This window comes from Botryllus schlosseri, chromosome 2, assembly GCF_051294905.1.
Source record: "Botryllus schlosseri isolate E-star chromosome 2, Bs_hap1, whole genome shotgun sequence".
NCBI classification, from domain to species: domain Eukaryota; kingdom Metazoa; phylum Chordata; class Ascidiacea; order Stolidobranchia; family Styelidae; genus Botryllus; species Botryllus schlosseri.
This window is the reverse complement of record NC_137237.1, coordinates 28,280,291-28,403,281: the sequence shown is the minus strand read 5'-3', so window position 1 is coordinate 28,403,281 and position 122,991 is coordinate 28,280,291. Positions and strand designations below refer to the sequence as shown.

The 122,991-nt window shown below is 39.9% G+C and overlaps 6 protein-coding genes and 1 long non-coding RNA gene across 9 annotated transcripts; 4 read left to right on the top strand and 3 right to left on the bottom strand.

Moving 5' to 3' along the window:
- Positions 1-25,848: 25,848 nt before the first annotated feature.
- LOC145434367 (uncharacterized) lies at positions 25,849-46,663 on the top strand. The gene is made up of 18 exons (XM_080311733.1): positions 25,849-25,871; positions 26,735-26,870; positions 26,934-27,075; positions 27,600-27,724; positions 30,029-30,111; positions 31,844-31,989; positions 32,679-32,757; positions 34,068-34,195; positions 34,322-34,492; positions 35,153-35,276; positions 37,369-37,447; positions 38,969-39,065; positions 39,347-39,486; positions 39,753-39,872; positions 40,326-40,463; positions 42,072-42,197; positions 43,917-44,046; positions 46,406-46,663. The coding sequence occupies exons 2-18, from the start codon at positions 26,781-26,783 to the stop codon at positions 46,471-46,473; spliced, it is 1,986 nt and encodes a 661-aa protein (XP_080167859.1). The 5' UTR covers positions 25,849-25,871; positions 26,735-26,780; the 3' UTR covers positions 46,474-46,663.
- Positions 46,664-55,254: 8,591 nt separating this feature from the next.
- Positions 55,255-58,769, bottom strand: LOC145434366 (uncharacterized). The gene is made up of 3 exons (XR_013913356.1): positions 58,395-58,769; positions 57,792-57,952; positions 55,255-55,690 (listed from the first exon to the last, which is right to left on the bottom strand). It is a non-coding gene; the product is annotated as an uncharacterized LOC145434366 (long non-coding RNA).
- Positions 58,770-60,346: 1,577 nt separating this feature from the next.
- Positions 60,347-61,317, top strand: LOC145434365 (uncharacterized). Its single transcript, XM_080311732.1, has one exon. It carries the CDS (start codon positions 60,362-60,364, stop codon positions 61,247-61,249), a length of 888 nt encoding a protein of 295 aa, XP_080167858.1. The 5' UTR covers positions 60,347-60,361; the 3' UTR covers positions 61,250-61,317.
- Positions 61,318-68,146: 6,829 nt separating this feature from the next.
- Positions 68,147-78,512, bottom strand: LOC145434364 (dynein axonemal light chain 4-like). Of its 2 annotated transcripts, XM_080311730.1 has the most exons (4): positions 78,373-78,512; positions 78,000-78,086; positions 76,749-76,832; positions 68,147-68,373 (listed from the first exon to the last, which is right to left on the bottom strand). In XM_080311730.1, the coding sequence occupies exons 2-4, from the start codon at positions 78,072-78,074 to the stop codon at positions 68,209-68,211; spliced, it is 324 nt and encodes a 107-aa protein (XP_080167856.1). In that variant the 5' UTR covers positions 78,075-78,086; positions 78,373-78,512; the 3' UTR covers positions 68,147-68,208. The 2 variants fall into 2 exon arrangements, with proteins under 2 accessions (XP_080167856.1, XP_080167855.1); XM_080311729.1 differs by lacking the exon at positions 78,373-78,512 and having other exon boundaries at positions 78,000-78,160.
- A 466-nt stretch (positions 78,513-78,978) lies between these two features.
- Positions 78,979-104,601, top strand: LOC145434362 (telomere repeats-binding bouquet formation protein 1-like). The gene is made up of 19 exons (XM_080311727.1): positions 78,979-78,993; positions 88,194-88,360; positions 88,996-89,118; positions 90,867-90,998; positions 92,865-92,925; positions 92,983-93,095; positions 93,151-93,276; positions 94,083-94,223; positions 96,840-96,986; positions 97,045-97,179; positions 97,238-97,338; positions 98,796-98,912; positions 99,270-99,348; positions 99,917-100,064; positions 101,467-101,635; positions 103,581-103,737; positions 103,805-103,909; positions 103,968-104,056; positions 104,122-104,601. Exons 2-18 carry the CDS (start codon positions 88,222-88,224, stop codon positions 104,033-104,035), a joined length of 2,061 nt encoding a protein of 686 aa, XP_080167853.1. The 5' UTR covers positions 78,979-78,993; positions 88,194-88,221; the 3' UTR covers positions 104,036-104,056; positions 104,122-104,601.
- Positions 104,602-104,965: 364 nt separating this feature from the next.
- On the bottom strand, positions 104,966-107,770 carry LOC145434363 (F-box/LRR-repeat protein 8-like). Its single transcript, XM_080311728.1, has 2 exons — positions 107,750-107,770; positions 104,966-107,323 (listed from the first exon to the last, which is right to left on the bottom strand). The coding sequence occupies exon 2, from the start codon at positions 107,319-107,321 to the stop codon at positions 106,176-106,178; it is 1,146 nt and encodes a 381-aa protein (XP_080167854.1). The 5' UTR covers positions 107,322-107,323; positions 107,750-107,770; the 3' UTR covers positions 104,966-106,175.
- A 935-nt stretch (positions 107,771-108,705) lies between these two features.
- Positions 108,706-120,549, top strand: LOC145434361 (mediator of RNA polymerase II transcription subunit 14-like). 2 transcript variants are annotated; one of them, XM_080311726.1, is made up of 6 exons: positions 108,706-108,908; positions 109,671-110,348; positions 111,515-111,691; positions 112,439-112,590; positions 114,894-117,476; positions 119,988-120,549. In XM_080311726.1, exons 2-6 carry the CDS (start codon positions 109,719-109,721, stop codon positions 120,178-120,180), a joined length of 3,735 nt encoding a protein of 1,244 aa, XP_080167852.1. In that variant the 5' UTR covers positions 108,706-108,908; positions 109,671-109,718; the 3' UTR covers positions 120,181-120,549. The 2 variants fall into 2 exon arrangements, with proteins under 2 accessions (XP_080167852.1, XP_080167851.1); XM_080311725.1 differs by lacking the exon at positions 108,706-108,908 and having other exon boundaries at positions 108,958-110,348.
- Positions 120,550-122,991: the final 2,442 nt, after the last annotated feature.

Sequence of the window (122,991 nt, the reverse complement as noted above, 5' to 3'; positions counted from 1 at the left end):
ATTCAATTCAGTTACAAATGTCTGTTACACAACAATCGTAATATCGAGGAAGTACTTGCTACACTGTAATTCACTTAACGTGTTTTGTATTGTTGTTCATTTGTAGTATTGATTGTTTTTGAACCCCCAAATAATAATTCCCGACATGAAACCAAACCGCCGAAAGTCGTTACCAGCACAACGAAACAATTTGTACGATGTTTGCCAAATGTATCCTATAGTTAGGTGTACTAGAATTATTTGTCTAACACATACACCGACAATGCAACCGAAAATTTTTCCGTTATCATTCGCTAAAGTAAATGTCATCACAATACTCATCAAGCTGTCATCTGTAAATCAAGATTACATCCAACTTGTAACTGTATCGTTTAACTACTGGGTTGCATCAGTTTGCTATTTTTGTCATTTAGTGACTGCTGAACATACCAAGCGATACACATTCACTTACGAAATACTGTGTTGATCGTAATTTCCATCATCGTGATAATCAAAGTACATTTGTTTCGAATTCATAACAACCGACTACTTTTCTATGACATGATAAATTTTTGACAAGTTATGCTTAGAATATTGGTACATACCGCGAAAAATAATATACCGCTAATATTGATAGTGTTACCCCATTCATCGGTATTTTTTCCGTTGTCGATTTTCAAACGAGTAAAATTTATTACTTGAGTTGTTCTGCTTACTATATTTAAATGTAAACTCGCCCGTCTTTCAACAACAAACAATGATAAAAAAGTATGCAATCAAACACAACAAGTTTTACTGTAGGACACTAATTATTATCCCAAATAACTCATTTCTTACCGAAGACATATGAAAGATATTCATGGTACACGAAAATATTCGATATTCCATGCTACGAACATACGCAATGATTGGTGACGCTTTCACACTATTTCGATTTAGTGTATCAAAAACAACAACAACAATTTCCACTCTCTTGACTTATGAAAACAACAGACGAACCTTCATTCAATATTTTGTTTGTGTCAATTAGGTACTTTGTATGTTACCCCACAACTCTTACAAAAGTACGAAGTATATTAACATCGCACTAAGTAATTAACTTTACTCGATATTCTCGCATTACGAAACTAAAGAATGGTTGGTTAGACTCTACAAACTGTTTCGATATCACAAGACCTTTATTGTCTGAATGGGTGTTCATGTATCTTAATAATCAAATAATTCAACACAGAACTAGAACTAGTACTAACAGAAACATCACAGAGTTGTTTACACAAAAGTTTGTATGTGTACAGTATGCGAATCCCATGTGTAAGTCCAGCGCAATTGTGGTATCCATCCGAGTTTAGTTAACACAAATTTATTACAACGGAGCCACGTAAACTTTCGTGAAGAAAAGCATACTCACTTCCAGAGGGTTATGTCAATACCATAGCAGTAAATCAGCTACTCCAACAAGAAAGTACATATGTTTCTAGCCACGGTCCTTACATCTTTCACATAGATCAATCTACTTTGCTAACGAAAAGTGCTGAGTCATCACATGATCGCCCTCACAACAAAACAGCTAGTAGATATTATCATTCAAAATATTCCTAACCCTTTACACACCAGTGACAAATCATACAACGAATATGTTTTGTGGGTCGAATTGTTGTTCAGTGTCAAGTCTACCTGTTGAAACGTACATTAAAACAACACAGTCACAATTCAATTAAAACCACGAATCTATTTTCATTTCGTCACATACAGAAAAATAAATTTTATTCCGCCAAAACATACTTGTAACCAATCGCTTTCATTAAACACACAACACCATAAAAGTATTTACTTTCTACAACATAGACATTCCGATGTAGTCAAGAAATATTTTTATTAATCAAAATCATCGACTTCTGTTTACGGCGTTAGTGTGTGCATGTCATACATGTGGGATCCGTATTAAAATGGACACGACACGACTGAATGTAAGGAGATAGAAGTCTATCGCATAGATTTACATGTGCTCTTCGCTACGGTTTCAAAAAACTCATCATCTCTTTTGCATTGATCGAGACCGAGCAAGTTAGTTAATGGTCATGATTGTGTTTGTCATATGCGAATGATAGGGTTACTGTCAAATCTACATACAACAACCTTCTGGCACTCATAATAGCAATTTCATTCTCTCCCTTCGTAATTGTAGACTCACGACAAGCATATTGTACAGCTCGACAGCTACTTTTAACAACACCAACGACACTAAACATACGATACCTACCCAAGTAAAATTACCATTTTCACCTGGAGGTCAGTCGTTACCTGAGTAAAAATACCATTATTCTTTGGAGATTTATCGTTTAATCAGAGTAACAAAACATTTTCACTTGGGGGTCTATCGTTTCCAAGAGTAACAAACCCCCTTTCCTTTGGAAATCTATTTTTCCCCGGGTAACAAACCTTTTTCACTTGCAAATATATTTTTCCCCCCGGGTAACAAACCTTTTTTCGCTAGGAAATATATTTTTTCCTTGAGCAACAGATCATTTTCACTTGGAAATATATTTTTTCCTTGAGCAACAGACCATTTTTACTTGGAAATATATTTTTTCCCTGAGCAACAAACCTTTTTCACTTGGAAATATATTTTTTCTCTTGGTAACAAACCTTTTTCACTTGGAAATATATTTTTTCTCTTGGTAACAAACCTTTTTCACTTGGAAATATATTTTTTCTCTTGGTACCAAACCTTTTTCACTTGGAAATATATTTTTTCTCTGGGTAACAAACCTTTTTCACTTGGAAATATATTTTTTCTCTGGGTAACAAACCTTTTTCACTTGGAAATATATTTTTTCCCTGAGCAACAAACCATTTTCACTTGGTGGGTCGTCGTTTACCTTAGTAAAAATATCATTTTCCTTTGGAGATCCGGCGTTTACCTAGTGTAACAATAAATTTTCTCTTGGTCATCTAGCTTTTCCTAGAGTAACAAAACCATTTTCATTTTGAAATCTGACAAACGCACCTGACAATTTGGTATTTGTTGTATTGACGATAGTTTGAAATAGATTACAACGAACAGTGACGGAAACATACACGGACTACCGGTTACAGAGTATACCTCCATCAGGCGTATCACATCAATATCATCGGTTAACCACATACAATATACTCTTGTACACAGAAATGTATGTTTCGGAAAATTGGACAATAGGCTTCGATAGTTCTGTGATGTCCGGGTTCGTGCTTTGGATTTTCCAGAGTCAAAATGTCTGAATAAAACACCTCCTCGACGATGGTTGGTATGTGGATAACGGTGTTCGGAAAACGGTTGGATTTATGTCACCAATCGCGATGACAATTCCAGGTCGAGTTTTCCCCCGCATGTTTACTATATTGTGTCTTTATTGGTCAATGTATGTCTCGACATTCAGTTTGAAATCGGAAACCCTGATAAAGTATGTAACCGGATCCGGATATCAACTCTGAATCGCTGAACCAATGAACAATATTCAAAGTAAACATGTTACACCCTGTGTTTCCACGAAAATATACCATCCAGACATACGTCGCGCTTGTTTACCCACAACAGTATACGCGTAAATGGAGGTGTGTGACATTGCATGCAATGTGTTGGTATACAAACATCGGGGAGTAAGCCTTCGATCCACAGACATTATCATAGCCGGTAGTTTTAATGTAGATCGAATGTCATCACACCTGATAACAATGTCATACCAATAAGCCACATTGCAATGACTCTGAGTCAATCTGAAGCAGGACATACAGACACACAAACATGGAACCGTAACATGGGTTATTCGCACGACAGTGAAAGTGAACTGTACAGCACATACCAATATTGTGATCACAGTCAAATATGCGAACCGTGCACAATCATATACCCAGGTTTTTGTTGAATATGTACGAAACCGATAAATCGATACATTTCTTTTCCTTGGACATCAATAATACAATCACCATTCAAATGCATCGCTCGAATGTGAGGTTCGTCTGGTGTAAAATCCATATCAAATAACACCAAAGTGTGCCTTCCGTGTTTTATCATTTCCACCGACGCTTCTTGTCTGTGTCGTAACAGTATGGTGCGGGGAGTTGAAAAACGGTAAATTGTAAAACGGATTGACATGACCAACCGAAACGACGTCAATAGCCTTGTGGTGATGACAGTGTCAAAATGCTACCGATACGACGAGACCAACCCGATCTCTTGTGGCGATGACCGTTTCGAAATGTTGCCGGACGAACTGGACCCTTACGATGATGTGTTTTATGATTGTGTGTGAAATCGCGAGGTAGTGTTCTATTGTGGTGTACGATTGCAGTCTTCATTCCACAGAAACATACCTTATTGGATCACAGTATCAGTCCGAGATTTTCAGAATCACTGTTCACGATATTTATCTGGAGTCGTTATGTGGGAGTAGCGACATCCTCGCATCGTGTCTGAAAGACTGATCACAATCATTTCGAGCACCGTACTTCGATAGTTCACATTGGTGAAACGCTGCAGTCTCAGCAGAAAACTTCGGTCTCGACAACACGATGGATATTGACCCATGTATCCAATTGATCTGGGACGTCTGTCCGGAGATAGGGTCATGACTATCTTGTAATGTTACAACGCGATAAAACAATCGAGTAAATCAGTGAACGGTGTCTGTATGTCCTGCTTCAGATTGACTCAGAGTCATTGCAATGTGGCTTATTGGTATGACATTGTTATCAGGTGTGATGACATTCGATCTACATTAAAACTACCGGCTATGATAATGTCTGTGGATCGAAGGCTTACTCCCCGATGTTTGTATACCAACACATTGCATGCAATGTCACACACCTCCATTTACGCGTATACTGTTGTGGGTAAACAAGCGCGACGTATGTCTGGATGGTATATTTTCGTGGAAACACAGGGTGTAACATGTTTACTTTGAATATTGTTCATTGGTTCAGCGATTCAGAGTTGATATCCGGATCCGGTTACATACTTTATCAGGGTTTCCGATTTCAAACTGAATGTCGAGACATACATTGACCAATAAAGACACAATATAGTAAACATGCGGGGGAAAACTCGACCTGGAATTGTCATCGCGATTGGTGACATAAATCCAACCGTTTTCCGAACACCGTTATCCACATACCAACCATCGTCGAGGAGGTGTTTTATTCAGACATTTTGACTCTGGAAAATCCAAAGCACGAACCCGGACATCACAGAACTATCGAAGCCTATTGTCCAATTTTCCGAAACATACATTTCTGTGTACAAGAGTATATTGTATGTGGTTAACCGATGATATTGATGTGATACGCCTGATGGAGGTATACTCTGTAACCGGTAGTCCGTGTATGTTTCCGTCACTGTTCGTTGTAATCTATTTCAAACTATCGTCAATACAACAAATACCAAATTGTCAGGTGCGTTTGTCAGATTTCAAAATGAAAATGGTTTTGTTACTCTAGGAAAAGCTAGATGACCAAGAGAAAATTTATTGTTACACTAGGTAAACGCCGGATCTCCAAAGGAAAATGATATTTTTACTAAGGTAAACGACGACCCACCAAGTGAAAATGGTTTGTTGCTCAGGGAAAAAATATATTTCCAAGTGAAAAAGGTTTGTTACCCAGAGAAAAAATATATTTCCAAGTGAAAAAGGTTTGTTACCCAGAGAAAAAATATATTTCCAAGTGAAAAAGGTTTGGTACCAAGAGAAAAAATATATTTCCAAGTGAAAAAGGTTTGTTACCAAGAGAAAAAATATATTTCCAAGTGAAAAAGGTTTGTTACCAAGAGAAAAAATATATTTCCAAGTGAAAAAGGTTTGTTGCTCAGGGAAAAAATATATTTCCAAGTAAAAATGGTCTGTTGCTCAAGGAAAAAATATATTTCCAAGTGAAAATGATCTGTTGCTCAAGGAAAAAATATATTTCCTAGCGAAAAAAGGTTTGTTACCCGGGGGGAAAAATATATTTGCAAGTGAAAAAGGTTTGTTACCCGGGGAAAAATAGATTTCCAAAGGAAAGGGGGTTTGTTACTCTTGGAAACGATAGACCCCCAAGTGAAAATGTTTTGTTACTCTGATTAAACGATAAATCTCCAAAGAATAATGGTATTTTTACTCAGGTAACGACTGACCTCCAGGTGAAAATGGTAATTTTACTTGGGTAGGTATCGTATGTTTAGTGTCGTTGGTGTTGTTAAAAGTAGCTGTCGAGCTGTACAATATGCTTGTCGTGAGTCTACAATTACGAAGGGAGAGAATGAAATTGCTATTATGAGTGCCAGAAGGTTGTTGTATGTAGATTTGACAGTAACCCTATCATTCGCATATGACAAACACAATCATGACCATTAACTAACTTGCTCGGTCTCGATCAATGCAAAAGAGATGATGAGTTTTTTGAAACCGTAGCGAAGAGCACATGTAAATCTATGCGATAGACTTCTATCTCCTTACATTCAGTCGTGTCGTGTCCATTTTAATACGGATCCCACATGTATGACATGCACACACTAACGCCGTAAACAGAAGTCGATGATTTTGATTAATAAAAATATTTCTTGACTACATCGGAATGTCTATGTTGTAGAAAGTAAATACTTTTATGGTGTTGTGTGTTTAATGAAAGCGATTGGTTACAAGTATGTTTTGGCGGAATAAAATTTATTTTTCTGTATGTGACGAAATGAAAATAGATTCGTGGTTTTAATTGAATTGTGACTGTGTTGTTTTAATGTACGTTTCAACAGGTAGACTTGACACTGAACAACAATTCGACCCACAAAACATATTCGTTGTATGATTTGTCACTGGTGTGTAAAGGGTTAGGAATATTTTGAATGATAATATCTACTAGCTGTTTTGTTGTGAGGGCGATCATGTGATGACTCAGCACTTTTCGTTAGCAAAGTAGATTGATCTATGTGAAAGATGTAAGGACCGTGGCTAGAAACATATGTACTTTCTTGTTGGAGTAGCTGATTTACTGCTATGGTATTGACATAACCCTCTGGAAGTGAGTATGCTTTTCTTCACGAAAGTTTACGTGGCTCCGTTGTAATAAATTTGTGTTAACTAAACTCGGATGGATACCACAATTGCGCTGGACTTACACATGGTATTCGCATACTGTACACATACAAACTTTTGTGTAAACAACTCTGTGATGTTTCTGTTAGTACTAGTTCTAGTTCTGTGTTGAATTATTTGATTATTAAGATACATGAACACCCATTCAGACAATAAAGGTCTTGTGATATCGAAACAGTTTGTAGAGTCTAACCAACCATTCTTTAGTTTCGTAATGCGAGAATATCGAGTAAAGTTAATTACTTAGTGCGATGTTAATATACTTCGTACTTTTGTAAGAGTTGTGGGGTAACATACAAAGTACCTAATTGACACAAACAAAATATTGAATGAAGGTTCGTCTGTTGTTTTCATAAGTCAAGAGAGTGGAAATTGTTGTTGTTGTTTTTGATACACTAAATCGAAATAGTGTGAAAGCGTCACCAATCATTGCGTATGTTCGTAGCATGGAATATCGAATATTTTCGTGTACCATGAATATCTTTCATATGTCTTCGGTAAGAAATGAGTTATTTGGGATAATAATTAGTGTCCTACAGTAAAACTTGTTGTGTTTGATTGCATACTTTTTTATCATTGTTTGTTGTTGAAAGACGGGCGAGTTTACATTTAAATATAGTAAGCAGAACAACTCAAGTAATAAATTTTACTCGTTTGAAAATCGACAACGGAAAAAATACCGATGAATGGGGTAACACTATCAATATTAGCGGTATATTATTTTTCGCGGTATGTACCAATATTCTAAGCATAACTTGTCAAAAATTTATCATGTCATAGAAAAGTAGTCGGTTGTTATGAATTCGAAACAAATGTACTTTGATTATCACGATGATGGAAATTACGATCAACACAGTATTTCGTAAGTGAATGTGTATCGCTTGGTATGTTCAGCAGTCACTAAATGACAAAAATAGCAAACTGATGCAACCCAGTAGTTAAACGATACAGTTACAAGTTGGATGTAATCTTGATTTACAGATGACAGCTTGATGAGTATTGTGATGACATTTACTTTAGCGAATGATAACGGAAAAATTTTCGGTTGCATTGTCGGTGTATGTGTTAGACAAATAATTCTAGTACACCTAACTATAGGATACATTTGGCAAACATCGTACAAATTGTTTCGTTGTGCTGGTAACGACTTTCGGCGGTTTGGTTTCATGTCGGGAATTATTATTTGGGGGTTCAAAAACAATCAATACTACAAATGAACAACAATACAAAACACGTTAAGTGAATTACAGTGTAGCAAGTACTTCCTCGATATTACGATTGTTGTGTAACAGACATTTGTAACTGAATTGAATGCATCTAGCAAACATATTCCAATTTACTTTTGTAATGATCAAAGTATGTGAAATGGTGCGAATGGATTAGGTATTAATCAAGCGGCGGTATGTCAATTCACCTAGTGTGATATCTTGACGCCGGATAATGTGCGAAAGTGTTTCAATTCTCACTGCTGATTACGATGATAAAGTATTGTACCGGTTATTGTTTAACAAAGGAAATTGTTGTTTCATCTTTAGTCTTGGTTAGTGGAGCCAATTACATTTGTAAAATATTTTCTGATATCCGCGATACGCAGGGTGATATGTACCAAGGTGGAATAATTTTCCATTCAAGAACATTTCAGACACGCATAGTTTTACAACTCAATATGTTAATAACAACGGTACTGAAAAGTTTGTTGCTGTCCTAATAACCTTTACCACAACGCCGGGTCTAATTAACCCGAATAATTTAATAATCAAGTCATGATAGACCATTACAAAATCTCATATGTTAAATCGATGTGACAATCCTTATGTTTACATCACGATAATTTTCGATATAACACCTGCGTTCGATTGTAAGAAACTACGTTGATCAGACTTTCAAATGTCGTATACTCAAATATATTATGTTAATCTCAAGTCACCTGCACCGAGTAGAAATTACTTTTGTCTTACAAAATATATCGAGTAGTAATTACTTTGTCTTGCAAAATAGTAACGACTTTTACAGTTGAACAAAAAAGACGAGTTGGTGGTATATGCCTAAAACCGAACTTGATATGTTTGTGGGTTGTAGTGATTACTTGCGTAGTCTTGTCTACTTTTCGTATGGACACTTTTTGCTTTGGTTCGGTGAGTTACAAACGGATTGACTTGACAAGGTTTGTGTATTTTACTCTTTTGTTGATGGTAAGATGGTGAGATGTCGAGACGTAATACTATTTCCGTACACTCAATTACAACAAAACATAACCCGCATTCAAATAAGCCGTAAGCTACAAGCGGATTTAAAACTTGATGCTGTTTTGTGGTTGACTCAAGTCAGTAGTCATGTTTGTGTTGATTTCGGGAATGATCATGACGAGTTGGTCGGGTAAATTAGGTAATGTGGTAGTAACTATGACCTTACCGAGTTGCTGACATTCAAATATCTTTTACGACTTTAATTGTGATAAATTATTTCTCAGTTATTGTTCAGACATTCAAATGTCGTATACTCAAAATATAATATGTTCAAGTCGAATCGTGTATGCACCGATATAGTAAATACTTTGTCTTCAGAATAGTAACGACCTTTACAATCGAATAAAAAAAAGACCGATCATACGAATACAACCAGGATGAATTAATTCAAATTTATGAGTTGTAGTGATATAATCAAGTAAGTGAAAACTAGATTTTTAACAATTGTTAATGTTGTGAATAATTCTTTTGAGTATGGTAAGATGTTAAAATATCTCTTTGACAAACGGAAAGCGGGACGTGAATAGAGATGCAATGTTACATTACTTGTTTCAAATCAATGTGTGTATAATATCGAAACGGGACTGCGGGAAAGTTGGTAGTCATGTTTGTCAATCCTATTTCAATTCACACTACGCCAAAGTCAAAATATTCGGTTTCGGATTATCTCGATTTACCTCTAGAACATCTCACGAATGGATTCCGACACCGTACTATAACTAGATCGCTATGTCTGATGCATTATCGTGTCAGTGACGTAGGATTTTTACAATTATTTCACACCTTTTTGAATAAGCGTCAACTTCACAGAGGATTAGGGTTGGATCAGAAATAAGTGAGAATTTGTCGGTATTCGAATCACCGTCTACACCGGCTCTGGTGTAAACTAATTACCAAAATATTACCTTGCGAGTGATTCCTAAATTTAGCAAACTAGTTCACACCCTTTTTGTTGAAAGTACGACATGTCGCTCGCAGCCTATACCCGGAAGTACGAATCACCGCCGCGCCCATAAGAATAACGATATATCATTGTTGCACTCACCGTGCCATTATCTTGTCAGCGATTGTGGGGTTTTGCAAACTATTTCACACATTTTTGAAGTGTTAGTTTGTGAACGCGGTTATTGTTGGTATTCGAATCGCCGTCTACGCCGGCTCTGTGGTAAACTAATTACCGAAATATTACCTTGTGAGTGATCGGTATGTCTTTAACACCAAGTCACTAAAAATGGTTATGTCCGAGACATTATCTTGTTAGCGATCGCGGGATTTGCAATCTATTTTACACTTTTTGAAGTGTTAATTTACGAGCGCGGTTATTTGTTGCTGAAGGTGTTAATAATCCGAAAGTATTATTCAGGTAGCAATCAATAGTGAGGAAAGAGAACACGATCGGTCATTTGACACGACTAAACTACGACATCATATATCATAATTTATGATCAAACTATTTCGCACTGAATGGAATAGTGTAATAATCGATAGTAGCGGCTGGACGAGAAATAATTCAGCGCGCAGGTCATTCGAAATATAGGTCGCACTGCTTAATCCTCACAACAAGCCACGTTTCCGTCCGCGCGGTTATTGTTGGTGACTCGTACATATTCAACACCACGCGAGAGATGTCTGAAAGTGCGAATCACGACCGCATCCATAAGAACACATGGCACCTCACCAGAGATCTCATAAGAACCAATGACACATCACCAGAGATCTCGTAAGAAACAATGGCACATCACGAGCGATAGGGGGTCTGAAAGGGTGCCATCACCAACACGAGTTTTCACGGCACATCACCGACGAAGCCTATACCCGAAAGGGTACCATCACCAGAGATCCCATAAGAACACATGGCACCTCACCAGCGGAAGGGGGGGTCAAAAGGGTGCCATCACCAATACGAGTTTCGCGGCACCTCACCAGCGGGCCCATAAGAACCCCAGGCAAATCACGAGCGATCTACATAACTACTTATGTCTCCATAATAATGGACAAGCGTCCAACATCTTGTCTTCAAAAAATTAAATATAAATTTTCATAAATTTGGCCGACCGGCAGAAAACTTGCCACGGACTGGCACCGACGGTTGAGAACCACTGAACTACTACTTTCCTATTCAATCCGAGCAACAAACTTTTCAGCCAGTGTTGGAAGTTTATCTAGGCTCCTCCTCGCCATCTCATCGCGTAAGCGGTTACTTCCAAAATTTTTAGAAATGAGCCGTGCTGCAAGTCGGTATAGTTACGAAATCAAAAATGTGGAATATCGACCTGGTGTAAATGACCATCGTAATCGACAAACACCATTGATAACGTAAACAACAAAACCACAACAGCTAGATATTCGGGAACACATTACCGAAATTTTGTACAACGACTCAAACGTATTTGTTGATTAAAGTTTACAACCTCACTCTTATATTGGGTTACATTCAAAACAAATGGTGTTTTAAAACTCTTTGAAAAATATTATTTTTAAATGTTGTATAATTTTGCCGTAATGGTGTAAATACTTTCGAAAAAACATAGTATGAGCCTACGTACGATTTGCACCCAATATAGTCGACGTATGCGATGTGGGGTGGCCGGAGCCCTCGAAATCGTCGTCGGCTCAACAGTTATAGTAGGTAGAGATATAAATCATTGGTTCGGAATGGGTGTTCTGATGACGATGACCGCCGACCGCAAAAATGCTGCATAACGATGTAGTCCCGATTAAAGATATTTTTGTCTGTTCATGACAGTGGTCGGGAGCCTTTTTAATTTTTAGAGCCACTGCTATAGCCAATAAGCAAGACACGCAGAAAATGTGGCATGATCATGAAAATGTGCCGACCTTAGTATTACATTAATTTGTTTAAATTCCTAATAAGATTTGTACGACTGATCTCCATGGAGAACATCATCGAATACCATTGGGATGCTTTTGTATAGTGGTGTGCAACGTGCAAATGCGGGCCTATGAGTCACATTCATTTCGAGGCCAATCCCTTCTGCGTTGGGACACGTGAACATGTAAAGTTTCGGAAAGATACCACTGAGAAAGTGCGATGCCAAAATGACCTTGGCCCTAAATGACCATCGAATTTGATATTGATATGCGTCAGGCACGTTTTGTAGATCTGTGCTGCGTACAATTGTTGTCTTCTCGTTCTCTATGTCTTACATGCCCGTAAAGTTGTAGCATAATATTATAATATCAAAATGTCATTCTCTTGGATGTGTGGGGCTTGGGTCGCGGGATGCCACTAAGAATCAAATTGTAGTCGCAATCTAGACAGTTTAAGAACCACTGCTTTAGAAATATTGAACTGCTATGGAATTTCAAGTTAGCTTGAGCTAAAGAACCGAACACACAGTATCGCGAATTTCTTTGCTCTTCTCATATACCCCCGAAACAAAAAATGATAAATTGAAAATGAAAGAACAGAAGTTGGAGCAGCGTATCACAAACTAACGAACTCTAATGTGACTACGTTCTTTGATAGTTTTGGAGCTTATTTTCCAAAGCGTCATGCATAAGCATTAAAAGAAACAAGTGGGTTTTGCACTCATTTGACGAAATGGAGCCTCCGAAACATTTGTGTCATACTCTTGGAAACGATTTCTCCAAGCAAGTATTTTCCAATCGCGGAAAATACGCTGTATTTTAGATAGGAGTGCTGGATGGTTCTTATAAAGACCTGACCATCCAAGCACTAGAAGTTCTTGTATACAAAATCTAGCACTTATTTGGCCGAAAAGGGTTTTAAATGCACTATAGTTGAAAACGGGGGAAAACAGTTGTCTTTTTCATGAGACACTTCATGGCATAAACCGGTAGCCTACTTGTTGCACATCCGAACTAAATCATGTTTGGTATCTTCATTTTCATTTTGTATAACAATTTTTACTTGGTTTGTGCGGATGAAAAAAGTTCGAAAAAAGTTCAAGTTGTGATCAAAATGGTTGAAAAGCACTGGTCCATACGAATCTATATACGATTCGTGAATAAGACATCTGCGATCCCGCATGCAGGCCTACAATACTGTACCACCTAATGGAAATCGTCCCATATGTTCGAAAAAAACTCTCGTGAATGCAAACGTCACAATTTCGTTTATCCTAATACATTATACACGATTCCTATCATATCCGTTACAGATTTAATTTATATACCACAGCATAACAAATCCAAACGGTATTTTGAATTGAAATCAATTTAACATGAATACACGGAGCGACATCGTAAAATTACAGACTGAAGAGTATAGATACTCGTAAGAGCATATCCTATGAGACAAAACACTGTCCTAAATGAAACGCCTCACGTCACAATGCCATACTCATGTTTCATAGAGGTATGCGATTACAGGATATTGAATGCATACATTGGAGAGTAAATACAGGTCGCACTGCATTCTCCAGGAAATGTACAATAGCGATTAATAAATCAGCTGGAAATCCGCCTGGATTTGAATGAACGCAGCGATAGAGATTTCTTAATTTACCGTGTGTTGCAGTCAGGGCTGTGGAGTCGGAGTCGGAGTCGGTGGAGTCGGAGTCGGAGTCTGGGTAATTTTCGCTTGATGGAGTCGGAGTCGGAGTCGGAGTCGTGAAAACTATAATAGCTGGAGTCGGAGTCGGAGTCGGAGTCGTGGGGAAAATACTGACTGGAGTCGGAGTCGGAGTTTGTAAGAACGACCCTGACTTCGACTCCGACTCCGACTCCAACTTCTCTATCATGAAAACATTTGCTTTCAAAGAATTTTCAATATAATTTTTATGTACCACCAATCACTGTTATTAATAACCATACAGATCAGGTGCGGCCAGCCCGTGGCACGCAGGCTAGATTTGGCACACGAGAAGGTTAGGTGTGGCCTGCGTGGTAATTCTCGAAATTATTAATGACATCACGTAAAATTGCAAGGCCAGCCAAAATTTGATTAGCATGACCGCGAAATTTGATGAGGACTAAAACAACAGTTCTGACGCATTGACGTATCCAGGGGCCAGCCACATATATCCCAGATCTTCGTATATGACCATAAAGGAGAATATTTCATAGCAAATTTATTTGACTTGAAATTTTTCTCGGTACTTCGCATGATTCATTGTCACTAGATTTCTTGCATTCAGTATTTGAGCCCCCTTCTGAAAATTATAAATGCATATTATTCACAGAATTGAGTCTAACTATATTCGCAATTAGGAGATAACTGGTCGTCCAACATGCGGCTTCGCTTGTGCACTCGCAGCGAGATCGTCGACAAAACATTTGCACAAAATGATAGAGGCATGTTCACTGATAACGTCGATTTTGCTGTCTAAACGTCGAATAATCCTGTCCTTGCCAAATGAGCCCAGTGGTATACATATGCGACCCCCAGTGTATGTTAGCAACATATTTATTGATATAATTCAGACATTAACTTGCAAAAAAATTTCGCGCTTCGCGCGACCAGGGCCTGGTTGCGTACTGCACAGCTGCATGACGTATTGTTATCAATTTTAGAGCGTATTAATATAAGTCTTGTTTACAATGTTACCTAATTCGGTTCGCTCCTATCGGAAGACTAAGAATGGCTGCCCGCGCAATGGTTCGTAAATCTCACGTGTCCCTTTGGCCCAAGAAGTTGCCCACCCCTGATATAGATAAAATTAGACATTTCTTGTAAATTACAACTCAGTTTCACGGGGGAAGAAAATCGCAATATGCGCTTTCGCGATGCAGTCAAAATTGATGCAATTTTAGGAATTATACCATGATACTGTGACAGAGCAAATGCATCGGTTGGTTTTGTAAAATTGTAAATTATGATGTAAATATGACCAACGATACTTCCCACTTGACAAAATTAAAAATATTTGTAGTGTAGCTTAGCTGTTTGGGTCGAACAAATAATTATAAAAAAGACTGCAAGTCCCAATCCTTGAATACTTGATTAAGTACATGTAGACTAGACATAGGCTATGGTCTTTGACTACTTAACTAAATTCCATTTATGACCAATGACTAGTAGTAGGGGAGATGTGGTACCGATGGATCACTGGGACCGAAAATACTTTGAAAATTCTCTATGATAATTCCATGATTACACTCTGTGAACTTGTTTACAATTGCATGCTGGAAAAATCTTTCCTCACATACAAAAAAATTCGACGTGCGCGAGTTATGGGGTCTCTCACAGATGTTTTTTGTTTTGGGGGGTGTAAACTAAATTTAGATCGACATATACATTTTTCTGTGTAACCTTAAACACAAACAAACCAGCAATCATTTTTATTGTGAAGTGTAGGGCTTGTATCAGGCTATATAATGGCATCTATTATTCTTTTCAGTACTTTCCTTGAGTGGAATTTTTTTCGATTCGTGTATAAAATTCGTAGGGTGGGGACCGGTGATACAATAGCCAAATCAAGCAAAATAATCAAGCATACTAATCATGAAACAAATGAAACATGCCTACGTACAGAAAATCTTTATGTAATAATTGCATATGATGTTTTATCGCTATAACGAGGTATTTGGAAGTCACACTGTCGATTTTCGGCCAGTATGTATGTACCCTCAAATTTATAAGTCCGAGCCTAAATCGAAACATGATTTTATGACAACATTTGAGTTAATATTTATTCTATTTTTTGACGGTTGCGATCAAACATTCTTCTTTGGCTTGATGTAGCTTAGATTATAATATTGAGCAAGAAAAGTTGTCACATCTGATGTTTTTAGGGTATATGTGTCATAGGTCCCCGGGTCGTGTGCCATTGGACCCACCGGGTGGGGACCGATGACACGTTCGAGCAACAAATTTTGAACGGCCATAAATATTTTTTGAAAAGACGGATATTCATGTATATGTGCGCGATAGGTAGAGCTTGTATCAAAGTGCTGAGCCAGCAAAAGATCTGCTGCTTTCGGCTGAACATTTTGGGGCCAGCGATCATTTTCCAATTTTTGATCCATCGGTACCACATCTCCCCTAGTAAGAGTGTGTGTGCTTGTATAATCAGTATAGTGTGCCATGACAAAATTGGTACGTTCAATCTCTTTATTAGTTGCTGACTCATACGCAAGAGCTACACTTGGATTTTTATCTACATTTTTAATGTACAGGATTGGATATCTGCCATATTTGAATGATTCTTACATTTCAGGATATTAAAGAGTCCATGTTATAAAAACTTGAAAAAAGAAGGATATTTAGCAAATCTTTCTTTCATGTTAATTGCATAGTGGATAATTCGAGCTGTGCCACAATGAAACAATTTAGCATGCCACCGTTAATCATATGTTTGCATATGTTTAATGGTTGTATGATAGTCATTCAACCTACAATGTGGCATATAATTTTCGAAGCAAATTGGTAATAATGCTGGAGTCGGAGTCGGGAGTCGGAGTCGGAGTCGGTACGTCCAAAGACCCAGGAGTCGGAGTCGGAGTCGGAGTCGGTACGTTTATAGATTCAGGAGTCGGAGTCGGAGTCGGAGTCGGAGTCGGTATATTGAAAATGTGTGGACTCGGAGTCGGAGCCGGAGTCGGTGGTAAAATTTACCGACTCCACAGCCCTGGTTGCAGTATTGACTTTAGTATAGTCAGTGAAGTTTTGTGGAAGTGACGTAACTTCTTCCCAAATTCTTATGATTGAATCGCCTAGCTTTACACAAATTGCTAGTAAAGATTCTGCTATGCTTACATTATACCCTCAACATGGATTGTTGCACCCAAACATTGGTGAAAATTCCGATGAGCCTAACATTCAATTTACGAACTCTATATTCGCACCTCCTGATAAATGGGAATTATTTTACATTTAGTAGCATATAGTGAGGGCGTAGATTAGGGGCCCACCGTAATGTTTGTCAAGTTTAATTAAATCAGTGGTTCCCAACGGGGGAATTTTGCTTTAGAATTGTAACCGATTAAAAAACAATTAATTGCTGAACTGTCAAGTATAGTCAACTAATTGTAATTCCAAACATAAACGTATGTTCATTTTGACTGTTTTTTTTTTTGCTGGAAGAATGTTCAAATGCTATAACTTTCAGCTGCGCTAAAAATGCAGTTTGCGATACGATTTTGTTGGGCCCGCGACGGCCTCTAAAACAAAGTTCACCCAAGCGGGCAAACGCCGTGCCGAATCTATTACAACGAGGCCTATAGTAAAAGTATTTATCTTATTTTCGAATTAAAATTTTTCAGATACTGACAAAACATTCCAACTTCATCGATTGAAGTCAAAGAGATCGCAAGTTAACTTGCTTTATTTGTAGCGTAACCCGAGCAAAAGAAGAAACATGCTAAACTTTGGGCAACGTTGCCAAAACGGAAAGTGACGAACTAATATTTCGCGCTAGGCTAGCCAGAGGGCAAAAGAGACTATGCCAACAATTCTTTTGTAATTTTTTTAAAGAGCAATAAATAGACTATTTTTAGGCAAATTCCTTTCACCTGAAATATTTCTTTGTCCGTTTCGCGCGCATTAGTGTCACTGGTAAGCTAGACATGAAAATATAACGCATTGCATACGCTTGATGTACAAATTGAGGCAAACTATATTCGCAATTATGAAAGGACAGTACTTTCTTAAGCTTGAAGCCGTAGATATGCATCAGTTTAGAGCAGTGGTTCCCAAAGTGGGCGCCAACGTCCCCCTGGGGCGTTCGCGAGCGTGAAGGCGGCGCTGGCCATGAAATGGGCGACTGGGGGGACGCTGGCTATGAAATTGGGCGATAGGGTGGCTCGGAGAGAAAATGGGGCGGTGTAGGTTGAGAAGGCAACTGCTACGTAGTGTTGAAACGATTGATGAATACAGCAGCTAAATGCGTAGTAAAAATGCAAATTCGATTCAGTCAGGGCAATTTAGGATCATCAGACTATTTATTCAGCTGGGCCGGAACAGTCCATTGTTACATGGCAATGTTGAACCTGCCCATCAATGGACTAATTTAGCAGTAGGCAGAATTCTTAATAGCGTGGTTCATTGTGTGCTGTGGGAACCACGAAGTATTTGAGCAGTTTTTGCCCACTGCAAGGTGTGATGGCTTTTTAAGAGAAACTGTCTTGCGTGATTTTAATCTCTGTTTCAAACGATTGTGGATTTCTCGGAGTGCTGCGACCGTGGTCTTCGGCACGGCGTTCTGGTTGCAAGAAACGATATAGCTTCTACTTGACGGGCATATTTTCCAAAGCTTATGAGTAGAATATATCCGTTCTTAGTAATGATGAAACCTGATTAAGGTGAATATGACACTGTCCGGATTCAGTGATAATCACGTGATATTTCAGCCAAATTTTGCGACACGTGAATTGTTCCAATTGTCGAACTTGCATGAGCTACTGTTTTATCTCGAATACCCGATTTTGATGGAGAAATATAAATCAATCATCTCAGAAAACTGCACGAGGATATGTTGATTTGATTCCTGGATATATTCCAATTAGAAATTCCTTACCGGATAATCAATCCATTCTGGAAAGTTTCCGAACATGAAATGATTGAAGAGCTGATTTTATGGTAGTGTAGAACATTTTTGAGTTCAACGCAAAGTTCAATATTTCAAATCAATCGTTCTGGATACACAATTTAATCAAATAGAAATACTCTCACTGGAATTGGGATAACTTTTTCCTCATTGCCCTTCCCCGCCCATATTTGATAGATCGTGTTTTCAGTGCTGTGACCAAGTTTCTGACCCACAGCAGACGCCGACTTGACAGTAGCCTACGGAACGTGAAGACTATAGATTTTAGAATGAGATTGTTCTGATCAAAACTCAAAACCAATGTGACGTGGATGGTGATAATAAAACACCAGCTTCATCCGTCTCATTATTAGCTGTAACAAATGTAGAACAACTCTCGTTTTATGATTTAGTCGGGGTGAGGGGGTCGGGAGGGGAGCGCTGGCACTTTATTCGTTGTTCAGGGGGCGGCAGCTCAAAAAACTTTGGGAAACACTGGTCCAGAGTTGCGCAGTAGACTAGTGTGGGACCATTAGACACACGCATAGGCTATCCGCCCTAGGACACATCACGACTTCGCGCAACCTGAGAGTCCCCGAAGTGTGCTCCCAGAAAGATCGGCACTGATAACACCTAAAATCTAAAATGACCGACACATGTTTACCGAACCTGGATATTGATATGACTACGTGGCTCCGAAATGACGGCAACGAATCAGTGTTGGGATGACTCGAGTCACCTTTTTCGTATGACTTGACTTGACTCGAGTCACTTTGCCAAAATGACTTGACTTGACTTGACTCGGCGTATCAAAAATGTGGATTGACTCGTGACTCGGAGCAAAATTCACGAGTCAATTTCAAGTCATCAAATAATCGGTGTCGATAAAAATCACTGTATCTTCCATGCTCGGATTGTTCACGAAACGCTGGTGTAACCCGTAAGATCGACCAATCATTCAATGATCGTGTGTTCTACTGAGCCTTCATTGTTCTCTCACAAATAAATTGACTGCAAACGAAGTTAACGAAGCTTACAGCTTGCGTTCTCGTAAACTAGTGTAGTAAAGTAATCCAGTAGCAAAATGTCTAATTCTGTCCTCTGTTCTTACCAGGGCTTTGGAACCGGAGCTGGAGCAAGGAGCGCCGGAGCCGTGCATTTTCACCGGAGCTGGAGCCGGAGCCGGAGCCGGAGCTCTACATAAAATTAAGCCAAAGCCGGAGCCGGAGCTGGAGCCCGTTATTTGAGGACTAGCTCCGGCTCCGACGCATTTCATGAGATGCTATTATTAGGGATGGTGTGAACCTCTGAAAGGTTCAGGTTCGTGTGAACGCAAACCTTTTTGAAAGGTTCTGTGTGAACGCGAACGTGAACCTCATGACGTCACGTGACGTCATTTTGCTAATTCCAACCCTATCTTTCAATGAAGTGGTAGCCTATATTAATGTACACGATACCTAGCGACGACTCGGGCCACATAATGCAACAATGCTGAAGTACATATTGGCGTTTTAAACGTCGCTAAATGTATCAACTGAGGCAATCAAACGGTAATACTCCCATAAAATCAATATCTTCCGTCGCTTTGCCAGCAATTTCGAAGGGGCTTACCAGGGAATATACGCTTACCCCTTAACGATCTAGACCAGACCGGGCAATGTATTCGGCGTCTGAGTATTGGTACATTGATATTGAGCAGAGTGTAAAATGGGTTTCTATACTTGCTACCGATATCACCCCATTAAGAAGTTATAAAGCAGTAGCAAACACCTCAATCGCACGGATTTGATTTTAATGATGCAGGAAAGATATGAAGTCAAGATTGACCCCGTACGCCTTCTCGAATTGTCACATCAGGAAACGATATCAATCTTGTTGATTGGTTGAATAAACATCATTCGCTGACTACGTATTTCGCTCGTGATGTTATGTGATTGCGGGTCAAGCTCACAGCAGAGAGTCACTAAATATTCACAAACGGAAAGCTGGATATTTCGAGCAAACTTTTGTAACGAAGCAAGTAAAACTTTTGAGATTGTCGAGGTGCATGCTCGTTTAGTGTTTATTTTTAATGCTGCCAGTGCCATGCATAGAGTGGACCACAGTTGAAATGCAATAAATTTGAACCAAGGATGTTATAATGAAGTGAAAATTGTGATACATGAAAAAAGGTTCACAGTGCAGAACCTACCAAGGTTCTGTTGTGAACGCGAACCTCTAAATTTCCAAGGTTCACACACAGAACGCGAACGTGAACCTCACGTTCACACCATCCCTAGCTATTATATCTGCAACAATCATATCTGCTCATTTCACATAATTTAGCAGCAGGCCTGAATTTTAATGCTGTAAACAGCAATGGCATGGAGTAGAGTGCGTTCTAGTGCAACTAAACTGTTATTGACAATTGACGACAAGTATTCATTATGACGTCACAAGCCGACACGGCGGCATATATGTCTTCGTTGCTGCATCCGATGTTACTGACGGCTGACAGACTCTAGATCAGTGCTCTTCAACCTTTTTCGTCATGGTACACCCTTTAAACATATTCTCAAAACTCGTACACCTATGACCATATAATACACCGATAACGCAGAAAGCCGCATTTCGATTACCAATACAATACGTCCGCGTTCCAGCGGGGAGTCGCCATGGCCCATGGACGACAAATACTCATATGAAATTTGCTACTGGGAACTTAGCACCGCGGAGAGGCCTTGCGGTGTTCTGTGCCTTCACTTATTTCTTGAGATATGCTTTGCGGGAATTTTCTCATTGTAGAAGCAAAACATCCCAGCAGGCTTACAATATATAATATATGTACCAAAATCGCGAGTATAAATGTGAAGAAAAGATACTAGCATTACGTGTGTAGTCGCGCGGAGCGCTAAAATTTTGCCTCTTGAATGGATTTCGTCTAAAATGTTGGTAGTTTCACATTTTACTGTCCAAAATTTATTCATTCACAGCTCACGTGACCAGATTAACCTGTAGAGCTGATGGAGAAGTGTCTTCGGAAATTTTTGGCTCAAAATTAATGATGATGCATCTTCCCGTTTTTATTGATTACTTTGTTGCATGTTGTTATTTCTTGGCCTCCCATCAGGATTGTTTGTATTGTTATCAATATTATTTTTATTACAGATCAATGACAGTGGTGCTAATCGCCTGTTTAGGATTCGTGCGCCACGACAGTGCATTTTTTAAAGTTCATTGTCTTTGCTTTGGGTAATGAGTAGGGATGGTGTGAACGCGGGGTTCACGTTCGCGTTCTGTGTGTGAACCTCGGAAATTTGGAGGTTCACGTTCACAAACGAACCCTGTTAGGTTCTGCACTGTGAACCTTTTTCATATATTACAATTTTGACTTCATTATAACATGGTTTAAATTTAGTGTATTTCAACTGCGCGCCACTCAATGCATCGCGCTGGCAGCATAAAAAATCAACACTGAACGAGCATGCACCTTGACAATCTCAAAAATTTTACTCGCTTTGTTACAAAAGTTTGCACGAAATATCCAGCTTTCCGTTTGTGAATATTTAGCGACTCTCTGCTATGAGCTTGACCCGCAATCACACAACATCAAGAGCGAAATAAACTACATGTAGGTAGTGAGCGGATGATGCTTATTCAACCAACGTACCAATGAAATTGATATCGTTGTCTGATGTACTGGGTCAATCTAAATTTTATATGTTTATTCTATCATAAAAACCAAGTCCGTGCGATGGGGATGTTGGCTACTGCTATATAACTTGTCATTGGGGTAATATCGGTAGCAAGTACAAAAACCCGTTTTACACTCTGCTCAATATCAACGTAGCAATACTCGGGCACCAAATAAATTGTCCGGTCTGGCCTAGACCGTTACGGCGTAAACTCATATTCCCTTCCAAGTCCTCGTCGCAATTGTTGGCAAATCGACGAAAGAAAATGATTTTATGGGATTACTATATCATTTAATTGTCCCAGGTAATACATTTGGCGATGTTTAAAATGTCAATATGTACTTCAGTATTGTGGCATTATGTGGTCCGAGTCGTCGTTAGGTATAGTGTACATAAATATAGGCTATCACTTCACTGAAACGTAGAGTTGGAATTACCAATATGACGTCACGTGACGTCATGAAGTTCACGTTCGCGTTCACACAGAATCTTTCAAAAAGGTTTGCGTTCACACGAACCTGAACCTTTCAGAGGTTCACACCATCCCTAGTAATGAGGACGACTTTCGCTTGCACGCGCACTCCCACTCTTCATTAACTCTCGCTTACGTGCGTCCACTTTCAGGACTCTGCTGTCGACTTTGGAGCTTGGCTCACTCTTCGTCTAGGCCAGTGGTTCCCAACCGGGGGGGAATTCCCCCCTGGGGGGAGTTTTGAGATTTTTAGGGGGGAATCTGGCTTCAGGGTAGTGACGCAAGATGCACTATGGGTTCGAACGATTTTTGGACTTTTATGACAGAAATGTAAAGTATGAAACTAGTTCTTTACGACTGTATGTTTCTTTTGGTAGATTCTTAGCTAGATATATGTCTAAATGCTTCTTGAAATATTTCCTTTCCGTAGATATTCCAGCCCCTGAAAACGCGAGGCTCGCGAGACGATTTCGTTTGGCCCGCGACAGCTTCTCAACCAAATTGCCACTAAGCAGGGAAAAGTCATGCCGAATGCAGCACAACAAGGACGCTTGCGAAAATGTTCATCTTTTTAAGCCAACATCTGAGCTAACGTGAAAAATATTTGAAGTCATCGAGCGTGAAGAAAAAAAACACTACTATTTTAGTTTATTGTGATGTACGACGATTTACTAAACATGTTACTGGACCCTGGATCTGGTGTAACCCGTGAGAGCGCGACCAATCATTCAATGATCGTGCGTTTTACTGAGCCTCTATTGTACTCTCACAAATAAATTGACCGCAAACGAAGTGATCGAAGCTTACAGCTTGCGATGTCATAAACTTGTATAGTGAAGTAATTTAATAGCAAAATGTCTATTTCTGTTCTATGTTCTTACCTTAACAAAACCTCTTGTTTTATTGAAATTGAAATCGAATATGGTTTACATAGTCCTCAACTATTAGCGCAGGCTCAAATTGTATCATATCTATTTGTAAATGGGTAATGCATTGCATCTTATCAATTCGTTTCTCTATTCTCTATTTTGACAGGTAACTATAAACTGAGGCAATGCAATTACTTACATAGTTTAGCAGTTCTATGTATGTATGTATATGTGAGCGATACAGCCCCTTTCTGAGTGTATATTTAACTCTGTATTCGTCCATCGGTTACGAATCAATGACCACTCAATCTGTATTTCAGACAGCTAGCAAAATGCAATGACATAATCATGCCTCTACTCCGAAAAGGCAACTTGACTCGAATTGCGACTTGACTCGTGACTTGACCTGACTTGACTCGACTTGACTCGAGTCACCTCTAAAATTCGAGTGACTTGAGTCACATTCGAAAATCGATTGACTTTACTTGACTTGAATCAAACTGTGCAATGACTCGATATGACTCGTGACTCGAAGGTATAATGACTTGATCCCAACACTGGGGTTTTGGCTCAACTTTCGGCCAAAGGGGTCCACGAGATGAAAAAATTTGGAAACCACTGGGCTAGGCGAAAGTCGGTGTCCTATTGAAAGACTGCTACAGGCCGTTTCGACTCCTTCCTATCTTTTGCATTGTATCGCAATCATCTTGTGCTGTTTTGAATCGATGCTAACAATATAATAACACTGTGCAACAATTTTGAACGAAAAATTTGTTGACTTTGATTTTGCAGTTGATTTAGGCTGATTTTGGTATGCTGATTCCAAAAATGCTGCTGGTTTTCTTCCATCACGTCAAGTTTTTGCTCTACGACATATGCCCAAAATATGCAAATTTTCACGAATTTAACCATATTACTTTTCGATATCATATATAAATCCACACTTTTATCACATAATAAGTTATAAAGCCAATAAGGGGTCAATTGAATTATTAAGATAAAAGGTATTCGCATCGATCTAGGCCGGTGCTTTCAATCATTCTTGACTAGAGGATGCAATCATCCGAGGAAAGTTTAGACACAGATTGGAGGCAAACTGCACGATATGACAAGAAAAATAAACATTACATTTACGATCAGCTATACGTCCAATGCTCCATCCAGCTTATCCAGTGTAACTCGAAACCCCTATAGGCTCCAACGCTCCATTATTTGGATCAAGATGCTGAAGATCTTAGGGATGACAAGCCTAATGATGAGGTTTTGAAATCGAAGATACGCGCGGATTCAGAACGTAGAGTAGTCCATCAACACAAGTTAAATGAACTGACATAGGATTAGAGACTTGGAAGAGTTAGGAACTTATAGTATCCTTGCGAATCGAGAAAAGGTTACTTAACAAGAGAGCGAAGATATCTCACTTTCGATCATGAGAAACGGCGTTTTCATCGTAGGGCCACTTTCGGTAGATTTGTGTATTGCCGTGATACTGGCATTGGTCTGATACTGTTACCATGGGTGGTTGGAGGAGATAGGAATCCCGATTTACAACTCGAGTGAATGGCAAATGTATATTGGTAGCTCAAAAAGGATCCTAAGAAGAATGCATATATGTAACCATGATACACATGTGCCACTGTCATATGTTTATGTCGGACAGCAGACATTCAAGAAAGCTAAAATATCGAAACAATTTTCCGGAAAACCTTGGCATAGTCAGCGATAGGCAAGGAGAAATATCTCCCAATATCTAAATATGATGAGGGTAAGATACCAAGGCAGATTGAAGCTTACATATGTTAGCCGACTATTGCTCGAGTATCAAACGAGACAACCCACAGAATTACGAGTTATTAGGGTGAATTTGGACCCTGAAACTCGCACTTTATTTGTCCTGCAGAAGCAGTATCAGTTCAAATCAACCAAATAAAGCGGTGTAGATGTTTATTTGGAGTCTATTAGTGTAATCAAAGAAATCAGCGACCCTCCCACTAGGGGCGTGAAAGCTGTGAGAATCGTTCATTGAGCCATATTTGTGCTACTTCGTTGTAGCAACTGAGCACTCATCCTTAACTGAAAGTAAGTAATAGTACTAATAGCTGAGCTTAAGAAAATTACATAGCCTATGCGCTACGCAGGCAACGACGGCTTCAGCATTTCAGCTGCTGTGTTAATGTACTACGCTGTGACGCGTAGTACCGCATTCCTTAATCATATGATAACCTCGCATTATATGGTAGTAGCTGTATTTAAGGACGCTGTATAGCATAATTCAGTATGAAATCGCTGTCCGGTGTATGTCGCTGTTAACTTTATGTGATCATGTGTTACAAAGTGTGAAGTTCCAACTCCTCGTCAAGGTCAAGCTTACTGAAAGAAAAGATGTCTACTGTACTAGATAGCCAGTCCCCGTGATCAGTCACTTATGCTTTGCCATACCTTATTGTATAGAGAATGAATGCCATAAATGACCAAGAAGATGGACTAACAGGTGATAGAGGTTTGCTTGGTAGTTGGTACCGTAGTGAAATTCTTCGCTCCATTTTAGAGGCCTAGCTATAAGTTACATTTAAAACGGTGGTCGGTAGTAACAGTAGATTGAGCTGGACTTGAAGGTTTCTTGTGGTGAATCATGATGCAAATAATGGGCGAAAAATGTGTGTGATGTAGCCACCAGTTCCACTCTTCTGCCCCCTTGAGTTTTCAACTTCCAAATTGTAACATTATCAGTGAACAAAGTCGCAATAAATCATGGATGTCACATTGTTAATAAAAAATTTTGTAGCCCTCAAACATTTTCCCAGCTATGTCCATGCCACCATTGTGAAACACCAATGTAGTTGTAATGAGTGGCATGGTCGACATATGCATGAATGTCATATGCAATTTAAATTTACCGACAAGTGTTTGGTCTGAAGACTGATTGTAACGAATTTTTTTAGACCAAAAGCTATTGTGATAAATTACGGTTGGTTGAGTCGGATCGCAATGTCAGTGAAGACATATGCCGTTATTCAGAGTGACTTGGATTTTATGAAAATTTCAAAAGGCAAATCAGTAACCGTATCAGGGGCACAGGTAATAATCGTTCAGGCAGTGTTAATTGCAAGGGAAGTTATTATTCTTACCTTTCATATTCAGGATGAAAAGACTTTTGGCTTTGACGGAGCCTTCCACAGTACTGAAATTGAAAACTTCGCCAAGTCAAACCTTGCTAGTGTGGTACAAGATGCGTTGTCAGGACATAATGTTAATATCACATGTTGTGGCATTACAAGCACAGGTATGTGGGTTAAATAATAGTTGTCTGCTGTAATGCTCGTGCTGAAAATTTACATATTTGCCTACCTGTAGCCTACGCCTATCTTGAAATGTCTGTAATGTTTGGGTCCTGTTCAAATAATAACGCGTAATATTTTATGCAGCTTCTTGCTGCGTTCTCTTCATGCATTTCTTGCGCAGCCACAAGCACATACCGTAATGGAAATCTTTGGGTACATACTGTGTATTTGGACTCTTCATCTTATCAGCTAAGCTTAATTTTAAATTTTTTTATCATTTTTCGCTGCATCAAATTGTTTATCTTTTGAATCTTCAACTGTTTATGTTTGTTATTGTGCTGGTAATTCTTTAAAAGATGTGATCCTAAGTAAAAAATTCAACATAGTATGTCACACTAGCAATGTAGCTGTTACTAATACGGTACAGATATACAAGTTGTTTGACAACAAACTGTATGATAAACCTCATAACAACATGATTCCAGTAATTTCAACTTGAATGGTGACATTAACTGAGGACTTTCAGGTAGCAGTCAAGCCTTACAAGGTGCTGGATTTGGTGCTCAGGACGGAATTGTCCCTACCGTTATAAAAGAAGTGTTTCAAAGAACTAGTAAGGATCGACACCTCGTCAGCGCTACCATGTTACAGGTAGGCCTAGAATTTGTTATAATCACATTTGTCAAGCATTTTCAATGCCTCTATGAGACAGAGGACTATCGGAATTTCGTTTGTATTGTGAACATGGGTGTTCTAAAATATTTTATGATTCTATGTCTTAGGGTGAGTGTGCCAAATTGCTATTACCACTGATATCTAGCTGTGTGTTCCTCAGAAATAGCCCACATACATGCATCTCAGGTTCTAAGAGGTAGCTTGTACCCATATAGAAGGGAATAAGAAGAGGTTATTGCTATGTAGTATTTGCAACTTCACACACATGTCATTGGGCTGAGATCCCAGTCCACAGGATTTAACTTCTCTAATACAAATTTTCTAGGTACCATACATAATTAGTACGATTGGACATTGCAAGGAATATGCCCGTCAAATGAGATATTTATAAGCTGAATTGTATCATTGAGAAGATATGTGAATTTATAAAAACGTAACAAAACATCTGAGGCTGGGATCAATATTGTCTTGGGAATGAATCACAAAATGTCCAGAACATGTAAAAACATGTTAATTCATATCGTGCATCAGCATAATTACAATTTATTTGCCGGTGCATATATTTTTACTGTGAAAGCACCCTCTAGCCCAGAGGTCTCAAACACGGGGCCGCATGCGGCCCACCAGAGCATTTTGTGCGGCTCGCGACAGCATTTTGGAATTTCAAATATTCAACAATATTTTCAAGTGCCATAGGCCTATATCTTATTTAGATATAAAACCTTAAAGTACACGCAAAAACTACTATAAAAATCAAAGAAATCCCAACAAACTTCACTATCACATCACTTTTAAAAGCTACCATGCGGAAGAAGAACAGGTATTACGTCACATTTCTAGTGAATGATGATAAAACATGACCCGTTGATGATTCGAGACTGAAAATTGTGATTTGGTTTGGTGCGACCTTCTCGTAAAATTACTCGATTTTGGATTGACTGAGTGATTAAATAAAAATGACGCCAGTCGAGTCGAGTCAAACGTTAATATCAGAGAAGGACTTGCGACTCGGAATGGTGACTTGGTAATCCTACGGATGCAACAATCTATTAAACTGTCATGGGGAAAAGTAATATATCAAAAGGTCGTAGTTTGCGTTGCGAGGGGTATATATCTAATCAGGTCAGTATGGCAACCATTGGTATTCCATGACCCCTGTGACGTATAGTTGGTTACATGCTGGGTGTTGGTTGCTCTTTTCATCCATGTTATTATCGGTGGCGAGTAAAGTAGTAGTAATACGCTCTACAGCTGTGACACCAATAAATTCTTCGCCGATTGGACATTTCTATTTCAGGGGTTCTCAAACAGGGTCCGTAGACCCTATCTCGGTACGAAGCACCACATCAGGGTGTACGAGATGCATTGTGGAATTAGGCCCATATGCTGTGGGATATTTTCTTGGCCAATTTATTCAACTGGAAAATAGTCTTCACGCTACGCGCGATTTTATGCGAGTGGGCTTTCTGATTTTAATATAGGTACCGTCAGAAATTGTTTTAAAAATCTACAGGGGCAACGAGAAATCTTATTAGAAGCACGAGGCGTACGATCGCTAAAAGGTTAAGAAGCAATGCTATCACTATGGCTCAATAATCATTATATTTAAGCTGTTATTGATATGTTCCAATAATAATCGAAGGCAAGATCCAACGCTGATTTAATGTGACTTTGGCAATGGCAGTAATAATAGCCGATACTTATCACGACTATATCAAAAGCAGGATTAGGCTGCACCACTCAAATGCTCTGATATCAGATCAATCTTCAGCAGATTTTAAAATATATTTATTCTACATAAATTTGTGGCACGTCAAAGGTCCACTAGCTGCAATATTATAACCCGACAGTTTTACGATGTCATGATGCTTCCTCTCACATGATGTCTATAACTCATTAATTAAAAGAATTATCCCCGGCCCGGAAAATGTGATTTTTTTTCGTGTCAGGCTTGAATAGTACAATAGTAAATTATATTTCCACGATGTTTGCGGAATGCCTGTCTGCAAGGTCGCGTCAAATAAAGCCTACTTGGAAATTATAGCCTACATTGAATTTCCATGTTATTGATGCTGTGGCCCGCGGCGTCATTGAAAACTAGGAAATTGGCCCCGCGAGCACATTTGAGTTTGAGACCTCTGCTCTAGCCTCACCTCAATGAGAATTATGATGAATGAGCACGCGCATAGGTACTACTTGTAGATCCTGATCAAAATGAGCATTTCAGCAGATAGCAGAAACGGGTAATTCTGATGAGACATATTGTAATTAACTGTTTAGATTGGGGGAAATGGTGAAGTGACGGACATTCTCAATCCTCATTCCAGAAAATTGCGTGTAAGAAAGAACGACAAACTTGGAATGTAAGTACAATTTTGACGGACGTATTTTTGATATCATGGTAATGGATAGTAATTACAATACTGTTATTACAAGGACGTCTTGCGAGAAAAACAGTGTATTCGCAGTCACACTGTTGTTTGTCATACCACCAGTGGGCCATGATTCGCAAAGAATGTCATGCTGGCGTATATACCTAACATTTCATCTTCTATGATTAAATAACCTTTATCATTGATCGGCCTGTTTGACACAGCGTTCAGAAATTGAATTGTCAAATCAGGGCTGCTTAAATGGATAATTCCATCCCAAGAAATTCAAATGTAAACTACTGAGAATTTCCTCGTATCAAAAATAGTATAGTATCCGTCAATCTGAGATATTGTGCAACTGAGCATGGAAAATGTTTCGAATAGGGTATGGAAGTATGTTGATTTTGAAAATTATATGTATGGCATGGGAAGAGTGTGGCAGGCATAGGCGCCGAACCTGGGTATGCAAGGTGTGCCATGCATACCTGGACATTTTCTTAGGTATGCGGCATACCTAGAATTCGGTTTGGCACGTATCGGCATAAACCCCCGATTGTGTTATTTAGATCAAATCGCAATGTATTTCAGTTTACGAGATTACCTGCTGCTGCTATGTGAGCGAGGTAACCCGTTGCGCGAGGCCAATTAGCGAAAAGCGTGTTGCCAATCAGCGAGATTCGTCTGTACACAATGTAACGCGACGCGATTTCCCGCTGAGATGATCGCGAAATTATGTCATTGATTGCCGTGCGCGCGGCAATCGTCGCATTAGACGCTTGCCTGATTTATCGCGTCTCCAACAAGCCTAGGTTCACTGGCTTGAACAATCACATCAGCAGTAGGCCCCGTGCGTACTATACCATAGCTAGCCTGCACTGTCGCATCTGCATTGGCGCGCTCGATATCATCGCTTGCCTACACAATCGCATCTGCAACAGGCCTGGTGCGAAAAATATCATCGCTGGCCAACTATCGCGTCTCGAGCCTAGCATACATTGGCTCCTATCTCTCGATGGCTTGGAGACAATGCCATTAGGTGTATGCTGATTAGCGATTAGCGCCAAACTGAATGACATCGAATGTCCGCTGACATGTGCGATTGTGCGTGGGCCGTGCATGCGTAATTGAATTCGGCTAATACTTAAACATAACCATCAGAAGATGTTTGTCAAGGCTTGATTTGTAAAAGACGAGAAAAGTTTGAACAACCTGAAATCGGTGCCATCATAGAACAGATTCCATAACAACTGGGACATTTTGCCTTGCGGAAATCGCCGCGGAGGTTACATAATACGCGTTGATAAGCGGCGTATTTAATTGTTCGCTAGCGATCACGCTAATTTACAGCGCTTCCGGACTCGCTGACAAGCTTATACGCACAAGTTTGTTAACACGAGGAGATTGTATAATCGGCATTTACGCATGCACTTAACCCTCATGAATCGATGCTGTATTAACCCTAATTATCAATTCCGTCACATTATGACGTCATTTCTTTGTGACGTCATCGATCCCGCATACCTAAGGAAAATAAGCGTTTGGCGCCTATGGTGGCAGGTATGGAATATGGGAATTTGCACACCATATCACACTAAACCCTGATTTCTAAATGCCCGGGTTAAACAGCGACTGCACTACATGCCAGGTGCTTTGGAGTCAATAATCAGTTGACGACCAATGCAATGAATTTATTGTCCTGTATAATTTTATCTTCAATCAACAGCATCATCGACAACCTTACTGCCTACGTTGTATCCAACCCGGAACAGGCTTGCAGGCTGTATTCCGAATGCTGTAAGACTGAAAATGGGCTGAAAAGTCACCGCCGAGACGTTGTATTCACGATTATTGTGTCACAGAAGCACCAAGGTTTGTAATCTACAACTACAATGTATCTCAAGTGAAGTAAAGCATAGCAGTGTGCGGCCCATATGCCTATTGTAGAAAAATGTTCATTTGGCTGGGGAGTTGCTTCACTTGCTTGATTTTAATAAGATCAGGGGTGGCCAATTTTCAAAATTATTTATATTCTTATAAGACGATTTGATGAACCCCTTGAAATGGGAAGGTTTTCATGACTTACCCAACAGGGTATTGGATATATTTCAGCTCTAGCTACCTTTACACTTTCAAAATGACTATATTTCTGTTGCTGATAAGGAATGTGACTGTGATGCTGTTAGGTTATATAGGATCATTGATGATTTCACAATTTTGTTACGCAACAGTTAACTGCTTTTAACTGTGCAATTCGCTTTGAAGTTTGTTCCGATTGCCTATTGTCGTGTTGTAAATTTCAATCAATAAAATAAGAATGAGCAAGGGATTCGATTCGAACTAAATTTTCATTGTCTGATTCGCATCAGCTGTGCCTCGATTTTCCCAGTCTCTAGTGTTCAGTAACAATCTGAATTCAGTGGTCCAATCTTAATAATTATTTTGCTTGAAAACCTCGAACTATATGGACATGTTTGTATTAATCCAAACCAAAAAGTTTGACATGACGCCATAATCTTCAGTGCACACTATAAATATCACTTAATAACGTTTTATTGCAGATCCATCGACGTCCGGAACCTTATCAAAAATCTCTTTTGTCGACTTGATCGGCCACGAGACAGAACCGGACAACACAGGGTGAGATATCTCGAGAGATAATTTACGGATTGACAGTAAATCCAAGATTATTGACGTGTTCCGTGTTATTGGTACACTTAGTCGGACTGAGACGTCATATAACCTCAAACAATGTCCTCGTGTATTTACACTTTACATATGGTTGTCAGCAACAAACTTCAAACAATCTTTTGTCGCCAAAGGGACTTAATCGTATTGTGATTACGTTTGTTTTACGCAATGAATTGGTTTCGGATAATAATCTTGGTACGAGTCCCTACTCATTGATTTCTGTGATCTTTCACAAGACGATGACCAATATTATATACGGTAACTGTCATTAACATTTGCACAAACAAGTCTACTACTTTTAGGCCACGGATTAGTGGAAGTGTATTCTTGAGGTCACTACTATTGTTTAGCGCCACCTCCCGTAAAACCTGTGGGTTTATGAGCACTGAGCACTCATAATACGGCACTAATCAACTCACTGCTTCAAACATTATTTATAAATCTACTTCCTTCAAGCAAAGAAAGCATTATTCATACAGTGGTAGCACAAAGGAGTAGTTTTCCTGTACAAATTGGGTAGATTGTAATAAAAATACTATTCTGTACTCAATGCCTTACATAAACATTAGTTTGGCGTTTTTCGTGATCGGTGCTACGTACTAGACACAGACCGGTCATGGACAACGAAGAACATGATAAAATTGATTTCTTAGTGAGAATTAATCTATTGAAAAGAATCAGACGGTAATAAGTAGGCATGTTTTCTAAACCGAAGTATAAAATATACTACCGTACTTCAATTTTATCGTAGTATCTTATTTTTGCTATGATCTCAACATTAGTGTGACTTCCATTCCAGTGTCTCTTAACAACCTTGATAATTTTGTGTCCTACTTTATGTAATGTGTTGCCACCTTTATTCCTCCAATTAATATGTAATGGGTAAATATATCTGAAAACAATGACAATCAACTATTACCCTACGAGAATCAACAAAAATCTCTAAGAATGTTACTTCATTAGATTACGATGAGGAGTAATAAGTCCCTTGATAACACCCTGATATAGCAATTATTCCATTGAATTCACCCTCAATTATCCTCAATCATGTGCATAGATCGTGTGTTGCACAAATGCACATTTAGCATCTTTTGCCGTGATTAATTAAAATTTTATCCAATTTCGATCATTACTAAATATCCAACATCATAACGGATAATTCTCAAAAATCATCCACCCTGTGACTCTTTGTATCTTTCAGTTGTGAATGCCAAGATATTTTGCTTCACATTATCAGTAACGTCACGTTATATTCGCAGCTTGAAGGCTTTGTTGAAGTCTATGGCCAAAGGAAAAGCACGAGACCAATCATCTATTTCAGACATGATCGTATCTGATGCAATCTCAGGCAGTAAAGCTTACATGATTGCTTGTTGCGCTGGGCAAGGTATGATTCGTTCAATCTAAAGGCAATTGAATTGTAATTCGATTTTCACTGCTGTTTGTGATCATTTGAAATGAATCAAGTCAACGCTGTATATATGCACTGAGAAATGACCTGTTTACTTTGTAGAAACCCAAGCAAGCGATGCTATAAAATTGTTCGAAATGGTGAAATTGAGTTCGGGGATGCGTACCAACCCGCAAAAACACAGCGGTGACCTGTCAAAGACTCTTGCCCAAGTTCGGAAAGACATTAAAAATGCGAGAGAGATCGTAATGCAGCAAACAGTGCCTGATAAGAGTAAGTTTCCACCTTCTCACCATACTATATCGATAAATTGACTTAACTTTATTTGTAATGTTCTTTCTAACGTTACAGTCAATATTATCTAGCTCACCAGATCACTATTAGCACAATTGTTGATATGCAATATTTTTTTTCAATTCTTTACTAATTGAAGTCGGATTTACACGCAATGACTAGCTGATGAATACTACCCTAGCCGAGATTATGATCACATTCACATCTACATCTTTCAACATCATGTGTCACCCTGTCACCCATGCAGTATTGCGTGAATGGGTAATATCAGGTCATTTGTGTATCGGTCATGTCAAAATAATGTTTCCCTGTACCTCCTTGACTGCTTTTATCAGTCATGATATATGATAAGTCTTTGCATGCTTTTAGACTTCATGGATATTTTCAAAGTTTATCCAGTTCCCAGGTAGGGCCACCATTTGAAAACACAGATGTTTGTCAATAGTAGCCTGGATATGAAATGATTTTGCGCTTGAGTAAGATCACGATCTCAGGATCAGATTAAATTTTAGTAAGCCGGTGACATTACAAGTCGGATTGATTTAATTTTGAAGTTTGGCATATGAAGCTGGACCTAAATCCAGTTCATCTTGTTCCGATCGTTCAATTCGTTCAATTTCGTTCAATTTCTGTTCGTAGAAAACGTCGAAAAGCTGGAGTCCTTGATTGGTGAATTGAACGATTTGAAAAATACGAGTTGGGATCGAAGAATCGCTGTTTCAAATCTCTGCACGGACGAAAGAAAGTCCAACCTATCAGATCGGTATGATGATCATCTTGATTTAACCATCCTCAAAGCTAACTGGCAAAATGGATGAAATACTAACTTCCTAATTTGGTAATTTAGGAAAAAGCAGTCAATATTTTCTATTCATGCCAAGTAAAATTACCCCACTTAGGACTAGTGCTGGGCAATTCATGTTGAAGTGGTTCAATTCTGAGTCGCGTATTTGAGTATCGTCTATTATGATGTCATAACTAGAACGATTTTTCTTATCTAAAAAGTGGAAGATTTTGACCTAAAAAGTGTAAATTTTGACTTTTTTTACCTTAAAAAACTTAATTTTGACAAAATTTTGCCATCATGTATGAAAATTAGGTGTTTTCCCACATAATGTTAGAATTGTATTACTTATCTTCATTTCTGGTTGGAACTGTCTGTCCTTACGAAGTAGTTGGGCCTGAAAAAACTTTTTGACTTGAAAACTGACAAATTATAAATGAAAAAAGTTCTAGTTTAACGAAATCTGGACCGATGATGAATTCCAGTAGTTACATCAAGCATTACGCTAGAAATAGTTGAAATTTGTTGTAGTACAACGCAAGATAGCCTACTTTCCTATATTCTCGGGTAGAACGTGTCTGTCCTCACTAAGTAGCTTGCCAAGAATGGAGAAAAACGCTCTACAGCAGCAGTTGTTTGCTGGCAACAATGAAAGTTGTGCCTACAGTGTACAAGTACACTGCCGGTGACACACTGTGTTGCTTCATTCTGACAATGGTGTCTACATCTCAATTTTTTATCATGCGCTTCTGGATATAAGAACTAATGCCCACACCGTCTTGCTTCGGGTGGGATATTGCAGTACGTTGAGCATAACACCATGTCAACCTATTTGTTTCATTTGACCGTTTATGATTCACAATGAGCAGACTATGGGACGTGAACAACGGTAGGCCTATAAAGTAGGGTACAAGCTGTGAAATGTTAAATGAAAAGTCGACCGATAGTGCAAACATCAAAGTTACAAACAAAATGCAGGTTGGAAAAAATTTTGGCTTTGCCAATTTTTCGACCTAATGCTACAATTTTAACAAAACTTTGACTTTTTTTGACATGCAAAATAAATCGCCCTGGTCACAACAACACTTGCATAGTTCAAATAATTTTGTACCAGTACTCACGTTCCAAGATCATTTCTTAGCACCTTTGGGCCCTTGTGATTGTAGATCATTGCTTGACGCTAATGACATATCCTAAATGGTTGTAGCTTTTCGCAGCATGTTTTAGGAATGCGATGCTTATTTTCGGCTAACTGCGGTTTCAAGGCTCCAATGATGTGATAAAATATTGATTCACATTTTTCCCTGATGGAATATTACTCTTTGTGTGAAGGCTTGAAAAAATGTGCCATTACTACTCGACTCATAGCAATTGATGCTCAACTCGGACTCGACAGCTCGAGCCATAAGGCACAGCCCTGCTGACTTACGACTAAAAACTTTTTTAGCCTCAAACCTCATCTTTTTTGTGCCATTCCTGGGCAAAGGTGCCTGATGTCGATGAAAAGGATATATCTAGGTATATATATCACAGTACTTCACAAATAGTCATTGATGGTGATAGAGCCCAATGCAGTGCTATCATTTCTACCGAATTACATACAAGTTACGGTAGTAGAATAAAATTAATTGGCAGTATCATGAAAAGGATTTGAAAGGAACTGGGGTATATGGCCTTATCACGTATCTAAGCTGAAGACAAATATTACAATTGGAGCAGAATTAAGACAAGCTCAAAATAGCTATTGACCTTCTGCACTCAGTCCAAGACAGAACCAGGTTATTTATTATGAAATAGGTACATTGCTTCATATTTTTCTTCAAACCTTTCCCTATGTTATGGAAAGCATCATTGCCATTGCAATTCTAGGTCTCCCTTGAAAGAAAGGAACCCCAATATATGAATTAGGATGTTGAAGCTGAGATTCTGTAGCCCCTTGAGTCGCAACTTAGAGTCAAATATGCTTTCACTGCTGATTACCGATCACTTTGATTCACTGCAATACTCCAGAAATATTCACAACTGTTGGAAATTTCAGCAGTGCTCTTAAGTACGATCATTTATTTTGTAGTGGCTTGTTGTGGGTGCTGGAGTCGACTAATGCATCGAATCAGAATGATATAAAGGCTTTACAGGAACGTATACTGGAGGTATGTGTTTCCATTACATTGCCACCACCAACATTTGAATTTATCTTGTCAGCCACACAATCTATGTATTGTTGCACTACATACCCATGCTCCATACAATAAGTCTGTGTGGGAGTAGCATTGGATGCAATAGAGCTTCTCCTTTTGGGGTGTTCCATTCATGATCTAGAATCGTACAATCAAAACCTATGTATGAGGTAAAGAATGATAATGAAACGGACGTTTCTTTGAAGTAGTGATCAAACTGTGGCATTGTCACAATGTGTTTTGTTGTAAATATGGTCCACAGTTGCAAAGTGATTTCTGATGAAGTGTTTTTTGATTTGTGGCTACGTAAAAAATACATAGAATTGAACTTCAGAATACTTAGTAATGTGTATGGCATCATAATTTGTGATACTCTATATCGCGACTTCAATCTTGATGTTCAACTCGGAATCAAATCAATCAGGGACTCGGTAATGCAATCTCAAATCTGAATCGTTAGAACAGGCGTGTCCCTGTTCAAACTACGACCCACAGGATAACTGCCCACAAATCGATTTTTCTGGGCCCACCACAAATTTCATGAAAATATTACTGAATACGGACCACGCCGGACTACTGCAAGCAGTGTGCTATAAATCTAGACATTGGCATCCCAGCATCCGAAATTCATATGAAATGGGATCGCGTCCCTTGAGCCAGCCTCCCAAGTAAATATAAGGCTTTTCTCCTGTTTTATGACGCAGCAGAAAGAATGCGTTATTGGATTTAGAGCAGTGGTTCTCAACCTGGGGGGCGTGAAAGCATTGAAGGGGGCCGCGAAGAAGCGGTTAACTGGAAAATTTTTTCGCGCTCTGCGCGATTTGTCTCCATTTCACGTGTGTTTCTCTATATATAGACCTAATTTCATATTTTTAATTCTCTCATCAACACTCATAACCTTCCATGCCATCAAACAATCTTTAGGGGTTGCTAGCATCCCAGTTGGATTTTGTGATATGACGATAAGGGGGGCGCGAAATTTTTCACTATCAAAAAGGGCGGCGTGACTATAAAAAGGTTGAGAACCACTGATTTAGAGGCTGCGATGCTATGGATTTTAGAGTATGGAGCTGTGATTCCACTTCTCACCTAAACAACAGAACTGAAAAAGAACACGTAATAGCGAGTATTAGTGAAGCGAGTTGGAATTACCAACAGTAACCGGAGAAAGGCAGTTTTGCATTAAGCGATTTTGACGTCATACGGGTTCATTACGTCACGCCCCTATAGACCTATGACGTCATGGAATAGTTGAATTTTTGTCTCACCCCACAATTTTCACTTTTTACGTATTTGGTTTCTACCAATCAAATAAGTTTCAACACCACTGCACGAGAACGAGTGCTAGTTATTTTTGGTACTTATGTGGAATCATTTCCTTATTGATCTAACCTAGAATTGCATCATGTCTGTTTGCTTCATTTTATTTCTCTGAATTATACTTCCCTTGTATCTGCCATTGGGGTCAGTTGACATACTGTTTCATTCGTGCAGATGTCAAACAAAGTAAAAGATCAAAAGCAATCGGCAGACAAATTGAAAGATGAATTGAATTCGGAACTCAACAAGTACACGGCATCCGTTTCGTCAGGTACTAGTACTTTATAGCTGACACTGTGATTGGCTGTGAAGCCCAGTATAAAGTTCTTGGCAACGTCGTTAGTTGGTCACAGCGACACATCTTGCATGTTGTAATGATGTTCTGTGCAATCTACTGATTACTGTCTGGGACATGCTCAACTACATTTTTGCTGTCTAAGGGCAGTAGTGCATTTTGATTCGGATCGTTTTCAGCGTTAGGAAAAATAGCAGCGATTTCCTCATATTTAAGATTGTTGTGTAACTGCTGTCATATATGTTTCTGGTTTTCAGGTCGGTCTGATGACCAAACCAAAGCTCGAATCGTGCAAATACAATCCCTGAAAGAAGCGTTCAAGCATGAAAGTGACGCGCTCGCCAAGTCTCGCGACAATCTCAAACAAGCCAAGGAACAGTTGAGGAAACTGAAAGAGGTGCTCTTGTTTTTGCATGCAACTGGTTTATGTCTGAGGTCCAAGTCGTAGGAGGCATTCTGTCCTTGGACCACTTCCTTTGAGGGACCAGTTCCAAGAGCCTTGACATATACTCGTGCAGTTTTAAAAGTCGAATTACTTTTGTAAACTTCTAATTGGTCGCTTGTTAAGCCAGCGTCAAGCACTATTACGGCCCCCTTCCATTGTGGGATGATTTCGGTAGCCCCGCCTCACAGAAGCCAGATTGAAAACCATCGTGCTTGCAGGCTGGCCTCGACACGGCCTCGTTCAACTTCGAAATGACGGCTCGAAAATTGGAGGAGGATCGAAACCGGATGAAGAAGGAAAACGAACAAATCGTCAACGACCAAGTGGAAAAGATGAAGGTCTGAGATTAAATTCTGATGTTATAGTAGACTTAAATCTATGCGAAATCGATATCCGATTGTCTCAATTGTAATTCAACTTCAAGTAATAGACTTTGAGTCTTGTATTCGAGTATGATTGATTATGCCATCATAAGACTTTGGTTGTGAAAACTATCTACCGCTTATGCCACCACAAGGATAGTAATGGCAGTTCTAGATCACATGAAGGTAATGCGGCATTCTTTCGAATATACCCAGTACATTGCACTTTGTGGAAGTGATGTAAGTTGAACATGACTTCACTGAAATGTCGTTTCTGCCGAAGTTCCTTTTACGTGAGTTCTTGCTCCTAGTAGAGTCGAACATATATTTAGCATTTCTCGCGAGGAAATTTGTTTCATTCAATTTTCATTAATCTATTTGGTAATTTTGAAATTTCTAGCTGTCCCTTTTTAATCTTTGACTTGACAGCTGGACGTGGCTCACGAGAAAGCCGTTCTCGAAATGACATCTTCATCGGGAGGCCTTGGATTGGACGAAGGAGCTCAATTGAAGCAAGCCGTCGAACTTTCGACCTTGAAAATCGAGAAATCTGCTATTACAGCTCAGGTAAAATGCTAGTGTTAGCCCAAATGGAGTGACTGAGTTATTGGATTCCAAATCGAGTGGGCTGTTAGGCTTCGATTCGAGTATCAATCGTAATCAATGTTCCCTCAAAGCTATGCGCGTGCGCGGCTGATCACTGCTGACAAAGTCGCCACGCCCAGAAAAATATGTGCCGCGCAGGAAAAAGCCGAAGTGTGATGAACTTTTTTTAGTTGTTACACACTGTTGTCCAAGGGACCGCACAGTGAGTTGGTCAGTGCGCGCAGCCGCGTGGAAAATTAGAGGGAACATTGCACGTAATAACTTCAAAACTGCATGGGGTGATATGAAAAGTTTGAATACATACCTTTTAGCTACCACAAAAAGTACTTAATTTATGCAAACAGGAGTTTATGTGTCTCAGGGGCCCGCGAGGTAATTCTCAAAATTTATCGTAACATCAAAAAAAATAATTATCTAGGTAAAATTACAAGGCCAACCAAAATTTGATTAGCCTCACCCGTGAAACTAGGGATGTTGATGACTATAACGCAATTAGTAGGGAACTTGTTGTCCAACATGCGTCTTCGCGTGTGTGCTCGCAGTAAGATCTTTGGCGATGACGCCTCTGCTCTAAATGATAGACGCATGTTCGCTGAAATGTTCAACATTGATATATCCAAACCCCGAATAATCCTGTCCTTACCAAATTAGCCCATCAATGGTATGCAGAGGCAACCCGCAATGCATGCAAGTAACAATATTAGTGATCGAATTCATTTGTTAACTTTGAAAAAATTTCGCGATTCTCGCAGCCAGCGCATGAAGACACTCAGAGTTTTCATGACATAATTGTTATCAATTCTAATGTGTAGTAATATAAGTTTTGTTTTCAATGTTACGCAATTCGGTTCGACTAAAAAAAGGCCATCAACATTCAAGTGGCTCGTGCTGTGGCTCGTAAATCTCATGTGGCCCTTTGGCCGAAGAGGTTGGCCACCACTGACTTAATGGTTCTCAAAGGGGTATTTTGAGATAAAAGAAGGGCTAAAATAGCAAATGGGTCGATTCTGTGTGGCAATTCTTTTTTTACAAAAGCGACTCAATGCTTGACTCACTCCAGCAAGGAACAGGTTATAATTAAGGTTGAGAGGGAACCACTGATTCAAACCCATTACATTGAGCTTAAGCTCTCGGCTCTCCTCAATTATTCAAAATTCCATGCACATGATGTCATGATTAGAGATAAGACTGATCATACACAAAGTTCTTATGAATTCTCTACCAGTTGCTGACGATTGCCCCTGACGTATGTCAGCCGAAAATATTCTGGTTTATCACAATATGAATATGTTACCGTATTCAATTGTATAACAAAACAGATAATCCCAATCATGCGCCTCAAGATAATTGCACTCTTTTCCCTTGATATGTGCCATGTTCCTACACTCCAATTATATGTGCACTGCAGGTTACCATTAAAGACATGGGTGTTTTGAAGAACTTCTTTCATTTTATATCCGTTATTAATGAATATTTTTGAAAATTCGATTCAGATAGCGACAAAAAATTGCAGTGTATCCATTGAGCTATGGAGCGGTACATGTTACTAATGGTTTTATATTTGGACAGCTGGACGTGTTACGTAAGGAAAAACGCTTGTTGGAAGATCATGTCAACATACTGGTGGAGAAACATTCAAAGCAAATGGAAATTCAGCAGCTTCAAAATCTGCAGACTTTCCGTGCTTACAGAGAGGTCGGTTTCGATCTATTGACATCGAAATACACCTATGCTCCAGTGATGCTGCTGGAACACCACAAAACTGCTGGTATCATGCTGGTTATCGGCGGTTACAATCCCTGGCTGATTGGTTCGGTCCAATTGTGCCATGACAAAAATGTCAGTTGTTAGTTCTACAGTGGCGCCATCATGACTTGATCATTACATAACGAACTCACATGCTGAGAAAGTGTCTGCATCCCTTCTGTATACCAGCCTTATTTTTTTGCAATCATTTCAAATAGGATTCCATTCAATGTGTGTTTTCTTGGAAGCGCAGTATTCGTTTATTAATAATTTCATCATTTCAAAATACCACAAGCTATAGGATGAACTCGCCTTAGCCTACAGATTATTTTGAAAAGACAACTACTGTAAGATATGAGGTACGCTCAGAGGATAACATAAAATGGACAAGCGATAAAAATGAAACGGCATGTGTCGGTAGGCAAAATCGATGTGTAAGATGATGGTCTGGTAATATCAAATGAAATCCAGTACTGGTTCAGTAGAATCTGCTTCTATTTTAGTTACAAGTCGATGCCGTTTTTTTTATCTACATACGTCATGCATCGAGCACTGATCTGGCAATAACTGGTAATTGAGTTCAATTAGAAACAGATAGATATTGGAATTTTGCAACAGATTTTTACTGATAAAGCAATATTTCATGGAAAAATGGGACATATTAAATCTAAAACTGGTAATTAGTGATTGTAATTTGTAATATACATCACCCCTTATCAACTTCATTTAATTACAGTAAAACAGCAGCAGGGTAAAAAATAATGTTTCCATCTCAAATGGCTTACATGGTGTTCTTTCCCCATTCTGTTAATAGTTGAAGAAATACAACTTTTCCCTAATAAGTGAACTCCTCTGGTCTTCATACATCAGTCCTACAGCACAGGGTTGTAACCAAGTCGCAAGGTTCCGAGTCACAAGTCAATCTCACTTTTCTAGTTTTGACTCGAGTCAAGTTGAGTCATTTTCAATTCACCACCGAGTCAAGTCCGAGTCCAAGTCAGCAGGTAGAGGTTTGAGTCTGAGTCATAGCGTTTTGACTTGAGTCCGAGTCCAAGTCATTATGGTCACTGTTCAGTTTTTAGTACAATCCGGTCACACCCACTTTTTGAACTCTGCTTGCATTCATAATACAGTGATTTTCCTCAGTCTTAACAGTTTCTGGGCCTATTTCCCAAGTGTCAGGCCTGATAGACGAATACCAATAATGTGGTAACTTTATTCTTCTTCGAAGTTGCAACGAAATGTCTGTCTTGAACGTCCTAGCTTCCAGTCATATGACTTGCGCAGTGACTCGAGTACAAGTTGAGTCAATACAAAAATCGACTCGAGTAGAGTCATCATACGCATTTGAAAATATCACTCGAGTCAAGTCGAGTCACCAAAAAATCGTGACTCGAGTCATTACAACCCTACTACAGCACGATGCAAAGTCTAATGCTTTGGCTTACCGGAAGTTTCCATTGGGAGTAGCTTCTAATCAGTCTCCTTAATTACTCATGCATGTACTGGTCTAACAGTGACGTCGTATGATGAATCCCTATTTTATAGCAGTAACAATTTACTTATGGCAAGGAATATATAACGACCATAGTAGATGAAGAGATGGCGTCATTGGACAGGCCGCCAAATATCGGACTACAATTTCGTGCTTATCTGTCCATTGTTTAGGTTTTTGAAGAGTTCAAAGTGGACCTTGACAACCGCTGGCGCGGATTGCTGGACGACGCGATACAAGACGCTGTTTTTCTGAACTCTAGGAATAACGAATTGACTCAGGAAAACGAGCGACTCAAGCTGGGTAAGGCAATGAACATAGGAGACAAATTTCCGATTATGTTACACAGAGCAGTGCATCGGGGTTGTAACCAAGTCACAAGTCAATCTCACTTTTATAGTTTTGACTCAAGTCGAGTCATTTTCAATTCACCACCGAGTCAGGTCCGAGTCCAAGTCATTGTGGTGACTGCTCAGTTTCCAGTTAAAGTCTTATTAAACCAACTTTTTATAACTCTGTTTGGTGATATCGAATCGTTTGCATTTATACCATACTAGTTATCCTCACTTTTAGCAGTTTCTATTTTCATCTTCAAGTGCCCATACCAATAGACGAAATCCCAATAGTGTGGCTTCTTTACTATTCTTTGAAATTACAATGAAATGACGGTCTTGGCTGTCTGAGTCTCGAGTCATATGACTTGGTTCAAGTCCTGTGCAATGACTGAGTCCAAGTTGAGTCATCAGGAAATCGTGACTCGAGTCATTACAACCCTGCTTTGCATTAGTGCAGCCTTTATCAGAAGCGGTCTTTAAGCAGCGGCCAACACAAAAGAGCAAGAAGCATCTGAGATACTTTTAAAGTGCATGTTTTTGATGGAGGAAATTAGGCTGGGATCTATTCAGTCGGAAGTCCAGAGCATAGCGACCACATTATTTGCATTATATAGTTGGAACACTGATACTGTATCTCGGACCTACCAAAAAGTCTCTCTACAGCTGGATTTCTTAAACTCTTTCTAACCAGACCCCTAACTTTTGTAGTGTTCTCACGCACCCCTGAGCAGGTATATTTGTTGATATTGATACGGTTGTTGTAACCATATAAAATATTATTCTGAACGTTCCGGAAAGGCACTGAAACTGTCAGAATCATGTCGACACTAACCGAAATGATCATCTTAAATCCAAGAATTCGGACTCTCGTTCATGATTCTACAATATGCTTATTACCATCGGAAATTCTACTTATTGCTGTGAGGATCATATAGCCTATGTTCCTAATCATTGGATTGATCAATTAACGAGTTTCCAGTAAATCCGCGATTTAATTAGTCCGACTTTTTTGCTAACTTCCTACGATTTTGATTGGCTTTTCACGGTTCTCAATTAGGAACTTCTGCTGTTCAGCTATATTGTATTCACCAGTTGTTTCCAATTCAGATATGTTTTCAGATCCGTCCGAGGTCCCAGTATCAGATGAAAAATCAAGCATCGGTGTATATGTGCATTAGGGGTGTTCAAAATAGTATTTGTTGTATTTACAGGTTGCCTAAAAAAACGATGCACACAACATTTTCCATTCCATTCAAACACGAAGCTATTACAATATTAAAATTTTGAATTTCTCATTAATATTTTTTTTATTTCAAAATTTACTGGCTACCCATGGCATTGTTAAGATGTCTAAAAAACGGTGCATAACAATTTTGGCTAAATCCCGACCCGTAGAAGTGGAGTTATTTGAGTTTTTAGTTAACATTTGTAATATAACCCAACGTCAATGCTATTTTTTTCAAATCCAATACTTTCAACTGCAATATATTCGCCTCTACCGGTTGGAATTTAGCCAAAATTGTTACGTTGTTTCGAGCAGCCGTAATGTCCATGGTACGGCGCTGATGATGCTGTTTAGAATCAAATTAAAATTAGGCTGATTGCCATTGTGGAACACTCTCAAGTTTCGGCACAAATCCGGCTAGTTTCCAGTTCAAGAATGCATCGCATTATTCTCAGGAGACATCGAGCCAGGGTTGTAACCAAGTCACAAGGCTCCGAGTCACAAGTCAATCTCACTTTTATATTTTTGACTCGAGTCAAGTCGAGTCATTTTCAATTCCCACCGAGTCAAGTCCGAGTCCAAGTCAGCGAACAGAGGATCGAGTCTGAGTCATTGTATTATGACTCGAGTCCGAGTCCAAGTCATTGTGTTGACTGCTCAGTTTCCAGTTAAAGTCTTCCTAAACCCACTTTTTTAACTCTGTTTGGTGATATTGAATGGTTCGCATTTATAATATATCAATTTTCCTCACTTTTAGCAGTTTCTGGTCGCATTTTCAAGCACCAGTACCAACAAACGAAATCCCAATAATGTGTTGGCTTCGAAATTATAACGAAATGTCGGTCTTGGCCGTCTGAATCTCGAGTCAATGACTTGCTTCGAGTCATGCGCAATGAGTCGAGTCTAAGTCGAGTCAATACACAGATTGACTCGAGTCGAGTCATTTCCGTATTTTGAGAAAATGACTCGAGTCGAGTCATCCGAAAATCGTGACTCGAGTCTGACTCGAGTCGAGTCATTACAACCCTGCATCGTGCCACCTTTCCGTTTACGAAAACACTCCCTAGGTAAAATACTGTAGACTAAAATATTTACATTTCAGAGGTGAAGCAGATGAAAGATGCGCTCAGCTTGACCGGCAATCCATACTTCGGCAAGATACCTTCTTGAAAATCGACATTGCAATAATGTGTTTTGCACTCTCAATTCATACCGCAGTATCCAATTTGCACTTACGCATGTCCTTTAAATAGCATGTTACGTACCACAGTAGCGTCCACTGTAGTGATCGGTGCTTTATAATTTTCACGGATTGTTTAGTTCATATTTTGTAGAGTTTGAAAATACACGTATCGGGATATTTGGTCAGTTTAGTCAGTCAGTCAGTGTACTATTATAGTGTCTGTCGTGCATTTTACTTTCTGCACAGTCGTGGTCATCATTTGAGAGGCAGATGGAAGATCTCTACGCAGAGTTGATGCGAAGATAATCGTCGCTGGTATATGTAGCTAATGTCATTCAATTATCACCAGCAAGATAATATCGAATTGTGACCTCAAATAACAGCTCAATTTCAGTTCAATGACAATTCGAAGCTTCTAATCCAAAAATTTTGTATATTAAAATCCCAATCCGATTCGAGCTTGGAATTCCACTTGAAAACTACAGGGGTCATCAACCTTTTTGCAACCAAGGGCTAATTTTTGGGTACTGATTGAAGCGGCGGGCTACCATTCACTCCTACCGTTCACCCGTACTAGACTGAATTTCCACTTTGATATTCATAGCACTGGGAATGGCAAGCATCACGTGGGAAAACTTCTAAGGCAGTCTTGTAAAATCAGAACATCGTATTTCAACGTGCTAGCCACAAACATTTTTAAGAAACCATGAATTACTTCGCACCATAATTGTATGAACTATGCAACAACAGTCAACTCAAATTTTTAAATAAATCATGCCACACTTTGGACTGGACATCATGTTATATGTTTCTATATCATTCCGTGGGAAGCCTGGCATTGCGTGATATCAACAATGCGCTCTACTCTGATATGTAACTTGACACTGCAGCTGTGAGTGATTCATTCTTCCAGATGCGCATTAGTAAGGCGTGTTCTGTGTTAGTTTCTGATGCAGTGCATATCAGAAAAGGCTGATTCACAACGATGTGTTGTACCATAGTGTCCTATATGGTGTCGACACAGGCAAATCTCACGCCTCAGTGAAGTTGTATCACGTCACAATTTCCATTTGGCTGCAGGCAATTTGACGGTCATTTTTGACCGGCTTGCCGAGCATTAAATTTAGTAAAACGGGTATCAATCGAAAGCTGAATCTGCACTGATTACGAAAATATAAATGTTATTCCGCTCGTGGTCCTGGAACTCCCACAATCAGCCTCGAATTTTTCATTGTTATGGAGATTGGCATTGGGACGCAACAATGCTGTCTGGCTCTTTTTCTCTTGAGCTACTCTCTCGTTTCGCCTAGATACAATTTCACTGAGGCGTGAGATTTGCCTGTGTCGACTGTCGACACCATATAGGACACTATGGTTGTACCAAACATGCTTGCTACCTTCATCTGCTGCGCATACACCACACTACTTTTCCGTGTCAACAAGGAACCAAAAGTTTGGTGCAGCCTGGTGGGCTATGAGGTGGGGGTCAATTTGCAGTGTTGCAATTTCAATCTCTAACTGTTCAGCATACAGGCTCAATAAATTTGGTTATACCGGACAGCAGCAACGATTACAGGAAGTTGGTACTAAGCTGCGTTGAGAGTAAGAGAATCATGCCGTGTCAAATGATACAATACGTAATGGGCATACAGCCATTGAAAATCCGCTAGTGCTTCACCTTCACGGCTATCAGCTACCGAAAAATAACGTTGTAAACTCCTTTGACATTGTCTTGGACGTCGAGCTATCATAACGGAACCCCGCCATTTCAATAAGACAGTGGATGGTAATCAGCAATGTCACCTGTTTAGGCAGCGTGCCGTATCCCCAGTCTTGTGATTCGATTACATGTTTGTATATTACCAGTTGTAATTGAGTATATTGTCGTTTGTAAGTCACATGTTAGGATGTTTAAACATAAATAGCTAAATCAATAAATAAATAAATAAAAACTGACTGGTAAGTGCTGCGATTCGATCTATTTTTGGAACAGACTCGCGGGCTACTCATCTGGTCCTCGCGGGCTACCTGGGGCCCGCGGGCACGGCGTTGGTGACCCTGTACTATAGCCTACATCTTTATGCCTATATAATTCTGTAAAAAGAAATGAAACACTGAATGAGTGCCAAAGTACCTGGGGTAATAACTTTGCAAACTATGGAAAATCGTGCTAGGACGAAAAACTTCGTCGCCATTTGCTACCGAACATCAATCTCCCCAAAAACTCGACGAATCCAATTCATTTTTTTTAAATCTCAAATCCGACAAAATTTCACAAATCCGGTTTTTCCAAATCCTAACGCTCTCTCATTCGAAATTGCATGCTGGTGACGTCATATTTTGTGATACGATTGTTGATATACAATGTTCTGTCCAATTCTCTACTAGTTGCTGACGATTACCCCTGACGAGTGTCAGCCGAAAATATTCGGGTTCATTTCAACATGAATATACTATTTAATTGCAAATCCTAACCCATGCTAATCTCTGCCTATATAGTCTGTCCGTTTTGATACAGAGATCGGTCGATGCGTGAAAATATATGAATTTGTATCCCCTTCAAAACGTGGTCAAGGATGATGAGCCATAAGCATCATAATATTCAGACCTCACATTCGAGACGAAATCCGAATTAATCGTAAACAAGTAGCTTACCTAATCCAGGGCTTTCCGATCTCTTTCGTCGTGGTACACCTTTTGTCGTTTACTCAAAACTCAAATAACTCCGCTTCTACTAGTTGGAATTGAGTCAAATTTGTTTTGCATAGTTTTTGAAGACAACTCAACAATTTCATGGAGTTGACAGAAAAATTTGAATTTTGTTCTTTAATTTTTCCCAATAAATTACAAATTTTAATTGGATCTGCGGCGGCTTTTGTCAGAATAGAGCCAAATTTGGCGTGCAGCGTTTTTTAGTATAACCTAACAATTTAATCAGTGAATGGCTGAAATCCAGAAGATCACAGGTAACGACTATCTACTCACTAGTAATAGTGCATACGGCTCTTCCATTTGCATCGTAAAGGCTAGCGTTAGGTCTACTGCAGATTTTGGCCAAGAAAATATAGTCGAGCGACAATCGCAAGAAAGGAAAGTATGAACAGGAAAATAGAACAGTAACTTGAAACGTCATAATGCAACCAAACACCAAAACTTTGCCACGAGTTACCCAACGAAGACAGATTTGCAGAGTAATAAGATTACAGAGCTGAAATCTTGGCCCTAAATGCTCATCGGCAGATGAAGAAACTGTCAATCAGTCTGGCTTCAAACACCTACCACCTGCAGCCCATTACATTACACAAAAATAAACTTCATTCGATAGCCTACATTTCATTGTGACGTCATAAATGCTTATTTTTGAATTTTTGTGTTGTGGCTCTAAAAAAGTTAAGATTCTTTATATGCGGCTCATGCGTGAAGCAGGTCTGCCCACCCCTGCTATATATGCCTCAAAATCGCGAGTATAAATGTTAGTATGAAACTAGTATGAAAGTTATTGGAATACGGTTTCCACTTTCCACATTTTTTCAGAATCTCGTATGAATATCGTCGATGATATTTGTCATTTCACATAATACGACCCAATATTTATCAATTCTCAGTCCACGTGAAGAAAAATTTGGCCACAAAATTGATGAATATGCATCTTCCGGTTTTTATTAATCAATTTGTTGCACGATGTTATTTCTTGACTTTCCTCAGGGTTGTCTGTATAGTCGACATATATTTGAATCGCCTCATTTTCCTCTGCCGTTCGCATTTGAACGATGGGGATCAGATTGCAAGCACTATTATATCAAAAACGAAATATATTCAAGTCACCCCGAATCGCGCTAAGCGTGAAGGAAATTTCTAGGCTGATTAAAATCTCTCAGGGATTTGGGAGCCAATTCGCAGATTCAAACACGCTAATTTAATTAAGTGTAGACGGTCGCATAATTATTGTTTCCCGGCAGCATGCCCTGGCTTTATCGCAATAAGGATGAGCAATATTGCATTGTATTGGACTTGCGAAATGCTAATTACTAGGGCAAGTTTTTGCAACTTTTGGAACTTTTTTTTACAGCTTCCGGCAGCTTCCTAAATGCTCGTCAGACATTTAGAATGCTGTTTCAAGCTGTTTGAAGGAATCTTATAGTGCAACTTTTTGCAACTTTTTCCATTTTTTTCCATGCAACTTTTTGCCACATTTTGCAACTTTTTCGATTTTTCATGAAAGTATTTTTGATTTTGGTGAAATATACGGCCAAATTCGACTGAAATTCTGTAAATCAGCACTGAAGTAACGCTCTTACGGGTATTTCGGGAGCTGAGCCGGAAAGCTGACATTTTTTTTTCTAGTCAATCAATATAGAATGCGGATGGAAAAGTGTATTTCGGGAGTGGAACTGGGAAGTTGATTTTATTTTTAGTCACACGAGAAAAATGTGGTCTTTTAGTGCAAATTTTGTGAAAATATAAATGCAACTTTTCACTGCAACTTTTGTCAAAAATAAATGCAACTTTCCACGGATTTAACTGCAACAAAAACTTGCCCTATTAATCACGAATCCGGGTATCGCGCCACCATCTAACACAGTGGTTCTCAAACTCGGCCCCCGAGACCCCGCTGGCCTCGCCACCGCTGCGTTATTTATATGCATCTCGCATGAAGTATCAATTCAACATGTCTGAGCTATACAGGCGGTGTTCTCGAGAACCAATTAAGACAGATATCGCAAGCTGAACACATGTTAACTTCCCCCTGTTCTACTCCCAAACCAAACAGTTAAATGACGAGGAGAAGCATTTGCTTATGACATCAGAAAAGGAATGTAATTTACAACCTGCGTACAGTTGATATGAACATCATATGCGATATTGCAAATTCGGTCAACCTGAAGCATAAACTTGCCTATTTATTGTGATAGCTAGTCAGCGGTCTCTTGTAATGTGGATATACACTCTTAGCGAAAATACTGTGTACTTCCAGTTTCCACCCGTGTACCACCGGTGATATAACGGTGTGAATATACACCCACGACACACGAACGAAACCAGAAGCTACCTCAGACTTATATCGCGGTATAAATCGAGTACAACATTTTAATCCAAATTATACATGCACGGAGGAATGTAGGAAAGTACGTAGGATTTATGACTGCGATATTCTGAGTTGGGTTCTGTTTTCGTGTAGCACCTTTTGTTAAGAGTGTGGTACACCCCAGAACATCCCATTCCAGTGATACACCCTAGTTCTAGAGTTACGATATACCCGGCTGATGAGCCCTGATCTAATCGACGTTTTTATAAAAGAACTATTGCGTTTTACTTATTGTATGTACAAGGATTATACCATAAACTGAATAGTCGTGAACGTCAGGTTATTGAGAGCAGAATCACTGGATCATCGAATTCCATTGCTCATCATTAAATCAAAAGTATTGGCTTTGCACGTCGTTATGTAATGAATTATATCCACACGTGTGGTGATCGCTATCGTCTCATTCCGGTTTTGTTATTATTGCTTAATTGGTTGATTATGTACTCTAGTCCTAGGTATAAAACCATTGCGTTTCTATTTATTGTTTGTCTTAGTTAATAAAAGCCTTGGATGTAAAGAGGTGTATTCGATTCACAACAATTTTATTAACTAAGACAAAGCAGCTTTAGTCATGTCGGTCGATGGAGGAGCAGAAAACCGCCGATGCCCTATTCTCATAAGGGTACCTACTCTTGAGGTGTTGCCGAATGCTCCGGCCGTTCAGAAGTCATTCTGTCATTGGGAACGACAACTGGAATCCTACATAGCTGCTGCATCCTTTGCCGATGCCACAGTAGATAAGCTTGCATTATTGTGTGGATTCATTTCGGCGGACGTCTACGCATTGATAGAAGAAAAGCAATCCTACGACGAAGCTCTGAAGTTATTACAGGATCTTTACAAACCTAAGAAAAATGTTATATTTTCAAGACATCTTCTCTCAAGTAGAGCGCAAGATACCAGCGAGACCGTTCAGGAATTTCATCAAAGCTTATCAGCGCTCGCAAAGGATTGTGATTTCAAGAGTGTCACCGCCGAGCAATATCGCCAAGAATCCATAAGAGATGCTTTCATCAGAGGTTTGAAATCTTCCCATATACGTACGAGACTGCTTGAATGCGAGGAACTGCCACTGCAAAAAGCGATTATCACTGCTATTTCACTGGAGAAAGCTCAAGAATTTTCCATTTCCTATAAAGTTAATGACATCGATGCACGTTTCGTTGCAAGCACCTCTAACGATCCCAGCCGGCCTGCGAGAGACGCACCGGATCCTCAGCTCAACACGGTTTCTGCAATTAGCAGAGTGTCCGAAGTCAAATCAATCGAAGAATGCACGTTCTGTGGAGGTACCCATGTCGCTAAGCGCGACCAATGCCCAGCATCGATGGTTGAATGTTATAAATGTGGCAGACTTGGACATTTCAGAAAGTTCTGTAAATCAAAAAGCAAATACCTGGCTGCTGCTCCGAAATGTTTGAAGGACTCGACCATACCCCTTACAACTGCACAGCAGATATTCGATGCTATGCTCGATTCGGGAGCTGCTGAATGTTTCATCAAACTGGATATTGCCATCAAACTAGGTTTGTTTCCACAGGGACCAACTTACAGTATCAAATTGGCTTCCAACAAATGCGCCACCGATGTGCTAGGACACGTTACCGTCGTATTCATAGTGGCGTCACGTGAGTACACTCATCAATTTGGCATAATCGATGATTTATGTGCAGACTTCGTCCTGGGACTAGATTTCATGAGATTGCACAAGAAGGTTATTTTCGAATTCAAAATGGCAAGAACGAGCCATTTACAGTAGGCGTAAACTCTCACTTGGCACTTGTTACTTCCATAGTCGATGAACCGCTTCGTATATTCCAATTCTTGACTCCAGATTGCAAACCTATTGCCGCTCCTTCTCGAAGGTATAGCAAAGAAGATAACGAATTTATTAAAGGAGAAGTACAGAAGCTCCTCAGTGACGGTATCATAGAACCGAGTCATTCACCTTGGCGTGCTCAGCCACTAGTAACCAGGGACGCGCGGCATAAACGAAGACTTGTCATTGACTATTCAGTATCTATCAACAGGTACACCAATTTGGATGCTTATCCACTGCCACGTATAGAAGATGTTATCAATGAAGTCTCTAAAGGCAAGTACTATTCAGCCGTTGATTTGAAATCGGCTTACCATCAAGTCCCGTTACACCCTGATGACAGACCTTTCACGGCGTTCGCCGCTTGCGGTTCACTTTACCAATTTTGCAGATTACCGTTCGGCGTCACGAATGGAGTAGCGGCTTATCAACGTTACATCGATTCGTTTATTTCAAAGCATCAATTACAGGGTGTAGTGGCGTATTTGGATGATATTACAATCTATGGCGCGACCAAGGAAGAGCATGATATCCGCTTGAAAGCATTTTTAGATTCCGCAACAGCTTGTCACCTAACCATCAATACAGAGAAATCAAGTTTTGGAATCGAAGAAATACAATTGCTTGGGAACAAAATATCTCACGGCAACATAAGTCCGGACCCTGACCACATGAAGCCGCTTCTGGAAATGGCCGCGCCAACGGACTCTGAAGGTTTGAAACGTATATGCGGTATGTTTTCATATTATTCCAAATGGATTCACAATTTCTCGGCTAAGATTAGGCCTCTTATTCGTTCATCCAATTTTCCTTTGGGACCTGATGCTATTGCTGCTTTTCATCAATTGAAGAAAGAGATAATGGACTCTTGTCTAGGATGCATTTACGAAGACCAACCATTTACAGTTGAGTGTGACGCGTCAAACTGCGCCATTGCAGCAGTTTTGAATCAGTGTGATCGGCCTGTAGCGTTCTTCTCTCGCACACTTACAAAGACAGAATCGAACTACCCCGCTATTGAGAAAGAAGCTCTCGCAATCATTGAATCGGTTCGGAAGTGGAACTACTTGCTTGCCTATCAGAAATTCCTTCTTGTTACAGATCAAAGAGCGTTATCTTACATATTTCAGAAGAAGCATCACAGCAAAATCAAGAATACAAAACTTGCGCTATGGCGTCTTGAACTCAGCTCTTTCAACTATGACATTTCACATCGCGCGGGAATCGAAAACGTCGCTGCAGACACCTTGTCTCGTATTTGCTCCGTAACCGGTTCAGGTCAAAATTTGAATGAAATCCATGCACAACTTGGCCATCCCGGAGTTAGCCGATTGGCCCACTTTGTTAAATCCAAGAATTTACCGTATTCCACGGAAGACGTGAAACGTATCTGTTCCAGCTGCCGTGTATGCGCAGAACTCAAACCTAGATTTTATAAAGGAGATTCTCACCAATTGATCAAAGCCATTTATCCCTGGCAAAGAATATCAATCGATTTCAAAGGTCCGGTCCCCGGTAAACGTAAATTCATTTTAATCACCCAGCAAACACCCGATGTCCAGTTGACTTCCTGCGGAAAAGACGCAGGACGCCCAGTGTTACTTCCCTGGAGTGGATTTGTCGACTACTAGAAGCGTCCTAAACACTTCCTCAGTTGGTCTACTATGGACGTGAAGCGACTCCATATGGACTCATTGGATCTGCTGTGAACGTGACTTGACTCCCTATGGATGCGTCAGACCTACTGTGGACGCGACGTGACTCCCTATGGATATGTCATTTACCACCTGTTCTATTCCTCAGGATTACTATATCAGGACTCCCCACCTAACCTGGTGCAATTACATGGAATTCAACATCATATAAACTATCGAACTGTTTATATTGGGTTACTGTAAAACGACAATTGCAAAATACAAGTACAACATTAACTAATGAACTATTACTGGTAAACAAAGTTCAGGCTTACGTGAAAAATCGATCAGGAAATCACTACGAATAAATGTGTCAGTGGGATTTTGTATATAACAGCAAGTTCTAAGTCAATTTTATATTACCATTACAAACATTTCAATTGAAGTGCATCATGAAATTAGAAATAAACGTGTCACATGACTTTGAAAAAGTACAACTGCTAATACAACTAAAACAGGGAAAAGCATGGAGCAATCATAAGTAAAATTTACATTGCATATTATAAAACGATGCATCATTTGCACCGCATCATGTTAAGAGCGCGAGTGCGTATTCGCAATAAACTTGGTTGCAACAACAGTTTTCTTCTTGGTCTTTGTTTTGCCTGAAACATATACAACAATGTCAGCAAATCATTTGTAGAGCCACTCTGCTGACATAGCACATGAAATTTGCGTCAGAGCTGCTTCAATTTCTATTCCCTCATGCATTAATTGTGATCCACTACTTCTACTTGTGCTGAGTGATAATTTATGACGATACTACAATGTCTACTCGAGTGCGGGAGCTTCTGACGTTGTGATACAGAGTATGAAACCCGTCAATCATTAAATTGTGGAAACACCTCAAGTACATACTTCAGTACTTTCCAGAACTTCTGCTTTACCTAAAATAGTTTTGAGAAGCCGTGTATATCGCTGCTTGAGTGCTTGAACCCGAGTAGAAATACATTGCGTTACTCTTACTTGTACTGGACTACTGACGCTACAAATATTTCTAATTGAGTGCTGAACATGATTGCTTTCCTTATCTCTGTTTAAAAGCATACAACTACGACATTCCTCAAGTCTCCATATTTTGACCATGTCGACACTTGGAAGTAGTTTGATGTCTTGTTAATCGCTATTTATACTATTTAGTACGGTACTAACGATGAATACTTTGACCACCTTTATTTGGAACTATCACCTACTACAACTAGGGCTTGCCACGAATCTGAATAGACTCAATAGAGTAACGATAAGTCGAAACAGATGATCTTTTAGGGTACATAAATTGTATTCAACAAGAATTCGAATTCCGATTCTATGTACCACTGCGAGGCCTAAAAACATAGATTCGTCATATCGCAGAACATGGCACATGTAAGACGTAGCTACGCACGATCGTGTGAATGACAAATGTATTGTCTCAAAGTACAATAAAATAGGAATTATCTTAAATCTAAAAAACATTCTTCGATATGATGTAGAGCCGGTATTCATTTTCTTCGAACTCGCATACGAGATAGATATTTCAACTTTTCCTTGTTCATAATGTTGTCACATCATATAGAGCAGAGGCTTCAACTTCAAATGTGGTCGCAGGTCAATTTCCGGATTTTTGACGACGCAGCAAGATAGGGATATTCAATGTATAATTTCCATGTAGGCCTTATTTGACGGGAGCTTGCAGACAGGCATTCCAAAAACATCTCGAGAATGTAATTTACTATTGTATTATTCACGTTTGACACGAAAAAAATCACAGTTTTGAATAGTTCAATAACATTATTTTTGTGCTGGGCATAATTTGTTAAAATAATGAGTTATAGAGATGATGCAATAGGATGCATCATGACATCATCAAACTCTGGGTTATACTATTTCAGTTGGTGGACCTTTGACGTGTCACAGTTGTATTTTAAAATCTACTGAAATTTGATCTGGTATCAGAGCATTTGAGCGGTGTAGCCTAATCCGGGTTTTGATATAGTCGCGATAAGTAGGCTGTTGCTACTGTCATTACTAAAGTCAAATTAATTCAGAATTAGATGTTGGCTTCGATTATTATTGGAACATATCAACAACTTTAGCCATAGTAAACAGCATTGTTTCTTAGCCTTAGCGATCGCACACTTCATGCTACTCACAAGATTTCTAGCAGCCCAAAATTTATTTTCAACACAATTTCTGATGGTACCTATATTAACATCAGATAGTCAATTCACATAAAATTGCGCATAGCACGAGAACCACAGCATATAGGTCTAATTCCACTATGCATATCGTACCACAAAAGGGTCTACGGGCCCTGTTCAAGAACCCCTGGGATAGAATAGAGCACAAAATCTTCTTTTAGAACTTTTTACTTCATTTTGAAGTGAATTTTACAAGCCTGGTAAATGGCTAATTGTACAGCAGTAGAAATTCAAGTCGTTGCAACTATTTAAACTCCGGTGCACACAATATGTACTTTGACCACCAACTATGATTAAACGCTAAGAATGCCTATGCAACACCTCAACCAAATCTACTTTTTCAAACTTATTATTTGTATACTTTCCAGAAGTGCATTATCTACTTCCATTTCGAGTAGATCTAACGCAACTTTAAAGTTGTTACCTCTAGGAGTGTATAAATCCATAACATTACATCTACTTCAGTTCAAAAGATGATTACTTTCACAGCCTCTGGTTTCCACGAAGTGTATTCAATGTTTTATACCTTTTGACTTTTTCCTGAGGATGACGCAGCACCGATTTTACAGCAACGCTTGTTTCATGTGGCAGTAGTTCTTCCGAACGTTTTTGGTTCCAGTCACCAAGACATACTTTGTACAGTGTTCTTGACGTTGTTGAACACTATCAATTGAAGACATTGCCGATCTAAATAATCAAAGATATTATAATGTTTGTAGTGAAGCCATTTGTCAAGAAGCCAAGCCAGGAATCTAGAATATCCTGTAAAAAAAAGACAATGAAGTTGAAGCTGGACCATTCGCACATTCTGCTCACTACAATGACTAATCAGTAGGGCTGAGCACATTGGTATGGTTACTCAAATCTCGAACGAGTATCAATTCTTATGATTCGAGCCAAGTATGTGACTATTTTCAAGACAGCCTACTGAAATTACACGCTCTGTGCCACTATAACAATGCAGTTTATAATAAAATTATAGTTCCAGCCAGCACGTTTTAGCAGCCCGATTGCGAACCACCGTCAATTGTATATTTCCGCATCATCGATGGCACTTTTTTCAGGGTAATAAATTGCTAATTAATGAAATATCATAAATCATCATATATAGTTCGTAACTTCAACTTACATAATTTAACATCTTGATCCATGAACAATGCACCACTGCGGCGCCTTCCTCTGAAGTTTAGAACTACATAACATTGCCTGTTCAATATCTAGTCTCCTGGTAGAAATGAAGTAACTTTGTATACACAAACACAGATATGTCCCATCCATATATAGTAAGAATCCATTGATAATAAGGTTGTGTTTTCTTATCGACGGCAAGATGACCATGAGCAATCAGCCTTCCTTAGGGCCCATCCATAGCCTACTTTTTTGATACTGCTGCAATGTAGGCAATGTTTCCGTGTATATATACTAATATCGAAAGTTATAATCAAGCAATAAAAGTATGCACGGAGGCCGTGCCAACATTGCGGTAACATTGCCAACAACCCGTCTGCACCTGGCCATGAACATGTTAAGTTTATAGAGTTTATAATTGGTTTAATGTTTGAGTATCCTTTGATTAGAGCGAAGTTAAAGATGGGCTAACAAACTATTATAATGTTGTTCCTAAAATACCCTAAATATAAACCAATATTGCCAAAAATTCTTACATGTTCACTGAAAGCCTCAATTATTTTATTAACGCTATTATAGATGGTTATGGTTATATACTGTTGTGGACACAAAAATACGAAAATGGATGTTAATGTGATGCTACAATCTTCATGCATCCACAAATTCAGCAATCTCACATTCCATAAAGGAACATTCCACATTTCTATTAGCCTACATAACATTTCAAAATTCAGTATATACCGATATGTTATAAAATACCGGTACATTACTTTATGCGGCATCTGGTTTGCCGATTGGGTCCTGCAGTCCTAGGAAATCCTTGTAAAACTTTTCACAGGATGCACATGAATGGCAAGTTATTGCTTGTGAGACATTATGGAACAGAGCACAATAAATCAGACTTCTATGATCAATACATTATCATATAGTATCAAATGTAGCCTACTACAAGAATTATCGGCTTGCATGAGTTACTGATTAGCAGCGGGTCGATCAATTCCGTCTGTAGGTGATATTACAGCCGTGTCACTATAATCATATAATCGAATTCATTATATCGCATCAGCAGTTCATGATGATCGAGACTATTGCTGTTTATTAAATATAGCACTCAAATACCAAGCTCCCTGCCCTTCCGGTACTCATGATAGAGACATCTCACAGTCCACGCTGTTAACGTTTCCAATTATGAACTAAACCCTTACTGTTATAATTCGTACCTCCGCCATTGCTACATACGGTGATCAAATTGAATTACACGCGCGGCGCATGCGCGATGCTCGCCAAATAGAAGAAGGCAGGCTTCTGGTTTTATGGTTGGATGAATCTGAAGCAACAGGCGTGTTCGACTCCATTATCGAAATAGCCGAGAGGATTGCTTACTGCGTTGTTCCGTGATTGGAATAGTCATCACAATCCCATCATGACGATTATCAAGTTCTGATGTCGGAATATTTCACATGCATTACGAGTATTTGCCCCTGATGTGGGCATTTTCGACCCAGTAATGTCACAATAAAATAAGCTACTGTGTCTCTGTATCGCACATTATATCGAGCCTCTTTAGCACTGTGCGACCTCAATGATCGACAGCCGGGCTTGTGAAGTTCCACGCGATGAGAAAGTCACACCATATCAACATTCACGGCTTCACTCCACCAGATTTCACTTGTATCATGACTGTATTCAACACAACTTATTCAGCATTGACTGCAGAATAATGCACATTTGAGTTCATAGAAACGATTTCCCAGTAAGGACATCCAAATCAACTCCTGTGTTGGTGGCATCCAGGCATCACACTATTATGACATCCACTGGAATGGTCATTGGTGACTGGCATAGGAGTACTCTTAAAGTTACTTCCTCTGGGGGTCTCTTGGAGTTACATAATTGGACGTCAATTTGTGACTTACTGAGCAAGTCCTCAGTCACAAAAAGTGGGACGTGGGACGACTGGGCACAATTATGGACGTACCCGTAAGTCCGTGGGAGATCGGGTGTTTGCTGGGCATTGTCGACGAATATTCACGATTCCCTTTTGCATTTCCATGCTACAATATGACGTCGGAAACCGTAATCGAATGTCTAATGACGTTGTTCACTCTCGTTGGATTGCCTGAATATGTACATAGCGATAGATCGATGTCATTTATGTCGAAAAGAATGAACGATTTCCTAACGAAGAAAGGTGTTGCAACAAGTCAATCAACCCCTTATCACCCCACTGGCAACTCCCAATGTGAGAGAACCAACCAAACTGTTTGGAGAACAGTTAAACTACTGCTTGCCCAATACCAAATGCCACTGTCCTCATGGGAGGAGGTACTCTCAGACGCATTACATTGTATCAGGTCGCTTCTGTGCACGGCTACAAATTGTACACCTCACGATCGATTTTTCTCTTTTCAAAGACGATCAATGAATGGCTCTTCATTACCCGATTGGCTTTTCAAGTCGGGCACTGTTCTACTGCGTAAGTTCGTCCGCGATAAGAGTGACCCTTTATGCGATAAAGTGTATTTGCTCGATGCTAATCCAAAATACGCTTTGATTCGCTATCCAGATGGCAGAGAGTCGACCGTCTCCACTACAGACCTTGCTCCTTATCCGCGTATGACCAATGTCACCGAATCCTTGCCACAAGAAAAGAAATCTCTTCCTTCTCGATCGGACTTGGATATGCCCTCCAGCGAAATCGAAGAAGAAAAGGTTACTCAGGCCGACGAATTCTGTAGTGAGGACGCTACCATCCCTGCGGAAACCGCTGACAATGCTCAAAGCAGTTCGACTCCGAGACGCTCTTCACGGACAAGAAGAGCTCCTGATAGATATGGGGATTTCGTGTCCCATTAGATAAATTTTGTTTGAAATGGTTATTTTCAGCGCTAATGTCTGTTTTATTGGTCGGGGAGATTGTGGTGATCGCTATCGTCTCATTCCGGTTTTGTTATTATTGCTTAATTGGTTGATTATGTACTCTAGTCCTAGGTATAAAACCATTGCGTTTCTATTTATTGTTTGTCTTAGTTAATAAAAGCCTTGGATGTAAAGAGGTGTATTCGATTCACAACAACACGTAGTAAACAACATAACGAAGTCCACATCGTAACATTAAGAGTCAACGGACGCTTATGTAAATTATAACCGAGCTGTTCCACGCCGTAAAGATAGCTCACAATATCTGTATTAAATGGATGGTAGGCAATAGGCATAGGTGTGTGCAGGCAGGGCCATAACAGCACTTCGTCAGTCCGCCACCTCGTAGGGTGATCAACCAAACTTCTTGGGAGCGTCGCCAACCAGACCCACACCCTTTACCCCACTACTCGAAAGCGCGGGTTCATTCTTTAGAGGTGTCAGTGTGTGTGTGTGTGTGTGTGTGTGTGTATGTGTGTGTGTGTGTGTGTGTGTGTGTGTGTGTGTGCATTGTATAGTTGTGCCAAGCGGGATGCAAATTTCAAATGCAGTACTGAATTTTGTCAATGAAAATTTAGGGCGCGTAATTATTGTATAGGTTCGGCCTACTTCGGCTATAATTAATCATATATATTCGGGTGGGCTCGCTATTAATTTGGCCTACTTTGTGGCACATTGTTATTTCGTGACTGCCAGGCTGCTATACAGTCAAATGAAGAGATTGGAATCACTCAAACGTACAAGACTATATTAAGAGAGAAACCTCTTTCGTCAGAAACACACATTTCCAAATTGGCATTTATTCTTCATGTGGGGCATCATTTTTCTCACCAGCACTAGCCTCATAGGCGCCTACCGCCTACATCAGTGAATGTTCAACTAAAAAAAGCATCATTTGTCATGGCAGAATTATATGTTCACTTTATATCTTATTATCTTATTACTTGATACGGGCACTAACTGCTGTTATTTCGCAATTCTTCAAAAACGCAACGCAAAATCTTAACATTTCAACTTGCCTCCATAGGCATCCGCTTATACACCATGTTAGCGGGGGCTGTAGCTAGAACGAAAATAGTTGAGTGAAAATCGTCAGCTATAAAATTAGGCAATGAATATATTGTGACGCAATAACTAAATTACGTCAATCTTCAAATGAAAATTGTTCTCTCATGGGGCCTTATCATTTCAATCGTTATATTGTTTTCCAATATGTGTTAAAGACTCAAGTTTTAAGAAGTAAAATAAATGCAAATGTTATTACTTTTTCATGCAATCCTAATCACAATGGACTTGGATTTTGCCGTGATCAAGAAGTAATCGTAGTACATTGATGAAGTGATCACCCCGTGTCTGGTGCAGATACAGTCTGCAATGTTCGTCTCACCAACACTCGGTCATATCAATGCAATCTCACACAGGAATGCTAAAGTATTGTTGCAATTATTCTCATTGAGCCGATGCTGGTCCCACCCAATATGAACGCAATCTTCAATTCCACCACTATTGTCCGGTTGGTGTGATTTCCAGTAAGAAACAGGCTCGGTAGATCCGTCTTCCCATAGCCACACGCCTTCATCTGCTAAGTCGGTCAAACCGATCCACACAAATTAATCAGCTTGTATTCCAGTCAGGAGTATGACTTCACTATAATGTATGAAGAAATGATGTAGAAGGTTGTTTCGTAACAAATGTTCGTGGTTTCGTGACACTTAATTGGGTAAATGAAGCTACCGAACTGTTTATGAGGTAGCTACTGAGTACACACACGGAGCATATTTCTGTTAAGCGAATTTTAATATTGGAACGCCGCGAACCAGTGTTGGGATGACTCGAGTCACTTTTTCGTATGACTCGATTTGACTCGAGTCACTTTGCTGAAATGACTTGACTTGACTTGACTCGGCGTATCAGAAATGTGGATTGACTCGTGACTCGGAGCAAAATTCACGAGTCAATTTCAAGTCATCAAGTAATCGGTGTCGATAAAAATCACTGTTTCTTGCATATGTTCGGATTGTTCGCGCAACGCCGATGTAACCCGTGAGAGCGCCCAATCTGTCAATGATCGTGCGTTTTACTGAGCCTCCATATTCTCTCACAAATATATTGATCGCAAACGAAGTGATCGAAGCTATAACTACCTACGTTGTCGTAAACTTTAGTATAGTCAAGTAATTTAATAGCAGAATGCAGGGTTGTAATGACTCGAGTCATGACTCGACTCGAGTCATGACTCGACTCGAGTCCGACTCGAGTCACGATTTTTTGATGACTCGACTTGACTCGAGTCATTTTTTCAAAATACGGAAATGACTCGACTCGACTTGAGTCAATCTGTGTATTGACTCGACTTGGACTCTCGAGTCATTGCGCATGACTCGATCCAAGTCATTGACTCGAGACTCAGACGGCCAAGACCGACATTTCATTGTAATTCCGAAGCCAACACACTATTAGGATTTCGTCTGTTGGTACTGGAACTTAAATATGCGACCAGAAACGGCTAAAAGTTAGGAAATTGATATATTATAAATGCGAAACATCCGATATCACCAAACAAAGTTATAAAAAGTGAGTTTGCCAAGACTTTAACTGGAAACTGAGCAGTCTATACAATGACTTGGACTCGGACTCGAGTCATAATTCCATGACTCGGACTCGACCCCCTGCTCGCTGACTTGGACTCGGACTTGACTCGGTGGTGAATTGAAATGACTCGAGTTGACTCGAGTCAAAACTATAAAAGTGAGATTGACTTGTGACTCGGAGCCTTGTGACTTGGTTCCAACCCTGGCAGAATGTCTATTTCTGTTCTGTGTTCTTAACTTAACAAAACCTCTTGCTTTATTGATATTGAATTCGAAAATAGTTTATATAGTCCTCAACCATTGGCGCAGGCTCGAATTGTATCATATCAATTTGCAAAAGGGTAATATATTGCATCTAATCAGTTCGTTTCTTTATTTTGGCTGGTAACTATAAACTTAGGCTGTGCAATTACTTACGTAGTTTATTAGTTCTACTTATATGTGAGCGATATAGCTCCTTACTTGCGTGTATATTTAATTCTATATTCGTTCATCGGTTCTAAATCAATGACCACTCAATCTGTATTTCAGACAGCTAGCAAAATACAATGACGAAATCACGCCTCATAGCCTACCTCGAAAAGGCATTTGACTTGAATTGTGACTTGACTCGTGACTTGACTTGACTTGACTCGACTTGACTCGAGTCACCTCCGAAAATCGACTGACTTGACTTGACTCGAGTCACCTTCGAAAATCGATTGACTTGACTTGACTCGAGTCAAAATGTGCAATGACTCGAAATGACTCGTGACTCGAAAGTAGTGACTTGATCCCAACACTGCCGCGAACCCATAAAAGCTTCGATATCATGTCAACGTAGCGTACGATATAGGCCTAGCAAGTTCGTACTAATTCAAAATAAAGGCGTATATATAGTATAGGCTACTATAGTTAGATGCAGCAACGGTAGCATAGCAACTCAGTGACGACTGCTCAGCGACTGTTCAAGTTTATTCAAGATCCTGCAGGTTTATGCGCTTTCACACCAACACATGTTGAGACCAAAGACATAATACATAATATGAAAAGCAGGGGTGTCAAACATACGTCCCGCGAGACCATTCTGAGTAAATTGGAAAAGTATCGCATTATCCAGCACATTTATAACATCAGTTGAAATTTTCAGTAATAAATATTTTGACGTAATTAATTATAATCCCTCAAGACAGTAAATGTCGAACATGTTTATAGGCCACAGCCATCTGTCGGCAGTGATGATTTCTCACTCACGATAACCATCAGTAACAAGTTTGTGACATTGACACTACATTCGGAGAAGGCAAAATTGCACACTCAGTTCGGAACTTTTTGGAAAAATGTATCGAATAATACTCATCCACGGAGACGGAAACGACATCCGAAATCGCAGTATGTAAAATGCACCGAGCATATAATATAGCTACACGAAGAATATTATTCAAATATATTTGGTAGCACTGCTGTTTACCTTATTCTGACCCAAAAAGCTCCAGCCCCAGTTTCCATAGAAGCGTGAATAGTAATCGACTAATAACGATTGAAACAACGAGGAGCATAAATATATCCCAACTTGTATCGTCGTCGGAGCCACTGCTTTAGTGGTTTATGACTGTCGTAAATCAGCCAATCATCGTATTTGTGCCAATTCCATGGTTTGCGGATAACGGTGTTGCTCGAACGGAGCCCATATTTTCCGTGATATATCAGGGTTGTAACCAAGTCACAAAGCTCCGAGTCACAAGTCAATCTATCTTTTATGGTTTTGACTCGACTCAAGTCGAGTCATTTTCTATTCACCACCGAGTCAAATCCGAGTCCAAGTAATCGAACAAAGGTTCGAGTCCGAGTCATTGTATTATGACTCGAGTCCGAGTCCAAGTCATTGTGTTGACTGCTCAGTTTCCAGTTAAAGTCCTGTTAAACCCACTTATTTAACTCTGTTTGGTGATATCGAATGGTTCGCATTTATAATATATCAATTTTCCTCACTTTTAACAGTTTTGGTCGTATTTTCAAGTACAAGTACCAATATACGAAATCCCAATAGGCAGGTTACTTTACTGTTCTTCGAAATGACAATGAAATGTCGGTATAGGCCGTCTGAGTCTCGAGTCATATGACTTGGTTCGAGTCATGCGCAATGACTCGAGTCCAAGTCGAGTCAATACACACATTCACTCGAGTCGAGTCGAGTCGAGTCATTTCCGTATTTTAAGAAAATGACTCGAGTCAAGTCGAGTCATCAGAAAATCGTTACTCGAGTCTGACTCGAGTCATTACACCCCTGGATATAATGTAGGGGAGATGTGGTACCGATGGATCAAAAATTGCAAAATTATATCTGGCCCTCAAATCTTAAACCGAGAATAGCAGATCTTTTGCTGTCTAACACTTCGATACAAGCTCTACCTATCGTGGACATTTCATGAATATCCGTCTTTTCAAAAAATATTTATAAACGTCAGACTCGAGACAACTTTTTCGTATGACTTGACTTGACTCGAGTCACTTTGCAAAAATGACTTGAGTTGACTTGACTCGACGCTTCGAAAATGCAGATTGACTCGTGACTCGAAGCAAAATTTACGAGTCAATTTCAAGTCATCAAGTAGCTTAATCGATGTTGACTAAATCGCCGTATCTTGTATAAGTTCGGATTATTAACCAGTCACTCAATGATTGTGCGTTTTACCGAGCCTCCATTGTTACACCACTAATGAATTGATTGTTAACGCAGCGACCGGAGCTTATAGCTTACGTTGTCGTAAACTTGCTCACCTCAACCTAACCCTCTTGCGTGCTTTAAATCGAACGAATATCGTCCATACGTTTATAATTGCATATCATGGATATATATGCGGGTAGGGTATTGCTCCATATCATTTTATTGATATTCCTGATGCTTCATAAGTTCATATTCTATCTTATATTTTGGCTGATAATTATAGATCAGGGGTTTTCAGAGCTGCTTCACGCGCAAGCCGCATATCAAAAATCGTTGCCGTAAAAGAGTCACAACACAAAAATTTATATATACTGATTTATTCCGTCACAAGGAAATGTAGGGTATCGAATGAAGTCTATTATTGTGTGGTATCAGACGATGTGTCTCCACCTAGGCTGAAAGGTGTTTGAAATCGGACTTATATGACGTCAAACAGTTCGGAGCTCGGTAATCATAATACTTCGTAAATATGTCTTTTTTGTGTAACTCTTGGCAATTAAGGTTTTGGTGTTTGGTTTCGTAATGACGATTCAATTCTAGCTTTGGGATTATTGGGTGAATCTTGACGGAAAAGGCACAGTGGCTTACGCTCATTATCACCGATTGCACATTGCACACTCATTGAAGAGCCGCAATCAAATACTCAAAGAGCAGCATGCGGCTCACGAGTCGCAGTTTTCCCAGCCCTGTTATAGACTGAGGGTATACCGCTATACTTGCGTAGTTCGAGAGTTCTACGTATCCATGAGCGATAGAGCGCCTTCTTGCGTGTATAATCAACTCTTTTTACGTTCCTCGATTCAGAATAAATGGGGACTCCATCTGTATTTAAAACAGTTAGCAAAATGCAATGACCTTGAATCATTTATCGTACTTTGAAAATTCAACTTGACTTGACTCGAGTCACCTCCAAAAATCGGGTGACTTGACTTGACTCGAGTCACATTTGAAAATCGAGTGACTTGACTTGACTCGAGTCAAAATCTGCAATGACTCGAGATGACTCGTGACTCGAAGGTAGTGACTTGATCCCAACACTGATAGTAACATAAAGGATCTTCATTTACTCTTGTGGGATGCAACATCGAGTTCTCCAGCACCTAGTCGCGTCTCCGTGTGCACTGTCCAATGTCCAGTAAGACGCGTAGCCTACGTGGATCCTCAAATCACACAGCGATCCTACACCTCTGTAAGGCACGCGGTTCGCCGACTAAACCAACACAAATTTAATTGTCCTGGAAGATTTTACTCCTTAAATGGCGTGATGAAACTCACTTTCACCCGCAAGGTGGGAAAATCGTATTAAACCCTTGATCGTAATCGTCGTCATCTTATACGTTTTACTGGTTCTCCACTTCACCATACCGCGTAGTAGTAATCCCCTTCCATCTGTAAGGTGGAAAAGTGGTTCCCCATACCTAATCTTCTTTTAATTCTTATAAGCTTTCTTCAGTGACATGCGGTCGTTGCTTCCCGCCCTGATCCAACTATTTTCGCCCTATTAGTCCCATACGGAAGATGCACGCTTCAAATCTATCAAGTTACGGAGTAGAAAATATACATTTTTTTACAAATAAAAGCAACAGGTATCTCGCGAATCAGGAACACTTCCAAATCGTGATTGCGGTGGCGCCTCCAAAAAACATATACAATATATTCTTCATTTCGTGAGTGATCTCGAAGCCATAGCCTTCGCCGACGATGGCGTGCCACGACGAGCCAAACTTCTTATCCATGTTCTCTTTGATCATCTTTGCAGCGTTCTGAACAGAGATCAGCATGCGTTTTGGATTTGGATCGGAAAATCAGGGTTACGTAAGCTTGGCCAGATATTGGAATTTCGAGAAGCCGGTCTTGGATTTGGTCATGGAATGTGACTTCTAGATAATTCCGTGTCCTTATTAGTGGATTAGGGCATGACAAGAGATGAATTCTGGAATCGACTTTGAATGTTAAACTCAAATAAGCAATAGGATTATATTTTATAAGAAATTGAGGATGGATTTGTACTCAGAGGTGGTCAGTAACGCAGTACTTCTACTTTTTCAGGGTGCTCAAGTAGCTTTGTATACCTGCATTACTTACCCAAGTGGGTACGTAATTAAACCATTTCCACTTCCACCTACACAGTTGCTTAGGCAAAACTACTTTCGTTTCATACATTTGACTTTGAAATAAGTAATTTTTGGATACGTTTGGATCACTTTTTGAGTTAAAGAACCGCGTGAAACAGCCCTCCTATCACCGTAACTGAACATATTTTCGAATATTGTTCGTATTCGTAGCGTCAATAGTCATTTTACATAAGTCGCTTTAAATATATCTTTCAACATTGAAAGTAGACACCGCCGATTAACTACTAAAACTACGCGACCAAACTCTAGCAGTCACGCTCAATGGAGTATACGCTGATTTAAACTTCATTTGAGCAAAATTTTGATATTATTTGAAGATTTAGAGCAATTCCCACGTGTAAGTCATTCATTAATTCATATAGCTTTGGCAGTAGCCTAAAGCTCGGTGTGCTGGGTAGCTGTTGTTAATAGCTGGCAAACTGCCCTGCCTAAGACAGACTTGGATGCAATATAGGTTGCCCGGTTTCGCCCTCAATTACGCTACCCTAAATCAACATAATTTAATTCAACTCGAAAACTGATCACATTTAGCATGGCAGTGCAGAACGACGCCGTGCTTTCTGTAGTCACTACCAGCATTGGGATTAGTCTCATCGCAACCTACCTTGAAATAAATTGATGTCCTGTTCAATGTTTTTTTGCTATTTTCAAACAAGTTTGGGGAAATTTGTCGGAAATGTTAAAGACTCAACGATTGGAATGCGGATTTAAACTTGGTGTAAGACATACCATATATATGTATACTATTAGTTCAAGTATGGGCGACCTGTGGCAACCTGTAGACGGGACTTTGTGCGGCCGCCAACACCCAATTCAATTAGTATGTGCTGGCGGCCGTCGACTTGCAAATTGAAATTACAAATTCACTCCCAAATTTTTGAGAGATTTTAATTAATCTTGAAATTTTCTTCGCGCTCCGCGCAATTCAACATAACTTCATTTTTCGATTTTAATATAGTAGCACCCTATTCAATCTGAGCCGGAATCGTGTGCTCCTCACGAAAGAAATTTGTTTGTGGTACTTTTGGGCGATTTCATTATATTTCCACTATTTCCACTGCCGATACAATCGACAATCCTGATGATGGGGGGGGGGGGGGCGGGTCAAGAAATAACAGCATGCAACAAAGTGACTAATAACAATTGGCCCATATTTACGAGGTGGCGGCCACCTCGTACAAAACGCTCAAACGCCCAAGTGATTTGTGGCCAGTAATTAGTAATCAGGCGAATCGATGCGACCTCGTTAGAGACGTCCTCGATTTCGATACGCGCGTGTGCCAGGCGCGTAGCCACGGGGGTTTCGGGGTTCGAACTTCTCTATTCGAAACGCGAAACCCCGTCATTTTGAAATGATCATTCTAACTCTAATATTCGGTTGCAATTCAATAATTGTGTAATCAGTGTTCCGCGCGGCGGGTTTGCGAGAAACGTGTCGTCAATTAGCGAGAAGAATCTGTGATTATCTGCCGCTGAGATGGTCGCGGAATTAGGCCATTCATTCCCGTGCGTGTGGCAATCGTCGCTAGCCTGATTTATCGCGTCTCGATCAAGCCTGGTTCCGCAGGCTTCAACAATCGCATCTGCAATAGGCCCAGTCCACACTATATCATCGCTTAACTGCGCAATCGCATCTGCATTGGCGACTTCGGCCTGGTGTGCACGATATCATCGCTGGCTCACACAATAGCATCTGCAATAGGCCTGGAGTGAAAGAGATCATTGCTGGCCTATGGCCTGACCATCGCGTCTCGGGCCTAGCATGCCTTGGCTCCTATCTTTCGCTGGTTTGGCGACGATGCGGTCGAGTTTACGCTAATTACGGTAGTGATTGTTCTATGTCATATTGATTAATAAACGACATCACGAAACTGAATAGGCTAACATCGAATCGCTGCAAACAGACTTTAACGTACGAAATTGATTCCCGCTAATACTTGAACGTTACGATCAGAAGATGTGTATCATGTCTCGAGTTCTGAAATACGACAAAGGTTTGAAATCGGTGCCATCAAGTTCGGACATTTTGATTTGCGAAAACTGTATACAGCCGAGACTGCGTAATACGCGCGCCTATTTAATTGTTCACCAGAGATCAGGAACTCGCTAATTGACAGCACTCCCGCGCTCTTTGGCAAGCTCATCATACGATTAAAATCGTCGATACGAAGAGATTATATGACCGCCATTTACACATGTACTTGACCCGAATTGAATTGATGCTATATTGGTAAATTTGAAAAAAAACTCCAAATTCCCCTAATTTTTCTACTGGCTACGCGCCTAGCGTGTGCTGAAAAGCACCATCCTAGATCTCCTCTCCCGACCAGACGCCCAAATGTACGTTCTGCTTTTCTGAAATCTAAATTATGTGCGCCCATATTCGTTTACAAAACCATTCATGAGCTAGCTAGCTTCGTGATAGGAAATCGGAGCGCGAAATTGGAGGGTGTGTTGGTGTGTGCCTGCAAATTGGAATTCATTTCTGCGCAGATTCGTTTCTATAACAAGGCTTTGCCAGTGGCATTAATCGGGAAATGCAGCAAGACAGCTTAAACACCGATATAAGGAGAAAACACCGATATAATGAGAAAACAATTGTCGCCACGAAAGCTACTCAATACGGTGTCACGCTCAAAACCGATTCGTGGCGATACTGATTAGAATACACGCTTTCTCATTTGCCATCATCCATATTTCTTGTTATCAACTTGATACATTCGTACTCTGAAATTATCGCACGAAGTCATATTTCAGTGTTCCTTTCATTATTAACGTGATGCATCACGAGAATATGGGTGGCAAAAATTCTGATTTTATTCGATTCGTTTGAACAGGGAACCTTCTACATTCCGATAAACTTCATTGCTGGATGTACTCGTATCCAGAACAACATTATCGAATATTAAACTATTAGGCATTAAATAGACAGTGGGTTTCTATTGGTAAGATCGCGGCATGCGGCCGGAAGTGGAATTAATTCTAGCCCAGGGGTGGCCAACCCGCGGCCGTAGAAGGAAATTTGTGCGGCCGTCAACACAACACGTAATTCAATTAGTATGCGTTGGCGGCCGTCGACATGCAGATTGAATTTACGAATAGACCGATGTACTCCAGAAACGCTTCGCGAACTTAAATCGGGAAATGCACCAATGTTTCAATCATCAAACAATTGCCGCGAATCGAGTTGGTCAACGCGAAGCAAGAAACCGCAAGAGGCAATTACTAATTGGCTGCGCGATTTCGCGTTTGTAATCATCATTATTGTCTGCTGGAAGTTTTCGAGAGTTGTCATGTGTTACTTGCAAGGCCAGTGCGTAGTGTATTTCGTTACTCACGCGGGGCATTGCGCGTGAATAACATTGATGCAAGGGATGCAACTGCAGATTCCGTCGGACGGACTGGTAGCGCAGGCCGCAGTTACACTTCAAATGATCGTACCGTTTTAAGATCCATTTAATAACTCGAACGCATGGTTTGATATTAATGAGTGCAGGGCCGATATTAAAACGTCACGCGAATGGTTCAACTCTGCACGTACACCGGCGGCATGCAGTAAAGTGCGTTTTCGTGCGACGATTACGTCATCGATATGGAACAATTATGACGTCACAAGAATTCGCCACCTCGAAAAAAAATAAAAGTCGGCGCCTGCGCCCAGTCAGTCAGTATGCTTTTATTCATCTCACCAACAAACACAACATGTAAATTGGTATGGATTGGGAGACGACGGGGGACCGGAAGGTCTTAGATTTAGTCGCCACCCAGCGGAGTTATAAATGAGTAAATATGGCACGATGTAAGTCTATCAATACTAACGATTATGGCGGTTAACCAGTGGTCATAAAAATAACAAAAGATAAAAATCATGGAAAATCAGCAGTAAACATCCAAGCATAGTACCGGTATACAATATACAGTGTATACTAGGGTTCTTCAAAAATGACTTTTTTTTCTCAAATCGTACTGGATACTTGATGAAATTGTTAGGTTACCTAATTTAAGCCTACACACAAAATTTGGTTCAATTCCAGCCAGTAACCACTTTGCTACAGGAGAATAAAGTTTCTATTTATTATATAAAAATAAATAACAAAAAATTTGAAAATTTTCTGTTCACCCCATGAAAGTGTTAGGCTGTCTATAGAAACGATGCTCACCAAATTTGGTTCAATTCCAACCAGTGGAAGCGGAGTTATTGCCGTCAAAAAATTTGGATTTTAATAAAATAGTATTTACGGTGACCGATTCTTTGTTCATTTATTATAGTTGTGCTCACCGTAAATACTATTTTATTCAAATCCAAATTTTTCAACGGCAATAAGTCCGCTTCCACTGGTTGGAATTGAATCAAATTTGGTGAACATCGTTTCTATAGACAGCCTAACACTTTCATGGGGTGAACAGAAAATTTTCAAATTTTTTATTACTTATTTTTATATAATAAATAGAAACTTACTTCTCCTGTAGCAAAGCGGTCACTGGCTGGAATTGAACCAAATTTTGTGTGTAGGCTTGAATTAGGTAACCTAACAATTTTATCAAGTAGCCAGTACGATTTGAGAAAAAAAGTCATTTTAGAAGAGCCCTAGTGTACACAGTGTGCCCAGCAAAAATATGCATCATAGCAAGAACAACAAAGATGCATTATCCTTTATAACATGGGCTGAGAAAGGATAAATATTTTATAGTAATATGTGATACTGCTACTAGCAATTACCGAATTCATTCGTGAATCTGAAAAATTTTCGCGACAATATGCAATCCCAGCAACTAATCATAACATTGCCACTCGCGATTTCAGTGCTTACAATAGAATGAAAAGTAGAATAGTCCGGAGTTCACCGGGAATGGATATGGACAGATTAACATAGGTATTTTGCGTCCACTTAGTTCATTACGGTTATGCCCTGGAATGCGGCCTTAGGCTACGTAAGTAATCGAAATGCGGCCTGATTAGCAAAAAGGTTGCCTACCTCTGTGTTAGATGATGTGCTCTTTTTGACATGACGATAAGTGCAGGGGGTCAGGGGGGCGCAATTTTTTTGACCATCACCAAAGGGGCGCATGTCCAAAAAGGTTGAGAACCGCTGTATTAGAGGGTCGAGTCCGAGTCATAGTGTTTTGAACCGAGTCCAAGTCCAAGTCATTGTTCAGTTTTCAGTTCAAGCCGGTTCAACCCAATTTTTCAACTCTGCTCGAGTGATATAGAATATGCTTGAATTCATAACATCGCAATTTTCAGTCTTAACAGTTTCTGGTCCTATTTTCCAAGCATCAGGACTGATGGACGAAATACCAATAATGGGGTGACTTTACTATTCTTCGAAGTTAAAATGAAATGTATGCCTTCCAAGGCCGTCCTCGTCTCGAGTCATGTGACTTGGTCCGAGTCATGCACAATGACTCGAGTACAGGTCGAGTCAATATAAAAATTGACTCGAGTCGAATTCTTTTATGCATTTGAAAAAATGACTTGAGTCAAGTCGAGTCCGAAAAATCGCGACTCGAGTCATTACAACCCTGTTTTGAACCTTTCATTTTCTACTTTCACTGGTGCAGGATAGACACCTCCCTCTACTGCTAATTTAGTAGGAACGCCAATTACTATTACTTTGACCACTTCTGCCTACCTACAAGTACTGGTATTAGGATTCGGAGGCCGGATTTAGCTTTAAGAATCTTTGGTGCTTAATTTGAACTTGAACATGGAATTTATATCAATTCGCAATTTTTGTGCGACTTTTGAATACTGGATGTCTGCATGATTCGACTAAATTCAGGATTCCGACTTTGAAATTCAAATACAGAAAACAACTGCTATTTTGCATAAGAAACCAACAGCAATGAAGAAAAACAAACTGGCTCAAAATTTGCTATCAGTGCTTCTGTGAAGCAGAATGAAGAACATCATCATCATTATCGTCATCATCATTGGTTTATTAGCAATTTTATCAGTTCCATACACCACAAAAATGTGATACAATGAAAAGACAGGAAGGTGTCGAAGCGACTTGGAGTGGTCTATGGCATCAGACACCCACCTTGGCCTAGGCCAGTGGTCGGGAACCTTTTTCGACCAAAGAGCCATATTGACCCAATATTTCCAATCATAACTCACAAAGAGCCATAAATGTCAACGGTTACGTCACAACACTACTCCATGGGATTCGTCGCGCCATATTTCCTCTGCTCACATGAGTAGATGGAGCCAAACATTGTCTCTACAGCAGTAGGCTACATACCTTGAAACCAATGATTATTGGGATTTTCTATGGATGTTTATAAATGACTAGATTTTGAATTTTTTTACTCCCATTTTCAAATTTTGTTCGAAATAAAGCGCGACATGAGAGGCAAGGCATAGGTGAGACACAGAAGGGCCAAGCTTCACTTGTGATAGCGCAACTCATCGTAAATATATTCACCGATATTAATTAAATGTAATAGTCGCACTGAATCCGAACACGGTATGTAAATATTGATCGACTTGATCAGTATTCGGCTATTTACGCTACACACCTACATTTTAACAGCGGTATTAGAAAGCTACATGGATAGCTATGGAGTTGTTGTTAATTTGAATTTCGAATTGGGAATGTCACTTCCAATGCAGTTCTTTCCTAGGCGTGGATCAGGAAGAAAATGTGTATTTGAAAGCTTAATTGTCACACAAGCGTCGCCATGTCCGGTATTATCTTTGATCAATCAATCCAAGATTTCAAGGCGCGCGATATCGTATACATCGAATTCGCGAGTGATGTTAGTCGTCGGCGCGACATCAACATACATTTAAGGATTTTGAAAAGAGGGATGCGAGCCTCTAACCCTGGATACCTCACTGTCTTGGTCTGTCAAAGATCTGCTTATGCTGTCACAAAAATAATTATTCTGACCGTTATGGATATTAACTAGTTGCTGTAATATTGATATACCGGTCCAAGTACTGAGCCTTGGGGTACACCACAGGTCACCAGGTGACGTAAGAAAAGAATTCTCTCTCACCATTAATCAACTACAAGTAGTGAAGGTTTCAGACACATTGGATCAAAAATAGCTGCCAACACCTATCCAGCATCTCAAAAATCTAACAGGAGCAAAAAATAAGCATGGATTTGGGTTAGGGTTAGGAAAAACAGATTTTGGACTGAATTTGGATTCATGAATTTTCTGAAACAGATTTGAACATAAAATTTCTGATTCATAACAGATAGGATTTCAAAACCTGATAGATCGTGTTTGATTCAATCCAGGTTCCCAACACAATTTTCTTACATATCAAGTGGGTATGGATTTGCATATGTACCGGCATTTGAAAAGAACGATCTACTCTGGTTCGAGTTCACAGCCTCATCATACAACTAATCACTAATGATCTGAAGGAATGGTACTCTAGTCGATATAGCACAAAGTATGATAGCCGCATTGTTTGGAAATTATTTCTTTTCTAGTGTCTGAAACCTTCACTACTGGCAGTTGTATAATGGTGAGAGAGAGAGAGAGAATTCTTTTATTACGTCAACCATGAAATAGAGTAGGCCATATTCACAACCATTCAAGTCCTAAGATAAGAAATTATTATAATTGACAAACATATATAAATTACATGGTATAGACTGGGAGAACCAATATGGCCAAACTCTTCCGACCAGAGTCACCCAAGCATATTTAGAAGTACCCGGTAATATTAATAATCAATTTCCTCCTTCAGTCAAGTAGGAGAAGACGGCAAGTCAGGAAACGAAAATAAAAGAGTGCAACACTAATGAAGGACGGCTTCTGTTGTTGGCAGCCTTATGTTCAGAATAAAACAATTTGACCCAAGTAGGCCTGTACAGTGTTGTTTTATTATAACATATAAAATGAACCAAAACAACAATTGCATTTATTCAAAATACATCACTATGATGGTGTCATGTATTGTTGTACTTGGATAAAATAAATTTGCAATACCTAGTTTGAAGCTTATGATATCGAAGAGTATGTACAATGGCTTAACTTACTTCATTGTTTGTGGCGAATTTTTCACAGGCGGTCACACAAAGCTCCATGGCTTCAACTCTCATTTCTTCCGGCATATCTGTATGCTGCCATAGAATATAATCGTTAGGTCACCACCTTCAATACTTACCATATATATTAAGGCCTACTATATGTGATTAGCTACACAAAAGTTTGATACGCAGTTGGACCTTAGCTTACGGCAAAGTAGGGCATTGTTTTGAAATATATAAAAAATGCTGAGGTGGTCCATTTGGTCACTATGATACTTGAGAACAAGTAGAAGCGATATGCTACTGTAAATTTCTACTCATTCAAAAAATTGCAACATATGCATTATCTAATTAGCTAATTACTTCTAAATTAAAAGGAGTGCTGAAAATTATATTCAGTTACTGTGATGTAGAGGCCATATGAAACAGTTGATGGGACAATTTCACCTACAAGATTGATGGAAATCTATCAAAACAGAACTTCCTATTTGACAAAATTTGAAAGAGTAGCGTGACGTAGGAAACAGTTGAAGTGAAATTAGTCTAAAAAGATCATCAATTAACTAATTAGCAGTAGTCTACAAACCGTCCTTGAGTAGGCCTACTCCAAAAAAGAAGAATTGCGTTATTACTGACCACTTTTCACTATAGTTTTTCTATCCGAGCGCAAGGATGGCAATTAATCAAAAAATTATGATAGGAGGATTTGGATACAAGTGGTTCAACTGGAACCTTGAATTATATCAGTCGAAACACCTTGACGAAAGTGCTGATAGTGCAGTTGGACTTAACTAAGACAAGATAACTTCCTTCATTTGCAAATTAGACTTAGCTCAGCAAATTTTCCCTTGTGAAATTGCATTCATTTGCACACCTTTTACCAATATGACTTACGAGTGAGACGTTTGGTAAGCCAAACGACGGATAGGCCGTAAGATAAAAATGGCTTCAAATTTTGCAGGTAAATGTGCCATTTGTGTGTGAGTTATGAAGCATGAGCCCATACTATCATGTAACCGCCCTACTTAGCGACAGAATCTTCAACATATACTGAGCTAACTGAGGCCTACAAAAAATAAAAACAGTTGGATATTAATAGTGTGGGGTTAGGATGAAAAAATATGAATACAACAAAACATAAATTTAACATTAATTTAGAATCTTTCAATTATAATTTGGATATATTATTCTTTATTAGAGGTTGTGGCAACGGTCCAAGATATAATGTATGATAAATTATTAATTAACATAACATCTTACCCGAATCAGCGGATAACTGTGTAACCGTCGGTAGTCATGAGCTTCTTCTTTTTTAGTCTCTGTAGCCTCCGTCATAATGTAAAGTATCTTAATAAACAACTCACTAAATTCCAATATAAATACTGCAGTTATAATAGTTGAGATAGCTATTAATATTGAACATTCAACAGTTTATCCGGTTGGTTTTTACGGATGCATACCGTATGTGAATTGATAGGCATATTTGGTAATGCAACAATACTGTTTCGGAATTAAAGATGTATTTATGAGCTTAAAGGAAGCTACGTCTTTACGTCCGCAAAACGCAACGGTAACCGTATCGATCACTCTGAAGCGTTGAAACCCTGAAACCTTTAAGCCAATGGCGATTTACCTCTTTCCTCGACCACGATTGCAATGGATACTGTTGGGAAACCTACTTCCCACTAAATTATGTCATTTAGAACTTCAAATAGCTCCTACTGCAGTGAGTTATTGAATTTATACATGTGATTTATTAGTACAGTCAATTTCAACAGCAATCGTTTGCTGCTGTTTCTCGTCATACTTTACTGGTTGCCTTGACAATCGTTCCGCTTCGCTTGAAATACCGGTATCCGGCATTATCATCAATATCTGACCCGGTGCTACGAAATATACGTGACAGAAAGTTCGTTTTTGGACGATGCACACGTTATACCAAACTACCAGAAATAATAGTTGCTTGTGTGCTAAACAATCTGGAATACTGCGAGAGGGTCATTTTTAAATGTCTGGTGTTTTTGTAACGGGGTTATAAAAATAATTACACCAGTGCCGCTACGTTACGTTTTCGTAAAATGTGTGAGAAGTGAAAAAGTGTGAAACTATAGCGATTGTACAATCTCTATAATGAAACACACTTAATCACATGAATGAATAAGTAAATTCGTCTTCATTATTTCACGCGATGACGTCATAATGCTTATTTACACCCTGTTGTTATTTTATCATGATCTATGGATGCAAATATAAGGTCATTTCAGAAACCACTGTGATTCTAATAGAATTCTCGGGAATTATATATGTTCAGGTAAAACACAAAAAACAGCGCGGACATCATGATATTTTTCAGTTTAGAATTTTTACCAGAATTCCAAAAACAACTTGCCAGATTTTACAATAGCTTTTTGTGACAGGTTAAAGGGATATCTGATCAAGAATGCGACTGAATCGGTAGACACAGGTACCCAACTATAAAACAAATTTACAATAAAAATGGTTTGAAATATCTCAGGAATACGAACAGACCGGAATCACCACCAATACGATGAAATATCACGTTGTTCAATACATAGATATACTTGTATTTTCGACAAAATCGACACATATATAATTGAAGAATTACCCATGTTGGGACCCTAAAGGAAGATATTCAACCCCATCAGTGGACGTAAGTGACCTTATAAAAGAAATATTGACAAACAATAAGCTTCGGAATAACTCAGGAACAGAACAGAATCCAATCGAATTCGGCGGAATATCGCGTCGTTCAATCCATAGATACACTTGAATTTCTGACAAAATCGGTACATATATAATTGAAGAATTACCCATGCTGGGACCCTAAAGGAAGATATTCAACCCCATCAGTGGACGTAAGTACGCGTAATAAAGAATTATTGACGATCATTAAGCTTCGGAATAACTCAGGAACAGAACAGAATCTAATCGAATTCGGTGGAATATCGCGTCGTTCAATCCATAGATACACTTGAATTACTGACAAAATCGGCACATATATAATTAAAGAATTACCCATGCTGGGACCGTAAAGGAAGATATTCAACCCCATCAGTGGACGTAAGTACCCCTAATGAAGAGTTATTGACAAACAATAAGCTTCGGAATAACTCAGGAACAGAACAGAATCCAATCGAATTCGGTGGAATATCGCGTCGTTCAATCCATAGATACACTTGAATTTCTGACATAATCGGTACATTTATAATTGAAGAATTACCCATGCTGGGACTCTAAAGGAAGATATTCAACCCCATCAGTGGACGTAAGTGTCCCTAATGAAGAGTTATTGACAAGCAATAAGCTTCGGAATAACTCAGGAACAGAACAGAATCCAATCGAATTCGGTGGAATATCGCGTCGTTCAATCCATAGATACACTTGAATTTCTGACAAAATCGGCCCATATATAATTGAAGAATTACCCATGTTGGGACCCTAAAGGAAGATATTCAACCCCATCAGTGGACGTAAGTACCCGTAATAAAGAATTATTGACGATCATTAAGCTTCGGAATAACTCAGAAACAGAACAGAATCTAATCGAATTCGGTGGAATATCGCGTCGTTCAATCCATAGATACACTTGAATTACTGACAAAATCGGCACATATATAATTAAAGAATTACCCATGCTGGGACCCTAAAGGAAGATATTCAACCCCATCAGTGGACGTAAGTACCCCTAATGAAGAGTTATTGACAAACAATAAGCTTCGGAATAACTCAGGAACAGAACAGAATCCAATCGAATTCGGTGGAATATCGCGTCGTTCAATCCATAGATACACTTGAATTTCTGACATAATCGGTACATTTATAATTGAAGAATTACCCATGCTGGGACTCTAAAGGAAGATATTCAACCCCATCAGTGAACGGAAGTACCCCTAATGAAGAGTTATTGACAAACAATAAGCTTCGGAATAACTCAGGAACAGAACAGAATCCAATCGAATTCGGTGGAATATCGCGTCGTTCAATCCATAGATACACTTGAATTTCTGACAAAATCGGCCCATATATAATTGAAGAATTACCCATGTTGGGACCCTAAAGGAAGATATTCAACCCCATCAGTGGACGTAAGTGACCTTATGAAAGAAATATCGACAAACAATGAGCTTCGGAATAACTCAGGAACAGAACAGAATCCAATCGAATTCGGTGGAATATCGCGTCGTTCAATCCATAGATACACTTGAATTTCTGACATAATCGGTACATTTATAATTGAAGAATTACCCATGCTGGGACTCTAAAGGAAGATATTCAACCCCATCAGTGGACGTAAGTACCCCTAATGAAGAGTTATTGACAAACAATAAGCTTCGGAATAACTCAGGAACAGAACAGAATCCAATCGAATTCGGTGAAATATCGCGTCGTTCAATCCATAGATACACTTGAATTTCTGACAAAATCGGCACATATATAATTAAAGAATTACCCATGTTGGGACCCTAAAGAAAGATGTTCAACCCCATCAGTGGACGTAAGTACCCCTAATAAAGAATTATTGACGATCATTAAGCTTCGGAATAACTCAGGAACAGAACAGAATCCAATCGAATTCGGTGGAATATCGCGTCGTTCAATCCATAGATACATTTGAATTTCTGACAAAATCGGTACATATATAATTGAAGAATTACCCATGCTGGGACCCTAAAGGAAGATATTCAACCCCATCAGTGGACGTAAGTACCCCTCATAAAGAATTATTGACGATCATTAAGCTTCGGAATGACAAAGGAACGGAACAGAATCCGAATGAATTCGGTGGAATATCGCTTCGTTTAATACATAGACACACTTGAATTTCCGACGAAATCGATACATATATAATTGAGGAATTACCCATGCTGGGACCCTAAAGGAAGATATTCAACCCCATCAGTGGACGTAAGTACTCCTAATAAAGAATTATTGACGATCATTAAGCTTCGGAATGACAAAGGAACGGAACAGAATCCGAATGAATTCGGTGGAATATCGCCTCGTTTAATACATAGACACACTATATGTTTCGTACGTTGCGATAGGCCAATCAAGGTTTCAAGGCTTCCAGATTGGAAAATAGTATTGAAACTGCAATTTTCGCTAATAAAATAACATGCAGTGGCGAGAAGAGTATAATTTCAGTACTCGAAAACATCGTCTTTTACTACTCGACTCGAATCATTAAAGTTAATACTCGATTCAGATTCGAGTACTCGAATCATTGTGCCCAGCCCTAGATATCACCAGCGCGGGAACACAATTTCGTCTGCAATCAGGTGGAGGTTGGGCTCGTTTGTTCCTCAACTGTGTCTCGTCTCTTCTTTCACTCTATATTTCTGAACAATTAATATGCCGATTGCGTAGTGAATGGTGGTCAAATGTTGTAAACGATCAATTACTGGCCTATAACGTTGAACAGTCAATCGGATAACTGTCAGGATCATTCAAACGATGAATATTCGTATCACGCTCTGTTCTTGTATGTATATGGTCGAAACAGCACCAGATTACACTGATATAGTCATATAATTGCAACTTTCATCATATCAAAAGACCACGAGACTGCGATAGAACGAAAATGTGTTACTACAAATTTCGCGTGAGTGCACGATTGAAAGTAGCGGAAAAATTATTAAATTAATATTCGTAAGTGAGCCAAAAGAACAGAAGTAATCATAAAAATTCAGTAAAGCAATAAAAAAACGACTTTGTTCGAAAATTTGAAAAGCCTACGGCACTCGGTATTCTTATCCGGTCAGCCATGCAAGTACCAACCATACACACGCGGTGCCTCACATGTCTCTCCCCGTATCACGTCCTGAATTTACACCTGAGATAGCGCAGAGGTGGAGCCGGATTGGAGCTACACCAGTGCTTTTTCACAAAGAAAAGGGCAGCCGTATCCTCTTCCGCCCTGGCATCAATAGTTGCATTGAACAGCAGTTCATAGAAATAAACCACATGCTAAGTCCAAGTTGACATAGCTAGGCTATTTCAGATTAGGGTTGGGGTTGTTCTTTATTTTTTTTAATTCCTGCTTGTTTTGTGTCAATCAATATTCAAAACCACCGTGTGACAGTGTTGGGATGACTCGAGTTAACCTTTTCGTATATGACTTGACTTGACTCGGCCCTTCAAAAATGTGGATTGACTCGTGACTCGAAGTAAAATTTACGAGTAAATTTCAAGTCATCAAGTACCCAGTATCGATTAAATCCCTTAATCTTAAATATGTTACGATTGTTCGATATACGCCGGTGTCACTCGTGACTGTCCTGAGAGCAACCAGTCATTCACTGATTGTACTTGTACCTCTCACTGGACCTCCATTGTTACATCTCAAATAAATTCTCCGGGATTCTCTTTACCAACCCTCTTGTATAGTTTGATTCAAACGAATATGTTGATGCGTTTGTATTCTCATGTATGTGTAGATGGGTATTGTATTGTACAATATCAATTTGTATCACTTCTCGCGGATTCTTATTCGATCCTCTAGTTCAGTGGTTCTCAACCGGGCTCTACGGACCCCTGGGGGTCCGCGAAGCATTTGCAGGGGGTCCACGAGACCTCTAAATTTGCAAAAGGGTGGATTTTTTTCTAATTAGGGATATCACGAGGCAGTTTCACTTTATTACTACCAAAACTTCATGACTTACATAATCAGAATGACCGTCGGAGATCAAATAACCTACACCGCGAACTCAATTTAATTTCCAACAGCCTACTGATACAAACATATTGCTGTTCAGAAATGTTTTGTGGGGGTTTGGGGAAAGAATAAAAAATGGAAGTAGTAAGGTCCATCACGGTGATTTCGTAGTATTTGCAATCCTCCACATTCATCTGTTTTGGTTCTCAAACTAGGATAGGTGAAAGCATCTGAAGTGGGGCGCAAAGCTGCACTGAACTGAAATTTTTTTAACGCTTCGCGCGATATACATGCTATTGGTAGTTATTGTTCTGCTTAAAACTTCAGATTTCATATTTTAGAAATCTCTCTTCAACAACTATAACCTTGCATGCTATCAGACAATCCGTTGGGAATGTTAGCATTCTGGTTGCTTGATCCCTATAGCATAAGGTCGATATTTGCAGGCAAGGCAGATAACGGTTACTCGATAATCGAGCTAAATCCGATCTAAAACTTGGGGGTCCGCGGGGGTCTGTGACAGGTTCAAGGGGGTCCGCGGAGACAAAAAGGTTGAGAACCACTGCCTAGATCTGCTGATACTACCAGACTGTAGCATTCAGCTACACGGTTACTCAGGTATTTAAATTTATATTCGTTGTTTGATTCAATCAAATTTAATTCAATTAATCTGTCTTTCACGCAACGAGTGATGCTAATGACTTTGAATTATCACTCATACTCCGAAAAGTCAATTTGAGTTGAATTGTGACTTTTCTCGTGACTTAACTTGACTCGACTTGATTCGACTCAAGCCACCTCCAAAAAATGAGTGACTTGACTTGACTAAAGTCACCTTCGAAAATCGATTGACTTAATTTGACTCGAGTCAAAATGTGCAATGACTCGAGATGACTCGTGACTCGAAGGTAGTGACTTGATCCCAACACTGCCGTGTGAGTAAATGAATAATATCGGGGTTTTACGACAGGATCACTGTCATTTCAAGAATCCGACCTTAGAGTTGGACCGAAGTAGGGCCAGCGAATTGAAAAGACAAGATATCAGAGAAGTTGTCCATCCGCGCCGCACTATACTTGATCATAAGAGCGACTATATTTCAAAGTTTTCTGAAATCCTAGATAGAATGGTGTCTAGTGATCCAACCAACGGTGCCTGCTCATCTACATTGGTAAATTATACCGAAGGAGTAGACCAGTGGTTCCCAACCTTTTTCAACCCATCGCCCCCTTTTCAAGGTCAACACCGATCATCGCCCCCCAAATTTTGTTTACCGAAAATTGGGCATACAAACTGTAATCACCGGCGGGTTGACTAAAAAAAAAGGTCAAATTTTCGGCTCGATGTCTAATTTGACACACTTTTGTAACGAAATTACCGTGGGTTGACTAAATGAAAAAAAAAGGTCATCCGTTTTGACGCGTCATCGCACCCCTATCTCCTCCTTCGTTCTTTTCTCGCCCCGTCGCCCCCTTTGTCCATTTTCCCATTTTCGCCCCCTTCGTTATTTTCGCCCCCTAGACCGCGAAATCGCCCCCTGGGGGGCGATATCGCCCACGTTGGGAACCACTGGAGTAGACGAAAATAAACTGAATATACCCCCCTCCACCTATACATTTGGAAACACAATTTCACACGCTATATCGTTACTTTTCGCTATACTCTAACTAGTAGACTATATATTCTTGGAACTGTTTTAAAAAGGAAATTGTGTTCGATGCAAAGCCGGCGCCAATTTGGTTAGTTATCATGTACAACAACATAAATGAATTGTACATATCACGTTGTAGGAGTAACTTGAAGTATTAATATATTGACTAACGGGATATTCCACCGAATTCGATCGGATTCTGTTCTGCTCCTGAGTAATTCCGAAGCATCATGATCGTCAATAATTCTTTATTAGGGGTACTTACGTCCACTGATAGGGTTGAACATCTTCCTTTAGGGTCCCAACATGGGTAATTCTTTAATTATATATGTGCCGATTTTGTCAGAAATTCAAGTGTATCTATGTATTGAACGACGCGATATTCCACCGAATTCGATTGGAATCTGTTCTGTTCCTGAGTTATTCCGAAGCTTATTGTTTGTCAATAATTCTTCATTAGGGGTACTTATGTCCACTGATGGGGTTGAACATCTTCCTTTAGGATCCCAGTAGGGGTAATATTTCAATTATATATGTCTCGACTTCGTCGGAAATTCAAATGTGTCTATGTATTGAACGAGGCGATATTCCACCGAATTCATTCGGATGCTGTTCTGTTCCTTCGTCATTCCGAAGCTTGATGATCGTAAATAATTTTTTATTAGGGGTACTTACGTCCACTGATGGGGTTGAATATCTTCCTTTACGGTCCCAGCATGGGTAATTCTTCAATTATATATGTATCGATTTCGTCGGGATTTCAAGTGTGTTTATGTATTGAACGAGGTAATATTCCACCGAATTCATTCGGATTCTGTTCTGTTCCTTTGTCATTCCGAAGCTTAATGATCGTCACTAATTCTCTAGTAGGGGTACATACGTCCACTGATAGGGTTGAATATCTTCCTTTAGGGTCCCAGCATGGGTAATTCTTTAATTATATATGTGCCGATTTTGTCAGAAATTCAAGTGTATCTATGGATTGAACGACGCGATATTCCACCGAATTCGATTGGATTCTGTTCTGTTCCTGAGTTATTCCGAAGCTTATTGTTTGTCAATAATTCTTCATTAGGGGTACTTATGTCCACTGATGGGGTTGAACATCTTCCTTTAGGATCCCAGTAGGGGTAATATTTCAATTATATATGTCTCGACTTCGTCGGAAATTCAAATGTGTCTATGTATTGAACGAGGCGATATTCCACCGAATTCATTCGGATGCTGTTCTGTTCCTTCGTCATTCCGAAGCTTGATGATCGTAAATAATTTTTTATTAGGGGTACTTACGTCCACTGATGGGGTTGAATATCTTCCTTTACGGTCCCAGCATGGGTAATTCTTCAATTATATATGTATCGATTTCGTCGGGATTTCAAGTGTGTTTATGTATTGAACGAGGTAATATTCCACCGAATTCATTCGGATTCTGTTCTGTTCCTTTGTCATTCCGAAGCTTAATGATCGTCACTAATTCTCTAGTAGGGGTACATACGTCCACTGATAGGGTTGAATATCTTCCTTTAGGGTTCCAGCATGGGTAATTCTTTAATTATATATGTGCCGATTTTGTCAGAAATTCAAGTGTATCTATGGATTGAACGACGCGATATTCCACCGAATTCGATTGGATGCTGTTCTGTTCCTGAGTTATTCCGAAGCTTATTTCTTGTCAATAATTCTTTATTAGGGGTACTTACGTCCACTGATGCGGTTGAATATCTTCCTCTAGGGTCCCAACATGGGTAATTCTTCAATTATATATGTATCGATTTTGTCGGTAATTCAAGTGTGTCTAAGTATTGAACGAGGTGATATTCCACCGAATTCATTCGAATTCTGTTCTGTTCCTTTGTCATTCCGAAGCTTAATGATCGTCAATAATTCTTTATTAGGGGTACTTACGTCCACTGATGGGGTTGAATATCTTCCTTTAGGGTCCCAGCATGGGTAATTCTTCAATTATATATGTGCCGAATTTGTCAGAAATTCAAGTGTATCTTTGGATTGAACGACGCGATATTCCAACGAATTCGATTGGATTCTGTTCTGTTCCTGAGTTATTCCGAAGCTTATTGTTTGTCAATAACTCTTCATTAGGGGTACTTACGTCCACTGATGGGGTTGAATATCTTCCTTTAGGGTCCCAGCATGGGTAATTCTTTAATTATATATGTGCCGATTTTGTCAGAAATTCAAGTGTATCTTTGGATTGAACGACGCGATATTCCACCGAATTCGATTGGATTCTGTTCTGTTCCTGAGTTATTCCGAAGCTTATTGTTTGTCAACAACTCTTCATTAGGGGTACTTACGTCCACTGATGGGGTTGAATATCTTCCTTTAGGGTCCCAGCATGGGTAATTCTTCAATTATATATGTATCGATTTCGTCGGGATTTCAAGTCTGTTTATGTATTGAACGAGGTGATATTCCACCGAATTCATTCGGATTCTGTTCTGTTCCTTTGTCATTCCGAAGCTTAATGATCGTCAATAATTCTTTATTAGGGGTACTTACGTCCACTGATGAGGTTGAATATCTTCCTTTAGGGTCCCAGCATGGGTAATTCTTCAATTATATATGTGCCGATTTTGTCGGAAATTCAAGTGTATCTTTGGATTGAACGACGCGATATTCCACCGAATTCGATTGGATTCTGTTCTGTTCCTGAGTTATTCCGAAGCTTCATGATCGTCAATAATTCTTTATTAGGGGTACTTACGTCCACTGATGCGGTTGAATATCTTCCTTTAGGGTCCCAACATGGGTAATTCTTCAATTATATATGTATCGATTTTGTCGGAAATTCAAGTGTGTCTATGTATTGATCAACGCGATATTTCATTGAACTGGTTGTGATTCTGGTCTGTTCTTATTCCTAAGTTATTTCAAACCATTTTTATTGCAAATCTGTGTTACAGTTGGGCACCTGTGTTTACTGATTGAGTCGCATTCTTGATCAGGTATCCCGATAACCTGCCACAAAATAAATATTGTAAAATCTGGCAAGTGGTTTCAGGAATTCCGGTAAAAATTATAAACTGAAAAATACCATGATGCCCCTGCTATTTTTTGTGTTTCACATGAACATATATAATTCCCGAGAATTCTATTAGAATCACAGTGGTTTTCAGAAGCGTCAACGTTGAGAGATGGACTGTAAAATGAAGGGAACTTTGAATGATATCGAAGTATTGCTTCATTTCCTGCAATCAGGAGACGACGAGACCGATAATTACGAAGCCCAAATCACCAGCTTACAGACGATTTCTGTAATGTGTTCCGAAGATGGTATGGCAGCTTACGATGCGTTTATTCCTTGGGCTCTATAGGCTCTTTGTAGCTCGGCCGAAATTAAATTGCTACCGTACTATGCTGGTAATGTTGACGAGAGAATGTATAAATTTTCAGAGCTTTGATGAAAAGAACTCGTGTAACTACAGTGGGCCTATAAGGTGATTTAATCGGATGCCCGACATCTGAGCATGCCACACAAGGAAAAGTTGAGCATATGACACTTTATAGCTTAACCCTAAAACGACGAACCATGATGCTGAAACCTACCCTTAATCCATGAACCTATCCTAACCCCAAATCCAACCCTAACCCATGACTGCAAATAGTGGATTGTTTTGGCAATAAGTTGCGCGTGACAGAAGATTTTCTTGCATAGAATAATAATGTGATTAAATGGAAAGTTGCGCGTGACGTTGCCATCAATTCCACTCCGGCCCGAGCCCGAAATTTAACCCACATGCTCATGTGTCGTATGCCCAATTGTCACATGCTGAAGTGTGGCAAGTATGCTATTATATTGTATGCTCAAATGTCCATAGACCGATTTAAATATGTTATGTAGTGATATCACCTAAAGTTTGAAAAACATTTTAATCACTGTTTATGCAATCTCTACCTTTCTATTGCAGGGGTGGATAATTTGCACAGAGTTGGTGGAATAGACACAATATGGGAACTGTATCAAAAGACCAACGATCCAGGTGTATGCCAAACGTGTCTATATACACTGTCTTGTGCAGTCGAAATGAGCAGTGAGTAATTCTTGTTGAAATAAACTTATTACAGATAAAGAATGATAGTTGTTCAGGCTATCATTGCTGAGCAATAACAGTGTAACCTGCAGAGACATTAAAAATTGCCTTTGATGCCACAAGTTGAAATTAAATTCAGCTAGATAACCATGTTTGAAATAATGCTATAGGCCACTGGAATCGGTGTCTCATGCACACCAAAGTTTATACTCACTACACATACTTTGGGCCGTGTGATACTGGGTACTATCTTGCCACACAAAGTATATTGCACAAAACGTACCTGGATTGCAACCCTGGCTAGAAGTTCATTAAGCCCATTAACACGGTGAAGTCGTCTCGGAGCTAGGTTGTCTTGGAGTGTAGTCGTGAGACGGCTTGCTGAAGTGCTGAAAATCCTATTGAGTTTACGTGGGCAGTTCAAGTGATATGGAACAGTTTGAGATTGAGCTCCTGGATTATGGTACGCCAGTTGCAATAGCCAGAAATACTTTTACGCAATTCCAGAATGGCCAGTGGCCGTGCACAGTGTACACCTTGCATATTTTTCTTGACTGATACTGAGTGCAAGTGGAAGTTCCATTGAGGGTATCAGGGTTGTAACCACGTCACAAGGTTCCGCGTCACAAGTCCATCTCACTTTTATGATTTTGACTCGAGTCAAGTCGAGTCATTTTCAATTCACCACCGAGTCAAGTCCGAGTCCAAGTCCGCTAGTAGAGGGTCGAGTCCGAGTCACAGTGTTTTGACTAGAATTCGAGTCCAAGTCGTTGTACTAGCTCGATGATGTTCACTGTTCAGTTTTCAGTTCAATCCGGTTCAACGCACTTTTTCAACTCTACTCGAGTAATATAGAATGGATGGCATTCATAATATCGTATTTGTCCTCAGTCTTAACAGTTTTTGGCCCTATTTTCCAAGGATCAGGACTGATATACGAAATACCAATAATGTGGTAACTTTACTATTCTTCAAAATTACAAGGTCAAAATGTCTTGGCCGTCTTAGCCTCGATTTATATGAATTGGTTCGAGTCATGCACAATGAATCGATTACAAGTCGAGTCAATGCAACAATTCACTCGAGTTGAGTCATCATACGCATTTGAAAAAATGACTCGAGTCAAATGGAGTGACCAAAAAATCGTGACTCGGGTCGAGTCATTACAACCTTGTTGGTTATACTCGATGGTCGCTGCATAATTCGTGACGCTGAACAAATATGACCACTAGGGTTGTCCAAAATTTGGAAAATCTCAAAAATGACGGGTATCAATGTCTCATTCTATAGATTATTGATAAAAAACAGCAATGAGCCTGGAATAAGCTCACAGGAAAGTCGTTAAGATTTGTCGCAAAGCGTTTGAAAGTAGCTACCGACGAGTGGGCGTGCCAGCGACCATAGAACGGCAACAAGAATAGTAATCACGAAATCACGGCTAGCGTCGGCTACGCATCAATGATCATAACGGTGGCGTCTTGCTGATTAGTTGTTTAAAGGAGTCTGCTAACGGCGGGGATTCTGTAAGCGCATTGTTGGTTGGTTGGCAGATAATGATTTAAGATCAATTCAGGACATGTTGAGTTACTAAATACATTTAGGGGTCATTTGGAGATCACTATTTGTATTGGAGTGTGTATTTACGGCATTATACTCTTTATTAGCATGTTAACTTTATCGGTTGCGAAAGTATTATGTTAGATTAGAACTGTAAGATGGAATGGATATAACCCTACATTTACTCACAGATAACGTCAAAAGGTATTTGACGAACAAGCAACTTTTCGAAAACATCAAAGGAATGCTGGACAGTGAAGTAGTGCTCGAACGGACAAAACTCTGCTCAATATACTTTCTGCTGACACTTCTGTCTGATAATGGTACGGTTATCTTTGGCGTTGTCGCTTGTTTGAATCCATGAGTGATGTTGGCCTATTGTTGTGATTTCTTAACATCAATTTCAGGTTTCATATGTTAATCTGGATTTCGAACAATGCAATATAACACGCAAAGTGGCTTATAACTATCGTCTTGACATTTTAGCAAGATTTTGTTGCTTTTTCTGATTGGATACAATCAATAAATATACACTGTGTGTGCCGTTTAACCGTTGTGCATTAGTAAGTCCATTAAGCCTACTCAAGTACAGAACTTCATAGTACATTTAAATAATGTAATAAATATAGATGTAATAAATAGGCAAGGTATTATTCAAAAGCTTAACTCCAATATTGCACAGTATAATTGTTATACAGTTGTGGGATGACTCTGTCGCACATAGAACCTAAAAATTCGGCATGTTCTATGTGGGACAGAGTCGTCCATAGTTGTGCATTTGTATTCCAAACCATGACGGAAAATAAACCTCCATGTAGAACTGAGCAAGATAGTTCAGATTGCTTGATGGATGACTCTGTCTCACAAAGAACCTCAAAATTCGACATGTTCTATGCGCGGCAGAGTCATCCATCAAGCAATCTCAACTATCTTGCTCAACTCTGCGGGGAGGTTTATTTTTCGTCATGGTTTGAAATAAAAATGCACAATTCCATTGTTGATGGTGCTAAAAACTTCTACAACATAGTTTCCCATGTTTCAAAGCTTTGCGATACACGAATTCGTAACCTTGCACTATCTGTGCTACAACTAAAGACATATTTTGCACATCCAGAAAATGTTTTTCTGGGGATGCTCGGTGATGATGATGAAGGCCTCAGAAGACTTGCAGTTATCAAGATTACAACTATCAGCAGATCAAACACAATACCAGATTGCAATTGGCGACTTTGAACTAGGATATATGTTAATGAACCGAAACCTAAAAACAACGTTGACACTAGAATCAGATTGGTAAAAGTCCCAATTATAAACATAAAAGCCAAATCATACCAACAAATTGTCAACTTGAATCTAAAAGATATGGAACAGCCACCAGCAATCAAAAACTCGTCATATCTCGAGCTGGAAAATCTAAGGTAATCACCATTATGGCTCAATCATCCTTGGCACAACCAGGCAGTGGAAAGAGACGTTAAAGTGGTGACCGAAACATCTGCCCATGTGTCGGGATTTAAGCGTAGAGATGGCCTCATCAGACAAAAACTGAAGTCTCAAAAGCAGATGAAATTCTTTGTTACGAAACAAGATTTTAAAGTTTGTACAGACTGGTACTCTGGTAGTGAAACCATCTTCGAAAGATATCTTTTTTCAATATAGAATTGATGTTTTTGTGTTTTCAATATGGATTTGCAATTTATGTGCTTTCAATATGGAGTTGTCAGTCATAAGATCAATCACTACATGCTTTTGGCATCGTACCCACTGCTTCAGTGCCTAATTTTACCGAAAAACGGTCTAAAAATCAATAATTTGCTTGTAACTTTCTTACGTTCATTTTTAAGACAAGGCTCTGTGGAAGTGAGTTAGAAGCCTGTTGGTTCCCCATCTTTTAAGCCCAAAATCAGCTTACTAGCGTAAGCGGCTATCAATATATAGCGAAATTAGCTATTTTTGGCACGTTCGGTGAAATTGCATGACCACTAGAGGGTGCACGAGCCCTGAATTATTATAGAAATTATTTTTTTGATATTTGGCACCACATTTCAAATGTCCGTTTTGAAATTCAAAATTTTTCACTCCATCCTATTACTGAGCATGAGCATGTTGGATTTGTGTACTTTTCAGAGAACAGCCTTAGCGACTTGCTCGCAGTGCAGCTGTGTTTTGATCAAGCTTTGTACTTACAGTTTCTGCACAAGACCTAATGCTTACTACGGGCTGCCTGCAAAGTCTCCTGCGAATATATATGTAGGCAATCAATGCCGTTCAAGGCATAACCTCAGTAATAATCATCGATTTTTTTAGGAAAAAAATAAAATTTTTATCCAATTGCCGAATTTCCGCGGAAAAACAAGGCGGCGACCTCTGGCTCTTATCGTGCAAAGCCTTGAAACTTTCTTTGGCTCTGCCGCAGAATGGTAAATTAGATATATTTGTCTTTGTTCTTTTTGCTAACTTTTCTATATAATTCAGTGCAAAATCAGCGGCAATGCGCACAATACGTACCGCATATCGTTACCGTTTTATACGAATCCAAGGGAGATAAGAACGTCATTTTGCAATCCTGTCAGCTGTTTTCTGCGGTAGTCTCAAACAACGGTAAGATATTCGGTTGGCTATCAGCTTTCGCGAGTACATGGAAGTCAGGACGTTGGCAATCGTAGGACCCAGTCAAAGTAGTCATTCATGCTACTCAAGAACACATATATGCAACACTGTAAATTTCTACTTGGTTACAAGTAGAAGTATAGATTTTCAATTCATGGCATAATTACATGTCATAAGTAAAAGTCAAATGCACAAGGTTTCAATATTATTCAAGTAAGTAGTTTGCAAAAGTAGATTGTAACAGCTTTCAAAATTGCAAGATTCACCATTGTTTCCAATGCGAAATGGCAAATGATGCCACAAATAAATGTGATGTGATCCAAATGGTGTTCTGTTGTTGTGATATATTATGGGTAAAATTGCTTGTCGTGATGACGATTTCACTTGTAAAATTATGCAAACGTACCTGTAAAGTACCTTCTACTTGACTTGATGAAGATCAAGTAAGTGCCATATTCAGGTGAAAGTAGAAAGGTAACAGAGTTCAAATTGCAAGATGCATCTAATATACCAATGCAAATGACTGATGGTGACTAAAATGGGCGCAATTTTAAGCGTTTCAATCTCATGCCAGCATACAAAGTCATCATTCACCCTTCGTCATGACACTTTCAATTCAGTAAGTGTGACAAAGTGATCCAAACACGACTGTTTATTCCACAACATCTACATGACAGGTTCTTAACTGAGGATCCACAGACCCCTTGGTGGTACGAAGCACCAAATCAGGGGGTGGTAGATGCATTGTGGAATTTAAACGTTCCAATATACAGCAATACGGATATATCATATTTTAGAACATTGTCAGAGTATTGCCTTCAAAGCACGAGGGGTGGAAGTATTCATTCTCCTTCTACAGTCGTGGGCAAGTCGACACGGCGAAACGGAAATTGTGGGGAATATCATCACAGCCGTGAGCAGTTTGATTGCCGATAAGGGTGAGATATGTTTTTTTGCCCATGCCTTATTGTATATATTTACTGACACAGATAGCATAGTGGTGAGGTAGAGGAAATAGGCCTTCACTAGTAACGAAGAAAGAGTTCACTTCAGCAAGACATTACTTTGTGATGGACATATATTTGCAGCAGTGTATTAAAATGTGGTATTGAAAATTTTCTAGTTGTCCAAGTCTTCCACTCAGGGCCGTAACAGCACTTCGTCAGGCCCCCCCCAAAACGTTCGTTTCGGGCCCCCCATGGGGTGATAAACCTAACTTCTGGGGGGCTTCGCCCACCAGACCCCCCTTTCGCTATCCGCTTTTTTTATGCTATTTCACATCTCCATTGGATATCCGTTAGGTGACACAGCTTTTCCCACTTAGACGCGCGAAGCGCGAAAAATTTCAGTAATTCAAGAATGTAATCGGGCAATATGATCGGGAATTACATATATATTGCTATCAATTTGGAGCCTCTCTCTGCTCACGTAATCAGATTTACCGGTAGAGCTGAGCGAAGTCTGTTTTAAAACGTAGGACCGCCCAATAATAATTAGACATCTTCGGCCGTATTCCCGTTGGCAGGAACGAAACAGCACTTCGTCAGCCCCCCCCCACATAAAAACTTGGGTTTGGGGTTCTCATAGGGTGATTAACCGACCCCTCATCACAGTGTTCGCTTTTGCCAAGAAATTAGCTTCACTGTTTAGTGAGCCAGCTCGAAGCGCGAAAATTTTCGATAAGTCATGATACAATCGGCCAATAAGATCGGGAATTGCATATATATTGCTATCAGTATATCGTCCTCTCTGCTCACGTTATCAGATTTACCGGAAACTTTAGGGCCCGTAAATAATAATTAATTAAACATGTTCGGGCGGGCGGACCCGTTGGTATGACTTCATAACGTGATTTTATTTCGTGACCTCCTGTCTGCTATATCAAAAATATAGAATCGCTCAAACGTACTAAACTAAAAGACGCACATGATTTCAAATTGGTATTTCTTCACTGGCATATATTTTTTTCCTGCTGGATGGTATTTGTCTTCTGAGGTTCAGATTGCCAAGACAGCAACATATGGCGCCAGTCATTTAGGCGCCTATGGACAATTAAACCTATTATTTTGTATATATAACGAAGTTTTCGGTCTGCGTAAGGGCAGTCCGTTTCGGCCAAGCTTTTCGCGCTGCCGATCGTTCTGGCACACTTCTTGGAGTCGCATGCAATAAGTCCTAAATCATTATATATCTTAGTGCGTAGTGGCGTGTTAATGGCCAACGCCGATATGTCCATTTCTATAAATCTTGCATTTTTTTCTTAGGGGAAGAGCACCAAATAATGAAGATATTTGGCAGCTTTAAATCGCGCGCAGCGCGAAAATTTTTGGAAAAAATTGCATACATTTTCAAAAAATACTCTATAATTTATGCTAATTCACGAAATAATTTGGGGCCCCTTTTGAGCTCGGGCCCCCCCCAATTTAGGGGTTTGGGGTGCGGCAGTTACGGTGCTGCTTCCACTTCATGTCCTCGTGTTCAGATTTTGCACTAAAATCCCAAATCACTCCTGGCTGTCTCAATAAGACTCCTAATCGCAAATCTGACTCCAATTCCACAGCCGTTCAACAATTAAAAGTCTACGATGCGTTGTTCTAGACTGCTTTTTCATTTTAATCTCTTAACTAATTGAAGCAAAAAATTGCTTATCGTCCTGGTGTAAATTTCAGTGGAGAGAGAGAGTGAGATGATATTATTTTTCGCCCGCACCATCAAGAAGCTTTGACTACAGAGATGCGATATGACCGTATGGTCACCTAGTATGCACCCCCATTTTTGTCTCCTCCATGCTGTCTGTGAATGCTTAGTGCCTAGCGGCATAGCTGCGGATACCAGTTTTCGAGTCTTTAATCCGACCCGGCCAGGAATCGGACCCACGACCTACTGATCGAGAAGCCGGACGCATCGCCATTACACTATCTCGCTTGACTCATACATTCAGTCAGCAAGCCATTTTCTCCGGAAAGCCACCACATTCTGCTATCATGCGTCAACACCTTCCGATCTTTTCATCACTTCGCAATCTTGCGGTGTCTGGAAATGATGGAATTTCTAAATAAACAAATTAGCGAATCAACCTTGGCCTACAAGTATACCAATAGTAATGAAATGGAAGAGAAAGCCAAGTGCTTGAGTACCATCGGTGACCATTTAGGCCCCCTTGGGGAACGTGAAAGCATCTGAAGAAGGACGCGAAGATGCGGTCAACAATCTTTTTTCGCGTTCGGCACGATTTACCTACAATTCATAGTTATTTCTCTGAGTAGAGTGCGGATTCCATATTTGAGAAATCTTCCATGCCATCAAACTATATGTTGGGATTGCTAGCATTCTGGTTGCATTTTGTGGTATGACGATAAGGAAGGCGCAAAATTGTTCACTTTCATAACGGGGGCGGGGAGGTGTCTAAAAAAAGTTTGAGAAGCACTGGTTTAGACCCTCTACGCTAATTCGGTGGAACCAATAAGATTATCAATTCGTAAGTGGACGTTGAATAAGGTGTTGAAGCTACCGAGACACAAATTTGTGCCAACAGATGTATTTATATCTTGAAGGCGAATACTGCACGAGATTTCAAAAACTGGGCGGTCTCTCAATATTTATATCACTGCTGAACTCGGAATCCAATCCAGCACGATCGTTAGGGATTTGCCATTTGAATCAAGCGTTGACAATTCTAACAAAGTGTGCCAACGATTCCGGTAGGTACCGCGTTGTTTGAAACCAATATCTTGCCCAATACGGTCATGCGTTCAACAGAACAGTGCCGCAAACTTCTCTCACGGGAAAACACAGCCTCTTGTATCGTACGGCTGATGAACGAAATCGATGGAGACGCGTATTTCAATAAGGTAGCCGCGCACCTGCTTGGTTTTTGTTTGGATAAGCACCAAGGTTAGAATCTCATTTTATGATTTCGTGAGCTATTCCCTGAGTCGTGAATTGTGTTAAGACGAACCTGCTTGTACTTCTTTGAAAACTGATGGTTCTTCGAGTGAGAGTGATTCGGATATGGATGAAGATTCAGAGTCAGCACCACAAGATGTTTTACAGGTATGTCAGTTTTAGTAGTGTATGTTATAATGTTACCCCATAGAGAAGTGGTCAGAGGTAGTGAGTAACTGGTCAGCTTTCAGGTTTACCGGACCACGACGTAACATCGATCTCGTCTTCCGCCACATGCCCCTCATTTTGTCGCTTGCCTTTTATATTCTCTGCTTTACTTTTCATTCACTGCGCATGCCTCTTCTGTACTTCGCCTAGGCCAGTGGTTTCCAACGTGGGCGATATCGCCCCCTAGGGAGCGAAAATGGACAAAGGGGGCGAAAATAGCGAAGGGGGCGATAGAGAGTCGATGACGCGTTAAAACGGCTATATTGGAGTGAAGACAGAGAAATGACCTTTTTTTTAGTCAACCCACGGAAATTTAGTGGCAAAAGTGTAAAATTCGACAACGAGCCGAGAAATTGACCTTTTTTTTTTTTAGTCAACCCGGATTGTATACCGATTTTTCGGTTCACAAAATCTGGGGGGCGATGAGTGGCGTTTAGCTTGAAAAGGGGGCGATGAGTCGAAAAAAGTTGGGAACCACTGGCCTAGGCCAAGGTGGGTGTCCTGATCCCAAAGACTCTACTACAAGTTTCGACACTTTCCTATCTTTTTTCATTGTATCGCAGTTTTGTGGTATTTTGAAATGATGAAAATATTAATAAAACCGATTGATTGAACGAAGAACTCAATTAGTTTTGGCCCACTTGCACTGTTCACGCAAGTGGTTATGTGTTTGGAGTACATCCAATTCTACTTAATAGTCCTTCAGGCAAAACCACTTGCTTGGGCTACGCTTCTTGCGATTTGAATTTTAGTAAATTGGATAGTAGTGTTGGGGTATGTTTCCCTCGTTTTCATAAGTGACATTGTCATGAGAGCTGTGCGGAATAGCCCCTATATCAAGGCAAATGGGTATCTTTTCGAAATTTGCAACAAATTTGTGGTATCATTCGTCATGTTGCATTAGTCACTAAGATATACGCTGTAATTTGGAAAATAGCCAACTCCAATCAATTTCTACTTCTAGTTGAGTATAGTATATACCTAAATGAACCTATATCCAATTATCATGGTGGTACAGGCAATCGAGAAGTTACGAGGATATTAGATTACCCGTATCATATGTCCTATATATTAATATTGGAATAAATAAATAAAATGAAGTTTTACAACAAAATATAGGCCTACTGGAATTCTCAGTGTGGTAATAATGTCTGATATTGTATTACATACATTTTGCAGATACCTCCGATTAAATTGAATATGATGGATAGGAGTGTGAGCTATCAATTTGATATGGTAACATAAAAAATACACATAGGCTTATTTGTTGGCATTGGAGGTGCTCAGCTTTTATCGGCTATGTACCTGAGGGATTTTCTACTTCATGCTATATTGTGAATCGGTACTCACAGAGCATGAGTAATCTGTCAAGTAGAAATACTGTTTAACCTCTGCAGGACAAAAAGGTTGGGGTGTCGGAAACGAAGACTGATGCCGGAATGAACGACTCGGTGATGGAAATGTTCCAGCAGCAGCAAAAACAAATTAACCTGCTACAAGAATTACTCCTGGCGGTTAGTGCTAAAAGCGGCTAGTATTTGATCGTTTTGATCTTTAGGAGTATCGACAGCTAGCGGTATGAAAAAGAAAATTGGGATGGGCAACGAAATTATTAGCATTGAAGTGACGTCAGCGGTATACCTTGAGATATGTCAAACAGATACGTTTCTCACTAGTCAATCAGATAGTACTGTCGTGGTGATGTTATTGAACAAGCTGATGGATATCAATCAGTAGTGATAATGATAGAGAGATGTCTATCAAGCTATGATTTAAAGTTCAATGCTGGCTCGCCTGCTTATTCCCAGCCCGAATGATTGTCGTTTTATGTTTGAACACTGCGTTAAATTGTGTGTGTTGATGTTTTGAAGGAACGGAATCTGAGATTGAAAAGCGAAGAGGACCATCGTAGTCTTATTGAAAAGAAATTTGCAAACAGCACACCACGAGGTAGAGTATTTGTGTTATGACAGGTATTATAAGTGTGCACTCACTTGCCTTGGCCGATATGTGAACCTGTTTAATGACCCATACCTCAAGTGCCCCATCCATGCCTTAAAGATGATTTCTGCCAAATATCAAGATTAGTGTGATTTACATAGAAATATGACTTAGTCCATTGACTTTCCAATTCAATACCAATGACACCCGCAATGAACAAGACCAAATCATGTGCAATTGTGCATTCATAGACTTTAACCCAAATTTCATATTTTTTAAGAAAATAACTCTAGACATCCAAAATTACATATTTCTATTTCGATCAAAAAAACACTTTTAGTGTTGTTCCTGTAAAAATCGGGGGTGAATCTGAAGCCACGCCAAGTAGCATTGATATCGCAGTCTCATGATGTCGCAGCAGTCCACGCCTCAACAGTGGCCCGCACCTTTACTGAGTTAATGACCACTTTAGATGACTGAGTTAGTCGAGTATGTGGTATGAAATACTCGTTTTTGGCTGTTCTGTGCCCTGCGGGCTAGGACCCTGTGTTTTGCTCATGCATCAGACCACTTGCAGCGCCTTCGCGAGAAGCTTCCACCATGACGCCAGTTTGTAACAGGAAGAGAGAACCGGATTTGTATTCAAAGGCCGGGCGGAAGGGAAGAAATGATCGGCAGTTGTATGCATTAGATGACCGGTTCCAAACACCGGCGTCAAATGGACGGTTAGTGTCATCCGATGCGCTCGAACCTGTAGTTCGCCAACGAGCTATCGTTCCTGGTGTTTATACTTAATTGAGTAGGAATAGGACATAGACTGTTTTTGTCCTAGATGTTTTTGCGGCATAAACACCGACTCGTGATTTACATACACACGATATCTGAATATGCATACTTTCAGTGCATGATGTGCATATGCCGCTGGACAAGGAAGGTGCAGATATAGCTTTGCGAGGCTTTCTAAGCCTTCTCCACCCTCTCTGCTGTCCCAGTAATGCTGAGCGCTAAGCAGGAAAGTCATGAATACCAGTTTTGAATGAGATTTTGGCATTCTTTCTGGGTCTACGTCATTTACTAATTATTTTGTTCTCAGTTTTCAGTTTTTTAGTAATTTTGTAAGTTCAAATCGTCACAAGATTGCGTTACAACATTGGTTCGCAACCTTTTTTCACCCACGTATCGTTTCGAGGTTGTATGCAGCGCTCGCGTACCACCTACATAAGTTAAGCGCGCCGAAGACGATCAAAACTTTTTCCACTGTGTTGAGGAACAGTATGATTTCTGTAGTGGTTCCATTTGTAATTCCGGTGGTCAAATATATTAAAACGGAACTTGGTTAGGTAAGAATCCCAATGCTTTATGACTAGATCTCTTCCCTGTACGCCTGTCATTGGTGTGATTGCTCCTACCCACGATGACGACAGCCTCATAAATCTCAAAGTCAACCCCACCTGAACTAATAACTCCCTTCGGTCGAAAAAACATAATTTTCTCATGTGCCACCAGGAAGACCTTAGCGTACCACAGGTTTGGAACCACTGCGTTACCATGAAAAGCTTGTTAAGAGTAAAAAGGACTGGCAATACTCTTTCAATAAAATATTAATAATTGCATCAAGATGATAAACAGAATAAATCGCTGTCTTTCAACGCTTATTGGGAAATGATTTCTGTAATTTTTTTTGTTTGTGCTTCGTTATTGGTATGTTCCACTGTTGCACCGCTGATAGGTTATGGGCACAAGGCAGGGGCAAAGTAATCAGTGTTGCTTCTCAAGTAGAACTCAAGAATTTTTGCCGAACTGCTCTGAAATTGCTAGAAATACTCAACAGCAAACGAGTGATTCATAAACTTGCTAGACATTTGAATAAGAAAGCGTTAAGTCTCCCCATTTTCATTTTGTGTAACAATTTTCGGTTGGTTTGTGCAGATGAAATTTTGAAAAAATAAAAATGCGGATGGTTCTCAAAAGGGTTGAAAATCACCGACCTAAACGAAAACTGGATGTAGTCTAAAACCATAATCACTCGAGTTATTAGTAAATGTAGGCTTAGAAAAAGGAAAGTACTTCACCTCTAACGACAACATGCTGCGCGGCTTCAAATGTCAATTAGCGATCCGTTTGTAGACGCAAATTGAAACGGATCGGTGAAAGTGAGAGGTCCTATTCCCGAATGCCGCTACATGACGGGTCAAGTGCTCAGAGAAAAGCAGTCAGAGACAGAACTAAGACAGAATGGAATCGTAAAAAGACCGAAAATTATTCAAGAAATGACACCTTCAAAGTTCCCTCACAGGTAGGGTACCACGTACCAACCATGTGTGAAGGCAGTAGAGTCTACTTTCAAATTTGTTATGCCTGTTGCTTTTGGATAAGAATTTTGTGTATTTTAGCCAGGGTTTTAATGACTCGAGTTTTGGTGACTTGACTTGACTGGAGTCATTTTTTCAAATGCGTAAAATTACTCGACTTGTACTTGGCTAGAGTCACGATGTTCATGATGACTCGAGTCATTTTCTCGAAATACGGCAATGACTCGACTCGAGTCAATCTGTGTATTGACTTGACTTGGACCAAGTCATATGACTCGAGACTTTCATTGTAATTTTGAAGAATGGTAAAGTCACCACATTATTGGGATTTCGTCTATTGATATTGGTACTTGAAGATGCTTCCAGAAACTGCTAAAAGTGAGGTAAATTAATATATTATAAATGCGAACCATTCGATATCACTGAACAGAGTTATAAAAATTGGGTTCAACAAGACTTCAACAGGAAACTGAGCAGCCAATACCATGACTTGGACTCGGAGGTGAATTGAAAATGACTTGACTTGACTCGAGTTAAAACTATAAAAGGGAGATTAGATTGACGCATGACTTGGAGCCTTGTGACTTGGTTACAATGCTGATTTTAGTCATGGTCCATAAATGCAAAATCAGTTATGTATTTGTATTTGATGTGCATCTGGCGCAATTTTCCTTCTGAAAAGTTTGTGTATTGATTCTACTGGTACTCGAGTCATTGATTCATGACAAGTCGTATGACTCGAGACTCGGATGGCCGAGACAAACTTATTTCATTGTGATTTCTAATAAAAATTATTCTAATCAAGTTCCTCCTTATTGGTATTCAATTAGTACTCGTACATGAATGATAGAGCCAAAAACTGTTAAGAATGAGACTTGAACTCGAAACTAAAAAGTGAGCTCTATGACTTGGACTCGTACTCGAGTCTTATTACTATGACTCGGACTCGACCCTCCGCACCCTGACTTGGACTCGACTTGACCTGAGTCAAAACTATGGAAGTGAAATTGACCTTGTGACTTAGTTACAACCCTGATTTTAGTCATGGTCCAGAAATGCTAGACTCGAAGTCGACTCGCTCAGTTACCGGTAATCGATTTTTCCCTGCCCTACTCTTGTACGCGAGTCACTGTGCCCCGGTAAAGCTCACAACTCAAGTCTAAATTCAAGCAGTTTCTAGGATACGTTTTGAAATTGTCAGATTGGTTTCGACACGCCGACTTGGCCTGTGCCCCATCCTGTAACATGCCCTTTCATCGCAGGCCCATTTTTTGATACTTCTGTTGGCCATATTTTGCATTGAGTAGAAGGTGTACTGTGCATCATTCTATCTAAGATTATTTCCATATTCGTAGACCAAGTTGGCAGTCTGATTGATGGACCACCAAGTCGTTTACACCAGTGGTTCTCGACCTTTTCAGCTTGCGAACCAGTCTAAACTTTCAAGAATCAAAATCAACCCAATGTAATTACGAGAAAAGTATTCAACTCAAAGCAAAGAATGGGAAATTTAATTTAACGAGACATTTGTTACAGTCTTGGATATTACATCTGTTTACTGGTCACTAATCTCTGGTCTCAATCGAGACTTTTTTTATTCAGTCTGTTAATACATAAGCAGCATGGTTACCGTATGTAAAATAGGTCGAGAGTAGACCATGAACTCTATGTCACGTCAGCAAGCATTCTAAATTACGTTTCAAATTTCTAAATGAGATTAAAATTTGTGTTTTATCTCTTTAGTTAATGGCCAAGCCCTTAACCTCTTACATTTTACTATTCAGAACAAATTGAGATACATTTGGCAAACCGGCCAGTAAGACTTGAGCACAATTGGTTTAGACGGCCTTTTTTCTCGGTTCTTGTATTATTTTTAATCGACAAGACTTTCAATAAAAATGAATCTGATTCCAACCCATTTTTCTCAAGTCATTCAGCGAATTCAAGGTACACAGTGGTTCCAAGACAAAGTTCTACGTCCAATCGAGTAAATCCATTCGGCAATTCTCAGTCAAAGATAAGTTGACGCCCAACACACAATCGGCCATGCGTAAGAGATTTTTAGAAACTTCCACGCAAGACCAGGGTAAGCCGGATCTTGTTGCTACATTACAATTTAGGAAGATTAGAGTCAACAGGCTTTGTTTCGGCAGATGATATCGTGTCGATATGCAGCGATATTCTTGAGGAAGAGGTTCAGAAATCGAAAAAACGGCACCACCGCGCACTATTCAGTGTGCCGACAGAGAATAGATCAGGTAAAATAAATCAGGGGCGATAAGAGATTAGCGAAAGACAAATTTGTTTTCGAAACAGGCCGTATGGATGTCACGTCACGACTCAATAAGGTATCTGACTGGGTCACATACTCATATGGAAGATAAACATCCCCCTTGAATGAGAAGGTTGTGAATATCGTATAAACCAAACGATGTCAAAATCATAATAAGTTTCTTTTCTGTAATTTCAGCATGAGCTTCGTTATGTGATGACTACGCCGAAATCGAAGGCGCAAAGCAATTTGTAAAGTGGGCTGGACGCTTATTACCCCCCTTTCAGAAATGCTATCTCACGGACGTAGCAAAAAGATATTTGAGACGCAAACGACTTGCAGCGATTGATTGTCATTACATTTACGTTGTTACATCACAACTGACTAAATGTTAAAATAAAAAATTTATCCCATTTTCACGCGTTACTTTGGTATCAGTCTTTATTTTTTGAATTTGTTTTTCGAATACTGTACTACAAGATTTTTCCCGAAAAGCTGCTAGGACAAAGCTAATGTGTGAACTGATATTTTGCCTCTCCCCCACCCTTCCTCAACCTATTGCGCTGTACAATGTAAACTGGTACAGTCTCAATAAATTCAGAATGTTTTTCTGTTCTGGTTTTTGCATACATATATGTTATTCTGGGAAGCAATAAAGCAATGAATTTCTTACATGAACGTTTGTCATCGAATGAGCAGGTGGTGCATTATCAGCATAGGAGTGCATAGGAGTGCCATACTTCGGTGTTTTGAATCCTCTGTAGCTTTTCACTATGCTTGAGCCTAGAGGGTGGTCAAAGTAATGTTAATGTGAATGAATACTACAGGGGCGTGCAACATTTATGGATAACAGGCCACATTCAGATTACGAATAATTACACCAGCCATTGGCATGTTTACTACTTTGTTGTCTCATACTGAAACTTCGAATAAAACATTAATTTTCTAGGTACCATACCAATATACCAGGGGTCTCTTTAAACAGATTTGGGAAAGTCATTGCCCTATGGCAAACTGACACCAAGCAAATGTCCTAGTATCAGACGTTAAAATGAAACTTGTATTCCGAGAATTTCAAATGGCATTGTAACATTTTCAGAAAGGCTCATGAAGCATTGTGAAATTACCACGCGAGATGAAGCAATTACAAAGCATGAAATCAAACTGTATTTGACACAGAGCAATATACCGGTATTTAAACTCGATAAGATAAGTGCTGTAGCAAATGAAGTGCTCTAAGAAGATAGTGATCTCAGGAGCAACCCATTATAATTTATCATACAGGCTATAGGACCACATTTTCTCATATATATTTCACCTGAAATAGACAAAGTGAATTTCAATCTAATTTAATAATTCTAAAATCCAGTGGGGTATATCTCTCAGTTCACGTTAATTTATTTTAAAGACACGTGTCTGATACGCAAAAACAGTAAAATGGAGATATTTTTCATTCGGACCCAAACTAATAATGGTAATAATATAACTCTACAGTAAATTTTGTATTTGACTGTGTGCGATGTCGTAATTAGCAAAACTGTTGACAAACAGAAGTTTTTAAACGTTCACATTATTGTAGAAGGTAACCCCTGATGAGTGTAGGTAGAGGCTCCAAAAGCTTCAGGTAATAAAAATGAATCTATTTTTGAAATTATACATTGCTATTTCTCACCCATCACTCATATCGAGACCTCGTTTTTTTAAACATGCATAAAGGGTCAAATTATTCATCTTACTTCAAAATATTATCAGGAGATCATATTTGCCCTGAAATTATCAAGTGCAGGGGTCGATTGCATCTTACATAAAACGCAAAGGGAATGAAAGAAAACAAGCAATCAATGACCAAAATCTTAAGTCATAAATCACAATGAAAATAAGTGCAATGTATCAAATAAGATCGCAACATACATAATACTGCCTAAAAAACGAAAGAAGTCTAGCTACTAAGGGGCAATGGAAAATAATTGATGTCATTCACATTGATACTGTAAGTCTAAATTTCTACTCCCATAATTTTATGTACCGGTAGCGATTGTTTGCCTTTCGCATAATAGTTAATGCATGGTTCATGCATTTCGTCAGTTTTTACACATAGCCTGATGCACAAAAATATCATGAACTGCTTTTCAGTACTGAAAAAAATTCGATGTCGGACGGAAATATTTGTAATTGAATGAAGACACAGTTGGAAGCAATCTAGAAACTAAAACCAGCCTACCAGTTGAACGATCAATTTCATAAAACTGCAATTAATTGCCCTGTCCAAGATTCATGTAAAGTGTTGACGATTTCAACGACCTGATAGCTTTAATGCTTTTAATCGTGGATTCCGGAAGATTACAATGGCAATGCAGTTCTTCCAAGTTTTCACATTGCACTGACAAATCCAGCAGGGCAGGCGATAGTTCAACATTCGCAGTTGAATCAGGATCCAAGTCCGTATGGCAGCTCAAATATTTCAGGGTTTTATTACAGTTCTTTGCAATGTGATGTATTTGCTCGTGCACCCAAGCGTATATATGCAAGTCGATAAAAGTCGCTGGGATTTCTGGGCATAAGATTTGGTTCACCATGTAGAGAGGCATTGTACTATGAAATTTCATTTCCAACTCCATATGGGGGCTGAATTTTTTCAGTGATTCCCACGCTTCCGAAGATATCATGCTTTTATACTTGTCGCTTCGGTTGCACATGAAGGAAAGTTTCCTAATTTTGGTACGGCCATCTTCTGAGAGTATCTCCAAGACCTCGTCGTCGACGTGGTGATAAAATGCATAGAACTCCTCAATATAAACGCAAGATTTTAACAAATTCATGACACAATCTTCAGTGATGTTGTCCACGAGACATCGGTTCTGGATGTTCACTACTTTCAAACGTTTGTGGTAGTCCGCGAGAATCTTTAACAAGCCATTGTCGAGTACTATGCCGAGTTTTGCGAGGTCGATAACTTCCAAATTGAAGATGCATTCTTTATCTTTGATGGAAGAAAGAAAGTCTTTAACTTTATTAAGAATCAACCTGCCATTGAAAAGAGGCGGATTCCAACCAGTGAATACGAACTTGAATTTGATCACTTTCCAATTCTTCACCCCAATCAAGTTATCCAGCACACTTAGGGCCCGTTTTAAGCTAATGGGCTCCGCCTGATTGACATCTATTTCAACGTCTTTCAGCTCCTGTCCGTACCTCTCCACGCACGTAATAGCCCGACCATCTTTATCATAGCTTGTATCGAATTTGAAAATGAATCGACTCCACAAGTGTGAATCGTGGAAGATAGCAGACCAATCTTTGCAAACCAGGCTCAGGCTATATCGATCGTTTTGGGATACGTAGGAAAAGATTTGTAGAACTATATGGTCAGGTATTCCAAACCAATTGCTTCCATCCATACCTGCAAAAGATAGAGAGAAGTGTATTAGTCAACTATACCCTACCACACGAAAAAGGATATTCTTCGATTGTTCCTTCTGCTACTAGACGTTGGGTTTTTCTGACCAAGACACTCCCTCTCACCCGGGTCAGTTATAGCTAAGCTAACCAAAACCAGTCAGGGATGGGAAAAAGAGGAGACGGGACTCATTTTTCTCAAGTTTTACCGTGCAGACAAACAAACACGAACCAGCTTCACAATGAAACATCGTATTGTGGTACACTGGTACAGGTTTGCAATTGCACAATTGGCGTCTCTATTAAAACAGTAACAGTGCAAAATCATGGTTGGTACTGACGCATTTTGTCATCATTTCATCATTAAGTAACTTCTACTAGAAACGACATCTTCCAAGATCTACTCACTGAACTCACATACTTAACTTACTTTATAACTTCCCGAGAAAATTACACCATACATGGTAATAGATCATGTACTGCGACTGCCTCAAAACTTTATTATTATTATTTATATAGACTCCATTGAACCGTGAACTGTACATGATCAGTGGAGTCATAGCATTTCCTTGAAACGAACTCATTCATATTTTAATGCGTCGAGAACATAGCTAAATTTTTGATCAATATATAATTCATAAGAATAAATGATCATACTAAATTTGACATATTCAGTTCGGTGGCTGCCTGCCGCCACATGCGACAAGATTTTCATCGCTTGTCATTTTATCATAGCCTTTATAAAGGCTATGATTTTATGGTAGCTTAGCTAATACTTGTCATTCAGTATGAGTGCTTCTTATTTACATGTGCTAGGCCAAGGAACGCGTCTGATTATACGACTACTCTATGTCGTTTCGACACCTTCCAGTCATTTGTTTGTATCACAATCTTGTGGTGTTTTGAAATGATGAAAATGATATTAAAACGAAAAATAACCACAATATGGCTCAGGCCTGATCAACTGTCATTCGGTTAAGTTCAGTTCAAAATAAGGTCCGGAAAGTAGATGAGCCAATGAAGATTGACGAAAGGTTAGGTTTTTGAGGTAGGCTACACTGTACAATCCAAACTAACACAATATTGGAGGAGCATCGTATACCGAGCGAGATAGTGTAATGGTTATGCGTCCAGCTTTTCGATCGGTAGGTCGTGGGTTCAATCCCCGGCCGGGTCAGACCAAAGACTCTAAAACTGGTATCCGTGGCTATCCTGCTAGGCGCTCAGCATCCATGGATAGCGTGGAGGAGAAAAATACGGGGGTGCAGACTAGATGACCTTGCTTAAAGGTCGTATCGCATCTCCATCGTCAAAAAGCATCTCGATGGTGCCGGCGAAAATAAATCTGCCTCATCGCTAGATGGCGGCAGTGCACTGTTTTGCTATAGATAACTCACCTATCTACAGTTTTGCATTTGCCACACTTTCCAATCTAGTGGAAAAGAAAAGACATGGATCACGAGCACGACTCGCAGACATAAAATCTCAGCTGGAAAGAAACTACAGTTTACGGTACCCTTGTAATTATTTGCCATACTTTCCAGTCTTGTTAGGCAGAGCAACTACATACACTTCAAACGATATTTGAGGTGAGAATTTCCGATTACCTATGATGAGAGACCTGTCGCTGGAATGTAACAGTTCCTGTAAAAATTTATCGTGGACTGTAGAGTAGACAAAAAAAAGTGTTGCTCGTGCTCTCGCTCTCGATGTTCTCTTGCTCACATTAGTTTTTTTCACAAATGTGTTTGATATGTTTAAAAATGCTGCGTTAACTTCACATAATCTCGAGTTGAATAAATATAGTATTGAGCTAGGGATGCAATTACTTGAGTAGCATCATTGACTAAACCAGGTTAGAGCTGCAGTAAAGAATTATTGATTCTACTTTTTTAGTGTACTCGACAACTCAAGTATGTTTTCGGACTTCTTCCGCCACTATAATTGCTGGTTTTTCAGGACATATTACTTGCTTTTAAGCTTTAGTGAACTTTGTGTTTTGAAAAGTAAAAAATAGATTTAAGGTAAGTTCACATCACTTTTGTGAGTGCTCTGTATCAGTTTCACAGTAACTGAATATAAGACTGCACCTCGTAGTTATACCTCAGTCATCTTACATACCATAGCAGAGAAGATGCATCTTGCAAATTTAAATGTATACCGGTAGTCACCTACCTTCTATAATTTCTTCTTCTACTTCAAGTAGTTTGGAAATGTCTCGGCTGTTTCAAGACTACTCGAGTACAGCTGCAATGCTGGCTACTTTGACCAGATCTGTTTTCTGAGATACAAATATAAATAGATATAATAGTGCTTAGAATACCTTCGAAAAACTGACTCCTGTTTCACAGCGATACAACTAATTAACCAAGACTTATTGTACACGGCTGTGGACAACAATGATGCCAGTTGCTGTACAGCCTATGACTCCAGTACAGGGTCAATGGAACCCCGTCAGCCAACAACCGCCAATCGGAACCATACCTTTACAAACAGTTATTGACTACATACTGCAAAAGACATACCACGACATCGTGGTCCTCGCGGATTTACTTCCGGGAAAGTCCGACCTGGAAAGAAAGATCGACATCGCGCATTTCGCAAACCGTACCCGTCAGTTAGTTATCAGGTTACTGACGGTGGTGAAATGGGCCGGATCTGTTTCAAAAGTGATCAAATGCGAAGTAATCACTCAGCTCTTGGACCAGCAGGGACTTTTATTCGTTGACACCGCAGACAAACTCCACACGTTAGCCAATCAATTTGTGGTGCAAGCCAGACTGCCAAACTTCTCCGTTCCTGCGGCTATCGACGTTTTAACCACAGGGTCGTATCCACGACTGCCGAAAGCGATCAGAGACAAGATCATTCCGCCCGATCCGATAACGCCATTAGAGAAATCGATAACTTTGAAGAGACTCGATGAGATCATCTGCCACAGGCTGGCGGTGACTAAAATTCCTCTCCAAATCACCGACATCGTGGTGGACAAGGGGATGGTGAAGTTGACAGTGCCAAGTGAATTCAAGGTAACAGATTTCATCTACCTTTACAAAGTAGCGCAGAAGGTTTTAGCTGCTTCCGAATCAACTTTTTTAAAATATGGTTCTTGATTAGTTTTCAGACGTTTCTTTTTCTACTTCCAAGCGATTTTGGCATGTATTTGAAATTGCTATTTGCTAACCTCTTCAATAGTATATTCATGTTGAAATGAACCCGAATATTTATCGCTGACACTCATCAGCAACTAGTAGCAAATTGGCTTTTGGAAGTACAGAACTTCAATATTGCAGCAAACAATACGTTCATTTTGCCAAATTTATTCCACTCGAAGCTTTCCAACTGACTCTCATCAGGAGCTAACGTCAGTAAATGAGGTTAGCCAAATTCGAAATAAATTAAGAATTTTGTCGTTGTGACGTAATAATGACAAGTACGCAGAGTCACGAACGCTGTAAACAACGCACAGTTACAGTACAACATACACAAAATCGGCTGTCAAACAGCCGAGTGGCAAAACAACACTAAAGAAAGATTCCCAGAGTGTAGAGATGTTCCTTCTGGTAACAGAGGATCGGCTTTTGCGGCTTTATAGTGGTTGATTCGATGACCTTTAAATAAAAAAGAGAACGACCACAAGCAACTATGGAAACTGGGTACAATAGCCCCTGTATTCCGGTAACTGAGTTTATTCTTGAAAATTGTACCAGTTTGCAGTGTCATTAGTTAGGCTTACCATACGTCCTTTTTGAAGAAATGTCCGCCCTTTGTCCAAATGTCCTCCTTTTTGAAAATTTGAATAGTGTAAAATACCCGAAAAGACCACAAAAGACATTAGATTTCGGCCTAAAAGATAGACGACGGGTTACATGGGAGTAAAATTTAAAAAACAACCTTTTTTTAGTCAATACCACAGAAGTAACGTAAAAATTGGGTAAACTGGGGGTTGAGTCGAAGTTTTTTTGACAACGCAACATTTCCAGTAAACAACAAAATCAGCTGTTTTCAATTTCGGTGAACTAACTTTTATGATTTGATAAAAGTGTCTGCCTTTACGGTAACCCTACATTAGTCTTTTCGCAAGTACTCTCCAATTATGTGTTAAAAGTATTCTCCTCCTTTACTTTTTGTCTGAATAGGGCCTTGAATGCGGTTCAAGTATTATACACATTATATTGTGTTTTACGTGTTTTAGGCAATACTTACTCTCATGGGCCAGTCGGACGATATTCCATGGAGGCTTTTGAAGATAGATATATCAGTGGAAGATGAATACATTGGCGCCGGTAAGGCGCTAGTCCATCATTTGCAAGTTGAATACGTCCACGAGCTTGTCCAATCAAGACTACTGACAAACGAAGATCCTTTGGTGGTGAGTGACCTTTTCTTCCATAATCAAAGCAATTGGCATTGATTTAGCCCACCATTGGCTGGGCTTTTGGGAGACCTCTGGTTTGAGAGACCAAAAGCGTATTTGCTGAGGTAGGCTACAATGGCTGTTAGATAGACTTTGGTGCTGGTGCGTCAAAGTAAGCATGATATCGTATTGTAATTACATATATTTGAATTGAATTATTGATTTACACTTGAAATGCAAACTGACTGCCGGAAAAATAGTTCAACATTCCATGTAAATCAACCAAATTGTTTTCAAAAGTTCACCGTATGGTCATGAACTTGATACAATATTTACTAATGTGTAGACAATAATTGCTTGAACTGCAAAAATATGGTTTATCAAATTCCTTTGAGTCTATGAGATTTGATCATAGTATGAACACTTCTGATTTTTGTGTTGATGATACCAAAATGCCATTTCTTAATCGAATGAAACGGTGGAAATGGTCATAGTTTTGGATTAGCTCAAATTTTGTTTCTTGAATTATGGTAGTTTGCAACTCAATGTGATCTCCAGATATGATAAGAGATTTATAACTGAAAAATACTCGTGTGTCAAATCCGTCAAATGACAGGGACTTGTGAAATCAGTCGGTAGTTTATTTCCACTCAGTCAATTACTGTCCAATACTGAATATACTTTGGTAGAGTTTATAATCTGCCCAATAAGTTCAAATATAACAGTTGTGGTGAGTGACTTATGGCGTTGGTTCCTTTTTAGGACCTGTACCAAGTCCTTCATTCCTTCTGCCTTTCATTGAAACTGGAGGTCCTCGAAGCCCAGGCCTATCGCCTTCTTCGTCACCGATGGGGGCGGCTGATTCACATTGACGAGTCCCACCCTGGAAACAAAGTGGTCTTGTCCTACTGGAGGTGGGATCCAATGTGTTCTGTGCATTAGAGGTGTTAAAAAATATTGACAAATAGAAACTTTCTTCTCCTGTAGCAATGCGGCTACTGACTGGAATTGAATCAAATTTGGTGCGTACGCTTAATTAGGTACGGTACGGTACGGTAACCTAACAATTTTATCAAGTAGCCAGTAGCGTTGGGACCCCGGGAAATCCCGATCCCGGGATCCCGGGATTTGAAGCAATCCCGATCCCGGGATTGGTCCCGATCAAATCCCGGGATTTGTGAACAGCATCTACCAAGGCTTATGTAGCGCCATATCTCTTATTTTGGTAATAAAGCAGTGTTACAAACTCGGCTGATTGTCTAGAACAGTGGCCTCAAACACGCGGCCCGCCAAAACTGTTTATGCGGCCCACGTCGGCGTTTTGACTTTTCAAGCATTCGACAATATTAAACTCGAAAATTTCAGATTTCGGATTTGAGAACTTGAAATTTCATTCTGAAACCCCTCCAAAAACCTGAATCGCTGTCATACATCAAACGCCCATACTAGCTGCTAAATTATAATGCGACAGCTTTTACGATGACACGATGCATTTGACGTCTCGCATGGTTTCTAACTGTCTATATAACTCCTTATGTCGCCAAATTATGCCAAGCACAACAATATTTTTAAAAAATGTTGAAAAATATGACTTTTTCGTGACAACCGTGAATATTACAATAGTGTATTATATTTTCACAATGTGTATGGAATGCTAATCTGCAAGGTCCGACAAAAAAGGCGTACTGGGAAATACATATTATACCCCTATTTGATGCTGCTGCCCGCCGCGTCATCAAAAACTACGAAATTGGCCCGCAAGCAAATTGGAGTTTGGGTCCCCTGATCTAAACGATGATACTCTTGATGCTCTTATGTTTTGCGTCAATTAAATATCACAAGGAATAAATGTTATTTGTGTAACTTGTATGTGTATTTTACTACTTTTCTAATCCCGGGATTGAGGAGCGAAAATCCCGGGAAATCCCGATCCCGGGATTTCAAATTTGATCCCAAGTCCCAACCCTAGTAGCCAGTACAATTTGTGAAAAAAAGTCATTATTGAACACCCCTACTGTGCATTGTGCAATGGCTGTAGCTCAACTAAAGTAGAATTGTGTCATTTGCTACTGATGAAGCTGTCGTTAATCTGACGTAACCCGTGTAGACAATAGTGCGGAGCATGGACCGAAGCCGGATTGGATATCCGGCCGGATTTTTTTAATTTTGACCGGATCGGAGCCGGATCAGTATTTTTTCAGTTACGGCCGGAGCCGGATCACTACTTTTTTGATATGGCCATAATCGTTATGGATAAGCATGACTTTTATAACTAAATAACTACCAACCAACCACACACAAGTAACCGCCAAGCCAGTGCGAATATAAACGAGGCATATTTATAAATTCACGGAACCCCCGTAACGTGTAGGTCCGGACTTCTACATTTTTGGTCGGAGCTGGATCACTACTTTTTCCTGATACGGCCGGACCAGAAAATTTGTCGATCCGCTCCGCACTAGTAGGCAACCGACAGATCCAATTCAATATTTGTACTGTATGTAAATGAGTGTGGCAGATAATTGCTGCCTATGTGATGTTCTATCAAGATTTGTAAACTGATTGTAGCCCGTGCCATGATGGATTGTCTTTTGTAAAAACTGGTCACTAGTCATCATTTGCAAAATGCCCCCATGTCGAGTTGAATGGTTAACCATATCGGGGTGTTAGAGTGTCATCTTACTAGTATAGCTGGGCACAAGTAGGGTACTCGAATCCGAGTTGTGTATCAATTATAAGGATTTGAGTCCAACAGTCAGAGTCGATATTTTCGAAAATATACATCCTTCTCAATGCGAGAGTTTTGAGAGTTGAGAGCATTGAGAGTTATTTTGATCAACGTAAAATATAGTTTCAATACATTCTTCCCATCGTGGAGGCCTCCAAACCTTGGTTCTCGGTAACTCGGCATCTGGTACGTGTTTCACAAAGCTACGTGCGTTACGTGAGTTAAGTGATCGACCCCTGGTATTGTCACAAATGGTACGAAATGCTGGCAAAATTTTACTTGCGGCCACAAAAAGGATATATTTTTTGAATTTTCCAGTTCATTATTGCCGTTATGACGGTGTAGCAGGTGGTACTCAAATACTCTACTTTCTTTTCTACCTCGACTTTTCCCATGGTTCACCGTGATATTAAAATATGGCCCGCTTGCTGAAATACTGGACATAGGCTACTATAATTCGCAGTCACCATGAGACACTCGTCATTGCAGGACTGCCATATCCAAGACCTCCAAACCGGACCCGATGACAATCTCCATACATCAAGAACGAAAAGGCGACGACGTTGCCCTCAAAGTAACCCACAAACCCGCCCTGATTCTCCAAAACGTCGACCTCGTCCAGAGGGCATCCGCAGTCAAAGACCTGTCCCTGGAACGGCTGCTCGGTGACACAATCCTGGTCCGGTCCTACCACAAGTTGCACGCGGTCCAGCAGACGTTACGCAAGCATGTCAAGAACGATGCGTCGCACATTACAGACGGGCATTCTTGTCTGGTCATACCGCTGACCGAACGCTTTGAGTCGCCAGGTGACTTGCATATATCCGTAGACCCACAGACCGGTGCGTATGTTTGTGCGTCGCCTGGTTTGGGCCGCGATGTTCTCGATGAAATTGAGTCTGCCGTCAACGAGTCTGTCGCGAAACTAGTGACATGGATTCCAAGGCTTACGTTTGTCTTCGCGAGGGAACGATGCAAGGCTGCCTTGCAGTCTTTGCCGGCCCGATACGTTGATAAACTCTCGCTGACTAATTTCTCCACGCATGCCGTAGGGAAGCTAGGTGACAATGTGATTTATATCAAGATGACAGCTTTTGAGAATTTCTACATTGTCGCACAAATCATCGACGATGAATTGTCGACTTCATCGATATCTTGTCGGTATCACCTTTTGAGGGTTGTGAAAGACGGCGCCAATCAGCAGGGTGTCGGGGATTACAAGGCAGACGCCCTGGTCCAGCTGAATTCTCATCTCTTAGACAGGTCTGACTTCAGTGGAGATCGGAAGTTTGAAAACTCTGAACTTTCAGCCGTGGTGTCGGCCTGCGACGCGCGTATACCATTTGTCGGTTTGACCCGGGACTTGGCAAAAGAAGGCTTGGCATATCAAGGACTGCTGGCTGATTCGGACGCGGGTTTTTGCGTGAAATTACTGGATCTAGGGCCCATAGCTGGCGTGACCGGCGCCGATTCTTTGGTTAAGAACACGTTACAGTGCGCTTTCAGGTACAGGTGTATCGAGAAGGTGTCTAAATCTTCAGACGCAGTCGCCGCCAGAGTCTGGCACGCAGAATTAGTGTTTGCCGACAATCCAATGAAAATCGAAGCGAGACAGGACGCCGTCACGCGTCTCACTCTGAAGCTTGATGTTCCCAACGCCGATTCCCCAGTGCAAACTTTCAAAGAGGCTTGGAAAGCTGTAGGCAGGCTGTACGAAGTCGTGCGTAAGTTTGCAGATGTCTTATATGATCGGGACTCGTCTCTGGGCCAGATGGTATCCGTGCATTCTTATGATTTTCAGTCGTTAGTTCTGAAGTATGGTGCACGCAGAAAGTTTACAGTCTCTGTATCCTGGTCTCACCAGCACCAAAACTTCGCGTTGCATTTCGGCAGGGTGGGGTCGATCGGGTTTAACAGCCACGCGTACTCCTCGCACTATCTAACGGCCATGTTCAACGATTGTAATGATTTAGGGAGGCTGGTTCAGGTCTTACACGACACTTCTGACCCTTTCCACGTGGCGTGTTCGATTTCGTCTTTTCCTGTGTTAGGAATGGGCATCGGGTCAGGCAACGCCAAATCTGTGTCCGACAACTTCACCGTATTGGTGCAAAGCCCGTGGAGGTTTCTTATGGTGTACCGATCTCTTTTTGCGTTGGAAGTGTGCTGCATGTCGGGGCGCAGGGTGGCGCTACGCGACGGCGCGTTGTCAAAGTGTGACTCGTCTGTTATTAAGGAGGGTTTGCAACCAATTCCGGGGCTCGTTAATTTTTTGACGGCGCTTTTCAAGTCGGCTTACTACGCTGGCCCTACCGCGACTAGAGCGGACCCGCCTACGTCTGACCAGGGACACAAGATGCTAAACGGTGTTGAAGTGCGGACCATACCGCATGGCAACTGGGCCGGTGACAGCCCAGTTATTATCGGCCACGTCGATTTCGTGAAACTCCTCCGAGAACAAAAAGTCAACTCTCAGACTGGCCCTTGCGTTCTTGAACACTTCATGGGTCTGACATCCCTGAAAAGGGACATGATGCACATGACACAGACTAACGACGCCTTCTATTTCCCGGACAATGTGAACACTGCCCCGGTACCTTCAGAGATATCTTGCCTCGAATTTGCGGTCAACTCGGTCCACGTCCGGTGTTCATTGCAAGCGTCCAACGAATCGTTAGGGCTTGCTCTTAAATTACAACCAGTCCCGGCGTATACTTTGCAGCAACGCGGCTTGCCCCAGGAAAGCTGGCGTCCCGAGAACCTGGTGATACTCGAAAGGTTTTTTCAACTCAGAGTGGCGACCCACCCGTACCGGTCCAACAACATGCACAGCTTCTGCCTGATTCTCTTGGCCAAATGGCCGATACTGAACGATTTCATGGGCATCATGAGGCTGGAGCTCAGCGACCATAAGACGGATATGGCTGTTCGGTGGCTGCCGCAGCTGTGCCTGACTGTGCCGCCTAAACTGGCGATGGCGGTGCCGTGCGCACCTGCCGTGTTTATCAAGGAGAAGGTGCTGATTGTGATGACCTTTGTGCCAAAGAACATCGGAAATGCTCCAGCTAGCAGGTCGGTACCATTTTGTGTGTGGCGGTGTTGTATAATGGTCTTGTTTATCGTAAATTTGCTCCAGTGTGACCATGGCTATTTGGTGTTAGAAGACCACCGACGTGGGATTTTGAAAAGTAGGAGACAGTTTCGGGATCAGTTTGATCAGATCAATTCCCCTAATGTCCACGGTAACTCGATATATATCGATTATTTGTAGCGTGATCGTTTTTCGTTAGCCGCAAAGAGTCAACTTGCAATTTTGAAAGTAGCCACCTCTGGGTGTATGCCTCCCCTCGACCAAATCTACTTTTAGGGCGGAGATCATAAAGTTGGATTATCGATAAACTCCACTATCCTGTCCATCCTGTTTCGAAAGATAGATTTCGTCGAGCGGTGGCATACTTCTAGGGCGATTATTTTTTGACATTGCAGAAATAGTCCAAATTTTGTCAAAGTTGTATCGTTAAGGTTGAAATATTGTCAAAATTGTTTACTAAGTCAAAATTGTCTTGCAGACTGCATTTGTTATTGTCGCAGAGGTTGCACTATCGGTGAACTTTTTTACACCTTGTACTCTACTTGATAGTCTTACAGTTGTAGACGGTCCATTGTCTACTAATTGTGAATCATTGACCATCGAATGAAACAAGTTCAAGAGGCATGATGATCATGGCACCTAAAACGAGTGAAATTTCTAGTAGGTCAGCTCCCGCCGATATCCGAAATCTGAAGCTTAACTGCATGATGGACATTGGTTTTTATATCACTGTGTTTCTCAACATATGGGTGGATCTTAACAAAACTCAGATTTCGGTTGAGGCCTAACAAAGTCGATGTAGGTAACAAACACTGTCGGTATTCTTGCCAAGCTACTTCGTAATGACAGACAATTTCAACCAGAAATGTACCACGATTCTAACGTAATGCGCAACATTGCCTAACATAAATACCTTACTGCAAAATTTTTTCAAATATAGTTTTTTGATGTCAAATTTTTTTTGATTTTTTAGTGCAAAATCGTCCGTGCTTTAGGTAAATAGGTAATTGCCCTTGTAACAGTTCATAGGAAGAGGCTTCTACCGAACTTGCCAGATGTATCTTCGCAACCAATGCAAAATGATTTAATTGCGCTACATATGGGTTGATTATTCGATAACTATATGATACAGCATACAGTAATACAGGGACAGGTGAGCCAGGGTCGTAACCAAGACGCAAGGTTCCGAGTCACAAGTCTATCTCACTATTATAGTTTTTACTTGAGTCATTTTAAATTCACCACCGAGTCAACTCCGAGTCCAATTCAGCTAGTAGAGGGGCGAGTCCGAGTCATAGTATTTTGACTCGAGTCCAAGTCATTAAGTTCAGTTTTCAGTTCAATCCGGTCCAACCCTCTTCTTCAACTCTGCGCGAGTGATATAGAATGGCTCGCATTCATATACGGTATAGGCCTAGTAGTTTTCCTTAGTTTTAACCGTTTCTGGCCCTGTTTCCCCAAGTATCAGGACTGATAGACGAAATACCAATAATGTGGTAACTTTACTATTCCGTCTTGGCCGTCCTAGTCTCGAGTCATGCACAATGACTCGAGTCGATATAAAAATTGACTTGAGTCGAGTCATTTCACGCATTTAAAAAAATGACTCTAGTCAAGGCGAGTCACCAACAAATCGCGAGTCGAGTCATGACTTGAGTCATTAACACCCTGGACAGACCATCAGTATACAATTGCATAGTATATTCATATTGAAATTAACCCGGATGAGGTGGTCAAAGTAGTCCTCGTTGGTACTCGAGTAGAAGTAGAACTAACTTTGTAAATTTCTACACATTTTAAATAGCTATTTCCAAGTAAGTAAAGTAGGTATTCTAGGTCTAGTTTGGCCTAAATAACTAGTAAGTACGACTTTATAATAATAATTTAGTACTACTACATACTTGGTGGTCCGAGAAAGTAGAATTACTTTGTTACTGACCACTTCTGTAATGAACATATATATTTCGGGACGACAGATTTGGTGCTATCAAAATACGCCAACCACGTCTGTGCCTACAGAAGGAGCTTGTGTACCATCTAAAATTAGTACTTTGAGCTTGAGCCCTTTCTTCGCCTCAATTGTTGAAATTTCATGCTAGCGACCTCATATTTCGTGATACGATTGTTGATATGCATAGTTCTTGCCTATTCTCTGCTAGTTGCTGACGATCACCCCTTATGAGTGTCAGCCGAAAATGCTCGGGCTCATTTCAATAGGAATATACTATTCAATTGTATATTGAAGTTCTGTACCTCCATATATATTTCTCAAAAATATGATGTTATAGAAACAAAATGAAGCCAGATTCGAATTCAGCGCACACAGATCAGGTGAAAAAGAGTCTTCACACACAATCTTCCGCAAAAAAAAAACGTGTTGACCACCAGAATAATCAATAGAGCGTCAATCTAATACCTTTGGTTACCGACCTCCCCTGCATCCGTTTTGCTTGCCGTACTTTGTTTTAAAACCAACATTTTTCCGATTTCAGACAAGCAGTGGTGACGCCCATCGTACTGCAGCCCAACGGCGGCAGTATCACAGTGCCAACTGCCAAGAATAACCCCCACAACGCGCGCATGGACGCTTTTATTAAGCAGTACATGGACAACAAGCCGCACAACACGCGCACCCATCTGGCTAGCGTTGTTAAATATATCATGGATAATTACTCTGTTGGGTAGTGTCCCCAAATCTGTTGGCGGGTTGCATTCCCAGTGTGCGGACTCCATAATATGGTGGGTTTTCTCGGGGAATTTCGTAGTCAAACTACCTGGGATGGGGGGACGGAAGATTATAATGTTAAATTTATGAATCATGATTCTTGTACTGTCGTTTTATTTTCATTCATTTTCGCCCTCGTTTTCTGATGTTGGTAATTCGCAATTTTGTGTTGATAAATCGGACTCGCCCGTTGCATTGGACATTTGCTAATAACGTACTGTGTGCGTTTTTTCAGCTCGAGTGGCAAAGATTTGCTGTCATACGTTGGTCTGCGTGACATTTCAGTAACCTTTGTGGCGTAATATTAAAAATATATTTTGCGCCATTTACTAGCAGCCGATCCACTTCTGGTCTGGTGAGGAAATCTGCTGTGTAGGTTCATTGACCGGGAGTATGACTGATCAGAATGATTTAAGTAATAGAGTTGAGTATCATCATCATCACCTCGAGAGTAATACTTCATAAACGACAGATTTAAGTTTCGATGCTGCAGTTCAGTGCTTTTCTACCTGTGTGACGATTCGCACTTGTGTGAATGAAAAAGAATTCGGGGCGAATGACAAGCGTGGTGCGAATGAAAATCGTCATGTCCATATTTCTCACTTTTTGTGACGTGGAATAAATCAAATAAACATGATAGGATATCAAGTATTTGAGTTTTTCGATGATAATTCTTGGATTATCCACCGATCAAAGATAATCCCTGAATTATCGAAGAAAAACTCAATTAGCTCCGCTTCTACGGGTTGGAATTGAGTCAAATTTGTTTTGCATCGTCTTTGAAGACAGCGCAACAATTTCATGGGGTTGACAGAAAAATTTGACAAAAATATTTTTTTGCATCTTTGGGTAAATTCAAAATTTTCAAACTGTACGAAATCCGCGATTATTGGTTGGAATGAATTAAAATTTGGTGTGCGTCGTTTTTTAAGGCAAGCTAACGATTTAATCACGTAACCAGCAAGATTCAGGAAAAAAAGTTTTTTTTGAACAGCCCTAATAAGGATATTTGAGCTATTAAAGATAATTTAGCATCATTTCAGTCAGTTTGCCAATATTGTACGATTGCCGTAAGAGCGGGGTTACCATATTTTAGAAATCTAAAATGAGGACACTTTTTCAGACTTGCAAAACCGGAGGAGAATTCTCAATAAATGGTCAATTTTACCCACTTGGTGGTCGGTTGACTAAAAAAAGGTCATCTTTCTCTGTGTGCCCAAAATACAGTTTTTCTGCTCACATTGTCAGGTGGTTGACTAAAGAAAAAAAAAGGTTAACTTTCCGCTCAGCTCCCGAAATACCCGCCAGAGCGTCACTTGGCTGCTGATTTACGGCATCTCAGTCGGATTTTGCTATATATATGACCAAAGTTCTCAAAAAAGAGGACAAAGGGGCGTCCTCCGAGGACACTTTCAAAAAAGCCAAAAAAGAGGACGTATGGTAACCCTACCTAAGAGCCATTCCGCAGTTGGCAACACTGGCCGATATAATTAACTGTGCATTAATCATGAATCTCGTATAAGTAATAATTATTCAATAAGGTTTAAGTGTTGGTTTCAACAACCACAAGGAAACCTCGCGTTGTTCTGGGAAGATATGTTGATTTGTTTATGGCATAGATAAGAAGTGAAAGAAGCCCAAGTCTATCCATAAATAACCGTCATCAATTACTCTGATTGTGTGGGTTTGTATAGCAAGTCCTGCCTGTTTTTAACGCCCACCGTACATTACATACCTTAGTACGGTGAAGCATCTTTTCGAATATTGTCAGAAAATGAACCAAAGGTGCACGTCGCAACATTGATGCTAGGATTAAAGTGCAGTTTCACTCTTTTGTGCGTCCTGAGTGCGAACACATCCACATCGCGATGTCGATTTAGTGGAAAAGTGATATTGTTGCGAGTGAATAATGTTCCTGGGTTCGCCCTTTGAGCTTCGAAGAAAATCACTGCACGATACCCTCCGAAAAAGCAAGGAACACATTTGGGACAACGGAAGTCCGATATCTGTGATTTTTCTACTGCAGTGATTTTAGTACTTGATTAATCAATTCAATAATCTACGCTGATTGTAAAATAATGAAGCTCTGCACATCCAACAAGCGCTCTTCGAATACAAAAGTGACAAGTTTCTTCATTTTCTATTTGAGTAATAAATTCCGACTGGCTGGTGCGAATGAAATTTTTTTTAAAGTGCGAATGGAGCTCAAAAAGGTTGAAAAGCACTGCTGTAGTGTATACGCAGTATATGCTCCGTTGGAGCCTCGAAACCGCATCTACAGCCGTAGTTTATCAACGAAAAACATCTTGCATAAGGCTACTAATAAGGTTGGGGCGACATTTCTTAAGGCAGTGATAGCCACATATCGCCGCAAAATAGTCATGGTCGAGAAATTCAAAATTGCTTTTGATTAAGTGTAAATGGCATCATTTTACCTGCGGTGGTACTCGACATCGAATCACCTAGCTAGATACTCGATTTTGTCCAACATTAGCCTACCAACAATGAATATTATCCTACAATATCGATGTGACTCCTGGTCACTGATCAGTAGAGGTGGCCAAAGTAGTCAAGAAAGCTACTGAGGTAGAAGTAGGAGTAGCGATGCAAAAATCTACTCAAGTACGATTAAAAGTAGTACTTTTAAAAGCAACCTAAAACTACTTGAAGAGAAGTAGAATTGATTGACTTTAAATCTACTTAAACCAGTAAGTAAGTAGTTGTGAAAACGGTCGTAATTCGTTCGCATGGACTGTCAAAAGGTTTGGGGG

Coding starts and splice junctions, on each gene's coding strand:
- LOC145434367 (XM_080311733.1), top strand. CDS start 26,781: ATGTCAGTGAAGACATATGCCGTTATTCAGAGTGACTTGGATTTTATG. Junction 27,076..27,599: donor TTGTGGCATTACAAGCACAG/GTATGTGGGTTA, acceptor GAGGACTTTCAG/GTAGCAGTCAAGCCTTACAA. Junction 40,464..42,071: donor AATCTGCTATTACAGCTCAG/GTAAAATGCTAG, acceptor ATATTTGGACAG/CTGGACGTGTTACGTAAGGA.
- LOC145434365 (XM_080311732.1), top strand. CDS start 60,362: ATGGACGTACCCGTAAGTCCGTGGGAGATCGGGTGTTTGCTGGGCATT.
- LOC145434364 (XM_080311730.1), bottom strand. CDS start 78,074: ATGACGGAGGCTACAGAGACTAAAAAAGAAGAAGCTCATGACTACCGA. Junction 76,833..77,999: donor ACAGTTATCCGCTGATTCGG/GTAAGATGTTAT, acceptor ATTCTATGGCAG/CATACAGATATGCCGGAAGA. Junction 68,374..76,748: donor AATTCGCCACAAACAATGAA/GTAAGTTAAGCC, acceptor ATCTCTGTTCAG/AACGCTGCAAAGATGATCAA.
- LOC145434362 (XM_080311727.1), top strand. CDS start 88,222: ATGGACTGTAAAATGAAGGGAACTTTGAATGATATCGAAGTATTGCTT. Junction 89,119..90,866: donor TTGTGCAGTCGAAATGAGCA/GTGAGTAATTCT, acceptor ATTTACTCACAG/ATAACGTCAAAAGGTATTTG. Junction 103,738..103,804: donor AACTTCCACGCAAGACCAGG/GTAAGCCGGATC, acceptor TTGTTTCGGCAG/ATGATATCGTGTCGATATGC.
- LOC145434363 (XM_080311728.1), bottom strand. CDS start 107,321: ATGGATGGAAGCAATTGGTTTGGAATACCTGACCATATAGTTCTACAA.
- LOC145434361 (XM_080311726.1), top strand. CDS start 109,719: ATGATGCCAGTTGCTGTACAGCCTATGACTCCAGTACAGGGTCAATGG. Junction 112,591..114,893: donor GTGGTCTTGTCCTACTGGAG/GTGGGATCCAAT, acceptor TCGTCATTGCAG/GACTGCCATATCCAAGACCT. Junction 117,477..119,987: donor GGAAATGCTCCAGCTAGCAG/GTCGGTACCATT, acceptor TTCCGATTTCAG/ACAAGCAGTGGTGACGCCCA.